Raw genomic sequence first — 144,179 nt, 5'->3', positions numbered from 1 at the left:
TCTCGCACAAAGCCTGCAAACATTAAATTAATGAGAACATTAACCCTAACCTTCCCAAATCCTCCAAAATCCTCTTTGAAACATGGAGGATTTTTCAGGATTGAGGCTATATGGCACAAAGGTGTGGCTGATTTTGGAGGATGCACTGTGTCAAGGTCTTAGGCCGGACCTATGCTCAGCCGTGAACAAATCTAGGCCTAGATTTATACTTGAAATTCTCCGCACTGCTCCAGGATGTCCCTGGCTGTGCCTCAACATATTGACAGTGATTGGTGGAGGATTTTGCAGGATTGAGGCAGTGGTCACCCCTCCAAGGACCACATTCAAGAAATAACAGGGAATTTTGCAGGATTGAGGCTGTATGCGATTTTTACCCGGAGGCAGTTGGAGGATTTTGCAGGACTGAGGGTGCATCCTAGCAAAAAATGCCTAGGGAGTTAGGGTTGATCAATCACATAATAGACTCACAATGCATTGATGTCATTCTGGGCCATTTTTTCCAGGTCACTTTCCGGAGAGGCAAGTCTCAGGTCCCCAGGAAAGAGAGGATGCTACAAACAAACAAATAAAAAGAAAATAATGTTGAGTTAGTCAACATACTAAAACCTGAACATATTAGGGAATTTTGGCAAATAACTGAACAGTACTGAAAATAGGTATACATGTACAACATATAAATGGGAAATAGTCTATCAACAATGGCATGTATTCTTATAATAACGATTTTCAAATACACCATATAGGGAAACTGAGTAGCTGCATTACAAATTTCTTTTTTTGTCTTCAAGAAATTGACTGGAGTGGGGTTTGAACCTGCGACCTCCGGATTGCCGTTCCAGTGCTCTACCAACTGAGCTATCCAGCCCTATGTTGGCGGTTCCCCAATTTGTCAATGTCTTTGTTCAAGGGGCGCTAGTCAGAAGCCAAAAACACCCATGAACAAAGAACTGACATAATAGGGAACTGCCAATATAGGGCTGGATAGCTCAGTTGGTAGAGCACCGGAACGGCAATCCTGAAGTTCACACCCAGCTCCATTCAATTTCTTTGTTCAACTTAATAATGGTTTTATTTCCTTATTACTTATCGCAAAGCAAGGTATGGTACGAAATTTTCTAACCAAAAAGGGACTAAACAACTTCATTCAAGTATAAGCAATTTTCTACCATAAACCTGAAACAAGGGTAAAGAAACTCTTTAGTCATCACTTAAAACTAAATCACTTTTTAAATAAAAAAACAAATGAAATTGAATCTGCTTTTGAATTAATGTTTTTTGGAATGCGCAGACCGTTTTTGTACCTTTCTACTAAACTCCAGTCGATTGATGAGAAGTTGACAATATTTTCCAACAAGCCTCCCATAGCCGTCTGTATGATGACTCTGAAAGATACAAAAAATTCTACAAAATTATGGTTAAAGAAATTGACATGTCATAAATATTACACTTGCTGAAGTAATATGTACATAGCTCATCATGGACAAAGTTGCAGTCATCATTTAAGATGACTTTTTCTTTTTAAATTAATAAACTGTGTCATACCGGTATGTTCTGCTGTTTTTATTATATCTGCAGAGCTAATCCATTCTTATTTATTGTTATTGTTTATTTATGATAACATAAATGTCATCTGCTGACAGTTCTTGTTATTTTAATCTTATCTCAGACCCAACCACTAGATGAACTTCATTATAAATATATTGTTATATCTAAAGATTTCATTGTTATGACTAAACATTGACATTTTAAAGTAAAATTTATGAATTGAGTTCCGGATGACAAATTGGCAAGTACCAGGACCATATATGGCCAAATATTTGTAACACAAATCAGTCACGCCTTGACAACCAAAAGTGAATAATACTAGAAATATCTGACATAGTTGACCGAACTTGAATGGATGAACAAGGTTACAACGGTTATGCTTTCTAACCTTGACCAAGTATTGACAAAACGGAACAGAATTGAACCTGTAGGAAGTACTAAATATAGCCTATTGGTTGTCAACAAAAGAGATACTGTGCAGGTACAAGGGCGGATCCAGGGGGGGGGGGGGCAAAGGGGGCCATGGCCCCCCCCCCCCCAAAACGAAACCAATTTTTTTTTTTTAATGTGACATCGCAATAAAGGCAGGCAATGAGTACACCACCATCTTTTCCTCAAAATTGTGTTCTGGATCCGCCCTTGTGTAGGTACTGGTACAGTAACTTGTAGGCATTCCCTGCTGCGTGCAGCTACCGTAGGTTTAACTCAACCATGTGTATGGTACGTTGATGCGATTAAATTTGTTGATTACGACTGACTGCTGCTTGTAGTGTGTGAGGTATTAATTTTGCATCGATACCTGCAAGAGTGATTTATGTATGTTCAGCAAACGACCTACCGGTACCCAACAAATAAAACTTAGTTATTATTATTATTATTATTATTTATTCGGCATTAAAAACACATACAAACAACAAACATTCACAAAATATTAAAACAAAAAAAACCACGAAAACAAAAACGAAAGCCAGGGGCATATGCCCGGAATTACAAAAGTTTACCTAAAAACTGTGGCCCAAAGGCCTTCAATTCTAATACATCTGGCTACACAGAGAAATATATAAATGTATAAAAATCTATAAAAAATTATTAACAATTATATAACTGACATAACTCACATCACGTGACATTCATTATTGCTCCCATTCACGCCCCGGCTCAAAAAGTACTATCCGCCCATGGGGAATGGTAAATACTATTCAACAGTTAGGATCATGACGCGGTATTTGTGCGCAAATGCATGCTGGTGTGCGCGTTCAGCGTTGCGCGTATTGTTCCAAAGAGCCAGCGCTACAGCGTTGGGTTCAAACATTTTCGTGAAGGGGTGGTTTGGAAGAGACAAATACATTTTCCTCCAGTTTTATATTGAAAAAAAAAAGTTCAAATATATATCAAATGACAAGGATCTATGTCAGTTATATAAAACAAATATTGAGTGGCTTTAAATTGTGAAATGGGAGGAATATTATCGCTCGGTAAAATCTGGACTTTTCCAGTTCACTCGGCTTCGCCTCGTGAAATGGAAAAGTACAAATTTTACCGAGCGATAATATTCCTCCCATTCCACGCTGATCCACTCAATATTTGTATATAAACACATATTAAAAATGGCAGTTAAGTCATTTTAATGACACTTGAATGACAGGTACATGTAACAGGGACAGAAAACTGTCGCACTTTGGACTCTAAATTCATGGAACGACCCATTAAGCAAACTAGAGGGAAAAAACCCCGAATACATGTGTTGAAGGAGAATTTTTTGGGGGGGGGGGGGAGGAAGGGAGAGTGTCACAAAGCTCCAAAAGATGTCAGCCATTCAAAGTTATCAGACCTAATTCATCATAAAGATAATATTTTTAAAATGATGGCAGAAATCATCTTTCCCACCTTTAAACCTGATCTGGTCTCCACAAGACATAGATTTATTCAGGCTTGTCCAAAAGCTTAAGAACGTTTGAGGAATCTATGTCTAAATTACATGTACATACCGGGGGTAATGTACATGCATGCCTCCATATAAAGGGACGAAATAAAAAAATAAACACGCTGACTAAGCCTGACTATAGAGTCCATGTATGTGAATTTGTGCAACTTCCCCTATTCAAAACAATGTACAAAACAAAAACCTCAATATCATGTCAATCACAATACAAATCCACTGATGGACTGATACAAGTCTAACGAGAGACTGACACACACACACATATCTTGTCCCATTTGCAGATGAGTCACTGCATCACCACTGTTAACCTTTGACCTTGTGTATTTTGGTAGAATATTAAACCGTGAACGTGACGGCCTGTCAATATTTGATTCAGTCCCCAACCCCCAACATGATTCAGCAGAGCTCAATATTCCTGGGTGGATATAGTGTTTGGCTTCGGGGAAACAAATCAATCATATCTGCACTGTTTATAAAGGTTGAACAATTTGAGGACAGAATTAAACCTTTTTCATAATTCAATTTAATGGATGTTACTGGTACCTTCTCAACTTGTATGTGTTTAATTTATCACAAATACTAAAAATAAACTTAGCTTAAAGATGTCCATGCTCCTTTTTTGGCCAAGCAATTCTGACATTTAAATGTTTTATTTTAATGAAAGGAACTGCCTGTAACACTCTGGATAACAGATTCCCCTTTTAGATTGCTTTAGATTGCTCACCGACTGATCCCCTGCAAATAGCACGGCGGATCATTTTTAATCTACAGTTCCTTCCTAGTCCAGTTACTGAGGGTACGTAAGTGTATCGGTCACGAGACAATGTTGACAACTTGCCAAGCTTATTAATATCAAGTCCGTTTCAGAAAAGGAAATTGCAACATATTCATTCCTGTGACTTGTAAGCAATGTCGAATTACTAGGCTACAGCTTAAGTTCCAATTACACATGTACATGTACGTACGTCATGTGAACCATTTTTTTTAAAAATGTGTTCGTCACACATTGAATTCAAGACTTTAAAGGCATCTACCGGTATGGATCATTTGCATTTATCCCAAAAGCAATCTACCCAATTACCAAATATTATACCTCCTTACTTGGATAAAAGATCATACTGGTACTACTTAATACCCTGTGAAATTATTCCGTCACGCTCGCTGTTATTTGGAAGAAATCAAGAAATGTAGGTGATTTACAACGATCAGTCAATTGACTGATTTTTTGGGGGGGACAAAAATGTGCAACAGATGAAATCGTGTTTTATGATAAAAAAGGTTGGGCATGCAGGTTCCCCACTGTTTTCTCAAAAAGGATAATTATCCACTGAGCTGAACTTTCAACGGGTCATGTTTTGACCATTCTTCTTTGGATTTTGAGTGAGGTTGTTATTGAAAATAAGCAAAATGCATGAAAAGCAAATGGTTCTACCTTTAACTGGCTTTTGAAAGTGAATCTGATGAACAATGACTGCAAATTTGATCTGTTGTTTCAGTTTTATCGGGTTGTTTGACAGTTTCATTTTGTTAATAGTGTTTGTTAATATGCTATTGTATTGAAATAGAAGACTAAAATAGATTGTGTGAATTAATTTCCCTGTGTGTTGAAACGCTTGTTATCTTGGACGGCCTCTTCAAGTTTTGGTCCCCCCCCAAAAAAAGTATTCTTTTTTTAAAGGGAATACACAACATTTGCTTTTGCTGCAATTTTCAGAAATAAATGGATTTGGAGGATTAGTATGCTGTAGAAAATGTTGTTAAACTGTCTTGTTTCATGTTTTGGGACCAGTGTTGGAAAAATACAAGTTTTCTTGAAATTGTAAGCTCACCAGAAGCCAAGATTTTACAGGATATTTTAGACTGTCATTCCCTAACAATCCAGTAAGGTATTTCGTTATAATTTGATCATTTCGATTTTTGATGTTTGCAAATGTTGTATTTTCCCTTTAATCAGAATATTCAAGAGGAGTTGATACTACACAGAATGAAAACTTATGTTGCCAGTCCAGTCACATATACTGCGGATTTCTCATTATTACATTTTTGTTTCAAAATTTGATAACTAGAAGAAACAGGAATTGGAATCTGTAAATGAATGCATCTGCAAGGATTTCATGCAGGAAATGACAACAGGCAGAAATATCCAGCTGCACAATGAATTAGATGACAAGGTTTCAACTTTGTTTTACCCATTTCTGTATTTTTTTTCTTCAGTTTTGTGTGTTTATTTTTCGGTTTTTTTCCCGCTTGTTTTCTTCTCAATTTCTTTGTTCTTTTTGACAGGACAAACAAAATGGACCATTATCATGTTGCCGCCATCTTGATTTTTTTTCCCATTCAAATCAATGTTACCAAAGTTAGGCTTGAAGGAAAAATAGTCTGGTTCCTTTTTGCAAAAAAAAAAAATTATCATTCAGTACTGTTATTGGATACAGGGAACATGACCAAAATGGTGGCAGCATGATACATTTAAATGTCTATTATTAGACTGGGTACTTGTAGTTGGGCGGACCAAACAACACAGCCCAAATATTGGCAATGACCAGGTAATGACACATCCAACAGTGTCAATCCTAGCTGAATCAGACAGATGTGCCTATTTTTGGCACTTCTGATAATTTTGTCTTATCTAATTGGTCTTTAAAGCTATAGTCCATCATTTGTAATTAGTGCATTTTGTTCGTTTGAAGCAACAAAAGTGTTCAAAATGTAATGAAGGATACTGAGCAACTTACTTGATGAAGTTTCAGCTAAGCTTCAGCTGTACATTCCGAGAAAAACAGCATTCTAAGATCTCAATTTCAAATCAAAAGTTACTGAATCATGTTTTGAATTGTTTTGAATTGCAGCTATACGCGACGTCGTGCACTGATCCGACGAATTATAACAACCGTGCGTGCGTGTGCGTCGTTCCAATACTTGTGTGCGCTGCGCTGAATAACAAAACGAACTACTAATTTAAATTTTCCTACAGTGCTTCTTAAGAATCACCGTTGGAAGGCCTTCTTTCATTGATTTCTTCAAAATGACAGCTTCCCAGAAAGAATAATTTCACAGGGAGTTTAGTCCCCTTACTATTTTTCAACCAAGTTTGTTTTTCAACAATAATTACGCCAGTTACTTTTAATAATAATAGTAATAAATAATAATAAATAATAATAATAAATGGTCGCCATTTTGAATACCGTTCTGATCAACCTCATGAGAAGGATCCCTGAGATCTGGGATCTGTATCTTGGAAAGAAACAAACAGATCCTGGATCAGTAACCATGGTAACAGGCCTTCAATGCCAGGTGTTTCTGTGAATTTTCAATAACAGGTGTCTGTGTGACTTTTGGTAAGCAGAACGGCAAAGGAGTCAAACCCAATATCAGAGTCACAATAATTAAGACTTGCTAAGAAGGAATGATGTTTTATTGCTGAGTGACATGGTTCTTTAGTTTGTCTCGTTGGCTGGAGGTAAAATCTGCTAAGACAAAAAAAAAAAAAACCATTGTGTTTACAGTAACACAACCAAATTGCTGACCTCAAACTTTCTTTTGCCACGTTGGGCCAAAAATTAAACAAAAGTACATTTTTAATATAAAAAGGTGTCTCCCTACAATGTATGCTATTTTTGTGAGTGGTTATTTAAACAATTAAACAGACTTTATTGTTATTGTTATTAAAGGTCCCAAAGCAAGCAAATTAAAACACTAAGAGACAAAAATACCTCGGTAATATTGAGGTCGTTACTGTGAACAATTTTTTGGCCTAAGCAATACTTTTTGCTAATAATAGCAGCTCTTGGCCCAGGACTTAGCGGAACTGACGCAATGACAGGTGTTTTCTAGAGTCCATTCCCTGCCTCGTAATCCTGACTGGAGCAAAGTATAATCCCTTGGTCAGCATCATGGTTTATACTCACCCAGTTGCTACCAAGTCGTCCAATGTACCCAGCGTGGGGTTGACAATCCTTCAAAACCTGTGGCACAAAAAAAAACCATGCAAATAAGGTAAATTGTTCTAAATTTCAGTACCATCATAACGGACTAACTCAATTTATTTTCAAAACGGACTAACTGAATTTATTTTCAATATTTTCTTAATATCTTCTGTTTAGTTTCAGCACTTAGAATAAAGTCAATATTGGGTATTGGCCTTCAATGTGTTTTATTAACACTGTATAGTGTTGTCCCGAGCTATTGTGAGAAAAGAATAACTCGGGTGGGACTTGAACCAACAACCTACTGCTTACGAGTGCCTGCAGACGTCTTACCACTCAACCACCGAGCTTGCCGGAGTTTTTCCTGGCACCCGAGTGATTTTTTTTTTTCACCATCACTCGGAGGCAACACTGAATATACAGCGTTTATAAAATACGTCAGTGAAGGGAAAAAACCCTAAATTGAATTTACATCACCCTGAAAAGCTGATATCTATACAGTGTATGTAAATTTCAACAAAGTGTATATGTAACTTTTATTTTTGAGCTAATAAACTGGTCACTTTACTGCCCCAAAGCGCCCTTAGGCCATCAGCCTGGGGTTTTGGTCAGTATCAAATCAGGGCATAAATGATTATAGTGCGCATGCGCAAGGTATGCCGCCCCTAGAGTGGTAACAAGCATTTTGACTGACATTTTGAAAAAAAAAGGGTGATACCGGTAAAACCCAAAAAGCTGCCACTGCTGCAATGCTTTCACATATTTTCCAACTCTGGAGGTGTATACCTTGCCAAAAATTGCTATGACGATTATTCCCCTCATTTGATACCGGTGGCCAAAATTTTGGACCGAGGCTGATGGCCTACCTGCCCGTTACTCCAAATACCGTCCCTATCACAGCACTCTATGGTTTTATGCATTCATCCAGGAGTTAATACAGTGTGTTACAATGTAATACATGTACAAGCGCTAATGGTTTGAAGTCTGTTCTTGAGATTTGCTTGAATACATTACATGAGAGACTGAGAATTAAGGTTAAGATGGTTCCCACATGCAAGTACATACATGTACGTCAGTTCATATGTGACGCATTCCTCCCTATCGGTACTGGCCAACATCTATTTCTGCTTTCCAGTGATTACAAATCCTCAATCCATTTATGTACATAGAGTCAGATACACAGATCAGTACCAATCAGTTAAGGTACAAATTCAATTGAATTACCGGTACATTCACGTATGGAAGTACCACATTCTAACGTGGGTCTATGCTTCACTTCAGTATTGCATACAAATTAACGTCTTTATGTATACATGAGTGTACATGTACGTGAGTGTCTCTGCCATTAATTAATCCTTACCAGTACACCAGTACATGGAAAACAACTCATGTACATTTGTACAATGTACCGGTATTTCTTAGTCTGAGTTTAGTACATGTACATGTATATGGTACATATGTCAGTACAATATCACTAAACTGATTGTATGTTTGAGTAATTGTCTTTTTTTACCAAGAAAGTTACAAAATGTATGTATGCATGTACATGTATCATGATGTACCGGTATGTATGTATTAACTGTTAGCATGCCAAAGTTGACTTTCTTTCTGAAAAAGCGAAAACAGCCTAATGTATAGTTGGTCAAACCAAGGATCCTAAATGACTTGACATCATATTATGAGGTCGAAACAGGTTAAGATCAAGATCTAACAAATCATATATACATACATGATATACATGTACATGTAGGATGCAGGTTGTCATGATGTACATGTACATTGTACAGTATGACATTTATGCAGCAGTAGGACTAGGATGTCAAATTGTAGAACCAAGGCCCAAAGCATCTACATACATGTACAAACTAACTACCGGTAAGCAAACAACTTTTTATTTAACATGTTTAAAAGCAAAATTACAGGTACCAGCAATGACCAGTAAGGTACCGGTACACCGGCCCAAATGTCATGACATGTTTGCTTATCAATGGTTCTCTCCTATGTACATGTTACACTCGGTAATTACAACTTGAATTTTCTTGGCAGTGAAGTTTTGTTTCCTTTTAGCAGCTCCGTGGATTCATTTCTCTGCTGACCCTAAATGCCCTAAGTGAAAAATTCCCACCACAACTCCAGTGCTTACATGTACCGTAGTTACAGTAAGTGTGCACAAATATTTCACAGGCTAGCAACTAGCAAGGTATTTTGGCTTCAAGTGCACATCCCGAAAGCATGTAAGGATTCATGGCCAGCACAGAATTGTCATTGCTGGCGATGTACAAACGAGAATGGTGATCATAAGCACAGAATCCAGCAGAGCCCTGACATTGGGTCCAGGTAGGGTCATTAGGGTTCTGCATGACACGCCCACTGCAGTGCCTATACCCAGGCAATCCAATTAACGGGTCAAGGGGTCTTAACAATTTCACATTGCAAGTATCTGTGTAAGCAATCTGCGTTAATATTGCAGGTCTACATGTAAAATCTAACTATTCCAGATTTGCCAAGGATTTGCAGAATATTACTGTACACAGACTCAGAATTGTTCTGCCCTGGATCTATTTTCATTCAGCTTGATGTCCCTAGCAGTATTTTGTTGAGTCAAAAAGATTTTCTGTTTCAAAAATGCCTTTAAAATCATAACTTTCCTTCCATAAGTTCTGTTTACAGATCCATCATACAATGTACCAGTACATACTGTCAACTGTAAGTGTTTCCTGTCCATATTTTTGGCAAAAGCTAATAAACAAAACCACGAGACAATTACAATGTACAGGCGATCAAAGTAAATTATGCATCTTTCGTACCAATGCAAAACAATGTACACTAACTGGTTTCTATTTCTTTACATGTTCTTCATACGTAGGAATGAGCTTTAAACATCTTAACCCTGCTACTGTTTGAACAGTCACAGACAGTCAACAATTCCATCCACTTCCCCTGCCATGCCTTTAACACAAAGATACCGGGAGTCACTTCAAGCAAGCACTCTGACTAGTCAAATTCAGTCAGCAGACAAAAACCACGAAAGCAGGCAACTGTAGGCACTGCCACAGCTGTCTTATCAACATTTCAGTCACAGCCAGTCAATCCTGCTTTATGTGGGCTGGGAGCTCTTAACTGTACTGTTGAAAACAGTCACCTACATGTAATTGATTTTGACTGAAAGGACAACTTGGCAAAAAATTGTTTGCATATTATTATAACATGTTGAACAGTACACTAAGGCATCAGAAAATCTAACATATGTACAGGTACAAGACACGTAAACATACTGGTAAAACATCGTGTTATCAATCATGTCACGGTACTTTTCCTCTCATCACTGTTCAATATCGAGTGCAGGCACAACCAATCCACAACGGACATGGTGACATTCACCCACTTTAGTCTTGTGAGCATGACATTCATAGCGCAGCAGAGACGTGCTATAGTTAATCATTCTGAGTACCGACTGGGTGATTGCAAGATATTATCCTAGCCATGGTAACATCATTTACATTTCATATAAGATGCAGACATGTACGGTACATTTTAAGATTTATGGCACAGTTTCTATCAAGAAATAATATACCAGTACATTCATACATTGTACAATGCATGTACAATTGATACTGACTTATGAGCCGGGCAGTGCTATCATACAGGGTTACCCGTAACACAGAAATGAATGAGCTAAATCCATGCCCATTGTGTACACGAGAAGAATGAAATTTGAAGACACTTCCAGTGAATAGCCGTTCTGAATCAGTTGAATAGAATTATATTTCACTCTGGGACTGGTTCTAATAGACATACATCGGTTGTCTTGTTCAGAAAGTTCCGCAGATGAATATTTTGGAATTTTAACTTGACTGTTACCCTCATTCATTGTCTTTAGGATGGCAATTGCAATGGACGATTACATGTATGTTGCGTTAAGAAACACTAGTATACTGTACACTAAACTGCACACATTTGGCTGGTTGGTACATGTACTGCAGTTCTGACAAACCAATGAAAGAATGGGACATAGAACATTGTTGGAGAATTGGCCAATCCAACATGACATGTTTTATTGCAAGGAGTCCCATAAAATATAATGTACCAGTATTAAGCCCTTTATGCATTACTCTGTAACTCTTCACCTTCTAATCTTTCTGGGAAATTTGAATTTTTCCATTTTTCGTTTTATTTTATTTTCATTTTGAGTATCTTTTTATTTTATTTTTTATTATTTACATGTAAGTCTCATCTTAATTAAAGTCTCAAATGTATGTTCACTGTATGACAACAAATTCAACTTTCTATTTCCTCTAACATGGCACTCCTCCAAAAGAATTTTTTCACAAAAACAAATTTTATTTTTACGCAGACCTGACAGATGGAAAAGATATCATATAAAACATGAGACTGATCAATGTTAATTGTGTCCGATGCGGTGATAGAATCCAACCACTTTATGCACCCTACATCTCAGAATAGTTTTAAATTACGCTACTTCGATTACAAGTGTTGCTACAGGCTGCTCGAAATCCACACAAAGGCTCGGATATATGCATTAAAGCCCTGTGTACACACACTGGCTGTGAATTCTAATGAATCGTTCAGGGAAATTCTCTGATATTTTAGCAGGTGCTTGGCTCTGGGGATTCCCACTGCCGCAAAGAAACAAAATTCAACCTGTCAGATTGATCAAAACTGCTTCTTTTTTTGTAGAGGTCTCTACTGCCAAAACAAGTTTGAAAATAAAAAGAGTTCAGTGAACGTGTATAATAATCGGTCATTCAATAAATGTACAGTCCAAAGTGTGACATTTTCCTGTTCCTGAAACTTTTTAATTTACCTCTCAAGAATCGTTAACAAAAAATTATAACTATTTTCTCATTTGTTGTGTACAATGTAGGTAGTTTTATTTATTTACAAAAATGTACATAATCACTCTTAGGAGGAAAGGGCATAATATTAAGAGTGAATTCAGAAGTATTTTTGTATGTCAGATCATAGCTCCATAGTCAGATGTAAAAGGTACAGGGAAAAAAGTGGACCAGAATTTACAAATGTAGAGAAACCCAGATGGACCTAAAATGTACAAATAGGCCCTATGCCTACTGCAGTGGTCTGGTGGTATGGGTTTGTGTACATTGTACTGTGTACAATGTACATCTTGCCCACATGTTTCCAATGTTACCTTGAATTTCAATCACATACAGTGACTACTTGTTATTAGTGAGGGTTTACTGCTAGTGTGAGGTTTGTTTGAACAAAAATACTCTCATCAAATATTGGTTAGTGGAAATGGACATATGGCAGACCTGCCGGCCTTGCGGGCATTATACACAATTGCTACATGTATGGCATGTAAATTCCATATATGTACATTTTGTACATGTAGGCTGAACTACGTGTACATGTTGAAGTACACAGCAGGAAGTATGTCTGAACCATGTACATTTTGTACATGGGTCTTCATGTGTACATGTGTCAGACCCACATTCATGACATTACTTAATAAACAAAACTGTGTTTCCAGGCTAATATCACAAACAGATGTCAATGTGTCAAAGATATTTTTTTTTTAAAATTAACAACCAATTCAATGCATTTTCTTCAATTTGCGTGGAAAAACAACGGGAAACAAGTGTGTCTTATCAGGCCAAAATTTAAAAAGAAAAGTCAAAACAATAGGAGTATGTATCCATTTGTCTAGATTAAACAAATTTCTTCCTGGAAAAGGGTTCACGTTGTAATTTCAGATGACAGACTACAGGAATGCCTTAACAATGGCATGATGGAAGGTTGATACGAGATTTTGAAAGATGCACGAGCTTAAAGGGAATGTACAACATTTGCTTAAAATATAGAAAATATTGTTTAACTGACTAGTTTCACGTTTTGGGCTTGTAGATGCTGGAAAAACCAAGAAAACCAATCATGTTCTTGTAGTCTGGTTCTCTGACCCCAATAAGATGAAACGGAGCAATTAATACACTTTGGGGAATTGTAAGGTCAGAAAATCAGTCTAGCAGGCTTGTACCCCTTCACAGGTGTGTAATCAATTGCAAAGAAAATTCAGAATAACTAAATATGAAAAATTAAGAACAGTTTTGAAAAAAAGCCAGTTTTCTCCAACGCTGATCGGCCGACCAGCGTTGGAAAAATGCAGTTTTTCTTGAAATTGTCAGCACACCAGGAGCCACGATTTAAAGGATGCTTTAGACTGTCATTCCTAACAATTCCAGTAAGTATTTCGTGATGATTTGATCATTTCTTTTTTTGATGTTTGCAAATGTTGTATTTTCCCTTTAAATGGGCATGACATCCTTTTAAATGTATGAACAATATTTGACATCCCTTTTTTGGTTAATTTTATTGAAAAGTGCACTTTAAACATTTAAAACATGTCCATGCTTCTCCAGACACCTGAGGGGGGTTTGCTGTGATGTCATTTCAGGAAGACACTGTTCAGTTTAGGGGTTTACTTTGCAAACTGTGAATCAAAAATTTGTGAGAAAAGTTTGCTCACTGGCTTACTGCCATGCGGTAACAACGAATCACCAAAGAAAAGAACATTTACGTTAGCGAATATATCCAAAATTCTGGCAAATTTTGGTGATGGAATAGCTGTAACATTAAGGTTTCTGCCTGAAATGACATCACACTTTTGCTCATGAATATGTGAAAATTTGCATTAAAAGCATAAAAACCAAAAAAGCACCAAAAATATCCTTGAAAATGACAAAACGATAATTGAAAATAAGGTTAAATGGGACACAATCCTGACATGCTACTCACGTTCTGGTGGCCGTCTCTGATGACTTTATGCAGCGTGTGGCAGAACTTCCAGCACGTGATGGACGAGGTTTGTAACGGAAGCCGGAGTACGGCCGCCCAGAAGACTGACAAGCCCTTATCGGTAAACGATCCAATTATTATGCCTGATACAAGTGGCTAAGGAAAGCAACTTGAAGAATTAACGAAGCACATTCCAGTGGAATTCCTGATCATGGATACATTTCTGAAGGCTTCAACATGCCAACAGCTGTACAATGTATGTGCATGTATCTCATTATTTGCACCAATTCACCTTTTAAAAGAAAAATCCGGGTCATTCTCAATGTTGCTACGTGCCTTTAAGAGAAAACATGGAACAGAAAGGCTACATGTACATGTACATGTACATGTACATGTACAATGTACTTGTTGTATAGTGTGCAATGAATCAGTGTTTATGGTATTCAATTCAGATTCAGCAGTTCAATGTATGTGGGTTTGAACACCAATGGATATACAGGTGCTTGTCTTCTTGGGCAAGACACTTTACAACAATTGCATCTCTCCACCCAGGAGAATGAATGAATACCTGTGAGGAAAGAGAACTGATTGCACTGATGTAAAATTGCCTCGTGGCCTGATGAAAAGGGGTAATAATTTTGAAGCGCTTTGACACATTTGAACAAAATCCATTACATGTTAGTTCCGCATTATAATGCCTCTTTGATCAATCCACCCCTGGAACGAGTACCAGTGTGATAAAATAAAACTACAACAAAAAGTGTCATATTCTTATACTCAAAGGATACTCCTGGCATGTTTGACTTTGACTGGCGCTTCCACAGCATTGATGGCTTTGGATACACTGATGGTCTGAAATTGCAAACAAAAAAATCTTGTTAAAGAAGTTTTACAGCTGCAATATGTGTGGGGAAGAAAATACCAGAACATTCCATCACCAACCGAATATTCGAATAGCTGTTTGCCAGTTTGAATATTCAGGGAAAAAAATACGCAAGTACATGTACACACATGATTGTATCATAAAGTTGTGAAGCTTTAGTGTCAGGTGCCATATTTTTGTCGATGGTAACTTTTTCGGTCAAAGGCAGTTCATCGTTCACATCCTTTTTACAGCTTATAAAATACTTACTGCAAACACTTATGTGTCCCATATGGATTGATGCACGCAACTTTTAACTGGCGCACTCTTTCATGTTTGTCTTTGTGCAACTTTTGACCGGCACAGCACGTAGTTGCAGCTGCCAGTTTCGAATATCTGAATATTCGGTTAAATGCAGTTTTGAGTAATCGGATACTAAATTATTTCAAAACGGACAGCCCTACGGTAGGAAGAAATGAGGGGGATTGGGGTTGGGTTACAAACCATTTACCGGTATATGTAAAAGGAGTTTCCAAAACATCACAGTGAACACAAAAGGTGGGGCAAACCCTTTCATTTCCTAAATGAAACTGATACATCAGCCCGCATTATATTACAGCTGATGAATATTTATGTAGGGTTTTAACTTTTGATTTATATGCAATTGTGCAGTGCAAAATGGCTTTTTCTTTTCTTTTCTTTTTACAGCACCATGGTTTAAAGGGAATACAACATTTGCTTTTGCTGTAATTTTCAGAAATAGATGGATTTGGGGGTTAGTGTTTTATAGCACATAGGCCTATTGTTACACTGACTTGTTTGAAGTTTTGTGTTTGAAAAAAACAAACAAAAAACAATCATGATGTTCTTGTACATTGTACATTGTACATTGTACTACATGTATGTACATGTGTTGTCTGTTTCCCTGACCCCACTTAAATTGAAATGGAGCAATTTATAGACGTTGGGGAACTGTACCAGTTCAGGGAACCGGTCTAGCTGGCTTGTACCCGTTCATAGGTGTGTAATCGATTGCAAACAAAATTCAGACAAACTAAATATAGTAAATTGGGGGCAGTATTTGAAAAAAGCCAGTTTTTCTTCCAACGCTGGTTGGCCAAAATTGATACAAAACACCACTTTTCTTCAAAATGTCAGCACACCAGGTGCCATGATTTTACAGGATGCTTTAAACTGTCATTCACTAACAGTCCAGTAAGGTACATGTATTTCATAACAATTCAGTAGTTTTGTGTTTTTGAGGTTTGCAAGTATAGCTTCCCTTCATGATATTTTTAGTTTATATTTTTGTATGCTCCAGCTTTTTTGCGAACAAACGTTTCCATCTTCTTTTGATGAGATAAAAAATTGCAGAATGCGGATTTGGTTACCCCAATAGACTTGTGTACCGTATAGGCCTATAAATTCATCTGCTTTGTTTATCTCTTGAATCTCGTCAGCAATCACATTTTGCGCTTGCACAATTGGAATAGTGAATGGGCTTATTGAGGGTCCCAAATTTTCGGACGACAGCCAGGCATACATGTATATTATGCCAGTTGCACTGTCTAGGGTGGTTCAGAATCCCTGGAAATAAAAATGAAATGCCACACAAAATGGTGAAATTTAGGAGAATTCCCGAGATCACAAGAATATCTACTCGGCAATCTGAAATCGTTGTCTGTCAACTGAAGGCACTTTAACATGCTTGACCAACTGTAACGCGGCTTTCAATTGAGCTTTTTCTTTCTGTCTCGCCGTCGAATGAAAGCTGAGCTGTAGTTGGTCTAGAATCAGTAAAAGAGTAGTTGGAGATTTAAAGGGAATATACAACATTTGCAAACATCGAAAAATAAAACTACCAAGTTTTTGCGAAATACCTTAATAGGATGTTGGTAAATGACAGTCTAAAGCATCCTGTAAAATTATGGCACCTGGTATACTGTCATTTTCAAGAAAAGTGGTATTTTTGTATCAATTTCCAACGCTGATCGGCCGATCAGCGTTGGAAACAACTGGCTTTTTTTTCAAATACTGGCCCCAATTGACCATCGCACTTGTTTACAATCGATTACAAACCTATGAACGGGTACGAGCCAGTTAGACTGGTTCCCTAACCTTACAATTCCCCAATGTATGTAAACTGCTCTGTTTCTTCTTATATGGAGTCAGGGAACCAGACTAAAGGAAAATGATCGTTTTTCTTGGTTTTTATAGCATTTTCGAACCCAAAACCTCCAAAAAGTCAGTGTAACTATATTTGCTTTATATTTCCAACCCCCCAATTCCAACCATTTCTGAAAATTACAGCAAAAGCAAATGATGTATATTCCCTTTAAGCACTACAGAAATTTTAATTCAATACTTGAGGTTTGCTTTGCTGTCATTTTTCACAACTTTGGTTTTTGATTTAATTAACTTCAATTTCAAGGTACTGGATAAAATGTTCAATCGTGTATGCTGCTTTAAAACCAACACAAGAAATTTGAACTGAATATGCCAAGTATTACAAAATGTGAACAAGTTTCTGTCTTAAAAGACTTCATTTTGGGCCACAATGTTTTCTTTGTTTTTCTTTAAAATGTATAGCAGAAATGAATATTTAATTCTTTAAAAAAATCATAACTTTGTTAATATTCATCTGACCTGACTGGGCTGCTTTAGGCAAAGTAAAAAAACAAAACATGTTTCTCGTCCCCGCCCACTTCCTTTTTGGAGGCCGCCTGGATTTTATTATTATTTTTTATTTTTGAAAAATGCTGTAAAAAAACACCGAAAAAGTCAAATGCATCTAAAACTGTTCATTATCTGTAGACCAATACAACTCTAAATGACACTGTAAATATGTTCAGTTCTCTTGTCTTTCATTTTAAAAGTGTCTTTGAACAGTGGAAACACCAACAGTTGCAGGAAATGTTAAAATGGTGGCCATCTTGAAAAAAAATAAAAAAATTAAAATTAAAAATAAAAAGCCCCTCTTCCTCCTTTCTTTTCAAAAACCCGGACGAGAAACATTTTTTTTTTTTTTTGGCCTTATGTGTCATTTCATTTCATTTTTAAAGCTCTTTCCAATGACTAAGTACAAGTTTTAATTCCTCAAACTTCAAAATTTAATTTCACATATATCTCAATGAAGCCAAACGTCAGTCACTGCAAACTGCTGCAAACATGTTAAAAAGACATGAATCTGGGACTGAGAAACAATTCCTATTTTGTTAGAAAATGCACTCAACCATGTCAACTTGACTCTCAATCATGACTTTGTACACAACCACAAAACATGCAGAAATGGCGTCTGAATAGGCCTACTACATTATTTCCCAAACTTTTGCTTTCTGCAGTAAGTAATAATTTTATCAGATCAGCCTTGGCACAATGTTTACTTCGTAAGCAAGGATTAAAGAATGATATTGATAAACATGTACATTTTGTACGCACAATATATGGGGATCGTGAAGTGTAGGGCCCCTGTTTTGTTTTTGGTAAAATTAGAGTCAACATTTTTTTTTTTACTCAAAAATCACCTTTTTACAATCAAAAGCAGACTTTTCTCAATTCTAATGACACTCTTTTTGCAATTTTGAACAGATTCTTGGTGTAGAAATCACAATTTTCCTGCGCGGTTTGTGCCTTGCGATTCAGCGCGCCGTGCGTGCTCATGGTACATCGTGCAGTGATCGCCATCTTTATTTTCGGGTCGCATGTTGTCACAATTCAATTCAATTCAATTCACTTTATTTTCCACATAAAAAAGACAATCAGAGAGTTAAATATTTACAAAATATGTGGATGGGGATCCCTAGAAAGCAATGCTTGTCGAGTAGAGATCCCCAGTTACAATCATACAAAAATATACAAGTTACACACACAAACAACACATAAGGACATAACACCCGACATGAATACGGGAATAACATGCAGCTGCAACCCCGTGAAAAAAACAAAACAATTAAGTACTTAAATATTTTTCCAATAATTTATTTTTGTATTTGTGCTTAAGAGCGAGAGACTGTGTCATCGTCATTTGTCCCCCAAATTTCCCTCAAAAAAACAAAACCCTGCCCTCTATGACATACCTGTTTATTGAGAATGTCGCCAACTAGTTTGGTAGGTCACGTAGGTCCAATAATTTTAAAGTGGATTTTGTTCCCTTATACTGGAACCGGGCCCTACACTACACGATCGCCCGATACATACTATTACTAAAGTACTATACATGTAGGGCCTATAGGCATAGAAATATAGCTAGGGCCCTAACGTTAAGGCTATGGCGAAATGCAGCTTTAGGCACTATGGACAGTGCAACACAAATGAAGTTGATGAACTCATTGTCATGATTACATGTATCATTAAAATATTCAACTTTACCTGCTGTTTAATGAAATTCTGACGCTCACTCTCCAAACTATCTCCGCTTCGTCTGGTCGACAATCTTCCTGCCATGATTCAAGTTAATTCACTCCAAAAGCGTCAAAAAAATACGGCTAAGTTGGCCAGTTCTCGCGCTCTAACCGCACCAAAATACATGACATACACCGGAACTAATTATGTTTAGACAATAGAGGGCGCTATAAACAAATTCTTTTCTCGAAAATGATCAGACAAAAACTTAATGATCCAGCGAGCGCGCGCGCGCGCCCCATTTCCACTAAAATTTAAATTTCTTTCCAGAAACATCCGTGAATCGCTTTTTTGAGTTTGAAAAAAGAAAGATGTATATTACTAAAGTGTAATGCCAAACATTCCACATCAATATGCCATTCCTACCTCCATGATGCAACTGAAAAAAGAATGTGCTTCTATTTTGCCTGCCACTATTAAACTTTTTACCAACAGGGGTGCTTAGAGTAACTAAAGTGGAAACAATTGCTTGCGCTTTATCCATGACACCAGCAGGGGGCATGCATTTATGGAGAAATAATAAATATACCAACAACATAATAAAGTCATTCCAACTGTCCCAGCCAAGAAAATTTGAGCAATGAAAAATAGGTGGGTTTTTTTTCCTTTTGAATTTAGAAACATTTTATTTTTTACTATTTCAAAGTACTGAAACTTCACAATAACACTGTTATATACATAAAAATAAATTATTTACTTCATAGAAATGTACAGTAAGTATTACTGGACTCTTAGGCAGTGTCAGACCAAGTAAGTTAAGATTCATATCGTACATCATTTATAACTTTACAGACAAGCCACCTACAGCAATTGAATTTATTTCTAGCAATGAATTTCTGATGGAGCAAATTTATGATTGATGACACTATTCTCCCCTCGCATTTTTAGGGGGAGGGGCTGAAATAGACCTGTTGCATTGCAGCCATGTTGGAGGTGTGTGCTTTTGTTCAACAGGGATACGCATGGGTAGACCTCTTGCATTCATTGTTAATGAATTACCATAAATCACACCTCAAAGATGGCGGCTGAATGCAAAGGATCTATAAGTTGACAAGAAGTAATTGACACAATCTTCAAACCAATTCTTGGCCCAACAATTCAATACTACATGTACTTCCAATCTTTGTGGGTTATCATTTATCCAAAGTAGACAAGGAAAGCTGTGAAAACCACTTAGTTAGAAAGAAAAAAGTATTGAAGTGATGTAATACAATTTCAAATCAACCGTCTGCCATATAAGCTTTTGAAAAGTTGCCTGTACAAATAGGCTTAAATTCTGCAGTCCCCCTTTTGCAATGGAAGCAATTTCCTCCTATTTACTAATCATCTGATTACCAAGTTGAAAATATTACTTTGTTACTCCCTTGTTTAACTGGTTTTCCATAAATGAGAGGAAACCTCACAGAATCACAACGTTTTTTTTCTGAATAAGTCCCTTTTTTCTTGAAGCACTGAGAATTAAAAACATTTGTATTTCTTGTGTAACATTTTGTTCAGCTTGATTTGTAACTATTGAAGTTGGCCCTGTACAGCGAACTATCTGCTGAGCTAGCAAAGAAAACGACAAACACAACAAACTCATGATTTGGTCTAAGCCCTATACAGGTTGAAGCTACATTCTTGAGCCCCATGTACTCATAAACAACGACAACAACTATGTACACACGTAATGCAATCTAACGCCATCTGGATGCGGTCGTCATGCCAACGGCGTGTACCGGCTCATGACTTCATGATGGCCTTCCTCCAGGTCAAATATGGTGTCAAAGTCCTGTAGATGAAACTTCATGATCTGGTGCTGGGTCATGATTCTCAAGGCCAGAAAGCCGCAGACGATCTCAAAGACAATGAAGGCGAGTTGGACCAAGTGGACGGCACGTTCGACGGGGACCGGCATGGCTCGCTCCACAGCGATGAGGAAGATGATGAGAGGGAACTGAAGGATGAGAGTGAGGAGCCAGAAGCCTGCTAGCTCAGGAACCTGAGGAGAACAACAAATGTGTATGTCAGTGACTGGTGTACTGATGACAGCTGTTAAGCCTTGGAATGAGGGCGAGTGAAGAGCACTAACATTTAGCTGCTTCTCAGGTATTTTTATAAATAACATAAATTGTAAAGACAGACCTAAGCACACCCTAGACATGAAGACGCTCGACCATACTCATCAACCAATTCAATTATTGTCTCCTAATCATAATCTGTATGTGTAATTTAAACCAAAACCCCCTCCTTTTTTTCTGTTCTGGCGATGCCTGCAACCCTCCAAAAAAGGCTTCTATTTTGGGCCTCTAACACACAAAAACAAAATCCACCTGACTTTTTACGGACTTAACATTTATTTCACATGTTTAAAGTCATTACTCTATAATTCAAAGTTAGTTATTAATTATTTTTTTTGGTTCAATGTCAAAAATGAATAATAAAACTAAAAAAATGCATCTACATGTACATAAAGTTCCAACGTTATGTCTATTTGTGACAGACCTTTAAAGACTCAGTGAATAAACACACAAAACTATTTTTCACATCCATCATCCAGTAATGGTCCAGGAGATTACAGACTAGGAGCTTTGCATCATTTCTCTGAATTATTAATTAGATATCATGGTTAATTGGCTCTGTCACAGACATAATATAAGAATTGCCCGTAAAGAGAGCAACTTTTAATGTGATCGTAGATTAGATAAGGGGTGCTGGTCAAGGATTATAACTCCAAAATCCTCTGAATACCTGGCCCTTTGAAGTCACTATTTTCTCTGTCTGGTCTTACCCGTTCCTGCAGATTTCCCAGATATCCCAGATAGAGTCTCATGATCTCTGTGCCGCCCATCACCACATAGACAGTCACACACACAAACCGAAATATCTCATCCAGGTGGTAAAACTGAGAAGATAAAACAAACAACAAATCTTCATGTTTACGTACCCAATCTGCAGATGTACAACAGATTGGTACATTGGTTTTTAATGGAATTTATAAAATGTAATTGGGAATGTGGGATAAATGACTATTAAAAAAACTCTGATAAACAAGTTTTTTGGAAATATTTTTGAAAAAATTTGAGGTTTACAAGTGAGGTACATGTATATGACAACAATAAGTTAATTTGAACTTTCTCTGAAGAGTTATTTCTGCGGTGACATTTTCTTCAAGGATTGAAACTATGTATAATGTTTTTGTTTACCTTGAGTTGCAGCAGTATGGCTGAACAGATGAGCCAAAATGGAAAGAAGAATACGTTGAAGTACAGAGCCATCTGTAGAGGCAAGTTGGACACCAGTTCATTCCCTGGTGGAAAAAAAGAAGAAAATAATGGTATTCATATATGTGTGGAGTTATTTAAAATATTTTCGTTTTGCTCCAAATTGACAGTAATATTCTTTGCAATAAAAAACAAAAATCCTCATCACCTGTTGCAGTGGTTTAGTGGTTTTGCCAAAAAAAATGAAGTAAACAAAAGGCCGAAATTGCAACAGGTCTGATTCCCATCTCCTGAATACGAAGTCACAACAACAATGTAATCGCGGAACCAAACGAAGATTTGTGCGCATGTTCAGTACGTGCAGTGCCGGTTCAACAACGCCGTAAAAAGCAAAATTTTAATCACAATAAGATGTTTCACAGTAATATGTGCCATCTTGCCCGCGGGGCAATTTTACACGCATTGCTGTGCCTGTGTACGCATCGTCAATGGAAAACTTTTGCGCTTCCAAGTGAGTCATCATGCGGTCATTCCAAAATGTGCCCGCGTCTAGCAATGGATGTTCTTTTTGCCCAGTGAACAAGATGGTGCATATTACCGTGAAACACCTCATTAACAGTTGTCATCGAATGAACAGCGCCCTCTTACTTTTTTTCATCTCCCTATTGTATTGTGCCCACAAAAATGCAGTTTGTCGGTCCAAAACTGCCATGCCACCTATTTTAAGACAGCACCAACATGACCAAATCGCCAGTAGGTAAGGGTTAAAGACAGAGTTGAATGTAAAATATCTAAATATATACTTACCCGGTCTTATGGCATGATGCTGACGGTTGTCTCGTAAAGGTCTACCGGGGAAAATTGCCTCCGAAAACGAAGTCAATTTCTGTCGCATGTAATCTGCCGCCATGTTGTTTACAATCACCAATAGCAAGGGCGCCCTCTCGGGTTGGGCACAAGCGATGCCTAAAAGGGGCGTGGCCATTTTGACAAGGGATGTAGTATTCATGTAGGTTTTAAAAATCTGTCAATACACCTATGATCCGGACTACTGATCGCCTTCCATAATCAGAATCCAACTGTCAAATTCCATGTCTACTATCAATCTTTGTATAGGTTCAAAGGCATACATTCACTAACTTCTTTTTTTGGGGGGGGCGGGTGCACTTCTAAGACCTATCTCCTAATATATGCCGTATACCTGGGAAACATTAATTTATTTACGTATGAACACAACCCCGCCCCCCCCCCCCATATTGTAGCTAAGATTAACATTTGACTCGCCTTTGAAATTTGACATGCTGTTATTGGAGTACGTTATATGAAATCAGCCACGATATACTCAATTTCAATTGGATTAAGTAAAATAATCAGAATGTCCTCAATAAAAAAGGCTCACTTTCTGAAACAAAATAATATTCTATTCAATTGATTCAGATAAGCTTTTTACTGGAAGTCCATTCATTAGGGTTATGGGGTAATCCTATACAATAGCACTGCCCGAGCCTCGTCAGCCTTCAATCATTCAAATTCAGAATTGACAGTGAGTGACATAGGTACGAGGACCCTCGGCTGGCTTTTCTTGGACCAACAAAAAGTAGAATAAACATCAGCTGCCAAAAGGCAAAATTACAAAAGAGCAAACGTCAAGTTGGAAGTCATAAAACGAAAATGCACTTTGAAATAGCATCTCACCCATTAACACAGAGACAATCCATCCGACACATCACAGAAAGTGAAAGAAACTAATGACCTACAATGTAGACTTTAGATTGTCGTTTTTTTTCAATAGTACTGGTTATTTATTGCTATACTGGTAAATTTATTATTCAATTTAAGTTATTATTCATATTAAAAAATTGTAATAATTTTATTTCATATTTCGTAATATAATATACATGTAACGATGTTTTGCTATGTACACAAGACTCTTTTATGTGGCTTGTCAGCCGTAAATCTTCAAATAAGAAAACAATCAATGTATATGTCTACAGTTACATCACAGTATTTTAATCTAAGGTAGACTGCAGTTGTAAGGATAACTCGTGAATTCCTACAACTGCAATGGTTCACTGATTTCTACTACATTGCATAATTAATTTTGATCTAAACCAAGGTTAACTGGGGTACAAAATGACTTAGAAAGAACCGCAATTTTTATGAGAAAAAGTCAAACAATTGCCAGAAAACTCTCTTCACTGAGATGTTAAGCTAAAAACAGTATCTATTATAAGATGGAATTTTGCGTCGGAGTCATATAAATCAAACTCGGTTTTGCCCTTCACCAATGTTTCAACACTGTATACAATTTCAAGACTACTTCGTTTTGCAAAATCCTTTGTCCTAACAATTCGTGATTTTACACACTTTTTTTTTTGGCAATTAAGAAAACTTGCCTAAACTGCATCAAAAAAGATCTAAGTATACATGTATTACCAAAAGCGCAGTAGTTTGTCTTTGACCAAGGCAGTCATATGCACGCAATATCACATTCTTGTCATTACATTGTACTTTTATCAAATCCAATGCGGTCACTGTTTGAGTTACATTAAAGGGAATGTACAACATTTGCTTTTGCTGCAATTTCAGAAATAAATGGATTTGGAGGATTAGTATGTTATAGCAAATATTGTTAAACTGACTTGCTTCACATTTTCGGTTCGGAGATGCTGGAAAATCCAAGAAAACCAACCATGTTTTTGTAGTCTGGTTCCCTGACCCCACGTAAGATGAAACGGAGCAATTTATAGACTTTGGAGGATTGCAAGGTCAGAGAATCAAATCAGTCTAGAAGGCTTGTACCCCTTCATCAGGTGTGTAATCAGTTGCTAAGAAAATGCGGAATAACTTAATATGAAAAACTAGGAGCACTTTTTGAAAAAAGTCAGTTTTCTCCAATGCTGGTCGGCCGACCAGCATTGGAAAAATACAATATTTTTGAAAATGTCATAACACCAGGAGCCACAATTTTACAGGATGCTTTTGACTGTCATTCTCTCACAATCCAGTAAGATGTTGTATCTTCCCTTTTACTACATGTAACAGGAGTGTCATAATTTACAATGTACTCCTGTTCTGCGTCCAACAAGCTTACTCAAATATATCTTGCTGTAGTCCGAGTATCTGGGCTTCTGACAGCAGGCAGGATAATTCAAGCATTTCAACAAAAAGGTTTGTTAAAAAGTCCCCAGAATTTGAAAAAAAAATCGGACTGAAGTCCTAGTCCTTTCACAAATACTTCCTTCATGACTGTCTGTCCAGCTACTTGTGTGTCCAAAAGTCTATAACATTCCTACTCATTCAAAGTTTTCATTCAGCACAGCCTCAGCGTCAGACAGGATTCCTTTTTTTCCAAACTTATATTATATTTCAGAAAATTTGGAGACTCAGAAAAGGACTTGTTTTCAACACTGAAAAAAATCTAGCGATTATGTTAGCCTGGTATAAGAAAGTCTTGGACTGCTAGTCTTGGAATGCTGGTAGTATAGTGCCGGTTTCAATCAGCTATGAGTGGGCCGTCCGGTTCACAGTACGTTTTCTTGGCATGAAACTGCACAATTTGTTTCTCTCCCGTCAGGAACGCACCGGTCAATCGCCTGCCGTAGACGCAACCGGTATCCAAGCCCGTTGCGTATTCATACCGCTGTAATCCCCTCACTGCGTCGTGACCGAAATACACGTGGTCTGGTCCCGGCCACAGACTGGCCCACGGTTCACCCGCCGTTGGCGACTGTGACGGTCTATAGAGCGGTTGTGTATCCCGACCGGTACTTGTGCCTTCAGTTCGAAAATTCTGTTTGACAAGGTTCCGCATAATCATCAGATGAACTGGGTCTTGAGAAGTGATGGGGATTCCGGGTACCAGACAAGCGTGCACCACTATTGACTGTAGCGACGGTAAACTGATCGAATATGGGAGCTCCATCAGTTGTCTGTAATCTTCATCAGTTAGGATCCTTAACCATTGATATTTCCTCGAAACGGTTTTGCCTTCCCGCAACAATGCCATCTGTGCAAGACATTTCTGGTCGTGGTTCCCACGCACAGAGTAGGCTCCCAAGCGACGCACCAAGGCCAGTACTTCCCTGTTCTTTGGCCCCTTGTTGATAAGATCCCCGACAAATATTGTGATGATGTTAGAGTTGCCAGTGCCGATTTCCACCTTTTGCAAAAGCTCTTGGAGTTCGTCAAAGCAGCCATGCACATCTCCGATCACAAAAACTTGTTTATCGCCGATGAATTCATGATCCAGCACAACATGGGGGACTCTCGGACTTGGATGTCTCAGTACGCTGTCAGGACCAAACTTTGTTGGAATGTCATCAAACATGTCAAACCTGAAACTTGCCATTGTTGTTATGACAAAACAGCCTGTAAGTGAATCAAAAATCAAAAGTTATCTCCACTTTGTGAGTGGGGAAGGGAATACATGTAGTAAACATGGGCCTTTTATAGACGTCTGATCAAGTTCAGATCAAGTCCAATACATGCTGACATGCATTTTCTTGGTCTTGGGAAACCCCAGCTTCTAGTAGTTATTGGCATTACCAAACTTTTACAATTTACAATACTTATTTACAGTTACACAAAAAACTAAATACACAGAAAATGAAAACTTATGAACTGACAGTTTTTTATATTTTACTCTTTTTTTTGGTGGGGGGGGGGGGGGGGGAGGCTATATACAGCCAGACTAAATTAGTTATTAATTTATACAGAAAACTAGTCTAGTCCGAGTAACTAGGACTCTACGAATCGCCTTTTTTAACATTTGGACATGGTCGGGCGCGGGCGTACCCCTAGAACTATGGGTATTACGAGTAATACCCATAGTTCTAGGGGTTGGTCGTGCGATAGTAAAGGCTATGAATCTCCGACTCTACTATCGCCCGACCATGTCCAAATGTTAAAAAAGGCGATTAAAAATCGTACAGTCCTAGTTCAGTGTAGTTACTCGGACTCAGACTACAAGAAAATCACGTTTCTATTTTCTAGTCTACCATTACCAAACAATAGGCCTACTGAATCTGATAGTGATTTGTGTTATAATTCTGCTTATGGTAGCAAAGTCATTTTGGAATGATGAAAACACTCCAAGAACTAAACCGTAAGAAGGTCCCGTAAAAATTAGAAGTGTAAGAAAGCCCAAAGAATTGAAACTTTAGATCAGATCACGAGATAAGAATTAAGATGCGCATACGAAACGTTGAGTTGCAAAGCAGGCCTAACTAACATCTACAAATTACGTAGCAATTTTCTTCCCACTTTCCAATGAAAGAAAGTCTATATAATGGTAATCCTTACTTTTAGGACCCCTTTCCTATATAAGGTTAAAAGACTCACCAAAACAGCTGACTAAATGACACTCAAAAGTGACATTCTGATATTTATTGACACATTTGAACATTTGGCAATGACACCTCTTGAATATCAGCAGGTTTGATTTTGTAGAAAGAGGGCAGGGTTTTGATTTACGAGGGGTTAAAGACGACGATGACAAACAGAAAATAAATTTAAAAAGCAAGATGGCGAACTGCAAAAAAAGGTAGGAAAGTCACATTTTCTTTGAAAGTGCTTTCAAAATTACAACTAACATGAGTTTGTCTGAAGAAAAAATACTTCTTTAGCCTGCAAATGTCACTTTGGTACTGGACAGTCATTTGCAAAAGTCAGTTTTGAACAGAACTCGTACAAAATAGAGGTGTCCTAAAAGTAAGGATTACCTATATAATAACTCTCGAAACTTCAATTAAACAAAAGGCATTAACACTTACAAAAAAAAAGGGTAATGATGATGAAGAAATGGCTTGTAAGTTGTACTTCGTAGGCAAACGTACCTCCGAAATTAAGACTAAAGAAATCCTTATTTCTGAATAAGACTGGGTTTCAGACTTTGGCTTGAGATATGCAAAGCACATGTCGAACGCACCGGTTGAGACTGGTGCCGATTGACGAGCCAAACTAGTCAGCTCACCGCAATTGGAATAAAGCGCCCTCTTTCGACATGGATGGGCCGGGGTGGGGGGCGGGGCTGAAGCAAATAAGTGAAATAACACATCATTATATTCTGCGCCTAAACCCCACGCTATCATTAATCGTTATTTCGTTCGATACCTGCACCAAAAGTCATCTGTGATATCTTTCAGCACTTTACAGATGTAAACATTTATCTGAAAACAAATTGGTAATTTTCCCATCACAATTTTTCTCATAAATTTGCTTGGCTCATAGTTTTAGTCAATAACACAAAATTACATTCATCGATTTCAAATCGTTTCAAATGAAGTCTTCCACATTTTGCATTTGCTTGAAGCAATGCACACCGGTGACTATAGACCATCAATCAAAATGTCTGAATTTGTGTGTGGTTCAGATATTTTAGACACTTGGTGTGGTTCATTGTGTCACAAGCACACAAAAAAACAAACTCATTTCCAATTTTCTTTCCTTCAATTTATTTGAAATCACATTAAAACATAAAAATTGTTACTATTCTTCATTTAATTATACATAAATTGACATATCCATAAATACAGCACCCATATCATACAATTAACGGTTAAAGTACAATTTCATTTCAAATTGAGCGACAGCAATACGATTTTAAAAGTTGACAAATACCATTCATATACCCGAACGAATTACAGAAAGATACACATTTCAAAGTTGATTTAAATTCAGTTACAAATCTCTGTTCAGAGATGAAAAACTGCTGGTCTAAAAGTTAACTTCGACCTAGCTTCTCATATACTTGACACCATTCAGTCACTTATACATTTTTTTTTTAATTATAATTTTTCATATGAAATTGTAAAGTCTCTCTTGTTTTTAAAAAGTCTGTTTTGAATTTTACAGTGACGAATGTCATAATGTGAACTGTGTAGAACTGTTTATGCTCTAACCATGTGACCAAGAAATAGAAAGAAAAACAGAGACAGTAAACAGGTATTTGAAAAACTATGGTTGACAAAGTAACAGTTATTTTGAAACTAGTTTTTCACCCCCACTTCAATGGATAAATTAAACTTAACTTTAAAATGTATTTACCACACAGGCTGGCACCTACCAATTTAAAAAATAATAAATTGAATGCTTAAGTTAAGTAAATGGGTTCGGGCATTAGCTAGGGAGTAACGGACTGGCATCCCATCCAGGGGGAATAGAAATATTCTCAGTTAATTGCCAAGGAAACTAGGACCGATTTCATGGCACTACTAGGTACACAATTTTCTGCTAACAGAGCCTCCGTCTATTTCATGGAGACCATAAACAGTAAGCACAGCAAAGCATGCTAAAAACAGTTGCTTAAATCAGTGACGTAACAATAAAATTCTTCCTGCATATGCAACCGTTAGCACATCCATACCATGAAAAAGTGCTTAAGGTTAACACAATTTTCTGCTATAGTAAGCACAATTTTTCTGCTAACTATTAAGCAGTGCCATGAATTTGGCCCATGGAGATAAATACTGTCCTGATGAGACACGTTGGCTTGGGACAAACCTCATTTTACAGTGCACATGTAGTCTTCATTCATTCTGCTTTATGGCTGGGCAGCTTAGTCAAATATCAAAATTTACAATGGCCTTGTCTAAAGACTAGTCAGAGAGAGAATTTGGAGTGGGTTTATGGGAATATATAGGCCTTGCTTAACAAATTCAACATGTCTTACTCTTTTAAAACAACAAAATCAAGGCATTGACAATGAAACAAACAAAGAGTTATAAAGACTGACCAACAATTTGGGAAAAAAATATAACAGTGATTGTAAAATGACAAAATGTAGAAAATACTTGTATAAGGATTTACAAAATGCTGTTTAAAAAGTTCTAATTGTTACAGTTGGGTTAAAAATACACGATTATACAGAATGCTTGTGCTATGAAAAAACCGAATGCCCTTTGTTTAAAAGTTTATAAACTTCACCAATACCACAGTTGATACACTTCACATTCTAGAAAAATTCTAGGAAAATGATGGCCTTGTGTTCTGTGAGGTTGGAAGTGCAATACCTACATGTGTATATAATGAATGAAATATAAGTTAGTCCTGCGGCCATCTTGTTTTTGCTATGTTTACTTCACCCTTCAGACAATATTGTAAATAAAATGGATCTCTTAAAAGTATATGAAGCATAAATTTGTATATGACACAAGGACATCAAATACATGATAATTATGGTCGACACTGATCTGCAATTAATACACGTAGTTGAGTAGGATACCCTGTAGCTTAAATCCAACGACACAGATACATGTACATACCCTGTTTATATCATGTTTCCCTCTATGCAGTCAAATAGTACACCACACAAATTTAAAACTGGCATTTGAAAGATTAAACAGTAAGAATTTTACCGACCTCTGTGAGACATCTAAATTTATACATGAGTATTCAAAACTGGCATGTAAAAAAAGCAACACAATTTTGAAAGAGACACTTCAATAAAGATTGTAGATACATGTATACAATTTTGAATCAAATTTTGTTGATATGAATTTTGACTTTCACTGAACTATATTTGCGGATGACATAACATTTGACATTTACAATTTTCCTGGAGAGGGATGTATAATTCTCCTTAGTTTTAAAAACTGTGAAATAGAAACTGCATGTTTGCAAGTTAGTTTGGAAGTGACTGAGGGAATACAAATTGTGTTGTCACCATGGCATTGTTTGATTGTTGGTTCGTTTACTCCACAAATAAATATGTCTGACACTAAACACTGATTCCGACTTTATACCATTACACTAGTTACGATTAATGCCTCAAGCAATATTGTTTAAATAGTAAAGTACTATATAAAATATGCATAAAAAATAAATGCAATATATATATTTTTTGTTTAAATGAGTACAGTACAATCAAATAGCGATTATATACTTCAGTTGAATCAATATAAAAAACGATTGATTTTTAAGTGTACTTTTGGCACATAGGGCCAGCGAAATGCACTATAAATAATTTATTCGCATAGATTTACAGGAGAATTTCAGGAAATAGTCACAGCTGTCACATGACAACAGTCACCTGATAGAGTACCTTAATATAAGTTACTGACATAATTTACTATTCAAAACAACAAACATTCACTGATCTAATGCAAGTTGATGGCAAAATATCTGGATGAATTCAAATGCCCAGTTCATGAACGAAACTGAAATAAAGAGAGCCAGCAACTGGCAACGCACAGAGTTCTTATTGAATAAAAATGGGATTTTATGCCAGCTTGACATTGGAAAAAGATCTGCTTTTGTGACGTGTACTTTCCAAAATGCCTTTGAGAATAATCCCACAATGCAAAAAGCAGTGTTCTTGTACTCAAGAACTTGTGCATATGATACTCTTTGATCGCTTAGGAGAGCTCTTCGGAAGGAACACACCGTGTGCACGCACACAAAAACATGGATTCCAAGCAAATGGCGTAAAGTACAGGTACGTAGAATATTTATTAAAAGTTACACAAACCTATAGTGCCTTCGCGCATACATAACTTGTCTCTTCCATTGTGATGTAAGTGGTCTTTCCCAACTCTCTCTTTGCAACAGTTAAGGGGGTACTTGCGAATATACAAATTATGACAAGTACTCGGTCAAATACATGTTGCTGTATTTATGCTCATGAGTACCCAGCTACGTTAATTTTGTGAGATGGCTTGGCAAGGACAGTTTTCTGCTAAGCAAAGTTGTGTGCTGTAGAAAATTAATCCGTGTACCAGTCACAATCAACATAGGGAATGCGTGACACTTTAGCTGGTAATCTGGATCTGCTAAGCAAATATTGGCTTGGCACATTTCTGTGATCAGGGGCCGATTTCACGAAACTCATCTATCTTGCAACTCATCTTGGGAGTAATAAGACGAGTCCCTGCTCTAAGATCGATCTTAGCTAAGACGCGTCCTAAGACTAATTTCACTTAACCCATCTTAAGTCAGACAAATCACAACTACCAATTTGATGGCCATTTCATGTTTGTTTTTACCGCTTGACGAAACAGTCGTTGAAAAGAAATGCGCAAAACCAACTTCCCGCGCGATTGCATAGAACACGAACTCTGCCAGAAAAATTACTCTACTCAATCAATTTCACACGCAAGGAAGTTTTACACAAGATACGATAGAGTCATTCTTGCTCCCCGTTTCATCACGCCATTTTAAAGAGTCGACTGGGTTTTGGCATATAATCGTATGTTGTAAATAAGCTGTATTTATTAAAACTTCCCGGGTATCAGAAATCTTTTTAAATCTGTTTCTACAGCGGTTTTCCTCCTTGAACTATAACTCTAGGCCGACACTCGTCTTTAACAGAAATGATAATTTCCAGATGACATACAAATTAACACACGCATTAATGAGATAAGATGACCATCAGACTGATCTTAAGTTAAGACGAGTTCAGCTGCATTGCTATAAAGGAAGTTAGGACGTGTTGAAGGGGTCTTAATTTTGGTGAAATCGATCCTAGGACGAGTCGCAATTAAGACAAGTTACCCTTTCTAGTTACCCTCAGCGTTTCATAAAATCGGCCCCCAGCAGCTCCATGAGCCCGTCCCCTCGGGAACAGTGATATAGCCAAGTCCATCACAAGTCCCTGCAAGTCATCACAAGTCCATCACAAGTCCATCACAGGTCCGTCACAAGTCCTCCACTCCCATTTCAACTCATGAGCTATTGAAATATACTGGGAGGCATTCCTTTGTTATTGTCCACCCACTGTTATCTGTGACTGGACCTCTGAATGGACTAGTGGTTTACATGTATTTGTAATGGATGTGACTACCGGTACAACATTGCTTGGGGAAAGTCAGCATCAAGCGAAGGTTGAATCACTTGAGACACATGTACTTCTAAAGAGCTTGTATTTTACAAAGGCAAAGTACTCAGAATTTTTATCCGTATAACAAATGACACATGCAAGGCATTGATGTGAGCAATGTGTCTCGTGCAAATCTGGGAACAATTTAAAGGATTTACTAGGCACAAAAAGAATCTGTTTGCAAAAACAACACGCCAAAGGTTGATACTGTTTATCCTTCACCCAGTGATTGTAGATTAAACATCAAATCCCATTCTTGAACTGACTATTTTGAAATTTGTGACGTTGTGTCCTATGGTTTCACACATAGTCCGATAGTTTTGGATGTAACGTTGCAAGTTGTAAAATAGAAAGATAAAGAATTTGATTGTTTGATAATTCAAGTCAAAAGGTTATGCAATGTGTACGCTTGTTGTATAATTACTTGTTTCCGGTAATAATTTTGCTGAACAGCATTTTCTAACTTGTTTTCTGCTTGGAAACACCATGAAATGGGGCCGTGATCTCGGGCGGATGCTCCGTAGTTGAAAAGCTTGACAGCAGCAAATGGGATGAAAGGCAAATGAAATATTGGCAGCTCTCTATGCATTAGACAATCTCCTCCAGAACTTGCTGGTTGCCATGGTGAACTGGAATCGTAACCACGGTTCCTGTTAACAAAACAAGACAAGAGTAGGGCAGACATTAATTATCGTAATGACACAGTGAAGATAACGTTTCACCCCTGCAGTCAGCTAAAACCTCTGTTGCCATGGCAATGAACATTTTCAACAAGGGCGTTTATGAAAGCTGACAGTGCATGGAGACAAATTACAAATGTAGAGTTTATCTTAATTTGTTTGAGTCCAAAACAAATTCCTTTCGACACAGCAAATTCTTTTCTTTTTTTTTACAAATTTGGAAGTTAAAGGATGTGCTGCATCAATGGTTTTTTTTTTTATTTTCCTTTTGAGTCAATTTAAACATCATCCAAAACAAAGATAATCACTGCCATTTATTTTAAACAACAAAAAGTGCATAAAGTATTACTTTGAAGAATGGGTACCATAAGGAAATGACGCCCGTACTAGAGTGTTCAGAATAATGTTGCCAATTACCTCACAATTTTCGATGGTAATATTTTATCCGGCCCACATTTTGCAGCCTACCCTTTCGATGTGAAATTCACATGGCCAATAATGTGCCAGATGAAATAACTACACAAAATATGGCAAGCACATGAACACCAAAAATGAGAAATGCAGTGCCTGTTTTTGTGTTTATAAATACTTAATTAAGATGACCCCATGACTGAGGTCATAAAATCAATAACTCAACAGTTATTTTTAGATTATGATGTAATGTTTGCCTACCTTGGCCATTCTTGAGTGCAGCTAGTGACTGTAGCGGTAACCTCAGATGACCTCTATACATGTGCAGTGACCCCCGACCCTGTTTCCTACTATGTCTTGCCCCTCTCTCTGGTGACCTTGACCTTTCTGGTGACCTTGACCTTTCAGTTGACCTAGACGACCTCTCGGTGGTCTTTGCTGAACTTTCCAAGTTTCTTACGCAACTTTCCCACACTATTTTTCCTGAGCAACACGGGCAAGGCGATTTCCGTTTGGTAAGTTGTTGCGTCGGCCATATTGGCTTAGCCTTGGCGACGGATTTCTTGGAGTCCTTTGTTTTGTTGGATTGATGTGGTTTATGGTGGCTATGCAAGTGAGAACATTTTCCGTTATTTGAAGTTCTGTTTGAAGACTTTGAATGCTGATGGGTGCTTTTTTGTCGTGTAGCGTTTGAGTTTGGAGGTACTGCGGACTTCTGGGACACATTCACCTGCATAGAGAAGTTGGTCGTTTCGCTTGTCGTCGTGTCGCTGCTTTGTTTGGCTTCGTCAGTGTCCGACGTGCTTACTGGTCTCACTTCATGATTGATCCTATGAACACATGTCGGCGTTAGCTGCGTTGCTTCCGTCAAATCAAAATTCTGCTCGACTTGTCCCGGTTGTGCGTAAGCGCAGGGGTCTGACGTGCTGGGCTCGCTCCGAAATGTGGACGAGCTGCCGTAAACGCTCTGATTACTATCAAAGTTACCGTGGCTACTGACAGTGCTATCGCTACACTCACAGTCAGCATGGAAAGCTGACAGGCTAAGACTGCTCCCTGATGATAAATCCCTGAGGTCAGTGGCATTGCAATTAGATGAAGCGGAGACAGGTGGCGGTAGGTTCTCTAGATGGACGCGGACAGGCACGATCTGACCGCAGTAATGCCGCGTATCATGCGCGACAATCTTCCCTGGGTACTTTAAGCTGCATAAATCTTGATAGTTCCCTAATTCTCTGTTCTGTACAGGCGATAAGTTCACTATGTAGTGGTTCTCAAATGACGTCAGGCCAAGATTCCTGCTCTCATCTCTACGGCAACGGGCTCGGGATTTACTTCTGGCGAGCTGCTGCTGGCAGTGTGAGCAGACATTCCCACACTGTTCACAACCCCGTTGGACCATAATAACATTCTGTCCAGCATTCTCTGTCCGGGCTCCGCAACTCATGCGCCTGAGGTCTCTAGAATCCCCTAAAACATGGACGTTACCGACTTGAGCACTGTCAACAGAGTTCCTATGGAAGTGATGGCCGTTTCTCTTGCAGTGGTTTGGTCTACGCGGGCAGCCGCGCAGCCCAAATGAGTGAGTTCTCATGCCCGTGTACGGGATGCTGTATGTGGTGGGAGGAAAGGACCAACTCTCCGGCATGAATTCAGGAGACGCTGGCGTGCCCGGTAGGCTGACTCTGAGAGGAGTGGAGGGGTTGGCAGCAGGGGGAGGTAAGGGTGGGCGTGGAGGCTGCTCTGGTCCACAACCTACAGAAATAGAAACAGATGGTAAATACGTGTCCTTATTGTCAGCGCTGTTATCTTGTTATCCCACAGTAAGTTAATCAAAAGTCCTCAAAAGTCAATCACAGTCAATCACAAGTCATCACAAGTCAATCACAAGTCAATCACAAGTCATCACAAGTCAATCACAAGTCATCACAAGTCAATCACAAGTCATCACAAGTCATCACAAGTCAATCACAAGTCATCACAAGTCATCACAAGTCATCACAAGTCAATCACAAGTCATCACAAGTCAATCACAAATCCTCCAGTCTCAATTCAAATGACAAGCTCTTCAAATGACTGTTACAAAGATATTCCTATGTCATTGTTCTTCCTTGTGATTGACTTGTGATGGACTCCATCAAGCCACTGTGATAACCCAACTCTGAAGTTGGATTCCAGATCGTGAATCATCAAAGTATATCCACAAGGCCCATGATGTAATGGGTGTGGGATATGAAGTAAAGAAACGTTGACTTGATGTACATGTACCCCCGTACCAGTTATGGGACTGTAATCACGGCTATACTATAAAGCGCAAAAGGTGCATGTGTACATGCATGTGTGTTCACTAGTTGATTGCCTGCAAAAAAGGCGACAGGTACAGGCAGTGAAGCCGCCTCTAACCCTCAAAGTGGGCAACAGGATGCAAAGCTCCCTACCCACAAGGCAGCTAGCGAGGCAAAGCCTCGTACATACATACAGACAAGTCCAGTGTGTACATCACTTGGAGTAAAAATTCAAGCGTCTTACATGTACATAGCTAATTTCAAATTTCTACAGATTGAACCTCTAATGAAACATTTCCTTCTGGATAAAAAAGTATAATATAATGTTGAAAAAAAAAGTATAATTTTTGTTGTTGCTTGAAGTTTTGCACTGCATATATGAACTTTTATTTTCATGACTTGTTATGATAAATATCGTGTATTTTGTTGCTTGTAGTTTTGATCTGCAGAAGCTCATTTGTTTAATTATTTCAAATAAAGAATGATACAAATGTGTGAAATTATTACAAATGGGAACCCTTTAACTTTTTCTGTTTGTCGGTTTTACGGAGGAAGGCAAATTTGATTCAATTTATGAGTCAATAGTGAATACTTGCAATGGGTTGTGTACAGTCAATCCATAACTAACCCAATGCAACTTAATGTTTGTTTACATGATAAATTGATGTGAATTGCTGCAGAAACAGTTTGTTAAAGTCCCACAATTTCAACACATGGTCATGAAATTGGAATATAAATTGTGTTTTGTTAGCGACTACTGGATAACATTAATCAGGAAAAGATTACTTTCTCTGTAAAATCTACTGTTTAGTTGCTAAATTTATCATAACTAAACAAATAAACTTTGCAGCATGCCGAGCGCACTAGACTTTTATTTTTAGTGCCCATTTGTTTTGTCAATGATTTTTCCATAACACACTGTTTCACAGAACAGATGGAGTTGACTGTTTGAAAGTTGAAACAGAGTTTAGTTCTAGCAACAAACAAGTTAGTTTCTATATACTGTGGAGAACTGATATTCTGAAAAAAAAAATTAATTAAGTTAACTTCACAGTTAAACTTGTTGTGGGGTTTATAAAATACTTTGGAGAAATTTGGGGGTTTTTTTTTACGCAGCTACAGGTGAAATGGCTTTCCCCCCACTTTTCTAACTGTGAAAACAGAAAATATAAGGACTTTCACCGAAAAAACACTGGCATTTTTAAAACAGAAACAATGTCCTCCTCCCATTTGGTGATTCAAAGTGTAGTTTTCTACTGATAGTTGGTTTAGCTTGAAAACTGCACGCCCAAAACATGATGGCCTCTTTTGTCGCTCAAAAAAACGTGCAAAGGGAATCAGTGTCCTGTGACGTCAATAGCCATTTACAGGAACGATACTGCGCTAATAGGAAGCCACGCTCTAGTACCCAGGGACGCCGGACAGCAATTCACACACAAAAGAAAATTAATTACGACTGGGAACAGGTTGCCCCACTAGACACACCGCCACGGGCACAATCTAAGTGGGCAAAGGTATTAGGAACATGCCACTTTTGGAGGCCGCAATAAAAAAAGAAATTGCCACTTCTTTGCACTTTTGCTATTATACAGCGATCAATAATTGACTGTTTGAGTGTACTTTGTGGTACTTTGCACAAACGCGGACAGCAAGAGTGCTATCGGTCCCTTGGGGTATCAAAAATTCACCAACCGTGACAAAACAGTCAACAACTGTTTTGTTACATCTAGGTTTGAAGTGGTACATGTATAGTGTGAAAAAAATATATATAACAGACTTCCGTTTTTGTTTACATATTTTACCGTAAAGCACAGGGGTGAAAGTTTTCACAGGACAAATAATATTTGTGGAACATGACAAGCTGTTACTTGAGCTCAGTAGACCCCGATCACAATAGAAAACAAGGCTGAACGAGTGTGAGCCTTCGGCTTCGCCATCGGGGCATAATAAAAAAATGCGTTATGAAAAGCTAACTTGGAATTTTACCAAGATTTGACAGGATAAACACATCAGTAAATGTAAACAAGTCCATGGAGGCAATATGTTAACCAATCAGCCATCTGCAAGGCTTCAAGCAATCAAAAAGGTGGGGAAAATATAGTTCAAACAGAACTTTCAGTTTTAAACATAATGCAGTCATTTTTAATTTTTTTTTTTTTAACCATTTCTATCACATTTAAACTTGAACTTTGCTTCTAAAATGGCTTGGTGCCAATGTTGTAACAAGTCATGTTTTCACAAGTCAAGTCAAGTCCCAAGTCAATTTGTTTTCTGAGTCCAGTCAAGTCGCGAGGCAATTTTTCCAAGTCCGTCTGAACATACTACCGGTACGTCATAATTCATATGACACATGTACCGTTTTTCCGATACCCTTTATTGACGATACAAGTCTTTAGTTTGCAATATGTGAATACAAGTTAGGAATTGAGCAGGACGCCTAGCTCGCTATATGTATGTACAAACTGTACATCAGGTCCTTGGCTTTCTGTTGACTGAATTTTGCATATGCTTGAAAAGTTCTCTTTATTTGTGACATGCTCCACAAAAAAGAGTATTAAGTCGGGCTTTGCATTATCGTGTAATGGCCCGCTCAACTTTGAGATGGTGAACATTTCATCAAAATGTGATTTTCATTTTTTGTCATGAATGAAGTCCTTAATACCTAAAGTTTCATTCCGGGTTCATTCACAGAAATGTTGATTTCGATGAATAAAGTTGGAAATTGTTTGAGTGCACCGTACCCAAATCTACAACAGAGCCAGGTATTTCAAAGCTTTTTTTCTCAGTTGTGTAATTTGAACTCCAAGGAAGTAATTAATATGCAAATTATCATATCTCCAGAACGAGAGGGGCTATGGAGCTCCGCTATATACCAAATGAAAGCTTACGTTGTGGGCTTTCCAACCATGTGTGAGCAGGTCACATTTTAACAAAAGTGTTAACACCCTGGTTAATGTATGCATATATGGGAGTAGAAATCAAACAAAAATCCAACATTATTAGCGACAAAATCTGCAATACAGGGCGAGTAAAAAAAAGAATCCAAAATGTCAGGGCCATTTTTTTAATGAAGTTCTGCATGTAGCACATTCAAAATCTATAAAAAGCCCCATTAATAAGTTTTCTTTCAGTACAAGAATCATTCATATCACTCATGTACTTTTCAAGTTACGGAATTTTGAACACAAACACCGTTTTAAAGTTCTGTCCACGGATCACAAAATGTTGTGTGTTCTTTCAGCAAACAAAAACAATTCACATAGGGATGTGTGTGAATCGTTTTCATTTTGCTGAAAGAACACTTACCTTTTTGTGATTTGTGGACAGAACTTTAAAACAGTGGTTTCATTTAAAATTCTGTAACTTGAAAATTCCGTAACTTGTACTAAAAGAAAGCTTATTACTGGGGCTTTCATATCCTAGATTTTGATAGTGCTAAATGCAGAACTGTATTAAAAAATTGGTCCCGCCATTTGGGTTTCCTTTTTTTGACTCACCCTGTATTGTCTAGAAAACACAGAGCCAATTTACAGATGCTTACCAATAATATTATACATGCATAGAGGGCAGGTTCGGTTAGACAGGAGCCATGGATCCACACAGTGGCGATGGAATTCATGTGAACAGGGTACCACTCTCAATTCCTATGGAGAAAAATCAAAACAGGAGACCTTAAAATCTCATCTTCACATGAAACAGTAAGTTTTAACTCAAGATCAAACGTAACAAATGTAGCTTTAATAACAAAAACCTAGGTATCAATTCATTTGACTGACGTTCTGTCCATCAATGAGTAATACCGATAATTACTATACATGTACCTCATACATATTCATGATCGAGAGTCGAACTCTCACTGGTCAATTCACCATCACGTGCCAGATGTTATTTTTGCTATTTACAAAGCGCGCGCGCACGAGGATTCGCGCACAGGGTAAATACGCATGCGTAGTAGACTGTCGCACGGGTTACCCGTGCGACCCGTGCGACAGTCTACCACGCATGCGCTTTACAAAGCAATCGTGGAACTGTACGGGTGTAGTACGCACGCGCGAACATCGCCCAAACGAGCTACACACGAAAGGATGGTTGCACGGCGCGTTAGCTCAATGATGCCGAACTAGAGAATATTTATGGACAATAAAGATACCTCCTGTACAAAAGAATGTTGTACACAAACTACTGTATTTACAGCTGGACTGTATTGTAAACGAACTGAACTAGTGAAGTTGAGCAATGCGATTCTTTTGGTGAACTGGACATGTTTTTAAAAAAAATTGTTTGAGGTGCATACTGCAACGAAAAAAAAAAACGGTGCTGAATATGTATGAGGTATAGTAAAACAAATATAACATGATTTATTTCGGGTGGACAGCCGATATTAGCTCCCCTCGGTATTGGAAGTTGACACACTAGTTCCCTCGGCTTCGCCTCGGGAACAAGTTTGTCAACTTCCAATACCTCGGGGAGCGAATATCGGCTGTCCACCCTCAAACCATGTATATTTGTATACTGTAATACAATGTACTTTTCCTCCAAAGTCAGTGTTAACTACCGGTAGTACTTTTCGTCTTTCAAACCATATTGTTAGTACACAATTTTCAGATTTAAAAGTGACATGGTTATCACTCTTACAAAACGATACAAAAACAAAAAAATTATAGAGAAATACAGTGAAGTCAGATTAGATGATTTGCACAATGGAGAAGGTTTGCAGACACATTGTACACAATGCAATGATTTATCACACTTGAGGTAACAAGATTTTACAAGATAATCTGCTAAAAAAAAAAACACTTGATTTTAAATCATTATGTCTTCTTAAGAAGGCTGATCTGAATCATATTACAATGGTGATTAATAAGGATCGGCTTTCAACGAGTCCAAAGGTGGAATATGATTGAACTTGGCAATGGATTACCACTGAGCAATTATCCACAATCCACTCAGATGAAAATTGCAACACTAGCCAGATCTATCACTGTGGTCAAGGTTATCTGTAATCCAACTTAATCCACCTTTAATCCAAGTTAATCCATGTTTAATCCCTCAGTCATGAATGGGCCCGTTTTGGCTTACACCTCAAATTTTTGTTGCATTGCACCTTGTACTTTTACTGGTCTGTTATTCGCATTAGTGAGACTTAATCTAACGCTTCGTTCTGGTTTGCTTCTATAAATATCTCTCATCTACAAGCTTTAGTCATCCAGAACCCGGGAGACAACCCGGGAGACAAGCCAAGAAAATCTATGTACCGGGTAATATGACAATACATTTTGCTGGCAAACAGTTCTGCGGTGAAATGCAAACTATTTTCAAAAACATGCCAAATATAAAAAATAATAGATGCCAGTTTTATTTATGGATTATACAAGGCAAGCACATACATGTACCACTGTCAACAACAGACCAGTGTCGAATATTTAAAATACTTCCTTTTTTAGGCCAAAAAAAAAAAAAAACTCGGTCTCTGGTCAGTGCGCGCGTCGCTTTTATTCATGCGCGTCAACCTTTTGTTTTTCTTCAAATTAACACGGAAGCTTCAAAGCGCCCTCTTTTGCCGCACCTCCTCAAATTTTTGTGCCAAGGACCACCACGGAATGGGGAAATTGCACTAAGGCAAATGATAAAGGGCACCAAGGCAAATTATGGAGGACACCAATGTATAATGAGGATACAAAAACCAAAATAGTACCCACCTTGTCTGTACAATTCAAGCTTGAAATTTTTTAAAAAGCCACCCCAAAAAAACAAACCCCGCGCCCCCGCATCAATTCCGTAACTTCGGTCTGACCAGAGACCGATTTTTTTTTTTTTGGCCTTATCAGAGACTAACATAAATGGTTTCTGCTAAATTTCAACAAACAACGTTGAGACCATATCACTTGCAGCAAATTAAAAAAAAATGATGTATGGTTCATTTACAATGTGTTTTGGATTGGGTGTAAATTTTAATGTGGCAAAGTAGTGCATGGCTCCAATGGCTTTTGGAATTCACCCTGAACACGGACCCCGAGACATACATGAGGCTTGACTCCACATGAATGATTACCACTGATGGATGTTCCATCTGCGCCGGCCAACCCTGCACAACACACATGACCTCTCAACGAACCACGACACATCCCGCAACAACATCCTCTACACCTCCCATAAAAACATCTCCGACACAACCCACAACAGCATCCCCGACACATACCACAGCATCTCTGATCAATCTCACAACAATATTCCTGGCACATTCCAAAACATCCCTGACACATCCCACAGCACCAACCCTGATACATCCCACAACAACCTTTTGCTAGTTTCAATTTGATTTGCATAAATATGTACATGTATGAAGCCTGTAGCGGAAAATATCAAGAGGCACGCCAATTTTTAGGCTTATGCCTCGTTTCCATATCGACGTTAAGCTTATGCAGACTGCGCAGACCTTGCGCGGATCTGTCAGCTGGGTTCAACTTTGCCGATCGTCTGCGAGATAGTTTGCGTCTGTCTGGGTTGTCGGCGACATTTGCGGATGAAAGGTTTCCAAGAGTCTGCGTTGCAGTGTGGATCTTGTTTGCGTTGCTCTCTGCATTTCTTACCTCAATATCGAAACTAGGCTTTACACATTGTGAATCGCCCTACAGTCTGAAACCATCTTTTACTAAATGATATGTCAAGTCCAAAAACTTTCATGGTATTGTGAGATTATACACTTTCGAGTTGTGTAATTCTCATAAAATGTTCGCATTAAACATATTACCGGTAGCTATCATAGACTTGCTGTGAAACTTCTTTTTATGGCATTACATGTATGACTGTGAAACGTGGTAATGAACATGGAACTCAATGACTGATCAATAATATCGTTAAGTTAACCCTAACTCCCTAGGGGTGTGCAAAATCGTATTAAAATTGGAGGATTCAGGACTGTTAGGGTTCGAAAAACAAATCATCACGAATTACAAATGTACAATCACAGAAGAAAGACTTTCCATTTGAGTAAAAAAGAATCAGCCAGAGTGTATTTTTATGACCGCAACGATGACTCACCTCGCCGTCATGGAACTCCTCCAGACAAATCGCACAGATGATCCCCTCCGATGCTATACTCAGCGTGGTGGCAGCCCATCTATCGTCCTGAGAGGACTTACGGATCTGGTGGAGCTCCGTGTAACGCTCATCCTGCGATGACTTACGTAACTGGTGGTGGTCGGAATAGTGTTTGTATTTGCGTACCTCCATCTTTGATAGCGCGTCCATTGCCATACGAACCTGTGAAGTCTGCAACCAGATCAGGAAAAAATGGAAGGGAAAAACCTGAGTTTTAAATATAATTTTTATACAATCTCCTCCATTGTCTGAATCCTCTTCTTATTACGATATGGTTTAAGCTGGAATATGTTCAGAATTTGGAGTGGGGATGAGTTTCTTAAACATCGTCAAAACTTTTGTTTAGTTTCAATAATTCTTGGGAAATCTTTTCAAGTAAACATTCGACATTTTTATATTAGGAGGGGGTTTTAAGTTGGTATAAACGTACTGATTTACCTATTGACCTATTGATAAACGTACTGATAAACGCACTCCTTCCTCCAAATCATCTGTGCCTACATGTATCATGTTTGTCGATCATCCTAACTCCCTTCCCCGGCATTTTCAAGTTTCTTAAATCCTTTAGAATCAAACACTGTGCATTAGACCAACAGCACTTTGTTTGCATCCAATAAAACAAATTAGGACATCAAATCCCAGGGTAAAAATCAAGATGGTTTTGCTGTACAGTCCTGAATCCATCACAGCTTTTGGTTGATTTTGATGGATGTTGGTGGGTTTTGGTATACTGTGGTAGATTTTGATGGATTTTGTTTGATTCTCACCTGTTTCCTTTTCTGTCTCCATCTTAACTTGAGGAGAAGCAGCAAACAGATGATGGCAATCAGAACGAAGAATGCCACAAAGATTCCCATGTCGAAGAACTCGTTGGATGTTTTCTGTAATGAAAATAGTAAAATTGGTTTTGGAATAAACAAAAAAACGGAATCTTGTGGGACGTACATGTACACCTGTAAATTGAAATAATTAATAGATTATGATTGATGGATTAATCGCATAACAAACAGTCTATCAAAGGACCAAATCCTTGCCAGAATTAAGGAAAAAATGAACAAGGGAATTACAACTTTCAGTTCAGCGATCAATTAGTGAATGAATTAACAATCAAAGCAAAGAAATTGCACACAATATATGGAAAGAGCAACCAATAATTAACAAACACTGGAGTATTTAAAAACAAAAAGAACTCAGGAACTACCGGGGTATCTGTTATAGACTCTTTGTCAAAATATCCCAGTCTGTTGAGACGTGGAAATGTTGATCGCATGACTTTGCTCAGCAAAGACAATTTTTTTTGTCGCAAAAACAAATTCCTAGCCACAAATGTCAAATGGTGCTCATGACTGACTCTCACCTGCTTCTGGGATTTCAAGCAATAAGGCCAAGAAAAAAATAAACCAGTGTCTCATCCCCGCCTCCCCCTTTTTCCCCTGTGTTTAATTTTTTTCATAATACATGTACGATAATTGTCTTTTTATATGTTTCTAGCAAAATTGTAGTTATGTACATTGTTTGCAAGTTCAAAATATAGTAGAAAGGGTGACAGCTCCTTTGGACACAAACGTAACAGCAAAAGAATCGAGAAAATGGAGGAATTCATCTTGGAAAATCCACCGTCTCGGGAAAAAAAATGGACCAAAAAAGGGCCCCTCGTTCAAAAAAAAATACCTGCACAAAAAAACTATTTTCTTTTTTTACTTGGCCAAAAATACACTAAGCAAAATTTTCTGATCAGCAGATTGAGCCAAGTGTCACTGCTGTTCCCTAAATTTGTCAGTAAGCTGATCTGCTCGTTCATTATCTGATTAATTTTCCAATCAAATAATGTATCCCTTAAACAAACATTAATCGTGTTTAGATTGCAGATTTCAAAGAACTGCTTGAAGTCTCTTGAGGTGTGAAAAAAAAAAATCTTGAGAATTGCTCCAATGATGATGTTTTTTTTTTAAACTGGAATGTCTTAAAATTTTGTCAGATGGATGAAATGTATCCCGCTCGGAAGTCACTGCTTGACTGTAATCCGGTAAGACCTGTGATTGGATTTTGGAGAATCAGCTGCCCCGGTGATTTTTTCCGGGTATAAATTTCGACTGTGGAGTTACGAGGCAGAACGTCCCCAAAGACTGACATTCTAGATTTCCCTTTACACAGGGCACCGGAGCCTGATCAACCAGATTGTGTTTGAGACCCCATCCCCAACGGACCAGCTTTTCCTAATATCGCAAAGCTGACTAGGGCCAAGATTTCATTTCATCGACCGAACCCAGCTACAGTGCGTGCCATAGGTCATATTACCTACTACTCTAAGTTTCCTCTTTTGGGGGGGGGGGGGGGGGGGGGTGTACCGGCACAGTCTCTCCTTCCATTCCAACAGCTGTATATTTCGAATTACCAAATCTTTAGTGGTTTATTTAGTAACATCTTTGACCCTTTGAGTGAACACCCAAAACATTCAATCTGCATTGGAGCGTCTATTCCTTAGTCCAGGTCTAAGAAATCGCACTTGTAGGTTTCCTGAAAGCCGGCCTGTGTATCTGCCTAATACCAGCCCTAAGGGTTGCAGGGCTAAGACTTCTGGAGACAGACAGATGCTATCGGGGCCTGTATTACCACCGAGAAGGCAAACAAGGGGTTTGGACCTAGCCCGGGGGTACAATTTTTTTTAACCAAAATTCTGACAATTCTGGAGAGAGTGTATTAGAGAGGATTAAGGCCTTGCATCAATTTTGACTTCGCGTGCCAAATTTGTTTTGGAGGGCAACCAAACAACGAAATGAACAAAATATTAGCATTTATTATATTCCTTTGAGCTGCAATACCAATCCAATCGTGAGTCATCACGCCAAAAATAACACATTGTCGTACTTGACAGATGTAAAGTTTTTTGTTCGAATGTTGGTAAGCTTTAGTACGTCGTGGCTTGTGAACTTTGAGGTCCAAACTGTTTGCTGTACCATCAGAAGTGAGAGGCCGTGAGACAGCACTGTTGCTTCAGAAAACTCTGCCAAGCAGATTTTGAATTATTGGACTTTTCCCCATTATTTGTGGAATTCCGTGTTCTGCAAATCCCAGTTTTATCCCAGATTGTAGTGCTGTGCATTTTTTAGTAATTTGCTATTCGATAATTGGAACTTGGAGTTGATTGAATTTTCAAATATTATCGTCCATTGAAATTGACGTCCAAACTTCTTATTGGTACATGTATCGGTGTGAATATCATGTATGTATGTATCAATATAATACTTTTTGGGACAGCTAACAAGCGGATATTTGACAGAGTTTAAAGTGCAAATTAAGGCCTCACACATGCTCTCAAATCATGTGGCTGTCCACAAAAACGGCCATTTGAAAAACAGTCAAACCTCAACTAATGTGTATAACGGACGTTTTTCAAGACAATTCCTATTTTTTCCGTATTCTGTTTAGTGAAAAACTATTGAGATATTCAGTGGGTGATCACATAGTCCAAAATTTAAAATATTCGGCGCAGCATTACCAGATTGGCAGAACTATATTTTTTTGTTAAAGTGAGGCTGTGAGACAGCTCTTATTCCAAGCACTGTTACATCGTACATGTTCCGAAACCTCCGATCAAGTGTGGGCTGAATTTTAAGTGCTTAGTTTTTTCCCTTCCTCGGTTCTTCAGGGTGAGGCAATAACTGGCTTCAGATGAGGGAAGTCAAGCAAGCTAAGCAACCTTCATCTCAATCCAGCTCAGTTCTTCTCACCGACAGACCGAACAAAAACCTTGAATATCCGACTGAAGAACAAGAAAAGGAAAAACAGAGGAACGGCACAGCCAGCACAGCGTAAAACCCCAAGCCAAGGTAGCAATGGACAGATGTGCCGATATTCCGTCTGACTTGAACAGGAAGAGGGCGGAATGAAGCAGCGGGGCGTGAAATGATCGACAGAGGGTCGCGGGACTGACAAGGCCTCGCGGCAGCAGGAACACAGTCATCGATTTGGAGTCTCTGGATGGCTTTATTTGGGGTAATCATTGGGGCTGTCTTATGCCCTACTTCAGGCAATCACTGTGATTAATGTTATCATTCAAACATCCAGAAAGGTCTATCAAGGAGTGCATTATTAGGATGACTAGGTCTAAAGGGGTTTAAATACATGAATTTAAAATGAGCGTTTTTGGCCCTTTGGCCAAATTGGACACTTTTCTATGAGACTACATGTACAAAAGAAGTGTAATTGTGCATTTGCTCACAGAACCAGAAACTAATACAGATCTTGAACACATTTGTAATACTCCAAGGATACTTCCTTAAAAGTTTACTTACATGTACAGTGAGGTTTGAGGTGACACCATGTGGAATAATCTCTTTTGAGAAGAAGTGTGGTTCTGAAAAGAACCGGTTGGTTGCGAAACCATAAAACCCCTGCAAATGCATCCCAAACAGACTTTAACAACCAATCTTTTTTTTGAGAACCACACTTTTTCTCAAAGAGATTACTCCACATGGTGTCACCGAAAACCTCTCTAGCACATGTATATATACACTACCACCGTGCAAAATTCAAATCTTTTCAAAGTTTTCAAATCGTATGCAAAGTTTCAAATCTTAAGAAACATCTCAATGCCCACAATGTTTGTTGTTAAAGGATATCCAGTATTCCCATAAAACAAATGCTTCCCAAACAGACTGCATGTTTATGTGCACATCCCGCATCTTAAAGGCCAGTGCTTTTTGGTCCGCTAAAAATAGTAAGAGTAGAAAACAAAGACAACGTACCGGTACATGTATCCCACAAAAGCCTTTTGGGAGTCAGTACCGAAATGGCTACCTTTCATACTTCATGCGAATGTCATGTGAAACAAATTTGACATGGGGTGTGAGTGACCACTAATAAAAATAGCTGAAAACAGCTGAAAAAGGTGTTAAACAGCTGAACTTTGGAAATTTCCTATACTTTTGTACACAGCAAGTGAGGGAAAGAAAGCTGAAATCCAAAACATAAAAAGCTGAAATCAGCTTTAAAGCTGAGATTTCACACCCCTGATATTAGTGGCAAAATATGCCAGAATTGAAATGTGATACAACATTTTTGAATTTGCAGAGTGAGTGATTGCAGTGGTAAAGTCACAAATTCACGTTCACTTGCATGTCCAGCATGACCTAGCCTTTAAACCAAGTTGACTGAGTAATTTTGTTCTTGACTGGCCTGGAGTTTACCTGAGGGGGCTGAGCAGGTGGGGTCATGATGCGAGCTCTAGCCTCAGTCTGTCGGTTAACGATGTTCATCAGTTCACGCGCATCAGATCCCCGCAAGATGACAATGGGACGTTCCAAGGATGCGGACTCCTCCCGGCGTAGCTGGTGAAGAAACAAAACAACAAGATTTTCTTTTACTGGGTTACAACATTTGGAAACTTCACAAACAAAACCACAAAAATATTATGAAATACCTTAAAATATTCTGAAATACCTAAGTGTACAATGTAAGTGGATAATAGTCTCAAGTATCATGTGAAATCATGGCACCTGGTGTGCTGTCATTTTCAAAAGTGGAATTTTTGTATCAATTTCCAATAATGGTCGGCCGACCATCGTTGGGAAAAAAAAACTGACTTTTAAATACTGCCCCCAAACTATCGAATTTAGTTAGTCCACATTTTGTTTGCCATCGGTTTCACATCTGTGAACAGCTAGTCTGGTTCCCTGACCTGAAAATTCCCTGAGGCCTATGGGTCCACTGTACTAATTCAAGCCCCATTGAAAACAGTGTAAAATCAACAAAGTTCAGGGCCAAATAACATGCAAGCCAACATCACTGGGGTTTCTCAAACAAAAATTAAATTATTGTCTTGTCTTTCATCTTTTAATTTTTTTTTTCAATTTTAGGTACATTAGCCAATTACATTTTTAAATATTCACACCCAAATAAAATCACCTCCCAAAAAGTGATAGTTCCCAAGCCTGCATGTAGCCATTTTACAAGTGGCACCCTTCCACTTTCATAGGCAAATAGGACCCATTTTTCATCCATGATTTTATCAAGCCTGCCCTCAGATGGAAGCCCAAAAACCAGGGAGTTGATCCTTGGGTATATTTACACAATTCCACCGTTTTTAAAGCCAAACGGTCTCCGTTTTCAAAAGAAATTGTGGGGGCACTTTTTATGCTAATGACTCGCGTAGAAATTCTCACTTGAATTAGTTCAGTGCACCCCTATAAAATGGTCAGTTTCCGTAGGGTCAGGGAACCAGACTACAAGAACAGCATTTTTTTTCTTGTTTTTTTCCCCCCAGCATCTATGAACACAAAACTTTAAACAGGTCAGTTTAACAATATTTGGTATAAAATAGTAAACCCCAAATCCATCCATTTCTGAAAATTACAGCAAAAACAAATATTGTATATTTCCTTTAAAAAGTTAAAAATGAATGAATCTAACTCAACTTCTTTTTTTCCCCAAAATCTGCTCAAATTTCATGGTGCTGCTAAGCATAGAAATTTGCTTATCAAAAAAAAATATTTCTTTGCAAAAATTTATGACCAGCCAAAATGTCAAGCAACATGGCTATTCCTGAAATCTTCTCAGCTACATTTTCATGAAAAACAAAAACCTCTAGCAGTATTTGCTCTGAGAAATTCGACCAAGCCTACATGTATTAGTATACAGCAGAAGTGCAAGGTGATACACAATATATACAATGTACATGTAGCATGTATTCATTCTGGTTTCAAATTTAAATGTCAAAAAAGCAAGAAAGATGAACCGTTCTTGTTTCATTTGAAGAATTGCCCCTCTAGGCAGTTACAGCTGTTCCACTTTCACATCATTAAAATACTTGACCAATACTACTGGGTGCAAGCTCTCGATTTGAACAGGGTATCAGTTACCGACTGTTTTACGGAGTACCAACACAGGCTGGGACTAGGAGGAGAGCTAATCACAATATTGGGGGTTAGTCTAAGCACCTGCTACTAACACTTGGAAGTGTCAAATGTAGTTGGAGTGTCTGTTCCCCTAAGGCTAAATATGACACTTACATATCTAGGACGATAACCTAGAAGTACCGTCGACTGGTAATGACCCAACCTGTTCATGCACGCTACTACAATAATGTGCTCATGTACCTAATTCAGGCAACTGAACGTCCCAAGACATGAAGTAAACACAGGCCGATAAACTGATAGCTCTACAAAAACTGACTCTATCTCAAATGTTGTATTACAATATCAGCCATATCTCTTGTTTCTTCTTGTCGTGTAAACACAATTTTTACATTATTTGTTGTTTGTTTGTAACTTTATCAAAGCAGGATTCTGCTCTCCCCCCATAGACTTCACTCCCCTACAGACCAAATTAACTGAAGTTTTGCATGAAGAGACATCTACATACATGTATGCTTTCTGCATTGGTCAAGTGTTTGATAATTGGCATTGTAAATACCTTTTTTTCACACTGTGCTCTGTGAATGTACATTTCTTCCTATAGATTGTCCATGAAAAAGTACCACTTTCAATGTCTAAAAATTGTGAAATAAAATTATTCAGCTGATAAACTGATTAACGCTTGGCATAACAAATTCCTTCCCACCTTTTATGGTTACATTTTTATCTCGGGTAGTTCTTCTACAGTATCACATTTCAAATTCTATTTGTACATATGCAATCTATTACATTTTAAAGCTCATCAGTGTGTCTGCAGGTTTTCATCTGCCCGATTCACAAATTTTACAATCATAGTTTTTGAGTACAAGTACTCACATAGTGGTCATGACATTCTATACGTTTAGAGTCCGAAGTGTGACATTTTTCCTGTCCCTGTTACCTTGGTACTTTGTAATTTACCATTTATGATTTCAAACAATGTTTCTTATTTGTTGGGCAGGTAGTTTGCTTAAAATATAAACACTCTTTGAGCATGGGCGTCGCCAGGATTTTTTCCGGGGGGGGGGGGGGCGCAAAGCAAATTTTTCCCAAAAATTCCTTAACTTTTTTATTATATTCTCAATTTATCATTTTTCCGAGCGTGAGCAGGGGAGCATTTGCCCTACCATCCCCCCCCCCCCATCAAATTAACAGCAATACATGTATGGCTTTGCACCTCATTTCCTTTTATTTTATTTTATTTTTTTCCTTTTTTCTTGTTTTTTTTCGTTTTCCAGGGGGGGGGGAGGGGACAAGTGCCCCCCTTGCCCCCCCCCCCTCGCAACGCCCATGTCTTTGAGGATGACTGCATTAAGTGCATAATCACAATAAAATCACAAATGTCTTATCAGGGTCAGGAAATAAAGTTGACCCTAAATTTATAGAACATTGACCAATATAGCAGGAAACATTTACGAGTATACAATATTTACATGTACATGTAGGCTGCATTTTATATTGTAGTTGATAAGTTAACGACAGAGTTATCTTTATTACTACATGTACCCCACGTACGTACAAGCAAGCTACACATTGTGTACAATGTAGGCCTACATCTTAAATGCTGACAGGAAAGCTTTGAAAAACATTACGAAAACACATCACTCCAACAAAATCACAGAAACCCCATGAGATTTGCCGGTAGCTTATAAAATAACAACTCCAAATCTACACAGAATGGACACAATTATCAACGAAGCTCTTCAAATCACTATCAACATAGGGAATATGTTGCAAGACTATGGTTACTTTCAACGTCCCAGTGGAGTGCAAGCCACCCCCAGGATAAATGAAACTCAATCATGATTCTGTCTCAAATTTATATTTCTAGCCCAAAATAAGTCCACATCCAGGTCCCTTGGAAATTTTTTAAAATGTCGCTTATGTTGATACAATGTCCTTTATCATATCATTTGTCTCCAGAGCACAGAGTAGGGACTAAACTCTCTCTGGAGGAGCAAAAGAGCTTCTGGCAGCGGTTCCCACGGTAACGGACATGTGACTCTTCCAGAAAGCCAGAAGATGTTGAGCAGTTGAAGGCAGGTGGAATGAACGTGCGCCTCGGGGGTTTCTTGTTATGACAAAACCTCTGGAGAAACAATCTTTCCAATCCTCCACCGTTTTTTTTCTCTGCGGCATTTCCTTCCCTTCGGCTTCTCCCCGCATCTTGCGGCACTTTTTCTCATCCTCAAACTCCCCACCGATCTATCCTCCTCCTCGATACTCCTTCTCTCCTCATCAATTTTCTGGCCTGGTACCATCTGCATCTTGTGTTCCTCTCTCTCATCTTGTCCTATTAATCAATCCCCACCTTCTATTAGCCTTAATTTCCCTTCTATCTCAGCTAGATATTGCTTGCGATTTAACAGCTTTGCAGCAGGATTCATTGAGATTCACTGTGCTCGTTGGCCTTCAACTCGAGATGAAAAAGTGGCAATAAAAATACTTCACTCACAATATGGATTTACAATCCTCTTTTGAAAACATTTCCTTTCATACATGTACATGTACATTTTTGTTTTTTTTGTTTGATATTTATTTGGCACAGCTTCAGGTGGTTTGTAACCAAATTTTGTATCCTTAACCATTTTGTAAGAGAACTGAACAACTTCTTCATAAGATGGAATTTTGTGTCCGGGTAATGTAAATCGAATTAGGTTTTGCCCTTCACGGACATATAAACACTGTATACTCAGTGTGTTACCTTCTAACAACTTCTGTGAGTTCCAGAATTTTGCCAGCAAGCAAGCACACACACCTAGTTGAAATTACTATGAAATATTGGTTTTTAAGAACTATAACCATAACTGCACAAAAACCCCATGGCACATTCTTCATACTTGTACTTCAAACATTCAAGGGGCATCAATCCCTATAGAAGCTGGGCTCTACCGGTACCTTCCTCAATCCTACAAAATCCTCCACTGTGCAGGAACCTAATGCCACACTCTTTGTACATACAATGTACATGTACCAAGTGAGAAAAAGCATCAAACCCCATGTACTTGTAAACCAAAAGTAGCTGGCTCTAACTTCCTTAATCCCGCAAAATCTTCCAAAATCTCTTCTTGCAATTGAAAGGATCTGGAACAGTTACAGTTAAACAACATATCAATTTTTTTTTTTTTACATAACTTTAAATAATCACATTGCCTCCATCACTTGTTCTTTGTGTACCGGTAGGCTCTTGCTGCACCCTTAATCCTGAATTTCATTTCAGAGGGATAGAAAATCTGAGCAACGTCTGTGAGGAAAATCTCAGATGTATGGAAGATGACATGTCAAGGATGCAATAATGGGCGAGCTGCAAGCAATGAACTCCAGTCTCTATGTAGACCAGGTTCCGACCGAAAAAAAAAACCTAAGAGGTTTTTTTTTATTAATTTCCTCAGTCGAGGTTCCCAATGAAATCTAAGCACAGCGGCTTGGCCGAGCAGATGCTATAATATTAAACCAAATTGGAAGGGAAATTGGATATGGCTGGTAAAATGAAATTCCCAAGGATCCGCCAAACAAGCTCCGGTGAAAAGTGACAGGACAAACATTTTCGTAGATTAGGCCCGACTTTCGCTTGTATTATCCGAGAGGTTTTTTTTTTCCCAAAAAGGTCAAAGTTTTGGCTCAAGGAGGGATTCTGATTTAGTGTGTCTGCTTCTGTGAGAGAAAGCGTGAAAATTGGAAACAGGTAAAAGGAAGTGTTTATTTTTTTTTCAAAAGGATTCATTTTGTGCCTTCAAGTCTGATGTTTGTTCACGGGGACTGATACATGGGAGACTTTTGAGACGTTGGTGGCAGCAAACATACCGGTCCTTTTTCAATTGTGTACGTCATGTTTAAGCTAAAGCGCGCATGCTCAATATGATGCAAACAATGGACAAAGGACCAGTGTGTTTGCTGCCACCAACATTTCAAAAGTCTCCCATTGCCAGGAATGGTCGAGATTTGAGATTTGGGGCGATTGAAGTACCAGAATCTTTTAAAGTTTGAAAATGAAAACATTTCAACCATACGTGTACAGAGTACCGGTATGCTTTGAGACATCATTAGTCATGAATAAATAACAAACAAATAAAACACGTTTTACAGTATGCTTTTATGCATAATTACATTTTTTGTTTTTGTTTTTGTTTCCAACAAAAAAAGGAACATCTCTACTAAAACATCAATAGTTTGACAAAAGAATTTGCTTTTGATTTGTTATGAAATGAAAACTTGTGTGAAACAGGAAAATGGCAAACAACTTTCAATCTTTTTATGAGGAAAAAAGTGGCTTCAAACAGGTGAAATGCATGTGGGGGTAGTGCACTTTCTTTACTTTGTTCATAAGCAAACCAACGACGCGAGATTAATTCATTGTAACAGCTGAAACCTTTTGGTGGGAATTGACGATATACTGGTACACAAACCTTCACCCGCGCACGTTAAATAAAAAGAGGTGTGTATAAACATGCACGAAAACACGTTCCGACCATACAGTCCGTGGTCGGGCATTCAATACGCTATTTTGGGGGTTTTGATCAATCTTGAAGGGTCTTTGGAGAATGTTATCTGTTCATCTCACTCAATTTCTCCATTCAGCGGAACTTTTGACTGGGTACTTGCACTGCAAAGAAATCTTCTAGATCCTCTGAAAATCCACTAGTTTGGAGGGATTTGGCAGGATTTGGGGGAACGTATGTAAACACTGTAACTTTGCCTGGAACTTGATGCCTTTGAGAATTTTAAGTCTTTACAATGTGCTATTGGGTTCATGCATAACGGTGGACTTCAGATGAGTCTGAATGGTTTGAAGTAAAAATGAGCCAATATTTTACAGGTACAAATGTATGTACATTGTAGTCTGGGCCAGGGTTACAAATTATACTACTGTATGAAATATGATGTTGCAAATATCTAGTTATTTTTTGCAGAATTAACAGTATCGGAAATTAAGTAAGTGTAAAAACAGATTCTTCACTTTTAAGTACATGTAATTCTAACCATGATTTCTTTTTATCCGAAAATCTCAACATCATTTTAAAAATGATCAACAACAATTCAAAATCTAAAGCATTCTAGCGATGTTTTCAATACCGGAGGTATGTAATAATATTGGAGGTCTGATAATCACATCTGGAAAATGCCACAAGTATTTGCAGTTTTTTTCTAACGACTGTCAAACCTGATTCTGTGGACATTACAAAGTTATATTAGTTTGAATTTCTATGGAATTACCATGTGTATGAAATATGTACGGTAAGTCTACTGTTACTACTCCTACCAGTACATGTACGGTACACGTACGTATGTACTATGATAAAAAAAGTCTGAAAACTCTGTTTTGGAACAAAATGTATGAAATTTGCTCTTTCATGCTGTGGCTCTGGTCCAATGGTTACGGTGTTCGACTTGTGTGCCATACGTGGTACATGGGTTCGAATCCTCACAGGGAACATGGTTCTTGCGCTCTTGAGCAAGGCACTTTACCATGGCACTTTACCATTTGCTTCGTCCTTCTGATGGAACGTAAAGTCACGTAAAGCCGCAGGTCCCGTGTGTTGTGTAATGCACGTTAAAGAACCCAGTAACACTTATCGCTAAGAGATGGTGTTTGCCACGGTGTTTCTGGCAGTGGCTGCAATATGCGCCGCAGCACCTTGTATACGGTACCTTTATAAAGGTGCTACATAATGGGTCTCATATTTCTCATAAACTTCATATACCTGTCTTTAAAAATAGACATAATTACCAGCGCCTTGAGTACATGTACATGTACATGTACCTAATTGTTGGTAGATACGTGCGCTATATAAGACTCCGGTATTATAATTATTATTATGCCATTTTGATACCATTCCCTCCCCCCCCCCCCCCCATGACAGATTTCAGAAATGTTGGGGGTTCGTACTGTAGTGATCGAGCCTACATGTACACAAGAGGCATGAAACAGAGAATTAACAAAAAAAAGCTTAAGAAGAATTTATACAGTGTTTTTTTTTCTTCAATTTTTAATGGCATGCATGTACCGGTATATAAAGTGTGAAGCGTAAAACGAGGAAATAAGTTGAGCCAAGGAAAAATTGCATGCCACATGTATACATACATACACATGTGTACACATACATGTACATGTACATGTACGTACATGTATGCACAATGTACATGTGCTTGTACCGGGACTGTACATGTACATATACGTGTGCATGTATTTGTAATCCATTAGTACACTGTAATTGTATACATCTGCAAGCACTGTATGAGGTTGAAGCTATATCCTAACTAATCCTTGACCTGAATCTAAGGTCAAAACCATCCACCCTAGGGAAGACATTCCACTCCTAGTGACCTCCGACCCCCATACAAGCTGACCAGACTGACCAATTAAGCCTGCAGGATTTCAAGGGCATTGTATATTATTGCGGTGCCTCTCTTCAAGCTAGAGTCCCATAGGGTTTTTTGGGCTGTGGCAATATGCATGGGTCTCTGAGAATGAACTTGCTGAATGCATGCATACCCACACACATAGAGACACACACACTGCCTCACATGCTGACCAATTATTGAAGACTGTACATTATGCACTGATAGGGTTCTCAGACCCCTCAGGGTGTTTCAGCCGAGTCCAGGGGAATTGCCCAATTAAGAGTATGCAGTGGCATGGCTGTGGTCGATCCCACAACGTTCCCACAGGCCAAGGGAGAACTCAAGAAGCTTGGAGCCTCAGTTTTTTCCAGTCAGTCCGCAGCGCACTGAAAAGCTGTTCATTTTATGTGCGCTGTATGCATGGCATTCCGGTGCGTGACCTCGTTTTGAATACTTAATGAGCTGTCGACGACGCATGGAATTCGGTCCGAAATATCCATTGTATTTGTCAACCATCAATATTATGTATATTTTCTTTTAGATAGAGAACCATTCTGTTGTATTATCAAATCAGATTGGAAATTACGTGAAATTTAGAGGGAGAAATTTGTAACGGAAAAAAACCTTCGAATCTCAACGAATTGGCCTTCAAAAACGGACGATATTCTCCATCTTCTGACAGCGGCCACAGCTCAATTTCACACCAACGTCAGAGATAATACTATATTTTATCCAAATATTGTCGATTTCGCTTTGATCTTTAGCTAGTCTAGTCAGGGCGCAGAAAATTCTAACGATCTTCAAAAACCCAACAACGAAACATCCCGCCATGACAGTGCGTCGTTTTCCCGTGCCCTCATTGGCCAAAAATGACGTCATCACGAAAGATTTCATAATAACGTGTAGTTCATGTATCCATGTTACAATACGCACGTGGAATTTTGTGCAGGGACTTACGGTAGGATTTGAACTATTTTGTTGTCGCCGTAGAACCCTTCGGAAATTATTCATCTGTTAAGTTAAATGTGTCCAGGGCCAATGTAAGTTAACACTTTTAGACGTTTTTTTCTTCAAAATTGTATCCCCTTTATCAAATAATAAAATCCAAAATATAACAAAATGTACATGTGACAAAGTTGAAGTTATTTCAGGATATTTGTTTTCTGTATTTATTGAAGACAATTTTGAAAACACAACTTATAAAAATCCTATAAACTTTGAGTTCATGTTATGAACTGTTTTATATAAGAACTGTTTATTTTCATATAAAATGCCTGTTGTATTTATTTAATTCTAAATTTTAATTTTTAATTGGGCTGACTCATCTTTGATGACAGTTTCTACAAACGTTTGTCTTGACCAGGACAATTTACTTTTATTTTTTAAATAGATTTTTAATTATTGTCCAAAGATTTTTATAATAAAAATAACAAAAATAAATAAACTTACATGTACATGTTCTTGCAAGCATTAACATACTAGATCAGTTTTGTATAATAACACCATCACATCCTTGCTTTGAAACACTCATGGAAAACTCAGATAACTTCTTTTCATGACACCTCACATCACAAATTGCAAATACATGTGTTAATAATACCCATGTTTCCAGTCAGAATAAAAATCAGCTTGCATAAAGAAGGGAAAACATTTTTCAAAAATGAGTTTTGGCATACATGTCTGACAACATCTGTCTGGATAAGAAATAAACGTCAACAAAAATCAATAGCAAATATATCATCAACTCTCCTACAATCTAAAAACTGCTAAAATCTGGTAGTAACAGGTTCAATTTAAACAATTTACAGTGAAGTGAAGATGATAACAATAACCACAGTTTTGGCATAGTGTCACTAATCACGATTATGTACATGAAGCAATATTTACATGTAGTAAATGTTAGATAATCTTTGGTTGCTGTCTTTGGCATGGTATCCGTGGCATGACTTTAAATAACCGTGTTTAACATGGCAACAACAAATGGTGATGATGTTGTTTGCACAACGCAGTACATATAAAGGCCGGATCATACTCTGCGAATGCAAATTCAAATTGTTGACGTCACGGCACTGCAATTCCACAAAAGTTGAGCATGTTTCAATTCCGGCAAATTTGAAGCGAAGGTTTCATGATGTCAATGTCGCTTTCCATTCGCTACAAGTATATGAACCGGCCTTTACACTGAAGTACAAAAATCATAAAATCTGCACACAGGAACTTAATACTGCATGAATCTGAGTCTCAGAAAACATTCTTGTGTGAGAGATGATAAATTGTCAATGTCAACGACATAACATGAGGACCATGCCAACCAAGGCACTGAAGTGAACGTGACCGTTCCCGTGTTGGAGGCGATGAAACTGTCGACAACTGAGGACCGAGGCATTGAACTGGCTGGAACAGGTTCCTGTATTGGTAGTGAATGAAAAAAATATGAGGATTGTAAATTTATCGAAAGGATTTTCTTCACGACTTTTCTTTGTATGACCAAAAGCAAATTAGTGTATAGCCTATAAAATGCACTGTATGCTGTATAGTTTTCCCAGGGAATTTTCCAAAATTAACTGAACAAAAACCGTTTCGGTAGCATTAAGAAACAAATTTACATTATTTGTAAAATATTAAAAACAACTATCTCCATGAAAAGCAGACATCCATACACGATAGAAGTTGATAGAAATGGATTTTGGTGTAAATAGCTAGGAAGCTGAACAAGAATGTATGATCCCATGTTGTAATGAAATGAAAAATTGTAAATAAACAAATTTGTATAGGCCTAAATTGTGAAAAAATGAGCAAAATGTACATACAAATTTTTAACATGCATGACGAATTGACTAGATCAGCCACCCCCAACATGCCCAAAAATGCCAAAAATCCCTAAAAATTACATGTGCTCGTGTGCACGATGAGTCACACTGTACACGCTCCGCATGTACAAGCCGAAAGAAATGGCCGAAAAACTTCAAATCTCGCGCACGAAAAGTGTCGTAGAAAAAACTACAAACATGTCGCCACAAGCTAAAATACATATCAAACGAAAGCTCATTGCTTCCTTAATCGATGTGTGGTGATCATTTTCGTCATTATTACCTAGTCCAGTCAGGGCGCAGGAACTAAAAACACAACAAAAATAATCCTCAAAATCACACCCCAACTTCGAGTGAACAAAATTCCGCCAAAAACTTACTGAATCTCGACATATTTTATATCATTCGATTCAGAAAAACGTTCGCTTTCGACTTACCACGCCATCTTGGAGACCCGCTACTTCATTTGCAACGTGTAGTTCATGAAAAAAAAGCTGCCAAACTCTCGCAATAACACGTGTAAGTCTCGTGGCCGATTCGTGACGTAGCCCGTGCACATAAAGTTCGGGATTTGACCTCATTATCGCGTGCGCTGCGGACTGACTGTTTCCTTCTTCTTCTTCTTCCTTCTCGTTCAAAGTACAGAGAGTAAATGAAGATGTACCGTACTGTAGGAACGGTAAATCAAAACCCTTTCAGGGTGGCTCCATGGATGTTATTAGATTAATAGAAACCTTTAGAAGGGGGGCCAGGGATGGTGCAGAAAGGATGTGTTGTACAGGAACATTTGGGGAATTGTTTCATGTACAGAGTCAGGCTGCCGATACGTCACTCGGGATGGAGACACATGAATGAAGCAAGATGGCTCATACGTTACGTTTAAAAATAATTCCAAATACGCTTACAAATTTTCAGATTTTGCATTTCACAAAAACTAAAGCATGCCTTTAAACCTATTTTATTTCCAAAGCAAACGGACAGTCCATTTATGAATGATTTTTACACTACAACTACGTGGTCATAGGTTGCACGCAAAACGCGTCAGTTCAAATGTGCGTACGGCAATCGATATTATGGGCTGCCGATTGACATAGTTTGCGTGCGCCTGTTGCAGTATCAAAATTGCCAAGTGTATATCAACATATTTTTAAAGCAATTGACTTGCTAGTGTATTAAACAAAAAGTGGCATCTGACAATAAAGCACCACAATTTGACGATTAAAATAACATCGCAGCCATGTGTGTACAAATTTGCATTTAAAAAAAAAATAAAAAATTCAAACCGGCAAAAAACTATGATATTTGGTTGATGAGATTGAATATTCAAATATTTTAATATTCAGGATAGCCGTAATGACAAGCAATACAAATGTTTATCATAAAGCAAAACATGATTTTTTTTTATGAAACCACAAGTTGTTTAAAGGGAATGTACATCATTGGCTTTTGCTGTAATTTTCAGAAATGAACTATTTGAGGGGTTAGTATAATAGATCAAATATTGTTAAACTGACATGTTTGAAGTTTTGTGTTCGAAAATGCTGGAAAAACCAAGAAAAACAAAAATATTCAAGAAGTCTGGTTCCCTGACTCCACTAAAGATGAAATGGATCAATTTATAGATGCCGGAAAATTGTAAGGTAAGAGAACCAGTCTAGCTGGCCTGCAACCGTTCATGAACATGTAACCAATAGCGAACAAAATTTGGACTGAAAAAATAAAAGGTAAATTTGGAGTAGTACTAGTTGAAAAATAGTTAGGTTTTTCCAATGGTGGTCGGCCAACCACCGTTGGAAATTTATACAAAAATACCATTTTCTTGAAAATGACTTCACACCAGGTACCATAATTTTACAGGATGCTTAATTAATTAAGACTGTCATTTACCAACATCCTAGTAAGGTATTTCATAAAAACTTTGTAGTTTTATTTTTGGATGTTTGCAAATGTTGTTTATTCCCTTTAAACCAAGTACCGGTACGTGTACATGTACTGGGGGTACCTTAGAACTTTTGGCCGAATCTAAGATACCGGTACATCACTTTAAACAGTTTGGACACTGAACTGGATCGAGGGGAACTGCTCTCCAGTATCGCAGTGTAACTGACCGCTAACTAGGCATCTTTTATTCCCAACTTATTAATCACCTCAAGATGGATGTGAACTCGCCCGTCGCGTGATAGCTTCAATCTATTCACCAGACCTAAAGGTCCGTCGGTCTCATCCCCAGGGCATCACTTAACTAGGGAGGAACAGTGTGCCAACGTTACCTCCAATCTAGTCTCTGATTGGGGGTGCGGGCCACTGCAATGCAAGCTGTTCCAATTTGCAGTGCTCAATAAAACCCAATCATTAACTCAATCACTAGGGCTCCCGTGATGTTCACTCATGAACTTTCTTCCTAGAACTGTTTTTCGCATCGATGTAACAAAAAAGGTTGGCGGCAGACTGGCCAATTTGTTGGTAACTGCATTTCATGCTAGTTCATCGACCATTACACATAACTGCTAATTGGGCCAAACATTTTAACGTTTTTTGTTGCCTTTCTATAGAGTTAGTAATTTCGAAAAGTGCATTACATTCAATTGATTTTCAGGAAACAACAGAATTGGTAATTTTGTAAATTAACCATCTCCCTCCCACCCATCTCCTAACCTTAAAAATTACAAATTTTATGAAAATTAAGATATTTCCTTAAAAGATGACTGAAAGCATACTCTTTAAAGAGTTCAAATCTCTACAAAAACTTGAGCTGAAGAAAAGGCAAAAGCCAAAACCTCCTTTTAGGTCTTATGTGATTTTTTAACCTTTTTTCTTCTCCTTTTTTGAGCGACTGTGTGTATAGGATCTTACCTCCTGGATGGCATCTGTATTATGCGTCACGTCGAAGATAACGGCCGTCGCACCTAGCTGCACTGCACGCTTGGCCTGTAACACAAGAGACAGCCAATGGAAACAGGAATACATTAGAGGGCTATTAGGGAACGACGGCACACAAACAAGATCATTACCTTGGAATGCTGGGTAAATAGATCAGGCAGGCATGTACATGCCGAGAATCTAAAATATATACACTCACAGAACACTGCACAAAATAACCCTTTAAAAAAATACAACAAAATGTATGTCCCACCCTCATACATGTATTACTTTTAACAAAAATGTAAAGATCTTGCAAAAAATGTACGTACATGTACATTGTACATGTACATACTGCACATGTTACAGTTTTGCGAACCCTCCCTTGCAAATATACATTCTGTGCAAAGTTGTCCTTGCACTCAAAATCAATCAAGTGACTGTTTTCAACAGTTAAGAGTTCCCAGCTCACGTAAAGCAGGACTGACTGGCTGTGACTGTTAATGTAACTTGATGCAGCTATGCTTTGACTGTAGGTGATTGATAAGCCAGCTGTGCCTACCAGTTGCCTACTTTCTTATATTAACTGAATTTGACTAGTCCTGAAGAGTGATGCTTGAAATCATGATCTGACTGTTGGTGACTAGCCTGTGTAAAAGGCATGGCAGGGGAAGTGGATGGAATATTTGACTGCCTGTGACTGTTCAAACAGAATCAGGGTTAAAGATTGAAATATGAAGATACTGTGAGTTGTACATGTACATAAAAGTACATGTTCATGTATGTCAAGTGGGGTTGCAAGCACACAGAGTAGCAATAGGGACAATATCCCAGAAGTGCGCCTTTAGAAATCTTATCTGCACAGTAAGGAAAATAGGATGGAGTTTGAGATTTCAATAGAAACAAAAAAGAACAAAACAAAGGAACGATGGTTTTCCCTCACAAGTACGGTACCAGTACATGTGTCAAAGGCTTTATGAACATGTAACAGTTTTATCTCTCAGTAATTTTGAAAATGAAAATATCATTTTGAGCATTATGCATTTGCCTGAGGGATCTGTTTTTCAAAACAATTTTTCCTGCTCGATTAGTAAATTTTTTATTATTATTATTTTTTAATTACTGCCTTATGGCTAAATACACTTGTACCGGTATCTCAACCTCTGTAAATGGATGAATTAATTTTAGTAGGAAATCAAGATTTCAATCACAGAATGACGTCGATAAAAAAAATGTTATTTCTTATTCCGGTACCTCCGTCATTTTGCCTCCGAAGAAAAACTTGTTCAGTTCGCAATGCCACGCCGCATTAATTGTTTAGATTCGTGTATTTCAGGTCCATCTACCGGTAGTCAGTAAGCAGTTTGCAGTCAGTCATATTCATTTCCAAATAAAAAAGTTGTCGGAAATTTAGTGCATACGGTATGGAACATATCCCCTAAAACCAAATGTTTGTTTCAGGACATCCGGCATTACAATAAAGACAGAAAATTTAAACGATTAATTCTGAGAAGATTGAAATTTAGATTTCCACATAAACATAATTTTTTAATGAATTTTACTAATATTTTAGTGTACAAACTGTCCACGGAAATAGGATCAAGTAAAGGCTGCCATTCTGTTTTTGTCTACATCTTTTTTTTCGGGGGGAGGGGTTCTTTTGTTAACCCTTTTTTTTGGGCCTGTTTTTTATGCAAGAATGATACGTCACGCATTAACCCCAACCCACATCCTGTTGTAACAAAGCCACCCCCCCCCCATTAATCCAACAGACTCCAAAGGAAACAAAGTCTGAAGCTTGCAAAACCCAACAAAATCTAATAAGCGCAAAACAAAAAGAGGGATCTTTCCTTTCACATGTAACTCTAATCAACAAATTCTACTCTCTACATTTGTTCCGATGTTGTTTTAGGGATAGAACAATCGAATGGAAGCCTCTGTAGTTTTTGAAACATGCCTGTACAAAATCACATACATGTACAATGCGTGTTTGAATGTTGATTGGAAATTAGAACAAAAAGTCTTTTAAAAAGTTAAGTATACTGATGGATGTGTTTGTAAGTGTGGATTAGTGTGCCTCGCTGATTTTACATTTTGTGGAAATCGATTGCGGAAACGGGCTGTTTGTGACAATCATGTCCTAAACGGATCAATAAGCGCAGGAGGGAAAACCAGTTAAAAACAGTTCAGGCTTCATCGACTACGCCAGTCAAGTGTGACTCGGAACCGGCAGGTCACAACGGTACAGTGTCTGCTTGACTGAAAGTGGGTAGATATGGGGGAGGGGTAGGGAGCGTCAGGCCCTTGTCCGGTTGGAATAAGCTGCACCTGCCAATTAAACGCTTGTTTCTTTTTAATGAATGGTTCAATAGAAATCCAGGATGTACAATTATTTTTGTGGTACGCTTAAGTACGCGTATATAAAAAGGTTCAGATGAAAAACGATCTGACCTACATGTATCAGATACAAAAAGTATTAAACTTCCGATTGAACGAAGTAAAGAAATTGAAAAAAAAAATTAGAAGGCAAATGGTTTCATTCACAAGTACGGTACCGGTACTACGCTGAAATAACTTAACAAACGGATGAATACTATTTCTCGAAACTTGTCAAATTGATAAGGTCAATGGCATCAACGGAATCAATTTGTGGAACCAATTTTTTTTCCCTATATCAATTGTATCAGTTAATGGTATTACCCAGCAATCCAAAATGAGCAGAACTTGGCAACTTCTGGTTTAAACTAAGAAATAATTGTGTTTTAATATTTAGAATGAAAATAATCGTTACGTAGAAAGCTTTGCCTGTAATGGACAGTCCGAATTGAGGATTTGTATTCTTGATCCGTACATTATTTCAAGGGTAGGCCTAATGGCTTTATGGCTTATAAGCTTGATGACTTAAGCTTTGGGATGGCAAGTCAATTATCCATCCTTGAAGAGCTCAAGGTCTTAACTGTAAAAAAGATCAAGTTATTGTTCTGTTACAGCGCACAGTGTAAGAATTCGCAGGTGAACGTGCCAAATGAGTTTGGTGGGTCTACAGAGTTCATAGACCCTCGCCGCAGGGCTCTGAAATACTAACAAAAGATATGGAAGAGTTTCCTCCAAAGGGATTAGTGTGGGAATCCAGGGATCAATTTCACCAGACAAGACTTGAGGGATAATCCTATAAGCTACCTTCAATTAATCCCTTTTGTGTTTTTGTCAAAAAGAAGGGGAGCTGTGGGAATGAACCAAGAGCGGAAGTCAATCAGAACAAAGAAACCCTTGAAGAGATCGTTGAGTGCTTCTTCATCGATTCAGGAGGAAAATTTGTGACTTTGCAGGCTGAGCGCATCTAGGCAAACTATCCTCTCTGCCCAGCCAAAATTAACAACCTTAATTTTGTGCCGGGGAAAATATATATGAGAGTGTAATTGAAATTCAGGCAGCGGAGTGGAACGGAAAAAAAGAGGGGTTTTTCCAGTCGAAGGCTACCCAGCAGATTAGAATAACAATAGTCCGTCGGTACTTTGCAAAGACCGTCGGTGCCCACAAAGTCAGCCCATTGATTCCTTTCACAGTTGCAGGAGCTGTCATAGCCATTTAGCGAGATCAAACTGTACCGACACGCTTTCCCGACTTCGGATGGTGATCCGTCATCTGATAGGCGCGGGTGCTGTGAGTCAACCAGGGAGTGGGTGAACGTGAGTGTGCGCGCGACACAGGACAAGCGCTGCTGCCGTACAGCCAGACTCATTTTTTTTTCTAATAGGTACGGTACTCGGTACTCGGTAGAGTGAATGAACTTTTGATGAGGTTACCAACCAAGCCAAGCGAGTGATGACACACCTAGGCCTGAACTTAGATCATGTGATTACATTACCCTCGTTTAGCGAACATGCAAATCCCCGAGTCATTTTTAAAGCGATTGATGTAAAAAAAAACATGCTTTCTGATCTGCTTCATGTGCTACTGAGTACAGTTCTACATGAACGTCAGCTTGCTTGATTTCTCGTTAAGAAACTAGTGCATGGATTTTTTTTCTGAGTCAATTTTGTCTCTCTATTGCAAGTTACATGTACAATCAAAATGTTCAGTATAACATCATACATTTGCGCTTTCTTTGATAACATACATGACTAGGCATTACAGGTACATTTGACCCTCACAACAAAAATAGGAAAAAGTGTCCTGCGGATACCCAAAAGTGTAATGTCTACAGTACAGAATGCTAAGAGAATACAGTAGAAAAAGAATAGAAAATGGCCCAATTCAAAGGTAATCAAGGCTGTCAGTGCATGTACCGTATTTTCTGAATTATGAATGAAACTAATTTCATGGTTAAGATACCACACATTATGCTTAGTGGTTTTTTTATGCAAAGTAATGTTAATAATATTCAGTACAGTACACTGTTCGTTGGTGCAGGCCGTCTTTTTAGAGTTTGAAAAATGGATATGGGAAATGAAATACATGTAGTCATCTCCTGACTAAGGCAAGTACATGACGTACGGTAGATCAATAAAATACAAATCAATATCAATTAAATGTGGCTTTTTATGTGCTTAGCACTACATACAATGTATGTATGTGCTAAGGAAAACGTGACAAGAATTTTTAAAGGGGTAATGCAATTTTCTTTTAACGCAATCCTTGAAAATGCACCTTTGTGTCCCATTTCACATTATTCTTTTTTTGTTGTTGCCATTTTCAAGGGTATTGTGGTGCCTTTTTGGCTTTTAAGCTACTGAAAATTTCCATATATATAAAATGTATTCATGAGAAAAAGTGTGATGTCATTTCAGGCAAAAACCTCAAATTTGACAGAATTTTGAATATTGTGCTGTCATCAATTTTCTTTCCTTTAGTGATTCTTTGTTGTGGCAATACATGGCAACAAGCCCGTGAGCAAATTGTAGGGTTCACAATTTGAACAGAAAACCCCTAAACAGAACAGTGTCTTCGATAAATGACATCACAGCAACAGCACCCTCAGTTGTCTGGAAAAACAATGACATTTTTACATGTTTAAAGAAGTGTGCTTTTCAATAAAATAAACCAAAAAGGGTTGTCAAATAGTTTTTATACTTGTAAGTACTTGAAATAAGAGAGTTGCACAAAATATGTTCCCAAGAAAAATTCATTTCATGAAACGTGTACGTTGTACATACGTGTAAATGAACTTCATTGGGAAAAAAAATAATAAAATGCAAAATCTATGTATGTACATGTACCGGTACATGTGCTAAAATGTCGTAACAAAAATTCTTTCACATTTTGAAAAAAAATCTAGACATTTGATTTTCAGGTAATATCAAAATTTAAGACTTACATTATAATTAGTCAGCCAATTTAATTTTGTTATTAAATCGTCATAAAATGAAACATTCAATTTTCATGAAGAAAATTCCATGTCCCACGTCAAGGTCTATTTGAATATTGAAAACGTCTTTTGCAACTTTCTATGCTTCATAACCAATTCAAAACAAAATTTTACTTTTTTGAGAAAACAAATTGTCTCCAGTTGCTATAATGTGAAGAATATGGAATTTGAAAACTGTGTAGGTTGATGTAATTGAATTCAGATGGGTGTCCAAATCCAAAGCCGAGCTCTCCCGGTATTCAGACCTCTCTATGAACCATTAAATAGAAACGTAATACCGGTTGTTCAAGTCATACGCCCCGGCAGCGATCCCTGGTTCTCCGTTGGGGCACCATAAAAAATAATATTCCCAGGCCCTGGCATTTTACAACCTCTCTTCAGTCCACCAGATCCATATTTTCTGGTGGACATCCGCGATATCCCTTCAATCTTTTCCCTGTATTGGTAAACTGAGACGCCTTCTTGAATCCAAGGGACAGTGCTGGAGGGGGAAGTGGAACAAAATATGCCGATAGATCTATCATCCCAGATTACCGGTCGCTGTCAGCGCTGGTTTTTATTCATCCGGACAAGTTTGCTGATTCCCGGAGATAGCAACTGCTCGCCCGCATGTTCATTGTGTAATCACTGAGTAAACATTGCTTTATTAACTCCCAGTATTAAAAAATAGGTGGTCGCACGAAAGGTCCTTTAAAAGTGTGCCTGCGTTTGCTGGGACAAAAAATGTGAAATTAATCCATCAAAAATTGCTTCCTGGTGTTTGGGTTGTAGAGTTGTGCGGTGTTACCGAGGGAGATGGGGATTAGCGGTATCAACGGAGTCGTGAAAGGGTTGAAGTAGCCGGCCGACGATAAAAGGAGAGGGAATATTAGCGTGGATCTATAGATGGAGAACCCTTGATCTAGTTTCACTGCACTTAGTGAGCACGCTCAGATCTAGTCCCCTAGATTCAAAGACCAATGTGCACGTTTTGGTATGTACTTGAACCTTTCAACCCAGAAAACACATGAATGTTTCACTTTCAATACCCCACGATGCAAAACACGGAACAGCGACCGACTGCAAAAGTGGATCCGGGAAATGCACTTATACTAACAAGTGCCTTTTCTGGTTTCCATAAGCACCGACTTAACCTTTGAGATAGGCTGTGCTTGAATTGAAATGTCAATTCCTTAAAAGAATTACAATATCATGGAACTGAATAATAGAAATAAAGCCAGGCAATTCTTACTTCATGAAGACAAAACATGCAAACTTCAATCTAAAAGTCTTGTGCTTTAATATCTTACAATTTTCTTGCAGCCGTGTTTTGACTATTTTATTTCTCACTAGGGAACCACATCATTTTGCAATTTTCAGTGCTTAAAATGGCCATTATTGTTATTGCCTTCCATTTCTTTTGTTTTCTGATTAACAAATTTTAGCTGCTTTTTAAACTTTTTTAAAATTTTATTTTGATGGAGGTTGAATACATGTAATAATATTAATAGTACAATGTCACAGCTCACCTTCTGGTAAATAGTAAGACACGGTTTAGGGTCATCTAGGGGTGAGGCCAGTTGGACCACACCCACCCAGCCGTAATCAAAAGGCTCCTCATCTTCGTTAGAATTACACAGCCCAAGCGGATGCATCTGTTACGGAGAGATGAAAAAAGAGAACAGAAAATGAAATTCAGAGACCAATGACCACCCAAGAAACATCATCAGTGTACAAAACAATCTAAAGATGATGACCAAATCTGCATTATTACCAACCATATGTTTGTCATTCAGATTCAAAGTCTTTTTATCAAACACGACCCACATCTGGTTTTGTTTTAGAGACAAAAATGTCTTCAATCTGGCCTGGTATTTTGACAGGCCTGGTTTTTTATCGCCTTCCAATACCCAACGGGTGACCGTGCCATACCGGCAGCCCAGTTTCTGGGATTGTCATTGAATTTACATTCCTCTGGAGTGAAGCATTTGGTAAAATTCTTTCCGTGCACGCACTACATGTAGCTCAGGATTCTGGGCAAGGTTTCAGCCAAGGGGTGAAAATGGCTTTCATATTATTACATTGTAACGTTCTAAAGAAAAGCATGTCCTTAATTGAAAATACACATCAAGGATCCGTTTTTTATTGAACTGGTGAGCGGATAGTACCAGTAGTTAGTAGTTAAATCTGCACTGCAGATTACAAGTAGCAAAATGTCCAGTAGAAAAACCTAATTCTTAAATGTGCATGTACATGTGCATAAATGTACACCGCCGGATGACAAAAATTGAGTTTATGTAAATACATACATGCATAAACTAGGGAAAATGCAATACAGACCTACATGTACTGGGATGCTCAAAAACAATTTACACACATTAACAAAGTACATGTACCGTAACAAGGCAGTGCTACATTTTTAGGACCTTATACAGTATGTAAGTGATGTCCCACATCATGTGCCGTACCTGGCGTAAATGAACTTCACTTGAAATGTATTGTTTGCACTGCCGGTGTACCTGTGTATGGTTAGTGGGATCATGTTCGTTGTATCGTGAATCAAGTATTGACAATGTCGCAGTGGTTTTTCAGTAGAATAACACTACAGTTTTCAAGAAAATAAGCATTAGTCTTCAATTCCATGTAGATTCGACTCAAGGGAGCTGTTTTGCTTGCTTAACACGGTGACCGTGTTACTCAAGCCAAGAGCTTGTCCTAGGACTGCTGTTTGTGTTATCATAGTCCTCCATTTGTCTTCCTGCGCTCCTCTCTGTTATTCTTACTCTCATCGATATCGATCTCGCCCGGCAACAAGGACACCTCTCAATCTTAGGTTTCCCCGTTGAGATGCTACACGAACTGTCGACAAGTCAACCGCACTGTCCTCCTGTCTGCTTCGCCATCACTAATAGACGCCTTGCCATCCAAACCGCTCCTAGACAGTTTCTTACACCATCATTCAAATACACAAGACTCAGCTCTTCGGGCATGCACACTCACTTAGACGATGTTTGCGATGGTCCCCTGAAGTAAGAGTGCTGGTGAAAAGGTCAGAGTTTGGTCCTGAAAAGTTTCTGACTCCAAGGGACGTTTTAGTGGAACACTGAGAAAACATTTGCCCGTTTCTCACTTGTTTTGAGGTGTATTCTCGACAAATGTCATGAGTCGTTGGACTCGGGGTATTGTGTAAATTGAAAAGGGAAGACGGGATGGAGAAGAAAATGGTGAAAGGATGACTGAGAGGAAGATCGGTGCGATAGGAAACAAATAGAGGGGAAAAGGTGGGTTTTTTTTAGAGGAAAAGATGGAATGATACAACAAAATGGTGAAAGGACAGTTAGGAAAAGGAGAAAAAAAAACAGATTGAAAAATATGAGGTTCTTCAGCAGGCAATACAGATTGAAAGATTGAAATAAAAACTAGAAGATGAGCAATGATAAAAGGGTGAAAGATAGTAAAACGGAGGAAACAAAAAATGGTGAAAGAGTCTGAAAAGAAGAAAGCTGCACAAGATGAAAAACAGACAAATAAGAACTCAAGGTGGAGAAATATTTTGAAGGGGGGACTTTGGAAGAAAGATTAAAAGGTGACCAAAAGAAAGGAAGATGGAGGAAGGAATAGGGCCTAATAAAAAAAAAAACCAGGAAAATCAGAGGAAATTAGACCCCAAAAATGATGGAAAAATTGAAAGTTTGAGAATTTTTTTTTAAAAGACAGGGGAATGTAACAATAAAAGAAAGTGTAGGTAAAGGTTGAATAACCAGTACAAGAGACATAATTTAAAAGAATAACAATGGAGAGGGAAGACAAATCAATGGAAGATGGGAAAACGACAGAAAAACACTTGAATTGTGCGTAATGCATTTGTCTGTCTTATGTTTACTTTTGTTCCACTCAATACGCCTGTCATGCTAGCCTTGGTGTGCAGAAATCACAGTTCACGCGGTGTAAAAACTCTCGAAAAAGCAGAAATAATATTTCAGAATGTTGACCTAAGATTTTTCCGGAAACAACAGCATGGCGTCGGCTTGCGTGAATAGGAAATGAGTACGATATGGATTTCTGGTGTCAACATCCGAAGACAGAATGGCCTGCAATAACACTGCCATGTTTACCCTCAAAATAGTTCCGGACCCCAGGATTTATTTCATGCTGGAAAATCAATGATTTTTATGCATTTAAGCCTGTGTTTATTTTTGTCATTCTTTACGAACATGAAAGTAAAATAGAAAAGAGGGTTTTAGTTTCCATTCTGTATTAAAAGAAGCAACACACAATTTTGTTGGGGGTACAAATTTACATCTTCCCGACACGAATTCCATCTTATGTATAAAAACGCTCTTTTATTGGAAGAAATAATAAAATAATGATTAAATAAAAATATTGCAAAAACACTTTTATTGCTTGTAACATTTTTCTTCTTCTGTCACAAATATGTATAAGTGTACATGTATACATACCGTATACATTGTACATGTACGGTAGGTCCAATGAGAATATTTTTGTTATTTTAAAACCCTGTTCCTATACGTTATTTAACAGATATGATAATGACAATTTCCAACTTGAGTAGGGTACCAAAATCTCAATTTAAAAAAGAAAAAGAGTGCACGCCACCTTTAGACAGGAAGAAAGATTTTGGATCAATCATTTTAACAATCATAAATACCCCCCAAAAAGCTTCAATTTATTTCAACAATGGTCTCGAAAAGGCCATCTACGGTTGGCAGATTTTAATTATTGAGAACAAACAGTCGGCACTTCAAAGGTGCTTTTTCCCATTATAGTTTCAATTGTGCCATTCATTCCATTAACTATCAAATTCACACCTCCATTTAACAAACTAGTGAATTGCACTTCGAGTGTTCAGTGAACCTCGGTTTATTAATTTTCTTTTAAACTGAACTCCAATTCACTATTATGCCATAAATATTAAATCCGATTTTGATTTGATAATTCCTAATACTTTTCGATTATTCTGATAATGATATACGTTTTTTTTCCCCTAGAAATAATGCTTTCTTGTGAGTTTTTAGATAGGCCTTCAGAGGAGTGCTCACATAATTTTGAACTGTATCTTACTGTTTTTTTAATGATTTTCTTAAGGTCCAATGTATGTATTTGGGTATTTTCATCAAAGTATGTATTTTTTTTCCAATTTCTTTGGGTCTTTTGATAACAAATCCTGACTCTTTACCCAAATGCATGAAGACATTTAAATACATAAAATGACACTCCACTGTAGAGTGCATACATCTCGGGATGAAATCAACATTTTTTGACAGTCACAGGAGTACAAGTTCCTTCAAACCTTGCCAAGTTTTGTCCAAAAAAACCCCAGTAAATTAAATCCAAGTCCCATTATTACCCTGGGGAAGCCCAGAATGGAACAATCCAATGCGGTTCCGATATTACCAAGCAATGGGGCGGCTGCACTTTTAGCAGTTGACCCTAGCAATGAAGTTAATTTAGGATTAATTTCACAAAGGGGAACAGGTCGAATTGGCCGTTTCTTTCGCGGCTAATAAAACATCGGAAGCACAGACAGCCCCTGAGGAGATAAGGACTGAATAGAGGAAGAAAGATGATGGAAAAGAACGGTGGAGTCTAGAGAGAGAGAGGGTTGCTGTGTCCACAGTCCACGTTGCGGGCTTGTGACGAGATACGAGTTGGGATTAGTGTTTAGCTGGATAATGGTTCAGGAGGTTAGATCCTAAACAACCAGGATTTGATCCAAAATTTGATACATTGAATAAATTATTTGGTTGCTTCTCATGTCAAAAATAGTATGGTTGTTTACAGTAGATACTTGCACACACAGCAAGAAAAAAAAAGAGGACAGATTTCCCCCTTAAAACCAAGAATATGGCCAGTTACTTTTCTCTTCTTAAGTCAAAGCTTTTCTACATGTTCAGTGGGAATGTGTTAACATGTACGTTGTTAAGCAGGCAAATTGCAATCAAACACATTCTTTCCTTTTTTGGGTGTCCTAAATTCACTTCTGTACTATCCAATAGATGTTAATTTCTTTACATCCGAGGCAAATTTGACAGTACTGCAGAGCACTCCCATGTAGACTGCAGGCAACATCCGCTTTTATATTTTACAAAACAGTCACATATATACGTGTTGTGTAAAAGTGAAATTGTCACACACAAGTGTATCCTGGTGGCTACTGGCTATATTTCGTTCAGTTATTAGGTTTGCTGAGCAGATGTCTACGAGCTCAAGTTTCTGAAACAAAGCGATAACTCTTTTGGCCGTTCTGTACTTCTGTAGAAAGCGAAGCCTAAAATTTACCACAGCACTTAAAGCGACAATCATCACTGATTCTTTTCCTGTAAAATTTTCCCCAATACACATCATTTTTTGGCTCCAAAATTACTACACAGTAACAAATTAAAACCCTTTGAAAAATCTGGGTATTACACAATATTTGAAGGATTTTTTTGCAAGTTTTTGTATTGAAGGGTTAATTAATGCAAAATCATCTTGAGTTTCTTGTCTAGACAGGGGAATGACATGATGCTACTCAACTGCTAAATTTAGTTTCTTGTGACAATAAAGTTTGTTTAAACTAGAGATCAGTGGCTATATTCACTGGCCAAGTGACCACTACTGTAGTATGCGGACCAGGGCTTTTCACGGTCAGATATTTGAAGTGGTCAAGCACCAAGCTTGTCCTTTTCTCCAAATCACCTTTTCAAGGTCATAACTTCACACCTTTTCAGTTTGTGAAGAGGACTTTACTGCGCAGTACAAACAGTTATTGTATTCTAGCTCACAGAAGACTGTCTGTTGTCAGTACGGTAGAAGAAATTGTTCTGTTTTTTAATTTCACACGCAGCAAATCAGTTCAGGTAAGGTTCAGGGACCCATCCACCATTCAGTTCTTTAAATCAACGAATGATGAACAGTGAAAGAGGCACAGAGTGCCAATATCGAAGGACCACGGGGTGCCATCTTGCTTGATTAACACTGGTTTACATCGATTCGATGAATGGTGAACACTTCATGAGAACCAGTGAAGTGTCCTTCACTTGCTGTCATCGTTAGGTTTAATACAGAACGCCATCTTAATGGAGTCCATACTACTTGGAATTTCAATAGTATACTGCATATTTTAATATGGTTGAAGAAAAAAAATAACAGACAAACAATATAAAAACAAACTAACCAACGACAGTGTCTATTTGTCAATGTCTAAATGTATGGTATGGGTACAGGATTTTTGTGTTTGCTGATAAAATCTTGGTTTGTAAAATTCTGGTTTGAAAGAAATCTAATTCATTCCGTATTCATTAACCAAGGTGAAGTGCTGCCGATTCCCTCAAGTTTTGCTCCTTACATTTGTATTTCTGTTTCTGTGAGCTCTTTGTGAGGCAACTTTCATAACTTGTCGCTAGCTGAGATCCCTGCAAATGTCATCCAAATGCCTTTTGTTTGGATGACTGATTAGGAAGCCTCGTTTGTACGGGTCCCGTCTGCTTTCACAATTGACTTTCTCCCCCGCATTGTGTTTGCTCAGTTTGTTCAATCTGCAAACTTGTAGTTTGCACAGCGGGGGGATGGGGTGAAGAACCGATCACAAGAAGTTCTTTTGAGTACCGACTAAAGATGAGTACCAACTATTCATGACTTTACAAGGACATGAAACACGACTACACAAAAAAGACCATAAATTTGCAACTTACACGACAAGGTGCATAAATGTGCATTGTGTACATGAACAAGCTACATGTACCATTACACAGTAATGTCATTATGTAAAATAAAATAATGCTTCTCCAAATTACACGTTTTCTAAGTACTCCATAGACTTCTCTAATGATAAAATCAAAATGTTCACCATACCGTACCTATCGGTACATGTAGTGTAACCAAACTACAGTTTTTTATACATGTACCTGAAAAAATCCAGACAACAGTCATATTTCTTTTCAAAGGGATCAATTATCGTTAATAGGTCTGCCGCCATGGCAATGAGAAAGTGAAACCGGCCAATTGCAAGCCAGACTGCACATCCCTTTATTATTCAGGTCCAAAGCGTTCCAGTTCCGAAACCCCTCTCCCCCCCCCCCCCCTCCTCCACAAATGGGATTAGCCCGTTCAGCCTTTGAACATGAGGCACAGTAATTGGAATTACGTGAAATTACTGTCAAGTAAAACAACATTTGCTGAGAATGCCAAGTCCGGCCACAAAAGCAGATGTAGCCTTGGCGCGATCAAAGAGAGATGCCGCTTCCGAACGTTATTAGATTTACATGCGTGAGGAATCTGTTAATATTCCGCGCAGACTTAGACTAAGAGAGGATGGTTTCGTGGATTGATTATGAAAAATAACCAGGGAAACCCATCTTCTTGCTTAAAATGAGGATTGTCTGGGACTTTTTTTAATTCACTTGATCAAAAATTCATTTCCAGATGGCTGAAATTAACTCCGAGCATATGGTGGGCCCATAAGCATCTAAAATGGCGTCTAATGCATACAGTACATGCAGCTCATTGTTTTACATTTTCTGTCTTAATTCAGACAATTAATTTCGTAACTAGTGGAAGATTTCAAACCCTCACTCTCTTAAGATTTTGTTGAGAAATTTCCCAAACCCTCCAAAATACACCACTGTGTTGGAAAAAAAGGGAACATGTTTTACACTTTTCTTTTTAACGGAAATCACGTCCCGCTCACATTGTGTACATGTTCATGACAAGTCTTTCACACAAAAGCATGACCAAGGATTTGTCATTGAAGGGGGCTGCACCTCTTTTTTTCAATCAGCTTGGGGTGTGTGAGGGGGGGGGGGGGGTGTGAGGGGGGGGAAGTGGACCTAGATTTAATTTGATGTGGCGAGGCCCTGATCAGCCTAATATCAACTGTTTTCCTCTTTCTTGGTTGCTCATGGGGGGCGGGGCCGAGCCTCAAAAGAGTCCCCCCCCCCCCTTGCCAGTAAGTACAGGTTCATGTAATATCACAGACTATACAATCATACATGTATGAACCCCCTAGTGGATTTGGAAGGCTCTGGGAAGGTTATATCACCCTGAAGCTGATTTATTTTCGTTTTCAGATTTTTGTTTTTAACCTACTCAGGTTGCACTAGCTAAATTTGAATACTTGGAAGCAGCGACACGTATCCCGCCACATGTGCCAGATAGGATGGCTAAGGCGGGAACCTTGATTTGCCAAGCATAATAAAAAGTTCCTTGGATTTTTGGGATTGTGTACGGCCTTGTAGGGTTGTAGACATTTAGTAAAGTTCTGTGTTTTGTTTTTTTCATAGATCTATTAAGTGTAAGTGAACAATTGAAACTTTTATCACAATTTTCTTTAACTTGACACAAAAAATTGTAAGTTAAGACTTATAGGGCCTATTATACAGGGATTATATTGTCAATTCAAAAAAAGTCAAAAAATAGGGTGGAAAGTCGAAAAGATGCATACCTGTACCGGTACATGTAACTTTCTATGCTGATAATGTCTTCCTCTAAAATTCAAAATGTCTGATTTTAGACCAAAGTCAGAAAAATCTCATTCATGCCTGTTTATTCCTGATTTTCTAGGCATAGGCCTATTCGCTTGTGAATCCTAAAAGTTCAGCTATGTGCAGTAAACTAAGGCAATCCTCTGTCATTTAAAAAACAAAATACATGTAGGATAGTGATCCCCATTTATTTAGTTCTGTGTCTCAGTCCTTCAAAATCATGCAAAACCAGGAGTTGGATTTTTAGGAACTTGCACTGAAAGAGTCACAAATTTAAAATCTAAGGATTCCAAAGGGCTGTCAAAGACATTGAAGGAAAACAAAAAAGTTACTTCTAGAGTCATTGGACAAAGCTCTTATATTTTATCTTGCCCAAACAGTGAAGAAAATACACCTGTAGTCTAGTACCTGTACCCCCTCCAAAACAATTTTTTTTAAAAATTTGTCTGAAACTATGTGCACTTTTAATAATTGTCTTTTGATGACATCCTGAAGAATTTGATTGGCAATTTCCATCCTCCAAATTATCTTGGGATATTCCTCAGTATTTTCACACCTCATACGTTACAGGAAAAGACAGATGAGTAGGAATGTGAGGAGCAATGAGTTTGAGGTAGAATGCAAGGCTTCCTTGGGGGATACATGCTGCTCTGCTTGACTAGCCACGCAGGACGTTGCCCTCTCACTTCAAGAGAACAATCCGTAGGGCTGATCGGGACCGACCATGCTCAGACGCACCAACAATTGGCTACTTTCAAGCAAGGATGAGTGCTTGAAAGAAATCTTCTTCAAGTTTCAGTCTTTTTGTTATTCTGACAAGTTGTAAATGGAAGGATCTCTAGGGTTAAATTAGCCATGAGTGTAAGATGTGGACAGGAGTGGGGGATGAAAGAAAAAAACAAGAAAATATAAAAGGGAAAAAAAAAACCCTGACAAGTATTGCGGAAATGAAGCATCACTTGTCAGAATCAATTCTTTCCCCCATGTCAAAAAAACACTCAGGAGTTCATCAGGAAGAACACACGACTGTGCAAATTTCAATAAATACAAACCAAATATTTGAAGATCCCTTATATAGGGGCTCCTCAGGAAAAACACATTACTGTGCAAACTTTTCCACAAATTATAAACCAATTAAATGTTTGACGATCCCTAAACTTAAGAGCTCTGACGCACATGGTATGTTTTCCTCATATTCTCATAAATTCAAGTGTTCATTTCAAAGTAATTCTGACTCCTACATGTACCGGGTATACTTGACAGCAATTAGTATTCTGGTCTCAGTGTACCAGTACATGTACTTGTCTTGAGTGTATCAATAGAAGACGGCCGGACGGCATGACACGGAGACGCCATCCAGTCTAAATCAATGACGGGATTTATGCATATTTCCATACACACCCTCCAGGAATCATACTTGAGGTACCTGTACATGTGGGTTCGTATTACCCAATGCCGGGTGCCCGTGGGGGACAGAGTCGATTCAGTCACCCTATGACTGCAAGGGAGTCACGAGACCGCGCATTCCACCCATCAATAAATGATCACCAAACTTAACATTCAATCGGCATTCATGGAGTATCACAGTTTTTACTTGGGGAAACTCTATCAAGTGAACGCGACGTTAGAAGTCCTTTAGGCAAAGCCCGTCAAGTTATCGTTCTTGGTTCAATTTGACACTTCACAGCCAATACAGCATCTTCTTTGCAACTTACCGGGGGTATGTACAGTGTCAGGGTAATGGTGGTGTGCATAACGGGTAGTACAAGACAGGGTACCCTTTTGAAGTAAAACACGGATACCCTGGTACCCGTAACAGAAACCCAACCCCAAAATTCAAATCCCAGAAGTTGTCTGAAGGACTTAGCTTTACGGTGTAAACTGCAACTTTCACGAGCGTCACCTAGTAAAAATGCAAATTAACATGAAATCTGTTTTGGTTTTTCATGTACATACCTGTACATATGTGGCCAGGTTTTCATTTTGAACATTTCCCAAAAAATGACATTCAAAATCCCACTTTTTTACTGTCTGAGAAATTAGAAAGTGCATCACGTGTACATTTAATTTGTAAAGTTGGTTACATAACCTAAAACTGGTTCCTTACATCAATAGTCGGGTACTCGGAACTCGGGTACCGGTACTCGATTCCAATGCACACCTCTAAAGGATAATCAATTTGCCAAAGGCCAACATCGTTACATTGCAGCCCAAAGATGAACTATTGTTGCTCTTTTGTTGTTAGTGGCCAAAGAATTTGTGGCTATTTTGCATGAATAAGCCCTACTGTCTACCGGTAGTTTACAACCGTGAACGTACGACGTGGTTGCTAACAAACGCTTGCCTACTGCAATGGTGGCTGATCACTGGGAAGCCGGATGGTTGGGTGGTAATTTTACGTCATACATGTACATGTACGGTATTATCGGAACCTGTACATACCCGGTACATACATGTAGAGCATACTCTGTGAGCCAGACCGAATGGCAATAGAAACAAGTGAGAGTGAGACACAGTCTGTTCAACTTTTTTCCTAATCGCTTCAGCGGAGCTGAATTGCACAAAAAAAATAGCAAATCATTTGTTGGTCTGAACAAGTGTTGCTGAATCAACTTTTTTGTACACAGGATAATGGTACAATTGTGTACAATGTGTGTGAACAAGGTGTACAGGTATGTATACATGTGATAAATTGCTGAATAGAAAACCCCACATGAACCAGTACCGGTACATGTGCATAACGTGTACATGTACATGTGACATTTAAGCAAAACAAGAGAATGGTTTATGCACTGTCTGCGTAGTATCACATTGTATCACTGGTACAGTTTAACAAATTGTTTTTACTTGTCAAACTGTTTAAACTTGCCTCCGCATGGCAGTTTGAACTTTTATGGTTTTTTATTTTAATCTACGGTAATTTGGGAACATATTTTGTTCAACTTTCTACTCCTCTTAAATGTATAAAACTATTTGACATCCCTTTTTGGTTAATTTTATTAAAAAGTGGACTTTATCAAACATTTGATATTGTTCATGCTTTTCCGGACAACTGAGGGCGCTGTTGCTGTGATGTCATTTCAGGAAGACACTGTTCACTTTAGGGGTTTTCTGTTCAAATTGTGAACCCAAAATTTGCTCATTCAAAACATTTGTGAGTTGCTTGTTGGCTTTCATGTATCGAAACAACAACGAATCACCAAAGAAAAGAACATACGACAGCAAAATAGCCAAAATTCTCTGCCTGAAAAGCCATCACACTTCTGCTCATGAATATGGAAATTTGCATTTTAACATGAAAACAAAAAAAGCACCAAAATGCCCTTAAAAATGGCTAAACAAAAATTGAAATTAATGTTCAATGGGACACAAAGGTGCATTTACAACAAGGATTGAATAAAAATTACATTATATGAGCCCTGCTATGCTCAGTGCAGTTGGAAAAGAGAGTTATCAGACCTTTCAAAACATTTTAAATTTGCCTGACCAAAGGGGTTTTGAAAGGTGAAATAGAGCTGGAACTTTGAAACTTTTCGAAAGGTTTTGGAAGGTGAAGCAACTCTGTGGGCAAATTCAGTAAGTTGCCTTTCAATACCTTTCGAAAGGAATTGAAAGGTGTGGTAGTGCAGTAACAATAAATTTTGGAGGATTTTAAGAGGTCCAGCATTTTTTTCCCTCCAATTTGCCAGCACCCAGATTTTGAGGTGTTTTGAATGGTCTAACTACAGGAGAGTTTAGCAAGTAAAATATCATGATACATACATGAAAGATACTAATATCTCGATACACGCATGTATACATGTACACATGAAAGATACCAGTACTAATATGAAATTGATGTTATGTTATGGGAACACTTATATTTCCTAAATATTATTTGTACACCGTAACTAAATGTCGTCAAAATCGTGCACTTTTGTTTATACTGATGCACCCAAGTGTCCATGTTCTGTACACACACGCCAGGCAAGAATTTATAAGGTCTGCTGGGGTGTTGACGCCTAGCCGGGTCGCACTAAACAGCGTCAACACAGCGTCAACACAGCGTCAACACATGACAGAAGCGTCAACACACCGTCAACACATCCAAAACACATTCTGAATTGACAAAAAGGGCATATAATTGTGAAACATACAATAAAAGAGAATTTCCATTGGATTGAGTTTCCATTTCGTTGTTAAAAATATCGTATTTTCACGCGAAAAAAATGACCTTAACTTGCACGGCCGTTGTCCGCCATCTTGACTTCGCACAAAGCTTGGACTACACCATTTCAAGTAGGGGTGTGTAGGTAATGACATTATCTTGTCATAAACAACAGAGGGCGCCTTGCTGCAGACTAGACAGAGGGATACCAGATCTGTGTGAGGACTAAGGATCGGAGGAGTGGTAGATCATTATTTTGTGAGTTGTGTTTATGTTTTGGTCTTTGCAGATATTTTTAACACTGGCGACCCCGGCCGCGTCCCTCTCTGTTGGTTTATTGTACAACGCTATCACCCTTTAGAATAATGGTATGGTCCACGCTGCCACTGAGGCAACATGGCGGGTGTTCGGCAGCCGATTTCGGAGCGGCACGGAGAGCCAATTTTCTTGAACTAAAAATCGCGATTTTCAGACGTTTAACCTATTGATTTTAAGCACAAATCTTGTTTCTGTCCATACTGTATGGGTTACATACTGCTTTTGTCAATTTTAATGCATTTTGGATGTGTTGACGCTGTGTTGACGCTGTGTTGACGCTTTGGAGTGTGTTGACGCTGTGTTGACGCTGTTTAGTATGACCGGCCTAGCCTACTGGTACACACATTACAGCGTTGACACTTGAGACGCAGGGATTATCCAGGAGTTTGTCATTTTCACGGACTTTGTCCTCCAGGGAGCGGTATCATCATCGTTTGTTGTCTTAGGTTGCTGAGGAGAAACAGTGGAACTAACAACACGACACTGATAATGGATGTCTTTGATGTTACGCAGTTTTTAATTTGAAGGGTTCAGACAGATGCAATTCTCTGGTTATTTTTTGTTCTTTTTATTTCTCTAAGGACACACTGTCTTTGAACTGAAAAAAAAACAGCTTTGAAATTTTAAGGAATGCTTTAAGAAAATCGCATTTTGAGGAGGATAGTTTTTGAAGAGTGTTTTTTCCATTTTGGCCCTGCAAATTCAACATTTTAGCCATACAAGGAATTGCTTTCTTTCAAAATATAAAGCCTCTGTATAGGCCTATATGTACTGATGATGTCACACTTTGTTTACAAATATAAATACGCGTGCTTTTTTATGGGAGTCTGGTGGGGACGACGCTTTCGTTACCCCACAGAAAAGCGCATGTGCGTAAACAAAGTGTGACGTCATCAGTACAGAGGCAAATAAAAGTGTGATTACCGACAAGGTACAGTAAAATATCAAATGAAATGTGCGAGTGAAAAGGGATTCAGAAAAAATCTGTGTTAATCATATAAAATGTTTATAAAGATGTTTGTACCATTTTGTTTTGGAAAGTAATACAATGTAATTGTAGTACAGAATTTTAGTGTAATGCAATGTTTACAATGTAATAATATTCATGTAATGATAATCATGTTCATCAGATTATCAGCAGTGAATGGTCAAATCCTTTCCCATGATTCAGAGCAGTTCATATTTCACTGTCACCCTAGAAAGCTATAGGTCCCAATTAAGGAAAAAACACTTCAATCTCTTGCACAGTATAAAACAAAAATCAAAAACAAAAATCTGTCCGAGTTAGTGCCAAGATTTAAGATTCCAAAAAGATTCCAAAAACATCAGATTATCCCGGGGACATCAAAACTGATTTATTATTGAGATATTTTCACTGCCATGCTAGTGGGGGATAAGAGTGGTCTTATCTAAACATTTGTCCTTTTATTGGAAATTTAAGATTCTGGAGCCCATTAGGGTCCGGTAACCTTTGAACGCATAAAACTACTGGAATAAAACTCAGCTGGGGTAACTCTGGAATCGTTTGAATCAAATCAATGGCCAAACAAAGCTATAAAGTAGCTAGTGTAAATTTGTACGTTTTTTTATGTGTAAACGTTCGATGGTGCAGTGCAATGTTGCAATGACCAGGCGTGGGGTATATCTTCGGCTTTTATGAACCAGCATGTGACAGCACTGATTTTGTTTTCTAGAAGACATTCTTAACTCCCTGCATGCATGAAAATGTACATGTACATTTCATAAGATCCATACAAAATTCAGAGCTGTAGAGGATCCTAATGGCACACTTTAACAGGTCTATGAAAGGAATTCACTGGAGCATATTTGTAGCAAATAGGCCTATATTTTCCTCTGACATTTCTGAAGTGTATAATAACTACCGGAACATTGTATGAGACATCCCTTTTTGGTGAAATGTTTTGCAAAGTGCACTTTTTTAAAACATTTAAAATATTTCTTGCTTTTCTTGACAACTGAGGGCGCTGTTACTGTGATGTCACTTTAGGAACACAGTCTTCAGATGAGGGTGATTCTCTTCAAATTGTAATCCAAAATTAATATTGACAACATTTATGCATGTTTTCTAACTGTCTTAATGTCAGTATTGGTACATTGTACTGAACCAACAAATGACTCGCTGAAAGCAGAATTTACCGGTAAGTAACCACAGTAAACCCCCAAAATTCTGGTGAAAACCGGTATTTATGCTGAAGCAGATTCGACATTGAAGCCAAAATGTCATTACAACGCCCAAGAAATGCCAATATGAGGATAAGTTAACTGGGACACAAAGGTATATTTCAAGGATTGCATAAGCTTAGAAAATTCCAATACATGGGCCCTTTGGCTAAAATCAAGTCAAATTAAGTTGCTGAGTGATGGTACTGCTAATTGGCCTGTACAGCCCAAAAATCTATCAAAACTAATTTGCTTTTAACATACTGCTCAAGTTGGGAAAGTTGGTTTCAGTTTTTTGGCAACAAACTGCTTCCTCAAAAACATGACCCTCAAATCTGAAAAGCAGTGTACCGCACGAAGCTTAAGCCTCACAAACCCTATCACGTCAACCAATATCTTACTGTCCAAATCTATTTTTTGACTCAGCACAACTGGCATTCAATGTTACGAAAACATCCGGGCCAGAACAGGATTAAAATCAAGGACCTCAGCCCGCAACTGAATGGGACCAAAAAATAATATCCACTTGCAAAAAGTTCTTTACAAGGTTTCAAAGTGGGATAAAACTGGGACGGCCGCACGCTATTTCACGGCTAGGTGACCCCAAACTTTGAGATTTGTACGTACATGTACTGAGTGGACAACTTGAATAAGGCAGGGGGGATTATAGGACTGGACTACGTACATGTACATGTACATTGCTGGCTTTTTATAACGGATTGTTACTGGAAAGTGCCTGGCTTATCCCTGCCATGTTATACATGGCACTGTATTGGCAAGTAATAAAAACATGGTGCGTACTGCCAAAGCTGTTGTGATGTAGGATTTTTATGACAGGTGTTTTCTTTATGGAAAGGCAACTGAGGATAGAAGGGTGGATTTGTACAGTATGTATGCACATACTGTACAGGACCAATTATTGCCATTTTTACAAGAACTATGAATAGGGGTGTCATTAAGAAATTGGACTTGTTAAATCTGCACTTGTAAGCTAAACCAAGACACACTCAGTGAACTCCAGAGATAGAGCCTTTGTAAAACATGCATTCAGAGTTTGTACATTCTAAACAATAACAAAAAGAAAGGGTTTTTTCAGTGATTAATATTTAAAGGACCCATGCAACGTAATTTTGTTTATAAAATGCAATCCTTGAAAATTAACCTTGTGTCCCATTTAACCTCGTTTTGCCAGTCTCAATGGTATTTGTATTGGGTTTTTATGGTACATGTAAATGCAAAATTTGGTTTTTATGGTACATGTAAATTTTATGCAAATTTCCATATTCATGAGCAAGGGTGTGATGTATGTAATTTCAGACAGAAACCTCAATGTTACAGCTATTTTAGCACCAAAATTTGCCCGAATTTTGGATTTTTGCTGTCGTGAATTTGCTTTTCTTTGGTGATTCGTTGTGTCAGTACATAGGAAAGGGGTCGGACTAGAAAAAAGGAGGAGCTTGAAAGAGGTAGGGGCTACAGTACAGGTGGGAGGGGCTACAATGAGGGAGTGCTACAGGTGGGAGGGGCTGCAATGAGGGAGGGGCTAGAAAGGGGAGGAGCTAGATAGAGAGGACGAGAAAAGATGTGAACTCATTGGGGGAAATGTCATTGAGCTGCAAAATTATGTAACAGCGCATTGATTCTTTGAAAAGCTTTACACACCACATACTCAGCAAACATAAAAAGGGCTGTTTTGCCTTCTGTTGAAATCAATGGTGCTGGGTCAATCGTTACTGAAGAGATATGCAAATAAGGTATCAATGGAAACACTTTGATAGCGTAAGCCGTTCAAGTTCATCTTTTGTACATACCGGTACCCATTATTATTTTTAAATCACATGTACCTTTTTTTAAACACCCTGTCCCTGTGGCAACTTTTTTTTACCAGGCTTTCTTTGTGCATGGCAAATATTTCTGCATGGCAGCTGCATGAATTGGGCTTCTACAAATGTAGTTGTCATTACAGTCATCTTTTGATTAAACTTTTTGCCAACTAACTCAGTAGAGTAGGCCTACACTCAGTTGTAATGTGAATCTGTTCATGTACGTGAAGGATAGTCTGCACTTTGAACGTACAAGTGCATGCTTGATGTACATTACGTGTACCGGTATATATTGTAACAAAGCAATGTACACCAAAATTGCAACTAAACCTTCCCGATGACCCAAGTACTCATCCTTTAGCCAAGTATTCATTCCATCTGGCCAGATATTCTGTAAAGTTAACTGTACTACTTGAGAGTTTCAATTTAAAATTCTAAAAGTGGACTAGAGGAGGTTGAGCCCACTCGTGTAACAAGAGCAAGACATATTTTCCCCGGTAAGCGCTTGAAAATCAAATTAGGTCCTTGGTGTTTTTCCCATTTTCCCGACAAGCAGGGGAATTTGCAAAAGTACTTGAGCGATGATCAATTCGGAAGGTGAATTCCGGAAGGCCCGGGTTTTGATGTTGGTCTATGAAAGGGTCAACAGTATCCCCGGCAGAGCTCTCGTGTTACATGTTCCCTGGCTGAGCACAGCAAACAGTCAGCATGGTCGGCTCTCCAACGATACCACGGCAACAGAGTCATTTACACTTCTGTCAATACGCGGTGCCCGCTGTGAACACAGTTTAGGGTCTGATGCCATACATACCATGAAATGGATCCAGTGTAACCAAAATTGCTGATAATGGTGGTGTGTATAGAGATGTGTGGATAGCAAGGAAGTACTATCTACACTTGTGCATGTACAGCTGATGAGGTTGATTGCAGTATAATGAACATGTTGTACACTATTACAATGCAAACTAAAAAAGTTTGATTGGTATGAAAATATTATTAGGGTATAACGAATTCAGAGAGATTCAAACAGCATCCCCACAACGTCTTAGGTAGAAATCAAGAACCTTTTGCTGAAAGACAAAGCATGTATACAAAAGCCTACCAAACAGAAGAAAATGGATGCCATCTTTTCCTGCAAAAACCTCAAACAAATATAACATTCCACCTCGGGAACATTCCAATGAGTACATGGAGTACGAGTATGAGAACTTCAATAATGAGTAGGCCTGGAATAATTTTACCCATTTATGTATTTAGAATAAGTGACTCAGAAAAAAAATCCTTCCCAATGCTATTTTCGAGTTTCACCTCGTATAGATTGTATATTTTCAATTGCTATTTTCCTAGAAGTTATTTACATTATGTACTTTAGTTGGTGAATTATGTCTTCACAAAAATTGAATTATTGGTTGTGAGACAATAGTTCGTGTCTCGCAGGACGGGTTTGACTGTGCACAAAATGAAATTCCCTTTTCAAAGGGTTGCAGACGCCCAAAATTGGAATAAAGTAGTTTTTTTTTCATTAAAACGAAGATGTACAAAGTCATTACCATAGGAGAAAAAACAAATCCTTTATTTTTTAAGAGCACGGGGTATACATCTTTAATCTCTAAGTCAGGTATCAAAATTACTGTCTAATAAGTAATATCCAACATTTCCCAACCACATAATCATATTATTTGTAAAAAGAAAATATTGATGTCCTGTTTTATGTACTGTTCATTCTGAGATTGTTCTCGTTATTGTCCGGGTAGTTTTTGTGTCTCCAATTTATCCGCTCAAATTTTCTCAAATTTCAATTTGAAAAGATTTGTTTTTCTATCACATTGAGCTTACATAAAAATGTTCACTGCAGTTAGTGCTGCCCTGTTTTCAGAAGACTTTAATTTTTGACGCTGTAATCAAAACTATGTGAGCAATTTCAATTTTTAACTGAGCAGGCTATATTCACAAAAAATGAGTTAACAGTTGTTTGCCAATGTTATAAAAAAATATTGCTGTTTAAATGTCGTTTTGATGCTGTATGAAAATAGATGCAAACAAATTGGCCTAATAGTAATAATAAAATATTCTTCTATATTATCTTCTCTATTTATCTACGCATTTCCAGATAATCTACAGACTTACAGTGAGTTTAGTTTGAACCTACATGTGCCGGTGTTACATGTAGTTACTTTACTCATGATAAACACTTAAAACAGTACAATAAAATTTGACAGAGACAGTTTTTTTGCTTTGCGATTTTTTTTCCCTGTGTACAGGTGTGATTCATTCAAAAGAAAAGAAATTTACATTTTTTACTCAAAGATCCTGGTTAAATACAATGTATTACATACTTACATACACATGTGTACTTGCTGCTAGTGGTGGCACTACACTTTTATTTTACTTTTAATTTTTATAGGGGGATTTCATTTTCAGGTTTTTTGTTGTTGATGAGGAGATTCATTTAATTAATTTAATATTTAGACATAAGATTTTGCAAAACTCACTGTACAATGTATTTTTTTTCTTCATATTTGCCTTCACGGTTTGCATGCTGTTTGTAACAGAATTATGAAGTGTAGTCACTCTCAAAATGACTCAAAACTTAGTCATCAGCACTCAATTGGATGTAGCCTGCCCCTTACTTTAATTTATACATCATTTTCCTTGTTATCTGGTATGAAGCTTGTGTACGGTAACTTAGGATATGAACCTACCTGTTTAATTTCGCCTTCTGCACTGATGGTCACCCCAGCAGGCGAGAAAGTCCCAGTCAATTCTAGAGTCCGAGTAGTGTAATCGCCATTGATGTTGCTATCATACAGGACCACTTCGACCACGGCACGATTGGCCGTGTTGCTCGGGCTACTGCCTGCCCCGCTACCCGCTCCGTCGCCGCTACCAGAATCCGCTGCACTGTCTCCGGCCAGACACACCATCGGCCCGGCCAAAAGCAAGAAACTCAACCAGATCATCTTGGAGGCATTTCTGGGTATACCTTAGTCCGGTTCTCGCGACTGTGGTGGCACGGAAAAAGTGGTTTTGTCGGCCAGTTTTTCCTCCTTTTTTTCGAAGGATAGTGGTCACGTTTTGTGCGTGCAAGTTCCCATCGTAAATACAGCACGATTAATACAGCAGCATATGCATTATGTATTACGGAGCGGCATCCTTTGATGATTGGTCACGTGTCTGCAAGGCGACCTCAACACATGTGGATCGCAAAATTATTTGTTTAGGGGAGAGTGAACTCCCAAAAATGTGATGGCGTTAAAAATCAGTAAATCTACTCATACAAATAGACAGATGCCAACAATGTATGTTACAGAGGTATACTTGATGTCCATTGGAATGAATAAAACGAGCTCTAGTTTGATTTCAGTGACATTCAAATGCATTTTAGTAATTATGCTCCCCTGTACGTAACCGCGTGGGTTCGTCCACCCTATCTTTTTAACAGAAGCCGTGTACCCGTTGTGCTTCAATGATACTTGTGTCGGCTTTTGTGATGTACTTCAAAGACATCTCACTTTCGCCCCCGGTGCATAAGGAAGAGCCCCCCCCCCCCCCCCCCCCCCCCGCACGTACATACACGGAGAAATAAAAATAAAAAGAGGATGCAATTTTTTTTGGTCCGTTTGAGGGTGTGATCAAATACTTCCGATGTCGTATCATATAGCTCCGTGGTCGATCATCTGAGCTTCCAATTCCCCGACCGAAAGGAAAATTCCAGCGCTAACTTCAGGTAGCGGTGAAAAATGAGAAGTTTAATACAATTTCAAATGTTTAATTTATCTCAATTTTTGCGAGAATTGTTTCATAATTTATTTTTGCAAGAAAATATTGTATCAGTTATCCTTATTTACTTTTACATCTTGAGGTAATAAAACCTATTAAAATGAGGGCGCTATTTCCATTTTACACTAGACTGAACAGTAATATGATCAACATTAATCATACTTTTATGGATCTTTTGATGGGAGATTAATTATCCACATGATGCATTAGTTGGTTGCCTTCGGCCATGGCGGAAGTTTCCTTCCTCCATGCTATGGCATAGGCATGTACTGTTAAAATGACACGGAAGGTTACACGTACAGGATATTACGTCTTTATTTGGGCTTTGTAATTCTGAAAAGAACAGTTTCTTGGCACAAATTTTGAAGGCGCTGAAAATGAATGAGAACTTAGTTTTAAGAAAATTGAAGGAACTCTCAAACAATTTGGGGGAATGTCAGACAATTTGGGGAAAATTTCGCAAGATTGGAACAAAATCTTTGGAAAATGCAACAATGCAAACATTTCAGGCCAGTACATTTATTTTTTTTTGGGGGGGGGGGATTTGTAAGTCCCAGAATTACCTCACAATACGAACAATTAATGATCAATACATTAAAAAAATAGAAAAAGAAACTTCCAAAATATTTCTGATAACAAGAAAGGTCATTTTTAAAAGTAAAATTGGCGTCGTCTTTCTTAACCCCAAACCGAAAAAAAAATACCAAGAACGTCAGTAATCTTTTTGAGATATTGCAGATGCAATGGGAGGGTAGCACGTTTGGATAAATATTAAAGAGTTACCAACTCTCCAAATAGCGCCCTCTAATTGTGTCCACCACATCACAAAAACAATGATGAAATCTGGGATATTGTTGTAAGTCCAAACGCAAGCAAAGGACACACAGGGGCGGATCAAGTTTGGATCAATTAGAGGATGGTTAATTTTAGCTGCCAGGGGGGGGGGGGGCATCTAGCTGCCAAGAGGGGGGTAGCTGCAAATGGGGGGGGGGGGGGGTAAGCTGCAAAGGGGGGGGGTAAGCTGCCAAGAAGGGGGATTTCTAGCTGCCAAGAACTTGAAGAAGGGGAGCGGGGTGGGGTTTAGCTTCCAAGAAGGGGGGGGGGGGTTAGCTGCCAAGAAAGGGGGGGGGGGGGGTCTGGCTGCCAAGGGAGGGGGGGGGGGGTCCAACTGCCAATGGGGAGGGGGGGGGGGTAGCATGCATTTACCTTGTTCTGCATTATTTTCCTTTGCCTCCCAAGAGGGGTTTTAGCCCCCCCCCCCTTGAAAGTAAATAGCTTTGATATTTAAATCAATCTTAATTTCCATCTTTAAGGAAGTTAATAATATTACTCCATCAAACATTAACTGTCGTCAGAACATCATAAAATCCACCAGACTGCAAACCGGGCTTCACATCTTAGAAACCCCACCATTCAACAACAACTGTTACCAGTTTTCATTCTACCCCGGACAACTCGCGAATGGAACATCCTCCCACCAGACGTTAGAGCTCAACCTGACATCAAATCATTCAAAGAGAAACTGCATCAAATAAATATGGATGAGCTGTTCCAAAAAACTCATTACAGAATCTAATCACCTCCGCCACACTGACCTATGCGTTATAACCACCATCTGGTGGCGTTTGAAGCAGAAGCAATGCCAACTTTATCTTCCGCTCCAGTAACTTTATTGCAAAACTCTACAAAATGTGGAAAACATACAAAAACTTAATTTGTACCACTTTATCTTTTTGATTCCCATATAAACCATTATACCTCTATAATTCTGATACTTTAAATCGTCTTAAATATAAAGCAACACTTAACATAACAATGTAAAATGTTAACAGTTATGTTTGTTGGTAGTAATCTTCTTGGACTCTTGCCATTTTTGCAAGAAACTTGATGTACATATACAAATAATGTGATCTGCAATTCAAATGCAAGAAACCCTGTTATTGATGGCTTAGGCCAAGTAAATAATGAGAGGTTTGCGGAAACACCATGTGCGAATAATTTCTCAACTAAGAGAATGGTTCTGAAAAGAACCAGAGGTATAACTCGACGTTCCGGTCAGTATGCTCTGACCGTCTTCAGGAGAGAGTGGAATTGAACTTAGGCTACGTGGAATTGAACTTAGGTCAAGTACAAAAAAAAACCAGTTGATCGTCCCCGTCCGCTTCCTTTTCGTTAGGCTGCATCAATTTTGTTTTTATTTTTTTAATTCCAGGCATAACTTTTTAAAAAGATGTTTCAGAAGTTCAGATGTTTCTAATAGCTTTACTAATGTTGAATGAGTTTAAGGTTTTGTGGTCATCAACTAGTAGACAACTGAACTGCTCAGAACTACCAAGTAAAACGGGCCTCCTTCTTTTTAAGGCACATATCGTGTAAGCTAAATATGGCTATTTTAGCCTAATTTTTAATAAAAAATAAAAATAAAAAATCCCTCAACCTCCTTTTTGAAAAAAAAACGGACTATCAGCTGGTTTTTTTTTTACTTGGCCTCAGGTCCCTGAACAGTATACAAATAATGAATGTTTATGAGTGCAATGGTAAGAATAAGTTAATGAGGTGACAGATAGAATGTTCAATTTCACGAGGCGAAGCCAAGTGGAATGGAACATCCCATCTGTCACCGAATGAAATTATTATTTCCATTGCACAAATGTGAAACATTCATCATTATTCATGTTATACAACACCTGAATAAATCCTCGTCATCTGAGTGGTGCATATGTAAGTTGTTAACTGGTGCTATGAATGTACAGCATCAGAGCCATCACAGCTGTGTTATAGCACAATCAATAGTGTGACTATGCAATGGAAGTTTTATTTACGTGGAATTGAACTTCGATTTTTGCGGTGTGGCCACACCGTGCATTGGGACTATTAATTCAATGACATGTGATCGATGACCCACCAATCAGATGACGGGGATTTATTCAGACGTTGTATAAAAGTCAATATTTGATACTGCACAGAGATATCATCGTAACTTTAGCACCAGTTATGAATGGGATATTTCCAAGAACATTCCAACTTTAATATTGCTCATGGCATTTATTTTTAATTAAGTACTATAAATACTCAATTGTAATATTACTTGCAATGATTTCTCAGTCTTTCACTCTCACTGTGTAATTAAATGTGTACTTCTTCATCAATTTAATATTTTTAACTCATTTTCTGTTACAAAAATTCTTGAATAAACTTCTTTGGTGGAAAATGACACTGATTGTAACTGTAGATGCATAGATTAATTGTTAATCAGAGATAAGCTTACTTTTTTAATCATATCTGGAAACAACCGAGGGAAAGGTTACTGGTTACCATCAGAATTCCAGAAAATCATCTTGTAAATTATCTCAAATACAAAAAATGAATACTGCATGAATATAAACATCTGTCTCAATACATAAATAGTACTAGTACCTTTCAACTTTATGTTATGCGCACTATTCATTCAATGTTTCCAGAGACCGTCAGAAAAAGATTCCAAGTTAACTTGGATGGGAATCGAACCCACAACCTTGTGCTTACTGGTGCGACTATCTTGCCACTTGAACACTGTGCACTTTCCAGTGTTGCGGGCTGGTTGGCTCAACCTCAAATCTGATATCATAGCAGCCGGGAGCCACAATCTCTAACAAAATGTTAATTTTTGTGTGTTAAAGTACAACCTTAATACATGTTTGACCCTGGCCACTCATCAGTCTATGTAACTGTCACATAATTAAGACTTTTAGAAAAGATTGACAAGATATATATATTTTTTATACCTGTACACAGTGAGGTACTATAGATCCACTTAAGTGGCGTAGCAAGGTAATTTTTATTGTGGGGGTAAATGTTAAAAGGCACTCGCCCATCCATGCTGAAAGGTAGACGGGTTTTTTCATCAGTCACCCAGCCTCTGTAAAATATAAAAGCAGGGAGGGGAACGGATGATTAGGGGGGGGGGGGGGGTCTGGCAACATCTTCGGGTCATTGTTCACTGCGGACGATCATGGGCACAATTAGACAAAAGGTGGCACTTTCCAAAGCGGCAATATTGCCGAGGTTCGTGCGATGTTCCAAAAAAGGGCACTCTATAAAAAAGGGCACTTGTGAAATAAAGGGCACTCGTTACAAATATTGGGGGTTTGTTGTTAAATACCCCCCAACTTTGTCAGTGTGGTTGTGACTGAATTTGAGCTATCGTTGTCACCTGACCAGATGTCATAATCTGATTGGTCAAAGTGCACTGTTTGATTTTACGTTCTGATTCGCTAACAATCGTCCCTTGAATTCCTTCCTTCAGGATTTGCCGCTCTGTTGTTTGTACTGCTGAGCCAACCTGTAAGCACGTCGCTGTAGGCTCCTGTCGCCATCGTCAATATCGAGCGCAGTCAGGAAACAAGACAACGCTTTCTTGATGTTTCCACTTTCTTGGTGAAGTCTGACAAAAGAAAGCACGGAACATGACATCAATCACTTTGAAATATTAGCAAATTCCACACAATTAAAAATCCTAAATGCCAACATTTTAAAATGGTCCAAATGCGAATATGAAAGATGCATATCATTTTGAAGCTGATCATCTGTATATTATGGAAATACATGTATAGTTTATTTCTAACAAGGTTCAACAATTCGGCTGTTACTTACAACTGAAAAATTAATAAATGGGTACACAAAAAAATCTATCGTCCAGCACTGTGGAACAGCCAATGCAGCTTGATTGGGAGATACAGCCATGCTGGCTCTCAGTACAGACAGATTGAGTTTACCTTCCTCTGCTAACTAGATCCGTGTATCTCTGACATTCCTCCTGACTCAGTGTACTTCCCTCCTCCCCCTCCTCTTCTCCCTCAGGCTCCGCCCCTTCTTCATCCTCCTCACTCTCTTCATATTCCTCATCACTACCGCTGCTCACCTCTGACAACAAGAATGAAACAAATAAATGAGAAAGGCATCAAAGGTCATTCATTTAAAGAAAAATTATGAGATAACACAGGATAAGAATCAATATTAGGTTTTGCCCTTCACCGACGTATACACACTGTTTACTCAGTGTGTTACCTCCCGAGTGAAAGTTGGAAAAAATCACTCGGGTGGGACTAGAGCCCACGACCTCCTGCTTTCTAGCGCAGGCGTCTTACCACTCGACCATCGAGCTTACGAGATTGGTTGGCTGGTTCGAATCTGATGTACATAGCAGCGGGTACCGCATTAACTATTCTTAAGATGGAATGTTTTGCGTTGGGTTGGTGTAAATCAATATTAGGTTTTGCCCTTCACCAACGTATAAACACTGTTTACTCAGTGTGTTACCTCCCGAGTGAAAGTTTAACAAATCACTCGGGTGGGACACACTGAGTAAACGGTGTTTATGCGTCGGTGAAGGGCAAAACCTAATATTGATTTACATCACCCGACGCAAATTCCATCTATTGAATAGGATAAGAAATTAGCTTTAATTTGGTTTGTATACAGGGTGGTCACACTTCCACAATTCATAGACCTACACTATTGATATATATATGGCTAGGAAATTTTGTTGGAAGGAAAATGATACCAAGAACTCCCGATTCGGTCCAGTAGGTATGATTCCAGCGCCATTTTTGTGAACCAAAGTCAGGGGCCCTAATAAGGATTATCCCTGTCATGCACTAATGATTTCAATCCTGGTCATGTTTGTGTTATTCATCCAAGACCAAATAACCCCCGACTTTGGTCAACAAAAATGGCACTGGAATCAAAACTACTGAACCGAATCGGGAGTTCTTGGCGTCATTTTCCTTCCAACAAAATTTCCTAGGTATACATATCAATGGTTTAGGTCCCTGGAGATTGCATTTTTTTGACCACCCTGTATAGCTTTGAGTTTTGTATCAACAATCTGATCTTAGGAATTTCGGCACTGGGACCCTAGACATTCTTGGCACACCTCCTATGAGCTATACTCTGTAATGTACACACGTGCGGTACACTAGGAATTTCTCGGGTTGAGTGCCTAAATTCCTCTTACTGGAATTGATCCATCTCGTTTACGGAGCCCTCTACTGTAGTGGATGCATCAGGGCAAATTAAATCAATTTTTTTTTTTTTAATGGGCAAAGTTTTCTGCGCAAACAGTCGTGTAATATTTAATTATATGAGGAAATGCAAAACCATTTGATTGATGAACAGATAACATGGACACAGTACATGATCTAGAAATTTGTAATCTTACCGTCACTGTAGTCCTCGTCATCATCATCGTTGATGAAGCTGTCTTCATATTTGTCATCTTCACTGTCGTCATCATTTTTGTGAAGCTCATCTTGATTGACATCAACCCCTGCCTCCTCTTCTTGCTCTTCCTCCGTAACATCACTATGAACATCATCATCATCGACATCACTCTCGGCAATATTCCCATCATCTTCCAAATCTCGCTGCTTCTTACTTCCATCATCTAAATTGCTAGAATCTTCCAGGAGTGAGGCATCTTCCTTGTCTTGGATGGAATCATCCATTTTCTCATCCTCACTCTCCTTGATAACTCGTCTCCTCCTGGTCGACGCCACAGCAAAATCCTCATCATCTTCCAACACTGGTTGCTTCTTGCCTCCATCATCTAAATTGTCAGAATCTTCCAGGAGTGAGGCATCTTCCTTGTCTTGGATGGAATCATCCATCTCTTCTTCCTCACTCTCCTCAATGACCCGTCTCCTCCTGGTTGATGCCACGGCAACATCCTCATCATCATCCAAAACATGTTGCTTCTCGCTTCCATCATCAGAGTTGTTGGAATTTTCCAGGAGTGAGGCATCTTCCGTAGCATTGATTGACTCATACATCTCCTCTTCCTCACTCGCCTCAATCACTTGTCTCCTCCTGGTTGACGCCACGGCAACATCATCATCAGATTCCTCATCCCCTACATCCTCGTTGCCATGGTTACCACCTCCTGAATGTTCATCTCCAGATGCCGCACTCATGCTGGTCATGCTTTGTTCGAGTTCTGACATCCCCTTCTCTTCGTTTGAATAATTTTCCTCATTTGATTGCTCCATGCTACCTTCAAGTTTTTTAATCGCATTTGCATCACTCGTTCTTTTGGAGGTTTTGGTGTCATCAAAGGAGAGCTGGCAAGTTACATTGACAGCCTGCTCACTTTCTTCATACCCTCTGAAACCGCCATAGTTTGCAGAATCTGAGTTATAACGGAAGGATCTAGCACTGCTGCTTTGTGTCCCACTGACCTTCCCTTTGCCTGGCTCCCAAGCATCATCTTTTTCTTCCTCGGCAGTTGGCCGAGGGTTTGCTTTCAAAACTGATGTATTTTCAGGGGAGCTTGCTGATGATTCATCGTGAATCATTGGTGATAAGGCCACACTCCTCTGCTCAATTTCTGGAGACATATCACAGGTGCCTTGCAATGTTGAGCCTGGTCTACTGTCAGGTGATTCAGGACATGCAGATGCCTTCTTGTCGCTAGGAATCGAGCCGGTGTAATCTTGTTGGAAATCTTCCTCTTCTGCGGATTCCATGTAATAATCCGAATCCACGTTTTTCTCCAGTTCACCAACCTCTGTTGCCGTTGAGATGGGTCTGGGTGGACTATCAGGCAGCAGTGATTGCCGGCTGGCAGCCAGTGGGGACGTAGCGATGGTCCTTTGTTCAATCTCCTCAAAGCTTTGAGACATGTCGGCATCAGAATCCGTCAGATCGATGACAGAGATTGGCGTGGGAGGGATCTCTTGGATGCTGTCATCAGCCGAGTTGTCACGGCAACCCGGAGATCGTCCCTCACTCTGAGGAGTTTGAGAGATGCGACTCCTTTTGTAGAGGGATTCTTTTGGAGTTGTAGCGAGCCGTTTAAGTCGAGCTTTTTCAGACTCTGTTGACTGATCCAGACTAACTCCTTCCTCTTCTGTAGGCTGGCCTAAGTCTTGAGCAGATCTGTCACTATCTTCCAACATCTTCAGCTCATCTTTGACATTGACTCTCTTGTTCTCGAACCGAGGACCAAAAGATAACTCACGTGCCTCTGGGTTCTCGGTGAAGTACTCGGATGTCTCAGTAGAATCGACCTCTGACCTCAACTGGGGTGACGTTGTGACCTCGGAATCAGAATCCTCAATGGTGCCCAGATCAGACTCGTTTCTCCGGACAGCAGCTGCTGCAGACCGGTTCCCATCCTCGTCATCCGAGTCTTCAATACAGATGACACTGGCACCCTGTGCACTTTGGGATGATGGGGGTCTGTCCGACTGGTTGACATTGCGTTGACCCTGGTGTCAAGAAAAGATTAAAAAAAAATTGTCAGGCATGACAAAGCACAAAGATCATTGATTAATTTTCTTAAACTCAAGTCAAAAAATGTCGCTGGTTTCCATGGCAAAAATGGTTTGAAGCTTCTAGTTTTAAGAAAGTCAAGGAGTTCCATAACAAAAGCACATAATAAACACTGGTGCGATACACTCTGTAAATTAACCAGTAGAGGACCACAAGACAGGTTAACTAAATAACAAAGATGCGGTTACCTTGGTAACCTTAGACTGCGCATCAATGTCTTGCTCCTGTAAGGTCATATTGGCCATAGACATGTTCAAGTCTTCTTGCTCTTCTTGTTCTTCATCCTCTGATAGTTCCTCCTCTGATTCACCTAAAATGCAGAAAAGCAACAAGAACATTTCTGTTATATGATTATCCTAATTCCCTGTATTGTGTCTTCTTGCACCTTCCAAAATCCAGATGAATAAAAATGTAAGCTAGCATTAAAGGAAATGTACATCATTGGCTTTTGCTGTAATTTTCAGAAATGAACTATTTGAGGGGTTAGTATAATAGATCAAATATTGTTACACTGACATGTTTGAAGTTTTGTGTTCGAAAAGGTTGGAAAAACCAAGAAAAACAAAAATGTTCAAGTAGTCTGGTTCCCCGACTCCACAAAAGATAAAATGGATCAATTTATAGATGATGGAAAATTGTAAGGCAAGGGAACCAGTCTAGCTGGCCTGCACCCGTTCATGAACATGTAACCAATAGCAAACAATATTTGGACTGAAAAAATGGTAAATTTGGAGCAGTAGTTGAAAAACAGTTAGGTTTTTCCAACGCTGGTCGGCCGACCACCGTTGGAAATGTATACAAAAATACCATTTTCTTGAAAATGACTTCACACCAGGTGCCATAATTTTACAAGATGCTTGAGACTGTCATTTACCAACATCCTAGTAAGGTATTTCGTAAAAACTTGGTAGTTTTATTTTTTGATGCTTGCAAATGTTGTATATTCCCTTTAATCCAATAGAATCCAACATCTACAAAAAACAAAATAGCCCGAAGTTATTTCTTTGACAAAAAACCCAATCAGAATTGTTTCCAATGTTGGAAAAAAAAATAGGATATTGTTGGATTAAGCTTGTTTAAGGAAAATTTATATACACTTTACAAAAATCTCAACGGCTTCAAAGCAAAATAGAATCAATGTGCTTTGAATGATCAGTAAAGCTAAAGACAGTGGGTGATACGGACTACAACATAAGCTGAAAAATACTTTTTTATTTGAAAAAAAAAAAAACCGAAGTAAAGTATGAAATTTTGGAAGGACTGTTTGAGAATGTATGTAATTTGCGGTAGCACCATGTAAATGTTGTAAACTCTCTTTTGTGACTGTGTGTGGTTCTGAAAAGATCCAATTTTTGTAACACTGTTTGAGGAGTAAGCAAATTTTTGTTTCACATAATTGTGTGTGAAGCACAAGGTTCATTAGTGATCTATTCTTTCTTCCATATTTTCTTTTTAGCAATCTGCTTGCTAAACCCTAACAAACTAGTGGTGATAACCTGATTTAACTAGTTGAGCAGCAATGATCACTAGTTGATGATCAGTCTTTGAGAATTCCAACTATGTTGGCACATGACAAAAGATGTAGCCACATTTTCACTCTGTCCGTCTAGCAATCTGCCAAACCTGATTCAACTAGATATAAACTGGTCATAAATGAATAAAACTGCCGTTTACTTGGTGATCTATTCTTGCGTTCGTAGTCATCCCGTCTCTTATTGAATGCTGGTACATTGACTTCCTGGCCCAGCTTAGCTGCGTGATCTAGCAGCGTTTGCCTGTTGTCGTACTGTCGATGGTGGCGTAGCATGCTGCCTGGTTCCTGCGTGTCTTGCAGAGTTTGCTCGCGGAGTTTCTGGGACAAGTCAGATTCTGCTGAGACGAGTTCCTTGGCTCGGGTCACCTGATTTGAAAAAAGGCCGAGTTTGTTGGACGATTACGACAAACAGAAGCTGATTGGCAAGTAGATTTGTTGCCTGATCTCATGCATGCATGTGAGGACCCGCAATACCCCCAAATAAACGATTCTGATATTGTGTTGGATATTATGTGATTACTGGGCTGGTTTTCCACCATTACTGGGACGCTCCAAAGCTTGCTGCAGTAATTCACACAATGCACTCCCCTTGAGTGATGTGTTCAGAGCTTTACAAAATGCACGTGTGAGGGGCATTCAGGTATGGAAGCCTCCCAGTAATAGCTACCAGAACCATCATCATAATTTCAAATGGGATTGGTGTATATCTTAATTACATTGACCCCACATGAGAGGTCATCAGGTCAATAACGCATTGGCCGTCCTCTGACTCTATAACATAGGGTGCATTCGAGTAGCTCACCCGGATCGACTTGGGTAGCTCTGACATCATTCTCGGGGCTCACCCGGGTCAGCCACCACAGACCCTGTTCGAAGTCTAAAGGTAATTATTTATTGAGTTTATTGCGACTTTAGAGGCTATAATTCCAGCCCAACTTCTTTGAGTTTTGCAAATGACTGAAAAGCAGTAAATCTCAGACAAGACCCAATCCGAAACGGATGTTTTGTCAGTGGCTACAACCACGGCTAAGGGCGTCACGTGGGGATCGTGATGGCCCGCAGTTGAGCGTTGGATTAGCCCGGCTGTCATGGCTGACCCGTCTGCCTGTACCCGAGTCGATCTGGGTGAGCTACAAAATGTATTCAAACGCACCCTAAGTGAGATGCTGAGGCTTAGTTCAGACTACTTGTTAAAGTGTTGATGCAGAATGTAAGGCTTAGCCAAGTAAGTCTGATGCAGCCTAATATGAGACGTTTCATGACAAGCGCCCTCTGTGTAAAGACTCACCCTGTGTTGTACGTATTCGGCTGCCTGTTCTTGATCTTCTTTATTTTCCGTGTCAGCCTCTTGGGAAAACATCAAGTCGTGATCGCTGAGACCAAACATGTCTAGGAATTAGAGAAAGCAAGAATGTGATGTGTTATGTCGATCTGGATGAATTTCTATCAGTAGAGTTTATTATTGACTCCGTGCACAAGCCTCTCACTATAGAGAGAGTTGGGGAGAGTACTGGGAGGGACGCAAACGCATTCCCTCTGCGACCAATTTCATGGGCACACAAATTTGCTGAGCACAAAAAAGTCTGGCTTATAAAAGCAGGTTACCAGCCAAAACTTCATGTGATTTTCATGCTAAGCAAACAATAGCTGAATACCAATCACAAGCAATATACATCGCATGGAAATTTGGTTGGTAATCCTGTTTTTGCCGAGGAAGACTTGTCATGCGAAGCAAATTTCTGTGCTTAGCAGCTCCATGAAATTGGCCCAGCATGGCACTCAGGCAAAAGGGTGCACATTCGGAATAAAATAAGCCATATGTGACCTACTGAGGCAAAATGAGGAATGTCCCCCAAAACCTTCTTCTGAGTAATCGACGCCTGAAGTCGGATATACGAGACAAGTCAGGTCCAAATCAATATGGATTGTTTTGTATTTTTGAGTAGCCAAGGTATCCAAGATATACACTAAGCATTTTTGTTGGGCAAAAATACCCATAAAAGTGGAAAAACTAAAGACATTTTTCAATGCCATTGGCAGCGCAATGCGTGTCTTTTTTTTTTTTCAAAGCCGTTTTTCTGGAAATGACGTTAGAGAAACTTGGCAGGACACTGTTGAAGTTCCTGCGTCATATCTTTGGAATAAATTAAGCTACAGAAATAAATTTGGTATCATTGGAAAGACAATGATTTGCGCTTTAACATGATGTACACAATGGGAAAAGTCAAAGGTGGGGGTTATTCCTCAGTATGCTATGGCAGGTCACATATGTACTTTGCACCAATAAGCATGCGCACAAGGTGATTCCCTTCCACTGGGGTTCTTGAAAGTGGTCGCTTAGCGCCCTCTCTTGTTCATTCATGGAGGTCATCCATCTGGCATTAGTTAGTTTCTCTATGTATAGCTGTCAGTCATGAAACATAGACTAAGTGTTTACCTAGTGAGTACATGAATGCTATGTGTTCATCTAGCGCTGTGTCTGTCTTTCGTTGCGCTGCGTGCATCTCTTCCAGCGCCTGCTGGGTGGTCGATGTCTGAGGGTTGTCCAGGATGAACAGGTCTCTCAGCTCTTGACGAGAGAAGTAGCTGAAGGAAAGAAGGAAAGGAAACATATTCAATAACCAGTAAAAAAAGTCATGATTTAAAATTCAAGAGACAACAGAATAAAATCAGAATAAAACTACGGCTAGAAAGAAAAATTATAAACTCGGATCTAGCAAAATAATGAAAATTACTACTTTTGATTGCCCGAAAACGGACCTACCAATTTCATGAGAAAATCCTTGCTCAAATTGAAGATAGATGGTACCAAATACCCTGTGAAATTATTCTGCCTGAAACTATATCATTCAGAAGAAACGGAATCCAGTTGTGAGACCCCAAAATCGTGTATATGTTCTCTCTTTTTTTCCTCAAAATTTATAGTATCCACTGAGCTGAGACATCCACAGGTTGTTTGTTATTTTGTTTTTTCAAACAAACAAAAATGCACGGAAAGAAAATAATCCTGCGTCGCTTTAAATGCAATTACTGATATTGGACTTTTATCCTCAGAATCAGTCATTATAGAAATCACAAACAAAGTCCAGCATTATATAGATGATTTGAGAGAATTCTCAATAATTTTAACGAGACAATTAATTTACAACAGAGCTGATGTTTACAATTTTCCTTCCAACAACCAAAATAATATTGAATGTTTTTGGAGTTTTGATTTACCGATAAGGATTTTTGGATGTTCCAGTTGCCTGTTTAGTCAGTGAATCCTTGAAGATCTGTCGTCTATATATCTTCTCTTCCACCGTGCTGCAAGTGATGAGTCGATAGATGACTACAGACCGTGTCTGACCGATTCGATAGACTCGATCTACAGCTTGGCTGTCAGTGGCAGGGTTCCAACTTGGATCAACTATTAAACAATTCATAATTGAATTACACAGATTTTTTTCAAGGCAACATGATGTATCAGCTTTACACTGACATCGCCAATAATATTTCAGAACAAGGAAATTGCAAACAAACAAGATTTAATATTGAAGCTGCTTAAATTTCTATCACCTTTTACAATCATCATTATGGTAATATGAAAGTGGAATTAATGTTAAATTGAACAATTTGATAAAATAAAGTAGGGGTGTTTCAATCTGAAAGGGAGCCACATTAAAAGGTGCTCTTTAATCAATGCAATAATGAACAAAAGTTGACTTCAAACACTTGCAAAGAATGTCGAAATGTGTTTAACTTTTGTGAACGTGACAAGATTTAATAGTGAAGCTGCTTAAATTTCTATCACCTTTTAAAGTCATCAGTATGGTAATATGAAAGTGGAATTAATGTTAAAATGAACAATTTGATAAAAAGTAGGGGTGTTTCAATCTGAAAGGGAGCCACATTAAAGGCTGCTCTTTAATCAATGCAAACATAAACAAAAGTTGACTTCAAACATTCGCAAAGAATGTCGAAATGTGTTTGACTTATGTGAACGTGACATGGGAATATGTGCTGTCGAATCACAAATTTATATTCTTCATCACGTTGTTCACTTTGGCTTTGGGATTGCGATCTTGTCTTTGTGTTCAACATATAAAGTTGATCAGACCACACTTATTAGTGCGACAGAAACAGTGGCTTTCAACTTTGAAAAGTTCATAAGCTTCAATCACTTGTTTGAATCACTATGCCAGTCGAAGCCATCAGCAAGGAACTTACATATGACGACCCGATCTGCCCCCGTCAGTGTCAGGCCAACTCCACCCACTTGGGTAGTGAGTAGAAAGACAGACAAGTCGTTGTTCCGTTGGAATGAGGTGATTCGTTTCTCCCTGTCTTCCAGCTTGGTGATGGTGCCATCCAGCCGCATCACTTGGAAGTTCTGAAATCGGGGATCAAGGTGGTCAAGCAATATCCTAGATTTTCATTTTTTTTTCATGGAACCCCAATTTTGGAACAAAAGCAAAGTTTGGGATATGGCCATGGGTACCTGGTCAGCTCAATCCAAAAACACATATAAAAGCATATCCCTACTACCATCTTCAGTAGTTCATGAGCAGATCTGATAAACTCCGTGCACAAGTAACCCCCCCCCCCTTTCAACGGTTACAAATGGAGAGTTGGGGGAGACCACTGAGACGCACTGCCGACAACGCCTGAGTGTTCTTGTAAGAGGGTACAATGTACATGTGGGATACTGAGATGGCGGTTTCTGTGAAACAGCCTATGTAAGTACCAAAAACTGCCCATAAGCCCCAAATTTGAGGTTGTGCGCACGCTGCACGAGTTCTAAAGGACGAGGCGTGCGCGCATTATGTTAACCCTGTTGGTCAAAGGAGCGCAAAGTGTGTAAATACTACCTGAGCGCGAGACTGGTTTCACCTCAAACTTGGCTTCTAATTTTGTTCACAGAATTAGTCTATAGAGCCAGGCACCTTTTTTTTTACGGAGTCCTTTAAGCACCCACCTGATTGTTCAAGACTTTCTCAATGATGTCCAGCATCTTGCGTGACTGGCTGAAGACCAGCGTCCTGTGTCCTTCCTGCCGGAGGTTGGTGAGAAGACGGATGAGGAATTGTAGCTTACAAGACTCCATCATCAAGACGTCGTCTGAGATGGCCTGGATGGCTGCGTTGCTCGTCTGGTTCTTGGATCTTGGCGTCTCTTGATCGTCATCTTCGTCTGCCCTGCAAGGAGAGATGCAAAACAGATTTTGTTGGTCGCACCCATTTTCAGGTCTTTCTAAGCCTAGCTGTATGCAGGCTCTGGCAGGCAAAAACTGAATGAGATCACAACACTATGATCTTACCATGTAGTATCAGGTCTTTCTAAGCCTAGCTGGATGCAGGCTCTGGCAGGCAAAAGCTGAATGAGATCACAACACTATGGTCTTACCATGCAATGTCAGGTCTTTCTAAGCCTAGCTGGATGCAGGCTCTGGCAGGCAAAAGCTGAATGAGATCACAACACTATGATCTTACCATGTAGTATCAGGTCTTTCTAAGCCTAGCTGGATGCAGGCTCTGGCAGGCAAAAACTGAATGAGATCACAACACTATGATCTTACCATGTAGTATCAGGTCTTTCTAAGCCTAGCTGGATGCAGGCTCTGGCAGGCAAAAACTGAATGAGATCACAACACTATGATCTTACCATGTAGTATCAGGTCTTTCTAAGCCTAGCTGGATGCAGGCTCTGGCAGGCAAGAGCCGTGGATGATCACAAAGCTTCTTCAATATCGTCAATTCCACTAACGGTGAGCGGCTTGTCATAAGAAGCTAAGGACAACAAGAATAGAAATTGTAATTAATAAAAAAAATCACTCTCCTGAAAATATAGGACATTTTAAAGGACAGTGGGGGGCATTCCTTTAAAATGGTCTAGTACAAAATTTGGCTTAGCACAAAAATATCTGCTTAGCAAATATAGTTAGCAGGCAAAATTTAATATTTTGAAAGTAATAGACATGGAAAATAATAGAAAACGTTGAAAAAAATCAGTGTTATCAGCAAGCAATGCATTTGTAAACTGACTCAACAATAAAGCACCTTAACTATTTTTAAATATAATTTTGCTGAAGTATCTTCAATTACATGAGTTTGATCGGAATGACATAATAGATTTTCTGACCTCCTTGACTTGGTCCAGTGAGATGAAATCCTGATAGATTTTGATCTGGGCTTCTGTCAGGGAAAGCCATATCACAAAATCATTCTTCCTGGTAAGTGTCGGGAACTCTGGCACCCTGTGGAAATAAAATGGGAAATTGACCAAAATTGATGATTAATAGTCTTTTTTTATGATATGGGTTATTTCAGCATTATGACAGGAAGTGTTATGTCCCTGACAGAGCCAATTAGCCATGATATCTAATTAATGATTCAGAGAAATGATCCAAAACTCCTAGTCTGTAATCTCCTTGACCATTACTAGATGGTGGATGTAGAAGATTTGTAAAATGCATTTTCTAGTTCATTCACCAAGCTCTTCAAAGCTCCGTTAAGGACATTACATAACGATGAAATTGCCCGTGTGTTATAATTGTAAATGTACAAATCTTTAAAAAAAAAAAAATTAAAATATACCTGCCAAAGGTGTTTTAAATACAATCAAAATGGAGATCAGTTATTCAGTAACTTTACTCAGTTTGACTAACTGAAAATCAATAAAAAAGGAAGGCATCCTCACGTAAGGAGCAAGAGAAACACTACTTTAGCAAAAGCCCTAGAAAATTCTAAGATCGAATTTCTTTCACATGGAATGGGATGAGCACAAAGATGGATGCTCTTAGTGAAAAAAGTTACGACCAATGTTCTGAAAAGAAATGAGCAAGAAATCGGCTATTGAAACTTTTAATAGTAGCATATTTTGTTTTTACCAACAGAAATAAAGCTAAATCGGTGCAATTGATTGAAACAGTAATTGGAAAGGAAAGTCTGATCAAAAAAACAATCATTGTATACTTTGGAGCCTATGGCAATCCACCAGATACCCTGTACCCTGTTCCCAGTTCATGGATTACTCCAATTTGACGCCCTCACTTGGCTGTCGTAGTCCAACTACATACTGCCCTCTACAGTTCAAACACAGAGCCACTAGCTAACCTCTCATTCTCCTTGTCCGCTTCATCCTCCTCCTGAGGATTCTTGGAACTTTCTTCTCTCCGTTTGACGACGTCGGCCTTCGTACGTCTCAGGAAGTACGGCGCTATCAACTCACGCAGACTCTCTGCCATCTGGTTGCCTAGGCAACGCTCACCCCCTGTCGCGTCCTTCTCTCTCGCCTTGACAACCAAACAAAAGATAAAATGTCACAAAAACATTACAATTCTACTTTTAAACATTTCAACAAAACTGGAGCAAAAACAGATGAACTGTGGCATAACCTTACTCACAGGGCAGTTTAGTGACTTAGGACCTGCACTTCGATTCATATCCGGGACGACTTCCAGACAATTTGCGGGTAGAATCATTCCATGGTCCAGAAGAAGCCCTGCATTTGTCCCAGACATTAGCAACTGCTTGACTCACCAATACTGATAATTTCATTGCGGGAAGATTGCGGGGAAGTTGTTCAGAATCCTGCAACTTATACCCGATACAATGTCTGCAACTTGACGGGAACTCGTCCCGGATATTAATTGAGAAGGGCCCTTCAATAAGCTTAATTAAGTTCTGATATCAATTACAGGAAGTTTAAATAATAATAATAATAATAACACATTCTTACATAGCGCATTTCAGGACCGCCAGAGCTCACAATGCACTTTACAATTCATATAATATGTGTTTTAAGGCTGCTCTTAAACGAAAGTGAGAAATCTGATTGAATAAAAGGAAAAAAGCAACTCACCCTTGTGATGGGGTTGGCATATTCTGAGTTGAATGTCTGGACAGTTCCCAGCAACGTGCCTTGGGTGACAAAATCAAACAGAGCCCACAGCTCCTGTACAACAATTTGAAATTTTCAATTAGTTGAAAATAAAAAAAATGCTTGCAGCCAATTTTGTAGTTGCTACAATGAAGACATGCATGTTACACACCTTTGGTGAATACCTTGTGTATAATACTTTTCAGAGTGAGGCTACTGTGGTAAGCCCGGTTCATACTTCACGCGAAATCATGTGCGAAGCGAAATTCATGTCGTCAACAATGGTGGACGCGCTTCAAATGTATTGTTGACGTCACAAATTTCGCTTCGCTTTCGCATGAAGTATGAACCGGGCTGTATAGTCTTTTACACTTAATAGAGGGAATATCCTGTGAGAAGCTCTCTACCAATCAGGAGACAGAGTCTGGTGTTATAATAAGGGAATAAATATGTGCTTCTCTGGTTGTAAACAAGTACGTTTTAGACTAGCTCAGGGTACTGGATGCGGATAATGGCCCGAGCCAAAGGCGAGGGATATTATCGGCGACCAGGCTCCGGAGCCGGTTTTAAACATACTTGTTTAATACCAGCCAAGCACATATTCATTTCCATTCATAAATGCATTTGAGTCAAAAAGTCAAAACAAGTCAAAACTTATATAATTCCAACGATTTTGTTCAACAATTTTACTTTTCGGTGTTTTTGAAACACCCCTCAAGCCATGTTATAGTATGTACTGCTCGCGACAAGTCAGAAACATCTACTTATAAGGACATTGGCGCATGTGTGGCTCGTACTGAGTGATGTGGCGCAAAACGCGGCAGTGCCGGTGTAGTGTGAATTTAGGACTCTCGAAGCACGGACTCATTGGTAGTATTGTGCATGTCTAAGTGAAGATTGTGAACGTTCAACCAATAAAAGGGTAAAGGGACCAGATTTCATAAAAGTGTTAAGACCAGCCAGTCGGTGTTTTCGTTTGAAACCACCCACTTGACGGGCTCTCAACCACTAGGAATGGGTAAACTGTCTTAGGTGTTTATGAAAGACGATTACTGCAGTGGTAACAGCGTCGATTGGTTTTCCTATGAATTAATACCCAGCCTTAACATCCATTAAACCTAACCCTGCCAGACACAACACAGTGCATCAGGTGTAAAAGTCTATGGGACCTTGCTGCATTGAGCCATCAACACCAGTGCATAAACGGCCGATTCTGAGACAATGTGAGCTAATCCCACTAAACAATGCCATCGTTGTATCCTGCTGCAGTCGGTGACCACAGACTCTGAGGCAGTTAGCCCTTGAGATATGTGACCTGATGGATCTTGCTACACCGAGCAGATTTCTCATTTTGACAATATTGCACACATGGATTTGGCAGGGTTTCATGATAATGGCTATTTAGAGTCAAGCGATCTGGAATTCTGGAAATGCTAACTCTCGATCTGCCATTAATTCTGAAATTCCAGTAACATAATTCACATATAAACTGTACCTTGAGGTTATTCTGAATCGGTGTGCCCGTCAGAATGAGTCTGTGTGTAGCAGGAACTCGGTGAATTGCCTTGGTGGTTTTACTTGGGTTCTTGATCTTATGGCCTTCATCCAGAATCACGTAGTCCTGAAAAATATATATGAATTCCAGAAAAATACAACCTATCAAAGAATAAAAAGTAGTGATGCTTCCATTGCTTTGTTAAAGTTAAAGACCATAAAGATGACACTTTGATTGAAAAAAAAAAAAATTAAATCACCATTTTTCATGGCTTTCTCTGGAGCATATTGCTCAACTTTAAAAAAAACCCAAATCTCAGCACTGACAGTTTGTCCAGAACGGGCGGTTTCTTTTGAGTTTTTACATTGAGGAGACCGCGAATTCCAGCGAACGCAGAGCACAAAGTGACGATAGTTTCGATATTTCTATATGATTAAAAAATCGGCGATATCGATATCAAAATAATATTGAATAATCAAGTAATATCGATATATCGATGGTGCTTAAGGCCTACAACTCATAAGTAGTTCTGACGAGTTATGACCCATTCTATTGGGTTGGTTCACAAATGGCAATGCCACATATTTTCTTAACGTCCTTACCCAAGTGAAGGGGTTACCATGATGATGTGATAGCAAGTCGGCATTGGTGAGTACCAGTCCATAGCTGGTTAGCATGACGCCGCCTCTACGCTGGACCTTAGCTAACGCCCGCTCACGTTCACGTTTGCTGCTGCTGTGATAGGACTCCACAAAGACTCCTGGAGACCTGGAGGCAAAAAGTAGGGCAGGAAAATTATTGTTTAATTCAGTATCGTGTCAATCTGTACTTCAGACTGGTGGATAGGGATGGGTATGCTACAACATGGACCCTAAAAACGACTGGCACATTAGGCCAGTGACGTAGTCGAGTCCATCACAAGTCCCTGCAAGTCCATCACAAGTCCATCACAAGTCCATCACAAGTCCATCCCAAGTCCATCACAAGTCCTTCACAAGTCCTTTAGTCCCAATTCAAGCCAAAAGCTATTTAAATGAACTGTTACAGAGGATTCCTTTGTCATTGTTCATCCAGGTACCTGTGACTGGACTTGTGGCTGGACTTACGAAAGGATTTGTGACTGGACTTGTTAAAGGACTTGTGATGGTTTAGGTTCAAAAGTTGTAATTTAAGAGTACACAATTTTTCTGAAAGTTTCTCTGTCTGTGCTCTACAGCATATTCAATTGTTTTTCTCCTAATTTTTTTTTTCAATTTGTAAGTTTAATTAAAACATAAAAAAGTACTTTTTCTACTTTGGACGTTTTCAAATGTTCAAAGTAGCTTTTGTTTGGGGTTGCATTTGCGCTCATAACGCACCGAAAAGATATGGGTGCATTATTGTCAAGCTACAAGTAATTCAAAATTGTGTAATAGCCTAAGCACAGCACAGTTTAATCAATTAATAAAGGAACACAATGTAATACAAATTACTACATGTGCTAAAAGGTTAATTAGGTATTTGTTCTAACCACTTCTCAAATTCTTTCTCCCAGTTGATGATGAGCGCTACTGGAAGGACCACCATGACTGTCTTGACTTGATCCAGGTAGAACAGGCCACTCAGGAAGGAGATGACTTGGATGGTCTTACCAAGACTGAAACATCAATCAGAAAAACGAATTAGTAAAGGAATTAAATCATTCCTTAGGATCATTTGCTTTTTTATTGCAATTTTTCCCCGTTTGAAGCAAACTTAATTGCTCAAATTCTTGAGAAAGATGCACAACTAACAAAGTTTCAACTCACTGGACCCCGGTGCTTTACTCCTTGAGAAAACAGAGTAACCTTATCCACAGTAAACGTTTGCAGTGTAAAAAACTGTGTCCGCGGGCACACTTTCTTAAACCACCTTCAATGATGGTTTTCTTCCAAATCACACCATTTCAGGCGGACTAATTTCTCAGGGTATTTTGGGGAAGTGGATTAACAACTGATAGGTGCATCACGCTGGATCACCAGCCTGAAAAAAATATATTAAAAAACACAATCACATCACATATCTCCCTTTGTCCTTCTAAAAAACAGGACCGGAAAATAGATGACAAAATAAATGGCAAATGTCATACTACCAGAAAAGAGTATGACAAAATTCTGAGATTCAAACATAGATTCAAACTTGGATTCAAAATTTCATCGAAGGCAGAGATTACAAATCCAATCATCCTGTTTTTTGTTGATTCTATGGCAATCTAATAGGGTTGAATACGAAATTTAACAAGCAGTTACCCGAGGTTTACCCAAGGTTTACCCGAGGTTTACCTGAAGTTTACCCGAGGTTTACCCGAGGTTCACTTGTTTTATGAGGTTTTACAGGGTACCTATGGGTTCAACCTCAAATTACCAGTACCACTAGTTGAATTTTACATTCTTCCCCAATGCCTTACCCCATATCATCTCCCAGTATTCCACCCTTGACCTTCCGATGTAACCTCCAGAACCACATCAGTGCTTCTCTCTGGTAGGAGTACAGCTTGTTATACAGTTCTGTGTGAAGGTAGAACCCTTTACCAACGTGATGCACTCCGCTGTCTTCTTCTGATTCCGACTCGGATCCGTTCTCTTTCAAAAATTCCTGAACAAAAGTGACAGCAAAGATTTAACTGTCACCGCTCATTCACATCGCATCAAACCCAGTCCAATAAACCACATACAAAGCCTCTAGTTTGCATTAATGTTGTGCAAACCCGACCTGAAACCGACCCAACCAGACTTGAAACCCATTTCGGGATGGGTCGGGTAGGTTTTTCCATCATTTTCAGTCTAGCTTTTGCGATTTTCGGTTGGGTCAGGTCGGTTAAGCCATCTTGTGAAAAACTCAAAATAAACAAACAAAAAACGAAACCCTTTGAAACTTCACGCAGTGCTATACTATTGCAGAGTTACTGTGACAGGTACGATCAACGTCAACCCACCACAGGAATACATGAATGTGATTTGCGGTCTATCACGCACAGTCTATAATGTGTAGGCCCACCAGTAGTCTTAACAGTACTGTATGGTACGATTCTGTACTGACAGACGATTTTCACACGACGCGTTTAAGTTCAGACACAAAAAGTGGACACAGTTGCCCAAGCATGATATTCGTGGGTATTCCGGTTGGTTCGGTTTCGGTCGGTTCAGTTTGGGTCAGCTTTTGCTTGAAATTTTGTTGGTTTGGGTCGGATTAGGAGCAGTTCAGATTGATTTAGGTTCGGATTCAGTTAATATCTGTAATGTTTTAGGTCGGTTTAGCCTGGTCAACCCGACTCGATGCACAACATTAGTCTGCATATGATGGTTAAAGCAGCACTGTCAAGAGAATGCACTCTTTTAGGCTCCAAAAAGTGTTTACCATGAAATGATCATAGTTGGAAAGACAGTTCAAAAGTAGAAGATGAACGTTCTTAAATCTTGTGCTGTTTTCGTGTAATTACTGCGTAAAGGAATTTCAGGGTACAAAATTTTGGTCCTCACAAATCAAGCCGTTAGTGTTAGAGCGCTATTGTAATACCGCTCTGTTGACTGGTTGACAACTGTGAGTTTCTAAGCTCTCGATTGAGCGGGAAGCAGTGAAATGTGTGTCGATACCACAAAATGCCCGGATAACCATACAACATCAAAAAACGATATTGTATAGTCATCCCAGTCCTTTTTCCGAAAGTGTACAATACACTGATTTATTTTTAATACTTGGAAGCTTGATAAAAATAATAATTCAGGTCAGACAAAATTATTCAGAAAAAGAAGCAAACACAGTATTTTATTCATGAAGAAGTTAGCAGGTTTCTGAGGGTTTGATTTTCCTTGCATGTGTCATGTGGTTCTTGCAGTGTAAAGGGTTTTCAGATTCGGTGCAAATTCCCAGGGAGTTGGCGGTTTTACCTCAATCCTTGCAATCCTCTTGAGGACTTTCTCCGTCCTGACAATCTTAGCTGCTTTGTTGAGTAGCTTCAGTGAATCCCGGGGGTGCCCCTCCTCTGCAGCTTTGCGGGCTTGCTTCATCAGTCGCGTGTATTGCTGCTGGTCCTCCATGCTTGGCTTCATGTGGCTCCCCTTATCGGGGGTGTTGCTTATTTCTATACACGTATTTTATTTTTTGAAAAATGAGAAAAACTTCTTCATACTTCAAAAAAAAATAAGGCCTTGGATTTTTTTGTAACTAAAATCTGTCAAAATCTGGTAGTGCTTTGTTTTGGTGGATGAAGGGCTGTAGTTAATATGGTCCTTAATTTGCCAATTGAATTAAGAACCCAAAAAAATGTTGGTCTGGTCGGGAATATTGCTTACAAAATGACAGATTAGGAGATTTACTTTCAATGTCCTTCACTAAATCTACCACAGTTCTATCGTTCTCATTTTAATGGTGCTCATTTTAAGCAGTTATTGCAGGTTATTTTTTAGGTCTTTACTTTTTTGACCTTGTTTTGTTATTGCAGAAAACAAAATATTTCCAAAAAAAACACATGACAAAAGGACACCCAAGCAACAGGCATCACATGTCTGTTATGGAGGGGGGAAGGGGGGGGGGGGGGGGTGGGAAGGATGCCCAATTAAAATCCTAACTTTTTTTGCTAGGATGTAGCCTCCATCCTGCAAAATCCTCCAATTGGCCTCATGGAAAAATAGCATACAGCCTCAATCCTGCCAATTTCTCCATTATTTCTTGAATATGGTCCGTGGAGGGGTGACCACTGCCTGAATCCTGCAAAATCCTGTGGCAGTGACTGCAAATATGTTGAGGCTTGGCCAGTGACGTCCTGGAGCAATATGGATGATTTCAAACATAATCCAGGCCTATATTTATGCATGGCTGAGCAAAAACAAACACAAGGTCCAGCCCAAGACCTTGACAAAGTGCATCCTACAAAATCAGTAGTGCACTTTTGCCATGTAACCTCAATCCTCCAAATTCCTCCACTTTGGTAAAGAGGATTTTGAAGGATTCAGGGCGGTTAGGGTTTGAGTCATGTCTTAAACTCACACTTTGGCTGAGACAAGTTTTGTTTTACTCACCTCTGAGGGGAGTGAGCCGTCTGTCTGTGTCACTCATTTTGCTGGATGCTTCCACTGTAGCTGGATGAAAAATGCTGCCGACTTTTCCTGAAATTGATACATGTAGTCATGTCATTGGCAAATGAAAAGATGAAATCATTAAAATCAATGTTTTGGGTCATCAAATTTACTGTTTGAAGCATGATACAAGTGAAACACGTCTCTAAAGGAAAATGAATTAATTCTCTAGGCCAGGGTTAACTTGATGTAAGGTGGCAATTTAATATCTTGTAATGTATACCTAGTTATATACATGTACACGAGCATGAGGGCGCTACACGATCTGCCAGTTTAAGAATGGAAAAAAAATGTGATGCTGGTTACAGCTAAATAAACACTTCAAACAAATTAAGAGTTGCCTTCCTTTATTGTTTTAAATGGAATCATTGCAGACGGGATTGACGATCGCAAAGTTGCGGTGCGGCCTAGGTCTCTAGCGTGACATCAAGTATGCACACCATTACCATAGTATGTGGAAATATGCCTTAGTACATGTATTTCATTTTCATGCGACTAAATTAACATTTTGGGTGTCATTTGCAATTGAGAAAGTATTTTTTGAAATAATGAAAGTTTTGCAAAATAATCATGATAATGAGATTTTCGTGCGGCTGCTGCAGGGAGGTGCAGACGGTGGACGCAACTCTAAAACCTTCATTCTCATCATTTTGCTCATGGCCTTACAGCAACCTCTTATTTTTTTTTCATATTTTTTTTTATAGTTTCATTTTTGTTAGACCCATGAACATGGCTATAGACACGCTCCAGTCATGCCACTTTGCCAGTTGCATAGAAACAGATTGTACGGGCACCCAGACCCGGACGACTCCTACAATTTTCGCGTGCATGACTCGGAGTGCCAGCGTACCGTGCATGACCTCCGAAAATCACAAGTTCAGCTCATACGTTTGTTGTCATATTGAGGTCGTTTTTTCCCCCTCAAATTTCTTGGCAATTTTGCAAGATCCTACACTCGTGTGAATTTACAGAAAGCTTTGTATGCAAGTATATTATACTGTCTTGTAAAATATACTTATAAATACACACGTAATACTTGTGAAATGACGTTCTGCATCAGTGCATGACAATTTCGATTGTATTGGACTGAGCGTGGCGTTGTTTGCGCCTTTTTTGCGGGTCTAAATTTTGTTTAGGCTACTTTTATGTTTTTTAATGTTCCCTAAGTAGTTTCATTTTCTAGGTAATGACGGCACACTAACGTTTACTAAAGGTTTGCCGGCGGCAATCCATATCAACAGAGGGCGCTGTACTCTTTAAGATAGGGCTGAATTGTAACATGTATTAAATTCCCAACGAAAGTTGTGTAGCACTCTTGGTGTAATGGTTAAGCAAAGGCTCTAGTAATCGGGATGACTCGATCGGGTTCGATTCCGACCGCAGCACATTTTTGAGTTTTTTTTATCTCATCCCCAAATAAATAAGAATATTCTTCTTTTATTATTTTAACATATCTCAAACATTTTTTTGCAGAGTATTACATTTTCTTTTTCAGATTTTCAGATAACACCCGATGACTGTTTCATGCACTAATATAAGGTTTACCACTCGCATCACAGCTTTGGTACTGGAACCGCAACCAATAGTGCATGAAACAGTCATCGGGTCATACGCTTCCGCGTGACGTCATGCGCCAACAGCCAGCGCAGCCGGCAAAAACGAGTAGTTGACAGCGATCGCTCTCTGTGCCTGTTAATCGACCGCCATTCATTGTACACAATTTTTTTTGTGCACAAACCAATTGCGGTCCTGGCCAATCCAGCAAGGTTGTCAAGTTAGCGGTTATTCCTCCTGTTTTCACTGCAATTGTAGGCTGAATCTTCATCGTGGATCGTTTTTTACTTCAAGGACCTGTGTAATGGTTATTCCAGGCAAGTTTGGGGTGAGTTGCAGTTGCAATTAGTGTGTAACGGGGACAAAAATTTCAAAATTGAACATTTTCCAAAATTTTTTGAATATACTACAAGTTACAAGAAAAATACGCTCCAGCCCTAGATGACAACCCAATGATAAAACTCAGGGCTGCACATACGAACTTGGCCTATGCATCGTGCGGGAATTTGCACGCCTGCGCACTTGCAGTCATTTTTAGAAAAATATGTCGGTGACTTGCCTACGTCACAGACAACCCGAACGTTTGCGGGTCAATCCAGGTCAATTCCCGCGCGGACCATCTATTTTTGAACCGATCGATATTGCGGTCGGCCGATATGTAATCTGATACGTTCCCACGCCACGGCAAGGCACTATGCATACATGCTGCATACAAATACGTATACGTGTATGTACATGTATTGGATGATCCAGGGGATCGGCGAGCTTCAAGTCAATTTTTTCAAATCGGAGTTCGACTCGAAGCTTGCTTCATTTTATTTTTGACCAAAATGCAATTTGGCATTACATGTATATTCAAAGTTACATAATAATACAGCAAATATGAAAGACCGTTTAGATCTCTACATCATTTGTTGTGAATTAGCCACTGGAAAACACAGTACAAAATAACTTTATTTAAGTTTAATAACTTTTCAAAATCTGCACCTGTGGTTTTTAGTATTTTACGACGATGGAAAAAAAAAACATTTTTAAAGTTCTTTATCCTTTTTTCCCCGGCATATTTTTAAAGTTATATTTCATTGTCATAGTGCTAGCCCAGGGCGGATAGGCATCGTGTCTTTTTGCTATCAGTCTTTATGTTATCATTTTAAAAATTATTGTGTTTTACAGGCATATTTTATTCATAGGTTAATTTAAATGTAAGTTTTACTATTGTCAGTTCTTGCATGCTGTTTTTACTGTTTTTACTCTTTGATTTACACCAGGACAAGAATGTGTTTGCTTTTAATTTAGATGACTAATACAAGTACGAATATGAATGTTCACCACTTGTCAATAATGTCGAGAAGTTATAACAACAAAGGCATGAAAATAAAAGGAAATACACTTGATGCCAACTTCACGAAAGGGGTAGATCATGGGGGCAATTCCGAAGAGTCGTCAAAGAACAGACGCAAAACAAACAATCCAGATTATAATCTCCCCCAGGCTAATACATAGTCAAAAACCCGTTCTTTAAAAATCGAATCAGAGTAAGTAAGCAGTAAGCAGTAAGCATGACAAGTCTTTCTGGTCCCTCCCCTGTTCATACCAGACCCCTTGTGGTTTGCCATCTCCCTTTGTTTCTGTGTTCTCTCATCCACCCTCCCCTGCATCTTTCCACACCTTTCCCACCTAATCCTCCTTTTGTGTTTCTTCTTTCACCCCTGCATGTTTGTGTGCACCCCCTTGTTAATGCATGTGCCTCTGTCATTTCTGTTTTATTAGCCTCTGAAGAAGAACTTGCTAAGTTCGCAACGTCAGGCCACATTAATTTTTAGATTTAAGTCTTTTAAAAAATAGTTTTGAAATTTTTGAATCAAATTGCAAAAGGTTTTCAGCGTTTTTACGGAGGGACTAAATTATCAATCCAAAAATCATACCTTTTTTCAAAATTCTTGTTCCGGCTGAAATTGCACGCAACGAACATTTTTTGGAAAGAAGTCTGGGTCAAAATCAGATAAAATCAACGAAATCATAACAATCAATGTTGAGAAAACTTCACCTGAATGTCTTTTGATTTTTTACGAAGAGACAAATTCGTGCAAAGGGTGGGGAATGGGTATCGGCAATTTGCCAAAACAACAAGTGTGTGGGATTTAGTTTTCACGACCAGACAAACATCTATGGGGATTAGTTACGATACCGGTACCTCGCAATTGTTGTTCCATTATTCTGTAATTGGTACATCTTTGAAGTTTCATCTGTGTTTCAAAAGTTAGTCAGTAGTATGCGAAATGTTTATTCCAAATCATGACCAACTTAAAACCTCTTTTCTGACAACCACTGCAAGTTCAACGGGTGCATTATGTTATACCTGTTCCCCAAACCTAACCCTAACCGTTAAACCCCGACACCTATTGCGGCAAATTCACCCCTTCGTGAAAACGCTGACAAATTGGAATAAGCGAAATCTGGATAAAGTCAACACTGATAACTCAAAACCTGAAAGTCAAACCATCCCTCCATGGTCAAAGAAAACTGCATAGTACTACGAAATAAAACAATATATATACCCTGATTAACCAAATTTCGAGTTGTTCCGTAGCTGCATGGGAGGCTATACTATCAAGGTTGGGGCCTTAGGCCTATATATCGCAAGTCCGACTCCTCCGATGATAAACCTGGACCCCCGCCACGCCTCGGAAGTCCGAAATTTCCAAATTATTAGGCGTCGGACTGATGAGGTGTCGGACCTAGGCGTCGGAATTTTATAACAGTTATGGGCCTTATATTAGATTTTGCCGGACTTGGGGCCTATATGCGTCTGACATAATTATATGAGGCTTAGCGGAGCCCTTAACATTTCCCTTTAAGTCCAATGTTATTGAAAGGTCAGAAACGATGGAAAATGATGAATACTCCGAATACAAAATACTCTAAATAATTATGGAGAACTAGTGATCAAAGGCATCTTGTGAGCGAATAGTTCGTCAGTACTGATTGTTATTCTCCTCTGATGTCATTGTGTATCGTCTAAACATGAGAATGCAGTTTCTATTTTGTTGGTTTCTGACAAAGGAAGGCATTTCAAATACATGTATTTTGCACCAATTTTTAGAGAAAATATTCTGAACTTGCGGAAAAAGGACCCACCAAGTCAGAACGTCGGCCAAAGAGGCGAAAAAAGATATGGTTTTTTTTGCATGCGGGAGGTGTTTGGTACGCCCACGGGGGTACGGACATGCGGATCCAGATAATCCACCCTAAGAATTTCTGTGTAATAAGCCATGCTAGAGTAAACTTTTAAATAATAAAACATGAATCAATGAAGTTGGAGGCTCACTCGGATGGCAGGTAAGGGAGCCGCTGGTACGTTCAAGTTTGACACCACCGAGGAGAAAGAGAAGGCTGCCGGCCAAGGCTAATGCAGCTAAGGAGAAGGAGAGAATCAAGGCCAAGAAGGAACGGGAAATGAAAGCCAAGATTGCAGAAAAGCCAAGAAAGCCAAAATGGTGAATAAAGTCAAGAAACCCGCGCCGAAGAAGTCACCCAAGAAAGCTGCCAAGAAAACGCCATCCAAGTCAAATATACATCTGTCAGCCAAGCCAGCCAAGCCAGCCAAGAAGCCAGCCAAGAAGCCAGCCAAGAAGCCAGCCAGCAAGAACACATCGAGCAAGCAGAAGAAAGTGTCGGCCAAGCCTTCGAAGAAATCATCGAATCAACAAACTAAAACCAAAACGGCTCTTTTCAGAGCCGCAACATTTTCACAAAATAGATATGAGATATTCGTTTCTGCAATTTGCATTTTTATTAAATTTTATATTTTTCATGATTACTGTTTTTAAGTTTTCGTATAAAGCCCCCCCCCCCCCAAAAAAAACCCCCAAAAACATCATTGCATGAAAATAAGATATTTTCACCCCATATTCCATTCCGCGCCAGGGGACAGCGCAAAGGGTGAATAACAAAAACCATGATATTCCAACCTCCTGATTCGGAGTACTCTAAACTCCCCCCCCCCCCCACACACACACACACCCACGCTTAATTGCACAGGCGTAGAAGTGGGGACGCGGCCCCATCCCCCATTTGCCCCCATTCGCCCCTCCCCCCGTCCCTAACGCCCCCTTCCCTGGGGTCTGGATAATGGTGCACGGAAAAAAGGAAAAATTAGGAACAAAGGAAATTTTATCCCCGCCCCGCCCCAAGGCCAAAAGGGTCAATAAAAAATGTGCATGGAGTGTTCCTGGTGCACCGCCCCCTATCTCCCCACCCTTCCAACCTGCACTCCAACCCGCGGGCCTCCCTCACCCCACCCACTCAACCCCGTCCCGTCGCTTTGGGATAGTAAGGGACGAAAAAAAAGGCCATCAACAAACGGAATCCTTGCTCTGTAACGCTTCTTCTCCTGCACGGGTGCATGTTTATGTTCCCCAATTCCGATGTTCCCTAATACCGATGTTCCTCGAAATCCTTACCAATATAACCCTAACCCTAACCCTAACCCTAATCCTATGGATTTGGGGGAACATCGGTATTGGGGAACATCGGGTAGATCCCCTGCTCTGCTGCACGTACGTACGTGTATACTGTATACAGACTAACTGATCATTCGCAATTTTTGGCATTTCCTTCGAAAAATGTCCATGCATATTGCTCGCGACCATCGCACAATCAAACCGACCACCCACATGTGGCACACCATTCGACAGCTAAAATCCTCAACTATTCGAAATAAATTCATTTGAATTTGAACCAAATACTGGAAAGAAGACAAACGGGATTGAAGAGATGGACTCCTACTCCTAGCGAGAGTGGCCGAAATTGATCGACGACGATGTCATGCGCGTATTTCAAAGCAAGAATTTGACGATTGCGTCATAAAATTCGGCGCTGTTCACCTAATTTGCATACGAAGGTTTCTGTGAATAGTTTGTCGTGGCCCCCACCCTCTGCCCCAAGGATCGGGATTATAATGCAAGGACCCAATCAAAAGAAGATTGAGAAATTCCAGGCCCTCCCAATCTGCGGCTCTCCCGGGGATATTCAACCCTCCTGGTTTGGAGTACTCTAACCCCTCCACCTCTCTCTCCCCCTCTCTCTCCCAGGAATGATATTCCATCCTCTTTGTTTTGGGAAATCCAACCCGTCCCCCCCCCCCTCCACCCACGGGCAAGCAAGTCTGAATAAAATCACTTGAAGAATATGCAATCCTTTGTTTGGTAAATCCACCAGCCCTGCCCGCTCCCATACCCACCCACTGGGCATGCAGATTTGGAACTTAGAATCACTGGAAGAAAATCCCCCGACCCCCAACAACCCCTACCCGGCCTCAACCCCCACCCCAACCCAGTCTCGCAGTAAAAAAGAAAGTCTGGCCAGGAACGTAATTGCACCACCACCGTAAAAAGACAAAAATCACTGTTGGAAAAGAAAATAATTTCAGCTTTCTTGGCATGGCTTGAACCGCACACCCCGCCCCCGCCACACCCGGGGGTCTGAATATGATATCCAGGACAGGGGAAATGAAATGAAAGGGGTAGGCCTACTCCCAATAATGTAATGAAGGTGCATCATTCATCAGAAAACAAAACATCTTGCTTTTTAGATTAATTTTGTTTTTTTATTAGAACGCAAGCGGTGATGGCGTGATCAATTATTGAAAATCATTTGCAGTTTTTGGCTGTTCCATCGAAAAATGCCAATGCATATTGCTCGCGACCATCGCACTATCAAATCGACCACCCACATGTGGCACACCATTCGACAGCTGAAAACCCCAAATGTTGGAAAGAAGAAAAATAGGATTGAAGAGATGGACTCCCAGTGAGATTGGCCGAAGACGATGTCATGCGCGTAATGAAACAAGAACTTGACAATGACGTCATCATGAGCGGAGCTGTTCGCCTAGTTGCATACGAAGGTTTCTGTGAATAGTTTGTCGGGGCCCCCACCCTCTGTCTCCAAGGGTCGGGATATAATGCAATGACCAAACTCCGCTGGATCGACGGCCTCACCAGATGGAGCGGTCTCAGCGTGGATAAACTAACTGCGGCGACCCTTCAGCGAAGGAAATCACCCCTTCACCAGTCACACAACCCAGAAGAAGTGGACGGTTGTTGCGTCAACGGGCAGTAGCCTACGACGTCTGATGATGATGATGATGATGATGATGATGATGAAAACAAAAGAAGATTGGGAAATTCCAGGCCCTCCCCTTCTGATGCTCCCCGGGATATTCAACCCTCCTGGTTTGGAGTACCTTAACCCCCCCCCCCCCACCCCCACCCCCGACTCATGCGGCCCCACCACCTCTCTCCCCCCCAAGAGCAGCACGTCTTAAGATTAATAACTAAAAGAACATAAAGGACATTCCACCCTCTTTGTTTTGGGAACCCCCCCCCCCCCCCGCCCCCACAACCCCTACCCGGCCTCAACGGGGTCCGCTCATATGTCCGACGCCTCATAAATCCGACAAAATCACATCCCCTAACCAAATAAAGGCCCATAAGTCCGACGCCTCATAGGTCCGACGCCTAATAAATCTGACGCCTCATAGGTCGACGCCTCATAGCTCCGACGCCTCGTAAGTCCGACACCTCGTAAGTCCGACACTCGTTTTTCCGTTGTCGGACTTTTGAGGAGTTGGACTTATGAGGCGTCGGATCTATGAGGCGGAATAAATAAAGTCCGACGCCTCATAAGTCCGAAATTTCGGACTTATGAGGCGTCGGACCTATGAGGCGTCGGACTTATGATACGGTCCCGCCTCAACCCCGGCCCGGTCCATGATATCGCAGTAAAAGAAAGTCTGGTCTGGAACGTCATTGCACCAAATTAAAAGACAAACTTCACTTGTTGGAAAAAACAATTTCAGCCCTCTTGGCGTGGTTTGAACACCACGCTCCGCCCCCCCCCCCCCCCCACCGCCCCATCCCCAGGGTCGGAATATGGTATCCAGGGCAGGAAAAAGGAAAAAAAGACAGTGGTATTCCCAATAATAAAGTCACATCATTTATCAGAAAACAAAACATCTTGATTATTTGGTGACTGCTCTATGTTCCGACACCCCTATGTTCCGACAACCTAGATTGTGTTACTCCCGGTTAGGGTTAGGGCTAGGAATAGGAATATGTGCAGTCGGAACATAGGGGTGTCGGAACATAGAGGTGTAACCGATTATTTTATTAATCTTGGGTTTTTATTAGAACGCGCGCGGTGCCGGCGGGCCGGATATAACCGGCGTGATCATTTGAAAATCATTCGCAATTTTTGGCAGTTCCAGTGATGAATTTCCATGCATTTTGCTCGCGACCATCGCACTATTAAACCGACCACCCACTTAGGCCACACCATTCGCCAGCTAAAAAACTCAACTACTCGGAATTAATTCATTTGATCTCAAACAAAATGTTGGAAGGAAGAAAAACAGGATTGAAAGATGGACTCCCTTGGACAATACGAAGTTTGAGTTACAAAAAGGAAAACGCTAAAACAATATTTTAATCGTCAAAACTCACCCTTTCATTTAACAATTTTGACTCTGTCTTCGGCAAAAGGAAGCGGACATGATTCTGTTGCTTTCAGCATGTAAATTTCTGGCAGGTGCATCCTCCGATGTAGGCCTACAGTGATATTATTCATAAAACTGAAGGAGTCTGGCCGAAAATTGGCCGAAGTAGATGGCATGCGCGTAAGCAAGAATTTCATGATGATGCTATAATGAGCGGCGCTGTTTACCTAATTTGCATATCAAGATTTCTGTGTTGGTGGGGGCCCCCACCACCCATCGCCCACTAGGGTCGGGATATGTTGCAAGGACCGAAAAAAGAAAAGGAAATATGAAATTCCACCCTCCTCCTTTTGAGCCCCCCCCCCCCCCCCGGATTTTAAGCTTCCTGGTTTTGAGTACTCTAACCCCGGCCCCCCTCTACACTCACGAGGCATCCTCCCCCACGCCCCCCCCCCCCTCCACCGGGAACCCCTTATGTGCACTCCCCTTCCATGGGGTCCTGATATGGTGCAGGTGTAAGAAATGAAAGACAGGAATTATTCCATTATCCTGGTTCTCAGTACCCCCCTCCCGTTCCTTTCCCCCCACCCAGGGGACCCCACCCCGCCCCTCAAGGTGTTGGGATATGTGCAATGGCCATTCAACCAAAGAATGTGCATATTCCACCCACTGTGTCTTTGTTCCCCCGCCCCCCCCCCCCATCCCCTCCCCCTCCCCCACCCCACCTGCAGGCCTCCCCCACCCCACCCGCGGGCCATCCCCACCCCAACCCACCGCCCAACTCCGTTGCATCGGGATACAGGGTAAAAGGGACAGAAAAAAAGAGACACACACACATTTCATCAAACGGGATCCCTTTAATCAAACGGGATCCCTTTAATCTTCGTAACCGCCTTTCACTGAGCTATATATATCTCCTGCACGTTGCACGTGTTTATATCACGTGATTACTTCACTATCATTCGCAATTTTGGGCAGTTTTAGCGAGCAATTTTTATGCATATTGCTCGCGGCCATCGCCGTATCAGACCGGCCACCCACATGTGCCACACCATATCAAAGCTGAAAACCTGTTCTATATGGAACTAATTCCGGTTTTCCCGAACCAAATTCGAGAAGAGAGAAATTTAGGATTAAAAAGATGGACTCCCTCGAAAAATAAGAAGTTTTGGTTCCTAAAAAAAAAACCGCTAAAAAATGTTTCAACTGTCAAAACTCAAGCAATAGGTCATCGATTTTGATGCTTTCTTCGGCAAAAGAAAGCAGATATCATGAGCTTTTCTACTGTAAATTTCTGGCATGTGCACTCTCCGATGCATAATGATTTCATTCATAAAACTGAAGCGAGTCGGGCTGAAATTGATGGCATGAGCGCAAGCACGAACTCAACGTTGACGTCATAATGAGGGGCGTGTTGACCCCAATTTGCATAGGTGAATTTCCGCGATAAGTTTGTATGTGGGCTGGGTAACTCCAGCTAGAGCCAGACTAAAATTTGTCACCTGAAAATGTTTAAGTACAAAAAAACAGTAACTGGGCATGTTCAGTGCATATCCGGCAAACTAACGTTTACTAAAGGTTTGCCGTCTCCGGCAAAATATACACTGCCCAAAAAAAAGGGAAGTAAAGTCCCAGAATAGTCTGGTTCCAAGAGCCAAAGATCCTGACCTTGAATATTGTCAAGTCAGGTCAGGTCAGGGAACCAGACGGTCGACTGTCGTAAACAATTTGCACTGTGTGAGTGTGAACAAAAAGTCACAATTATCACATTGAAAACCAAAGAATTTAGTCTAAAATAACCATGCATCAAAAAATATAAAAGCATGTTGCAATAAATATACGTTATTACTACTTTGATTTACCTAAATTGTGTTCAATCTTCCAGTTTTAGCTGTTTTTCTGATGCGACATCGGCCGTGATGTGATCGGTCGGGCCGTGTCCGTGAAAAAGACGTGATACATTATTTGAATTTGCCGCTCATGTCTAGACACCTGACTTTCCCTGGCACCCGGTTCCATTCATCGTCGTTGTAAAACTACCGAGGAACCAGTGTAATCGGGCTAGTTCCTGTACGCTGGTATTCCTCCATGCTGCTGTACGCATCGCTAGTCTAATGTCGATTCATGTTTATTCATTATGTCAAAGGTCATCAAGTTTTACCACGAACTTCAAAACACTTCCGAATTTACGCTCAATCCAAAACAAAAATGCAGCGAGATTTAGGAAGTTTTCCATTACCGCCTGTGATCAGAGTCAAATTGAAGGATAGTGGCTTCAGTGTTGTGGAAGATGTCATTGAAATGAAGCCTACAGAACTCAGTAGAGGTAGATTTTAGCGTAACAGGAGAAATCACTGTAGTTATTTTCATTGACCAGTTAAGATATCGATTCTTCCCTTGCAGTTCCATGCATTATTTGTATTCAGTATTTTATGGCAGTCATTTAACCTATGCATACGGGGAAAGTATGAATAAGAATATCCCAAAGCAGACCCCAATCGTAACTTCAACTGGGGCCTAATTTGGATATTTTGCCGGAGGTAATGACGGCAAACTAACGTTTACTAAAGGTTTGCCGGCGGCAATCCATATCAACAGAGGGCGCTGTACTCTTTAAGATAGGGCTGAATTATAAGATGTATTAAATTCCCACCAAAAGTTGTGTAGTACGTTTGGTGTAGTGGTTAAGCAAAGGCTTTAGTGAGCGGGATGACTCGGATTCGATTCCGACCGCACCACATTTTAAAGTTTTTTTTTCTAATCCCCAAATAAATAAGAATATTCTTCTTTTATTATTTTAACATGTCTCAAACATTTTTTGCAGAGTATTACATTTTCTTTTTCAGATTTGTGGCTCTGGAGGATTTTTTTTAAAAGGGAAATAAAGTCCGAAATTATAAAATGGTCTGAATCCCATCTTGTGAATACGAGGTTACAACGATAATTTTGGCATGGAACCAGACTAAAATTTGTCACCGGAAAATGTTTAAGTACAAAAAAACAGTAACTGCGCATGTTCAGTGCATATCCGGCAAACTAACGTTTACTAAAGGTTTGCCGTCTCCGGCAAAATATACACTGCCTATAATATATAGGCATATTAATTAAAAATATTTTATTTTTGTTCCTGACATATTTTTAAATTAATAAAGTTTTCAATTGACTATTTATTTATCAGAGATTGGCATCTCTAAAGAGGAATCCCTAGAGATTTTAAAGATGGTCAGAGAGTCAACATCTTCATCGTTGCCATGCCAACCCAAGACTCCTAGCAACAGCGCATCCTCATCGTCGCAGCGGCAGCAGCAACATCCAGAAGGCAACAAGAGGACTGTGACAGCCTTGGAAATGCTCCGCTATGAGAAATCATCCCCTGCTATCGTCACATTCTGTGAGGATCTGGATGAGATGCTGGGAGGCGGGGTTCCTCTCTGCAAGATAACGGAGCTTTGCGGAGCGCCTGGGGTTGGCAAGACACAGACCTGGTATGCCCTCCAGTTGCTGACTCCAGAGGCAGGGTTCTCAGCCACTCCGGAAATCAAGGAAACCTAAATGAGTTTCCATGTAACAGTCAGGGAAAACTCTGGGAATTGGGGAAAAACACCCAAAATCAAGGAAAACTCAGGGAATTGGACAGTGAACCTAAAGGGAAAGGTTTTTGTCATTTGGCGTATGTGCATCTGGTGCCATGTGTCCAAGTTGTGTCCATTGACTGACTGGCTATGGGGCTTTTTAGTGTCAACGCAGTGTGAATATTACACACCTCTCCAGACGATAACAATTGGCTGTGCCACACTGCCTCTTGACTTCCCAGCAACCTCGTTAAAGTGGAAATATTTCTCACGACACTTTGGAAATTTCTCAGGGAAATAGAGAAACTCGGGAATTTTGTTTTCATAAAGTGCTGGGAACCTGTGTGCAGGAAACAGTCCAAGCTTTTTGGCAGATACATGTATCAAGTGCCAGCCATTTATTTCAAATTATATAACCGACATGCAGATCCTTGTCATTTGATTGGTGGAACTCACATCATGTGACATTCGTTATTGCTCCCATTCACGCCACGGCTCAAAAAGTACTATCCGCCCATGGGGAATGGGAAATACTATTGAACAGTTAGGATCATGACGCGGTATTTGTGTGCATGCCTCATTGACAATTGTATTAACCACTCTCCTTCTTTCTCAAACCCTTCTGTTTCTCCAGTATCCAACTCGCTGTTGATGTCCAAATCCCACAATGCTTTGGGGGAGTGGAAGGTGAAACTATATACATTGATACCGAAGGGAGTTTCCTACCACAGAGGGCAGCAGATATAGCAGTCGCGATGGTCGGACACTGCAGACGTATTGCCGACACAAACGATGAAGGTAATTCATTTCATGTTTTGTTTCATCGAAGTAGTTGTTAATCAAATTAGGTTTTGCCCTTCACCGACGTTTAAACACTGTATACTCAGTGTGTTACCTCCCGAGTGAAAGTTGGAAAAATCACTCGGGTGGGACTCAAACCCACGACCTCCTGCTTTCTAGTGCAGATGTCTTACCACTGGACCACCGAGCTAACGGGATCGCTTGGCTGGTTCGAATCTGATGTACATAGCAGCGGTTACCGCATAAACTATTATAAGATGGAATTTTTGCACCGGGGTGATATAAATCAAATTAGGTTTTGCCCTTCACCGACGTTTAAACACTGTATACTCAGTGTGTTGCCTCCCGAGTGAAAGTTGGAAAAAAATCACTCGGGTGGGACTCAAACCCACGACCTCCTGCTTTCTAGTGCAGATGTCTTACCACTCGGCCACCGAGCTAACGGGATCGGTTGGCCGGTTCGAATCTGATGTACATAGCAGCGGGTACCGCATAAACTATTATAAGATGGAATTTTGCGTCGGGGTGATATAAATCAAATTAGGTTTTGCCCTTCACCTGCGTTTAAACACTGTATACTCAGTGTGTTGCCTCCCGAGTGAAAGTTGGCAAAATCACTCGGGTTGTTAATTGTCTTTTGGGAAACTTTCCCAGTTCTTAAAACTTTCTCTACTACATCTAACCCACTGCTTTATAGATGCATCCAAATGAACGCTGTTTTTTTTTTTAATTTCTTTCTTATTTTTACAGAGCAACAGACAGCCTTAGCTGAGTTCTCAATGGAGAAGCTGTTGTCTGGTATTCATTGCTTCCGTTGCCATGACTACACTGAGCTCCTCGCATTGGTCAACCTACTCCCAGAAATTCTTGACAAGCATAAAAAGGTATATGGACAAGAAACGTGTATGAGATTTTTGCTAATTATCCCCATCATTTAAAATATTAAGCAGGAATATCAATTCATGACAAGAAGGTAATCTCTCAGATATTTCAATTTTTCACAGGTGAAATTGATCGTGATTGACAGCATTGCGTTCCACTTTCGACACGATTTTGATGATTTTTCTTTGCGGACGCGACTCCTAAACGGCTTGGCACAGAGTCTTATAAAAATTGCCTCAGATTACAGACTTGCTGTGAGTATTGTACAAAAAAAATGTTCAAGTTCAATCTTGGCTATGAGTGCTCATTATATTTCCTGTCTCAAAACCCCTTTCTGAATATTTCACAGTGGGGTGGATTTATTTTGAAAACGTTTATAGATTTTGTGTTGAAAATGTCTTTTTTCAAAACAGGGAAAGCAAAGATTACAATTTTTTTTTACTTAACCAGTTCGCGTCTGAGGATGTGATAACATCATACACGCACTGGCTGTTTTTATACACAGGCACGGCTGACGGGATAAGACGTCAAGATTGCCTCGACTCGCCTCCGGGTGACGTCTAAATACGCTAATCCCTCGTGCCTTTTGTACACACACACAAAGTCTGTGAAGTCTGTGGAGGCCGACCATGTGTTGAACTTGAATTGGCCGTTGTGCATGGCCTATTGCTGTACAATTAATGCTCCAGTACACACCCCGGAGTATTGAAACATACAAGTTTTCGGCAAGAAATATCGTACAAATACTGTTGAAGTCACTCTTGCGAATCAATATTTTTGGTGTTTGGCTGTATATCAAAAATTAGCTGGAAAATTTTGCCTTTTGCCAAAATCTAAATTTTCAGCAAAAATAATCCCGGCGCAACGTGGGTAAGCAGGATTCTATTCGAAACCAACTTCAGTCTATATTTTTTGTTCAACTAAAACAGAAATTGTAAGAGAATGAAGCCTCAATATTAATTAAACTCTTCAACCAAAGTTGGAACATCTTGTGGGGAAAAAAATTGATATAGCATTTTGTTTTAAATGTGTCTACTGAACAGGTTGTGTTAACCAACCAGATGACAACTCACATTGGTAACGGACCTTCCCATCTCATCCCAGCATTAGGGGAAAGCTGGGGGCATGCATGTACCATTAGAATCATCCTCTTCTGGAAAGACAATCAAAGGTATACAATCTAGTCGCACTAAAATTCAAAATTGTTTTCCGCTGACAATAACAGTCACGTTTGGCATGAAAATCTTCTTATTCACCCGTGCTGCATTTCAGAGGTAATTCCCAGGGTTTTACTGAAAAGTTGGAGTAAATGGAACACAAAGAATTGAAATTATAACCATTTGGGTTTGTGCTTGCCATTCCTTGATCGAAAATCAATATCTGATTAATTGAATTATAATTTAAGTAATGTTTCAGACTCACCATCTGTGGTGCATTCTTTCTTTGGTCCTAGGTACGCCAACCTTTACAAGTCCCCCAACAAGCAAGAGATGACTGTGCCATATCAGATTACAGTAAGTCTCCATCAAATACCAAGTCTCCGGAGAAATATTGCAATCCTTTTTTCCCACTAATTAACCCTAGCAATCCCCATCCAGTCAAAACCCAACACCAGGGTTTGTTGGAATCTGTTGGAGTGAGGACTGCACTAGTAAACTGATTATGCTTTACATGGGGTCAGGCATACCACCGTAATCAGAGTCCAACACTTTTGTACAGTTTACCATATGGTGTTGGAATTTGACGGAGGAAGGTTCCTAGTAAATCACTCAATGGGGTGAGGGTGCATTGCTGATTTATCTCTGGTAGATTGATCAGTGTAATAACCGTCTCTTCACGTCCAAGCAGTGTGGGTATCTCAGAGAGTGTTCCTTGCTATAACAGTAACAATGAATGCAAACAGGATTTACTCACTATCCTAGCAATAAGTCCGCCTTAAAACCCTCCTTCTGTCTGACGTTTCAGACAGTACAAAAATCCTGTTCCCCTGCCATGCCTTTATACAGGCTAATCACCAAAAGTCGGATCATATTTCTTGTAAGCATTGTGACGGTCAAATTCCATCAACAGACAAAAGCAAGTAACAGGTGGGCACAGCTGGCTTATCAATCCTCTACAGTCAAGGCATAGCTATATCGATAGATAAACATCACTGCCACTGCCAGTCAATCCTGTTTTATGTAGGCAAAAGCTCACCAGTTTAATAAAAGGGTCACTTGATTGTTTTTGACTGCTGTTTGGCTTTGTTGAATCCAACTAGGAATCTATAACTTAGGTCATCAGAGATTAGAGATTAGTAAACCATCACAACACCAACCTAACTATTACTACTATACATGCAGAGAATGAGCAATTTGAAATCAGTTTAAAATACTTAGCTCTGATGGAGGCCTTATTTGTTTTGATTGACCGCAGATGGACGGATTAAGGAGTGTTCCAAGATTGGAGAATGAGCAAGCATCAACATCAACGTCATTCAGACATGACGAGCCTCAAGATGGAAATGAAGACGACCACTTGAACCCTTGCAAGCGACTCAGACCCAGTGAGAATCAAAGATGACTGACCTGGTTTCTACTGTAGCAATTCGTGTAACTTTCTCAGACTTGAATGATATTCACACTGCAGTAAAATTTTACAAAAGTGCATGCCACTAGGGAATCAAGTTTTCATGATGACAGCACTTATGATAGAGCCTTCAAAGGTTACATATTATTGAAATGATTTGCTCAGAAGATACAGGTTACCAGCCAATAGTTCATGCAATGTGTATTGCCTTTGGCTGGTTCTCAGCTTACTGTTGCCTGCCACATTACTTTGTCATGTACAGTTGAACACTTTTATATAAACAAGGTCCTTGGGACTTTACAAATTACCTTGTTATAACAGGCACCTTGTATTATCAGTAATGGAAAACGAAGAAAAACAAAGACTTGGGACCTAAAATTGCGCTTGTTTTAAGCAGGATGGTGTATAAACGTGCTCTTCTTATCAGCGTTTGACTTGTAATTTCGGTCGTTATATCGTGTGCTTAGATACTGTGATTTCATTAGCCTACGACGGCCACGTGTCTGGACAGTAAAAATGCCTGTCACACACTGGGGGTGATGTCTCACTGCGTTCTTTACGTGCACTGCGCGCCTGCCGGTGCGCTAGCTTTGCTGTTTTTCTCGGAATATACAGCTGAAGCTGAGCTGAAACTTCATCAGGTTACTTGTTCAGTATCCTTCATTAGATTTTGAACACTTTTGTTGCTTCAAACGAACAAAATGCACAAATTACAAATGATGGACTATATCTTTAAGAGCATATCCCACATCACAGCAGTCAACAATTGTTCACTTAAAAGAGAGCTTAGCATGATTTTTTGCTCAGAAGTATTTGTTTTGCAAAGCAGCTTCATGCAATCTGTTTACAAATTCACTTTGATTTCTTAAAGAAAATGTATTGTTGCCTCCGGCAGGAATCGAACCCATTACCAGCTACTTACTGATGCAGACATCTTGTTCCTAAACTATAGAGGGTGCAGCTACACCTACTCACAAAAGCTACGGAAGAACACAATTAGTCTTTAAATGGTTGTGGAAGATCATGTACAAACTGTAAATATTTATTAAAGATGTTCTATTTACAAGTGTTTATTTACACATTTAAAGCCAGTTTGGTATTCCTAAATAGTCTGGTGCACAGCAAGATTCAACAATTTTTTTTCAGGATAACCGCGGCCAATAAATGCACACAAGGCTATGGGGGTATCCAAATCTGCATTCTGAGAAATTTTTCGTACAATCGAAAAGAGATGGAACTTAAAAACACCTACAAACACTGTCCAAAGATATTTTGCAAAATGTTATACATCAGAACACAACGCTGTGTACCCTGCTATGCTTTTGCACGCATACGATGACATTTTTATCCTGAAAGAAAAAGGGCAAATCTTGGTGTGCACATGTGCAGTTGGAATACCGACCTCAATTACTTTACTGCAGTTTGTAAATGCTTGAAAATGCCAAACTAATAAAAAACAAATATGGTACTAGTCATTGGATGTCAAACTTGGTCACATTTTTGTATTTGCCTCAAGACTGTACTAAAACTGAAAAGGAGATTTTTCTCAGGGAAACGCAACAAATTGCTTTGATGTTGGACACGTAGTGGGCGAGAAGCCTCATGCAAACTATTGCTCTTGTTGAAATTCGTTTTAAAAAATTAACTTTTAAGTACGTCTTTTGAATATTACTTATTCTTTTCTAGCTTTCACTTGCTCACCAATTACATTCTTGACATCATTTTATTCATATTTACTTTTAAAATGGCAGAGGCACAAAATTGACATGAACTTCCAACTCTATACAGTACATTGTTATGTAATCCACTTCATACAATCATGTCCTAAGGGAAATAAGGTTATGTACACAAATTGTACAGTGTTGGGAGAGTTATATACAAAATATAGATTTTTACACATGCTAGTTAGATCAAGCTCTCACAGGGTGTGCTGGCACAAGAATCAACAGTCTGCAACCAAAACAGCCTGTACTGGTGAGAGTGGTGATTATTTTTTCATTCATTAATCGCTGATGAGTGACGGGTTCCAGACCTCACTTTTTCTTTCCTTTACTTGACCCCCTCCCATTTTTAGCTCCGCCTCCCCCATCAACGCTCGCTAGTTTCTTCTGCAGAGCTTCATCATTCAGTTGTATCTGTTCGTCCAGCGATAATCGCAATCTCGATATTTCCTCATTCAGTTGGGTGGTGATCAACTTCCTCAGTTCCTTCTGTGCTGCTGTTTCTTCTGTGAAAGGAATAAAAACAAGTGCCAGTGCAAATGCGACGCCGATGACACATATGGAGCACCATACTTTGGGTCAATTTTTTATTTTCTCCTGGATACCGTCCAACCACTGCACAAAATACAACATGACTATAACATTACTGCACATATTTTGCCTCCACTTAAACAATTTTCAAAAACAACTTTAAAAATTGTTACAAACTATTTTTAGAGTGCATTTACTGGCGACGGCATGGCATTTGCTCAATTTTTTTGTCGAATACTTTTGGTCAATTTTCTGGGGACAGACAAAAAATTCTACAAAATGCGCATCGATCGAGACAAAGCGCGTTTTCCCGATAACTTTTGTTTAATATAAGAGTGCATTTACTGACGATGGCATGGCATTTGCTCAATTTTTGGTCAAATATTTTTGGTCAATTTTCGGGGACAGACAGACCGACCGACCACCTAGTACATGTAGAAGCTCCTGCAAAAAAACCCTTTTTTTCTTTAACTAGGGCAAGCAACATCAATTTAGTCAGCAAGCTTCTTACAGTGACATTCTGCCAAAATTATTGTCATCCCCTTGCAATGGGAACTGCTAGTTTTACCTTCAGGAGGCTCTTCCATTAGCTTTTCTTCCTCCCCGGCTGGCTGTTCCTCTTTCTGTTCTTCCACTGGTTGATCAGCCTCCACATCACCAGCTGCAGAAAAGAAATGCAAAAGTTTATAACTTTCATCATAATGCCGACCATGGATAGCGCCATCTTAGTGGCATGCTATGCATTGTGGGGCGGGAAAGAACTGAAAAGGAATTGTAAGAATTTCAACTTACGAATATTTTACCCAATTTTAAAATGAGGATATAAATAAGTAACATATTGAACCGTTTTTTGTTTTGTTATGAAATTATTGACAGAAAACTCACCCTCGGAGGGTACAGGAGTCTCGGGCATCCCCGCATAGGAAATGGACAAGTCTAGTCGGACCATTGGAGTGAAGACATATTTGTAGAGTTTGTAATGTCTGAAGTAGGTGTTGAGGACGTATTCTGTGATCTGATGGACTTGGTCTGGGCTAAACAGGTTGATGCTCCATGGTGGGCGCTGTCAATAAAAAGCGGAGGGATTAAAACAGCTCTGTCTCCGCTTTGGTTTTTAGAGATTTCGGTCCACTATGTAAAACAGTTTAGAGTATCTCCATGTGGTTGGGACATTGTGGACTGACTCTGACACAAGGGACTGAGCCAAAGCTGTTGGCAAACCCGGGATTTCGAAGACCTCCAAAGTACAGAAACAAATTCAGTTCAATGTTGACCATGATTGGCCAGCTAGCTCCATTATTGCTTGGCGTATCGCGTAACGTATCATTACAGAGCGTGTGACCACAGACTATTTAGCTCAATTCACAGCGTAAAAAAGAATAATAGAAGTCGTGTCTAGGTTATATTTACAGATATCCATGACGAGACCCGATATAGAAGGCGCCTGCTGAATGGTAAGAATGTCAAGGTCAAGAGGAAGTCTTTTTTGCATAATTAATTGCCAAATCTGCTCACAAATAGACCCTTGCTCCGCTTTGCAAGGGTATAGACTACGATTACACATGCCTGTATGGACTCAGCTGAATCTACTTCCCACAGACACATGTAACTGCTGACCTTAGCCCTGTAATTCCGACATGCACTCACCTTGACAGCATGACATAAGACGAGTTCCTTGAAGTAGTTATAAGTCTGCTCCAAGTTCCCAAATGGTGTTTCTAAAACGAAATACACACAACAAATACAGACCAAGAACAATGAACAGTTACTAAACTATATTCATATACATGTAAAAGGACCTCGTACTAACGAGAGTCGACTGCACATACATGACTGGGCTTCCAAAACTGAATCAATGACAGTGCATGTTCTTATACACTTGTCAAAAAAGTTTTAAATTTGATCAATCACTACAGTCAATTAAAGGCGTTCTCAGAAATGAACAATTGATATTATTTTTCCCCAGAAAATTCCTAACACAGCATTCAGTTTTCTTTTTAAAATCACCTCACACAACTACCCATTTGTTGATTCATAACTGATGACAAATTTAGAAATAAATTTTCAATGGATTTCTAGTCACTGCCAATCCTATTAAAAATGATTCTGACAAACAGCGGAACTCACCACTACAAACTTCATGTGTCTTCTTGACAATGGAGAAGAATGCACTAAGCTGTTCCTTATTGAAGCCTTTATTCAATGCAAACTGCACTGTGTAGTAGTACAGATCCAGCAGGATGGAGGATGCAGAATTGTCGTCAAGATCAGTCAGCTTAAACTGGTCTGCTAAAAGGCTGGAAATCATATCATAGAGAAACAAATGGCCAAAGTTTTATTCATTACCCACCACTCTATGACAATAACTTAATATCTAATGTCGTATTGTTACAATAGCAATTCAAGAAGTTAGAGGATCTGATATTTCGATCTTACTGGGAGCAAAACACTGGGCCTTCTTACTTTTATGATTTGTATATTTCTGGTCAATCCAGTCAGTAAGCAGTTTGAGGCAGTCTTGTTCATTCTTCATAAAACTATAAAATTTGAAAACTGGGAAGATTTACAACAGAGAAGAAAAGCAGACCGTCTCACAAACTTCAAACAAGTGGTCGCGGGGCGCCTCGTAGTACCAGTGCAAAACGTACATCCTGCGTCCGGTTGAAAGGAATCTAAGACACATATAACCAGCTTCCAACTGCTTCATACCCATCGCTACCAACAAAAAACTGTTATAACTTTGCCTTCATCCCCCACATGATCGTCGATTGGAACGCTTTACCAGAACCCATCACTACAATCCAAGACAAGAAGAACTTCAAAGACGCAGTACACAACTACCTAAGCCAGCAAAACAAATAACTCATCACTCTCTCTGCAATTTTATCAAGCGCACCGAACCCTGCCCGGTTGGCCCCTTTGTTTAGGGGTGTTGGGCAGTATTACAACAAGACAAGACAACAATAATGCTGAGTGCAAAATCAGTGTGATATGAATCAATGTTTGAGACACCTTTATTGACTACATTTAACCTCATTCAATATATGTGTACAGGCAAACTGGGTCTCTTTTTAGAAAAAGTCAACATGGACATGTGGAAAAAGTCTATTTACATTTGGGATCTATGTTTTGGAACACACTGTGCTACTAATGAGGAAATGTCTTCCTAGTGTTTTTTCTTGAGAAAGTATTCACCATCACTGACCAGCCTTCTCAAGCTAAACATGATTTTCATTCAGTAACTGAGAGGATGGACCGTAAGCCCTGCCCCGCCCCCAAATCCCGCCCACAAGCCCCGCCCACAAGCCCCACCCAAAAGCCCCGCCCACCTATGGTTTGTGCACATATTTCACAGAGCTTCTGATAGGGTTTGACCGAGCCACCCTGGTCACCTGACCAACACTTGTGATCTAATTGGTCAATGCACACTGTTTGATTGACAGGCAGGAAGGGTCCATTTCTGGTTAAAGATTTCCACAGACTGATTAATTAAGCCCCGCCCATTACACACATTATGGAAACAGCACATGTGCCTCTTTAATGCCACAGGGCATATCAGTTATCACAGCCCATACGCGTGTGCAGGTATATGTCAGACTTTAGTGCACTTTGTCGGACATGAATCACGGCTGTACTTGGTTAAAGCATCAGGGGCGGGGCTTAATGGATTGGTCCATTAGTTGGCAGGTGTACTCACCTGCGGACTTCCTCCAAGGAAGCTGCATTAATGATTGCCTCAGACTGAGTAGCATCAAGATCAGCCCTGTATAAACAAGGATGAAGTGAAGATCAGATGAATGAACAAACAAGTAGAGAGACAAGGAATTCTGCATGGAGATATCTGGGCACCATCTGAAATAGGCATGATAGGTGGTCATGTTCACAGCATACATGAAGTGACGTGGTATGTGGGTTTGAACCCTCACGGGGAACATGGTGCTTGTGTTCTTGGGCAAGACACTTTACTACAATTGCCTCACTCCACCCAGGAGTACAAATGGGTACATGTGAGGTACGGGTAGAGGCCAGAGTGGTCTGATCTCGAGCTGTTGCAGAAAAAAACTGGTCTCACATCCTGATAACAGGGGTAATAATTGTGAAGCATTTTGAGACCTTTGTTATTAAACACCAAATTAAGCTTTGTTACTTTAGCACCAAACTATTATTATCAACCACATTTTTTTCCTGCATTCAATCTTTTAAATGTATGCACTGGAAGACTCCACAAGTACACTGTTATGTCATGATTGCAACAATCACGATTTAATAGCCAAGAGCACAATGTACATCATTGAAATTTGACTCGAGTTTGATACATGGAACTAACAAGCATCTCCTGACGACAAGCAGAGCACACTGTCCGAAACGTTGAGTTTCCCCCGGTTCTTTTCAGAACCACACAAACTCACAGAAGACCTTTGCCACACCATAAACCTTTATCTTATCTTATTGCTACCTTGTTACCTTTAATCATGCAAACCTTCAAATCTCATCTAACAAGCAGATGACATATTTCACATCATCAAGTTTAATCGATAAGGACTTTCATGGTAATATGCGCCATCTTGCTTACCGGGCAAAATTTCACATCTTGCTGAGTACGCACCGTCAATCGAAAACCTTCGCGTTTCCAAATCATCATGTGTTCATAATATACAAATATTGAATGCTTCGAGTGGTGTAGTAAAACTAGCCTCCCGAGGTGATCCATGGACCTTTCTATTTTCCCGAGGCGAAGCCGAGGGAAAATAGAATGGTCCATGGATCATCGAGGGAGGCTAGTTTTACTTCACCACGAGATAAAGCATTCAATATTTGTTTTATAACACTTCACAGATTCTGCTTGATTTTAATATTTTAAATTATTTAAATCTGAACACAGTTGAAATAAACTTCAATTTAAATACAAAATTGGTGGAAAATGTATTTCTCTCATCCAAACTACCCCTTCGCGAAATGTTTGAACCCAACTCTGTGGCGCGCTCTCCTTGGAACAAAACGCGCTGCGTGCAATGCGCAACGCGCACACCAGCATGCATTTGCACACAAATACTGCGCCGTGGAAATAGTGCTTTGGTTGCTAATGGTATAGTACTTTGGTTGCTATGCGCATAGTACTTTTGGCCGTGCACAGAAAGATAGCAAAAATAGAAAGTAACATGTGACTCGCTCTCGGCCAATCAAGACACAGAATCTGTGGGTGAGGTGTTATAACAATAATTATGCGCTTGCATTTTAGCAACGCATGCTCCTTTTCCCCATGAACAAGATGGTGCATATTACCGTGAAAAAAAACAAAAGGGAAACTTCATCTCTCTGAAGTACCTTCATCTGTGTGTAAGCTTATATTTTATCTGAACAATTTTAAAATATTTATTCTGATTAACCGATAAAGTGCAAATTAAAGATTTAAGATTTTTCTCAGTAAATATTTTGGATACAATTCACACACCAAAAATCTGCACAACTGCACTTACCAGATGGCAACTTGAGCTTTGTGGTCCCTAGGCTGCGAAAACAAAGACACAAAGTGTTAATTACCGTGAACCAGTCCCGGATTTGTTCAGTTCTTGTGCCGACACTTCCTTTATGCATGCAAGTATGCGATGGATAAGGCGGAGGGGGGGGGGGGGGGACATTTGATAGGCGCATTACGTTACTTCCAAAATACACTGCTGACACTCACTGTGTTACAGGTATGGAATTGGGGCGATCGTGTAGTTACAGGCCCGGTTCCTAAACTAGTTAGCGACATTAAGAACATGCAGGTACACTGTATGTCATGGTCTAAAGGGCAGGCTTTTGCATTTTTAGGGGAAATTTGGGGGTAAAATTACTTTGACGACAAAACGCAAATAAAGATGGCGATCACAGCGAGGTACCACCTGTGTACCGTGAACGTGAAATACCACGCCAAATCGCAAGGCACAAACCGTAAACCATGTAAGAAAATCCAAAAAACTGTTCAAAATTACAAAAAAGGTGTCATTAGAATTAATGACACCCTTTTTAAAGTTTGCTTAAGGTTGAAAAGGTCTTTTTTTTTAGCGATAAAAAACACCCTTGACTCAGTCTAATCAGAGTTGTAATGACTCGAGTCAATGACTCGACTCGAGTCCGACTCGAGTCACAATTTTTGGTGACTCGACTCGACTCGAGTCCCTAAGGGTAAATGACTCGACTTGACTCGAGTCACTGCGAGCAAATGACTCGACTCGACTCGAGTCCCTCATCAGAAGACTCGACTTGACTCGAGCGAAGGCTAAAAAGACTCGAGTCCCAAAAATAAAAGCCAAAGTGACTTTTGCAGGCTAAAGCAGTCTTTTTTCTTCATATAAACTCATGTTAGTTGTAGTTTTGAAAGCACTTTCGAAGAAAATGTGACTTTCCTACCTTTTTTTGCAGTCAGACGTGCATGTTGTAGTTCTCACACGCGTGAAAGCCCTACATAATGAAAGCCCGATGCTGATTGGCTGCTAAAAAAATTAATTAGTCTGGTTCCCAGACCAAAAGATTCTGACTATTCCTGAATCTTTTGGTCTGGGAACCAGACTAAAAATAAATAAGATGTTTATTTTTTATCAGCCAATCAGCATCGAGCTTTCATCGCATCGAGCTTTCACGTTTGCCATCTTGGTTTTTGAGTCTGTTTTCTGGTTGTCATCGTTGTCTTTTACCCATGAATTTCCCTCATAAATCAAAGCCCTGCCCTCTTTCCACAAAATTAAACCTGCTGATATTCAAGAACTGTCATTGCCAATTGTTCAGATGTGCCAAGAAGTATCAGAATGTCAATTTTGAGTGTCATTTAGTCAACTCATGGAGGAAGGAATTAACTGCTCCATGGTAGGCCTAATGCATGATTGCATTCTGGCAATGCGAAGTGAGGCTGAAACAATGTTTTGCACTAGTTGTACTGTACACGTATTTTTGCCGTGCAGCAAATTCGCCTGGGCCTACAGTACTCAAGATACTGAGAGTGCTTGCTGAGCTGTGCGCGCAGTGGCGCTTCACTTCCTTCCTTCCTTCCTTCCAAGTGCAGACTTCATGGCTGAAGATAATCGCACTGCCAGAAACACCGGGGCGACCCCCTTCTCTTAGGCCAAAAAAAAGAATAGTTCTGCTTCCGATTACATGCCTTTCAAAAATAGGGTCGGTCGGTCGGAATTTTTTTTTTTTTTGCCAATTTTTTTTATGCAGATTGAATGGGGTATTCAATTATATGCGAAGTTTTAGCCTGAACTATTTCCATTGCACTACAAAAGCTATACACAAAATGGCCACAAAAAGTGAATAAAACCTACCTTAATTATTGTCAATATATTTACGTTCGATAATTCGTAAAAAAAATTGTGGGAAATTCAGGTCGTTCGCACCATAGGCACAACGCTAGTCAAGAAGGGGAGCTGGCCAAAACTCCGAAGTGTGTGATGCACTGTACATGTACATGTGTGGCCCACGGCCAACGGGTCGAACATTTCAGGAAACACGCTGCATTGTATCACTCCAAATACGAGTAGTGCGATCTCAAAATGAACTCTTGAACACGGAAAATACATACACAGACAAGCTAGATCAAATCTGTGATTTAACTTGCAAAAATGTTCTTTCTCCATCGGTGTTTTCTTGGCATTTTTACGATGTTTTTCTCAGCATTTTTACGATGTCGAGTCCAACCAGTTGACAGAGCACGTGCCTGCGCCTGCATAGCCATGCTTGTGCTAACGATCGCATAGCCGTGCACAGACTAGTTACCGCATTTTCATAATTGGCCCCTGCGCGGCGCGGCGGGAACCAGTCGTCGCCGCATTGCGCTTATTACGCACGTGATTACAGACATCGAATTGCGAAGTAGTTGAATCGCGCAGCGAATTTGTAAAAATAACGGAGGTTTCTTTTGAAAAAATAGCGAATGTAAGTAAGAAAACAATAAATACAAGCATTTTTTTATGCAAAAGGGTTGTTGAGGGGTATTTTGTGAAGACAGACAAGACATAAGGTTTTTATTTTTATTTATTCAATCATTTTTTTTTTTTTTTTTTTTGGAATTGCCGATAAAATTTTTAGGGTCGCAGCCTAAAAATAGGGTCGGTCGGGTAACCGGAAGCAGAACTATTCTTTTTTTTGGCCTTAGCGATAAGTGTACTCACTACTGGGTTCTTTAACGTGCATTAAACATTATACAACACACGGGACCTACGGCTTTACTAGCCCCACTAGTGTGGCCGTCGGTATGCTGCGCTGAACCTCTGGCCACACACCGTGGTACCGCGCGCTACTGAGGACGAAGTTTTCATAAAATTTGCAGGGAATTTCTTACATATGGTTGTATTCTACGATGTCCCATCTATCACTTCTGGGATGCTTAGGTGTAATGATGTTCAATTTTCCGAGATATTCTTGAATCTTTCTGGAGCCCATATGCACTCGTGAAACGTCCGGTGATGGCAGCCATTTTGAATGTGACAAGAGATGACCTCAAGCTGTGACGTCGCGTTTATGCAAATTGCTTGTCGAGCGAGGGCGCGAGTTGCAAATGCGACGGCTGTTTCCTGTACCATGCATTTATCGTCTGGGGGCCACGTGCACTGATCTCTATTCAGGATCTACCGCATTAGGATGTCAAAGGTATTGTCGTTCTCAGATAAGTGGGAGACGGGTTGGTATAGCTGGATTGGGAATAAAGTTGGATCTTTTACTTAAAGCTTTTTTCTCGGTAGTCCGAGTAACTTGGACCCAACTTATCGCCTTTTTTAACATTTGGACATGGTCTGGCGACTATCGCCAGACCATGTCCAAATGTTAAAAAAGGCGATAAGTTGGGTCCAAGTTACTCGGACTATTTTCTCGGTAGGGGAGAGCCTAGCTTGAGAGGTTGGTTATGAATTGTTCATTTGGTGATGGGCTAATTCTTTCATTGGTTAGCAATTAGTGAATCTGTTGAAATTGTTTTTTAAGCCAAAAAAATAGAGTAATACTAATAGATGAGATTTTTTTTTTTTGCATGTAGGCCCCTAACGGCTGGGGCGAAGTGGGGATGGGGCGAAGTGGGGATGGGGCGAAGTCGGACTGGGGCGAAGTGGGACTGGGGCGAAGTGGGGATGGGGCGATGTGGGAATGGGGCGAAGTGGGGATGGGGCGAAGTGGTTAGGGGCGAAGTGACATGGGGCGACGTGGAAATGGGGCGAAGTGTCCGACATTCCTTCAGTCGTCAGGCATTGTAGTCTACCAAAAAGTATTGGAGTCTTACCTGAGGTATTTTTGGTACAACTCCGGGCATGGTGGATTCCTTTTCCATTCAAAATTATTTGCTTCTGAAAAAAATCGTCATTAGAAGACAAATTCCATGGTTTAAAAGCTGCGGAACAAGTTACGAATCACGGATAGTTTGCTGTCACCATGGAAAATTACTTTGTAACTCTTGAGGGCGCTATACAAGTAGACCGCTCGAGGGCGCGGCGCGCGCGGCGCGCGCGCGCTCGGAACCAATTCAAGCCCCATTGAAAACAGAGTAAAAATCAACAAAGTTCAGGGCCAAATTTACATGCAAGCCGACATCACTGGGGTTTCTCAAACAACAATTAAATTATTGTCTGGTCCTTCATCTTTCCATTTCTTTATAATTTTGGTGGGTTAGCCAATTACATTTTTAAATATCCACACCGTACCAAAACAAACTCAAGTCCCGACTCAAGTGACAGTTCCCAAGTGCGCAAGCCTATACATGCGCGCAGCCATTTTTACAAATGGCATCCCTCCACTTTCTCAGGCAAATAGGACCAATTTTTCATCCGTAATTGTATCAAGTCCAGTCTGCCCCCAGAGGAATTAAAAGCCCCAAAACCAGGGAGTTGATCCCCGGTTATATTTACACAATCCCACCTTTTGTAAAGCCAAATCGGTCTCATTTTTTCAACAAAAAAGGCGTGACTGGGGCACTTTTGCTAATGAGCTCGCAAACAAAATAGCATGGTAGGCCCCCCAAAAAATATTCGGTCTCTGGTCAGACCAAAGTTCCGGAATTGACGCGGGGACGCGGCTTTTTTTTTTTTTTTTCTTCTTCAAGCTTGGATTGTACAGACAAGGTGGGGTACTATTTTGCCTTTTTGGTGTCCTCATGTACATCGGTGTCCTCCATAATTTGCCTTGATGCTCTCGATCATTTGCCTAGGTGCAATTTCCCATTCCTTGGTGCTCTTTGGTAAAAAAAACATTTAGGAGGTGTGGCAATAGAGGGCGCTGTTGGAGCTACCGCGGAACATTTTGGAAAAAAAGATTGACGGGCATGATTAAAATGGTTTGACTGGAATCCTGCTGCTGCACAATGTTAACGTGTTTTGTTTAGATGGGGTTATGATGGAGAATAAGCTTTATGTGGCCTCTCTGGACTCCCATATATTTGCACTAAGCTTAGTCGGGCACCATTTGCAGTCATCAGCCGACATTTGAAGCAAAAAAAAAAAAAAAAGTTTAAAAAGAAAAGCCGCGTCGCCGCACCACTTTTTTTGGCAAGCTCCATACCAGAAACCAGAGACTTTTCTTTGGCTTTAGCCTTGGATGTCAAAGACCTCTTAAACCGTGCTCACCCTCTAACCTATAGTTCTTGTTGCCAGCACTATGCCGGCCTGCGTGTTTATAGGGTGTAAGCAGACGCAGAGGCCTGAAGAACATAGCTGGAAAATGCATGCACAGGATATGTGCGGGTGAAACCGTACAGAACGGAAATTTAACTTTTGTTTTTCCAACTTTTACAGAAGCCAAGTGATCGGTTGAAGTTTTAACGTTAAAAGAAATGCAAAAGTGAATGGGTTTTCCATTTACAAGTCAAGTAC

At 39.5% G+C, this 144,179-nt stretch overlaps 7 protein-coding genes and 1 long non-coding RNA gene across 10 annotated transcripts in view; 1 reads left to right on the top strand and 7 right to left on the bottom strand.

Annotated features, from left to right (window-relative positions):
• LOC119730322 (huntingtin-interacting protein 1-like) overlaps positions 1 to 19,612 on the bottom strand; it is a 43,450-nt gene extending 23,838 nt beyond the window's left edge. For both annotated transcript variants that reach the window (XM_038203160.1, XM_038203159.1), the window contains exons 1-6: positions 19,418 to 19,612; positions 14,976 to 15,039; positions 14,188 to 14,330; positions 7,396 to 7,452; positions 1,302 to 1,382; positions 469 to 551 (exon numbers count right to left, since the gene is read on the bottom strand). In XM_038203160.1, coding sequence (XP_038059088.1) covers positions 469 to 551; positions 1,302 to 1,382; positions 7,396 to 7,452; positions 14,188 to 14,330; positions 14,976 to 15,039; positions 19,418 to 19,492 — 503 coding nt within the window. In that variant the 5' untranslated portion in view covers positions 19,493 to 19,612. The remainder of the gene's footprint in view (positions 1 to 468; positions 552 to 1,301; positions 1,383 to 7,395; positions 7,453 to 14,187; positions 14,331 to 14,975; positions 15,040 to 19,417) is intronic.
• Positions 19,613 to 20,075: 463 nt separating this feature from the next.
• Positions 20,076 to 23,615, bottom strand: LOC119730549 (transmembrane protein 17-like). Its single transcript, XM_038203523.1, has 4 exons — positions 23,461 to 23,615; positions 22,636 to 22,739; positions 22,221 to 22,334; positions 20,076 to 21,431 (listed from the first exon to the last, which is right to left on the bottom strand). The coding sequence occupies exons 1-4, from the start codon at positions 23,561 to 23,563 to the stop codon at positions 21,150 to 21,152; spliced, it is 603 nt and encodes a 200-aa protein (XP_038059451.1). The 5' UTR covers positions 23,564 to 23,615; the 3' UTR covers positions 20,076 to 21,149.
• A 2,390-nt stretch (positions 23,616 to 26,005) lies between these two features.
• On the bottom strand, positions 26,006 to 28,541 carry LOC119730548 (bis(5'-nucleosyl)-tetraphosphatase PrpE [asymmetrical]-like). The gene is made up of 2 exons (XM_038203522.1): positions 28,428 to 28,541; positions 26,006 to 27,024 (listed from the first exon to the last, which is right to left on the bottom strand). The coding sequence occupies exon 2, from the start codon at positions 27,002 to 27,004 to the stop codon at positions 26,150 to 26,152; it is 855 nt and encodes a 284-aa protein (XP_038059450.1). The 5' UTR covers positions 27,005 to 27,024; positions 28,428 to 28,541; the 3' UTR covers positions 26,006 to 26,149.
• Positions 28,542 to 32,686: 4,145 nt separating this feature from the next.
• Positions 32,687 to 89,273, bottom strand: LOC119730166 (E3 ubiquitin-protein ligase ZNRF3-like). The gene is made up of 9 exons (XM_038202949.1): positions 88,851 to 89,273; positions 69,727 to 69,852; positions 62,845 to 62,919; positions 49,136 to 49,276; positions 44,714 to 44,827; positions 43,887 to 44,117; positions 40,387 to 40,489; positions 34,822 to 36,315; positions 32,687 to 34,119 (listed from the first exon to the last, which is right to left on the bottom strand). Exons 1-9 carry the CDS (start codon positions 89,106 to 89,108, stop codon positions 34,058 to 34,060), a joined length of 2,604 nt encoding a protein of 867 aa, XP_038058877.1. The 5' UTR covers positions 89,109 to 89,273; the 3' UTR covers positions 32,687 to 34,057.
• Positions 58,324 to 60,597, bottom strand: LOC119730167. Its single transcript, XR_005271345.1, has 2 exons — positions 60,429 to 60,597; positions 58,324 to 59,588 (listed from the first exon to the last, which is right to left on the bottom strand). It is a non-coding gene; the product is annotated as an uncharacterized LOC119730167 (long non-coding RNA).
• Positions 89,274 to 92,946: 3,673 nt separating the features above from the next.
• Positions 92,947 to 125,217, bottom strand: LOC119730219 (DNA excision repair protein ERCC-6-like). Its single transcript, XM_038203011.1, has 21 exons — positions 125,135 to 125,217; positions 114,164 to 114,250; positions 113,033 to 113,226; positions 111,553 to 111,740; positions 110,638 to 110,763; positions 109,730 to 109,895; positions 109,128 to 109,253; positions 107,615 to 107,707; positions 106,867 to 107,045; positions 105,893 to 106,007; positions 105,416 to 105,540; positions 104,730 to 104,949; positions 103,982 to 104,144; positions 102,992 to 103,181; positions 102,210 to 102,358; positions 101,061 to 101,161; positions 99,913 to 100,138; positions 98,427 to 98,548; positions 96,128 to 98,174; positions 94,683 to 94,830; positions 92,947 to 94,351 (listed from the first exon to the last, which is right to left on the bottom strand). Exons 2-21 carry the CDS (start codon positions 114,198 to 114,200, stop codon positions 94,210 to 94,212), a joined length of 4,857 nt encoding a protein of 1,618 aa, XP_038058939.1. The 5' UTR covers positions 114,201 to 114,250; positions 125,135 to 125,217; the 3' UTR covers positions 92,947 to 94,209.
• A 177-nt stretch (positions 125,218 to 125,394) lies between these two features.
• On the top strand, positions 125,395 to 132,225 carry LOC119730508 (DNA repair protein RAD51 homolog 3-like). The gene is made up of 8 exons (XM_038203473.1): positions 125,395 to 125,598; positions 126,451 to 126,757; positions 127,479 to 127,642; positions 128,396 to 128,529; positions 128,650 to 128,781; positions 129,571 to 129,698; positions 129,981 to 130,041; positions 130,943 to 132,225. The coding sequence occupies exons 1-8, from the start codon at positions 125,397 to 125,399 to the stop codon at positions 131,087 to 131,089; spliced, it is 1,275 nt and encodes a 424-aa protein (XP_038059401.1). The 5' UTR covers positions 125,395 to 125,396; the 3' UTR covers positions 131,090 to 132,225.
• LOC119730507 (coiled-coil domain-containing protein 189-like) lies at positions 132,117 to 142,771 on the bottom strand. 2 transcript variants are annotated; one of them, XM_038203471.1, is made up of 8 exons: positions 142,598 to 142,771; positions 138,825 to 138,856; positions 137,045 to 137,110; positions 135,475 to 135,644; positions 134,995 to 135,065; positions 134,233 to 134,410; positions 133,916 to 134,008; positions 132,117 to 133,322 (listed from the first exon to the last, which is right to left on the bottom strand). In XM_038203471.1, exons 1-8 carry the CDS (start codon positions 142,643 to 142,645, stop codon positions 133,129 to 133,131), a joined length of 852 nt encoding a protein of 283 aa, XP_038059399.1. In that variant the 5' UTR covers positions 142,646 to 142,771; the 3' UTR covers positions 132,117 to 133,128. The 2 variants fall into 2 exon arrangements, with proteins under 2 accessions (XP_038059399.1, XP_038059400.1); XM_038203472.1 differs by lacking the exon at positions 142,598 to 142,771 and adding an exon at positions 141,668 to 141,706 and having other exon boundaries at positions 133,070 to 133,322.
• Positions 142,772 to 144,179: the final 1,408 nt, after the last annotated feature.

The sequence above is a fragment of the Patiria miniata genome, unplaced genomic scaffold (assembly GCF_015706575.1).
Source record: "Patiria miniata isolate m_02_andy unplaced genomic scaffold, ASM1570657v1 HiC_scaffold_22, whole genome shotgun sequence".
Taxonomy (NCBI): domain Eukaryota; kingdom Metazoa; phylum Echinodermata; class Asteroidea; order Valvatida; family Asterinidae; genus Patiria; species Patiria miniata.
Note: the sequence above shows the minus strand (reverse complement) of the source record. Positions and strands in the feature narration are given on the sequence as shown.

Coding starts and splice junctions, on each gene's coding strand:
- LOC119730549 (XM_038203523.1), bottom strand. CDS start 23,563: ATGGCGGCAGATTACATGCGACAGAAATTGACTTCGTTTTCGGAGGCA. Junction 22,740..23,460: donor GCATCATGCCATAAGACCGG/GTAAGTATATAT, acceptor TTTTTCCACCAG/GGAATGAACTGGTGTCCAAC. Junction 22,335..22,635: donor CCATACTGCTGCAACTCAAG/GTAAACAAAAAC, acceptor TTATCTTCTCAG/TTTTACCACCTGGATGAGAT.
- LOC119730548 (XM_038203522.1), bottom strand. CDS start 27,004: ATGGCAAGTTTCAGGTTTGACATGTTTGATGACATTCCAACAAAGTTT.
- LOC119730166 (XM_038202949.1), bottom strand. CDS start 89,108: ATGATCTGGTTGAGTTTCTTGCTTTTGGCCGGGCCGATGGTGTGTCTG. Junction 62,920..69,726: donor GTCTTACTATTTACCAGAAG/GTGAGCTGTGAC, acceptor CTTGTGTTACAG/GCCAAGCGTGCAGTGCAGCT. Junction 49,277..62,844: donor ATACAGATGCCATCCAGGAG/GTAAGATCCTAT, acceptor TTTCTTCACCAG/CTACGCCGGGAGGAGTCCGC.
- LOC119730219 (XM_038203011.1), bottom strand. CDS start 114,200: ATGAGTGACACAGACAGACGGCTCACTCCCCTCAGAG. Junction 109,896..110,637: donor GAGAAAGAATTTGAGAAGTG/GTTAGAACAAAT, acceptor TTTTGCCTCCAG/GTCTCCAGGAGTCTTTGTGG. Junction 102,359..102,991: donor ACATCCAAAAATCCTTATCG/GTAAATCAAAAC, acceptor TCTTTCCTTCAG/CTACTTCTCTCGTCAAGAGC.
- LOC119730508 (XM_038203473.1), top strand. CDS start 125,397: ATGTTTATTCATTATGTCAAAGGTCATCAAGTTTTACCACGAACTTCA. Junction 129,699..129,980: donor TTCTGGAAAGACAATCAAAG/GTATACAATCTA, acceptor CTTTGGTCCTAG/GTACGCCAACCTTTACAAGT. Junction 130,042..130,942: donor CTGTGCCATATCAGATTACA/GTAAGTCTCCAT, acceptor GATTGACCGCAG/ATGGACGGATTAAGGAGTGT.
- LOC119730507 (XM_038203471.1), bottom strand. CDS start 142,645: ATGGAAAAGGAATCCACCATGCCCGGAGTTGTACCAAAAATACCTCAG. Junction 135,066..135,474: donor GACACATGAAGTTTGTAGTG/GTGAGTTCCGCT, acceptor ATTTCGTTTTAG/AAACACCATTTGGGAACTTG. Junction 134,411..134,994: donor TCTTATGTCATGCTGTCAAG/GTGAGTGCATGT, acceptor TTTTATTGACAG/CGCCCACCATGGAGCATCAA.